This window comes from Nomascus leucogenys, chromosome 10 (genome assembly GCF_006542625.1).
Source record: "Nomascus leucogenys isolate Asia chromosome 10, Asia_NLE_v1, whole genome shotgun sequence".
Lineage (NCBI taxonomy): Eukaryota > Metazoa > Chordata > Mammalia > Primates > Hylobatidae > Nomascus > Nomascus leucogenys.
In genome coordinates, this window is record NC_044390.1 from 32,039,981 (window position 1) to 32,184,159 (window position 144,179).

Below are 144,179 nucleotides of genomic sequence, written 5' to 3' on the forward strand. Positions count from 1 at the left end.
CCTCTGGCAAGGAGGCAGATACAATCAGGGAAGGATTCATGAGCGCTCTTGAAGTCTCTGATTATTTTGTATTTATTTTCCATATGGGAACATATGCATGCCCCATTTATTCTTCTTCAAATTGGACCAAAGTATCATTGTATAATCTTCTCTATTTTATTTCTTAAAATGTTTGTTATAAATATATGTCTATGAAAATCTTCTTTTTCCCTTTACATAAAGACTCTTTATAGAGCCATGTCATTTGATAATATGGTCAGAGTTTGTTCTTGTTGTTGTTGTTTTAGTTTACCTTAACTCAGGAAGTTGCTTTTGGCTTTATCTCATCTTTTTAAAAATTCTTATCTTATTACTCTCTAATTTCTTCGAAAACATTAAATAGATGATATTTAAAATAGCTTCAGTTTTCAAAAGAAAAATGTTAAGTATGCATTCTTCCCCAGTTGCTTTGTTTACTAAGCTTTTCCACTTTGGAGATTATTTTTGGTATTCTGTGTTTTGTGTTGATTGGTTACTGCTGCTATTGTCTTTATTTATTCTAGATTGAAAAGGCATAGACCCTGGTCTAAACTCATGCTAACTTATTATAAATGAATAATGATTATTTCGCTTTCTTACTCACTAATTAGGATTTCTCTGTATTCTCCTCTCAGAGCTCTAAAATCAATTATAAATTCATAATTAAATTCTCATTATAATGTAAAAATAAGCAATACACATAGAGCAAAATTCTTCCGAGGCCACCTACTTCTCTGATAGTTGCCCTCTCCCTAGATGCTGTTAATATGTTTTCTCAAAATTATTCTATTAATATATTATAAATCTAATCAATTTAAACACGAAATTATTTTTTAAATTTGATGACTGAATTTTAAAAACTAATACATAGAAATGTGGACTTTTATATATTTAGTTTAGATACGGCTACTTTATTAAACTATCTCTTTCCTTTTGATTAGTTATTTCTAGGTATATAATTCCATTCTCCATTAATAATGATACTTTTTGTTCCCTTTGTAATGACTAACATTTTTATTTTTGTCTCATGTTTCAAGTTCTGCGAATGACAATGCAGATAGAACCCATTCTTGGTCTAGCTACAGTTATAGTAATTTGTCATTAAATGATGATGTTGGCATTTGAGATCTAAAATGATTAATTTTATTCATTTTAATACATTATGTTATAATACAGTCATGATGACGATGACAGCTAACAGTTATTGAGAAGCCCAAGCAATGTGTCATATATCAGTGTAACTACCTTACATTCATTATCTCACTTCCTTTTTCTAAGAACCCATGGCATAATGCAGAAATTCAGTTTTGAGGACTGATCAGCTAGTTAGCAGTAGAAGTAGAACTCAAACTTAGTCTATAGTAATGAAAACTATTCATTATTTTAATTTCTATTCTATTTATTTAATAATATTTTTAAACAGTCTAAAGCCTATTAAAAAATCAATTCCTAAAGCAGGTATATTTAAGTATACTAAAATGTTAATGATTCAAATGACAGGTAATAAAAGGTAAATTCATTATTCCTTTAAAACAAAAGCAAGATTTGTTGAACTTTTCTTCCCTTCTTCACTATTTCTTTTTTTTTCCCCTGTATTTCTCTGTTTCATCTCTGTTTCACTTAAATTACACTTCAAAAAAAAAATAGAATTGTAAACCTCTGGGCACATGAAGTATATAACCTTTGAGCTGAGTTCATTGCCTTGCCTGTGGGCCATTGCACATTTGACTATCACCTGTATTTTCAGTACACTACATGGTCATTTAAAGTTCTGGGCTTGTTTTAATTTGTTTAAAAGTTGTTCTAGGGTTTAATTTCGCAAGTATTCAAGCCTGAACCTTCTCTTTTACCCTACTTATTTAACATATTTTTGTCAGACCAAAATTATATTGATTTTTCCCAGTATTTCCTGATTAAAAAGCAAATTGAAGAGTAAAACCCAAACACCTTTCCTAGAAATCTAGGGGGCAATTAAAAGAAATCACTAGGGCATTGTATAACGTCACAAACACATACTCCTTTTGATACCCGTTTTTGAACAAGTTTGTTCCTGAACACCAGCATGCGGGAGGCAAATAATATCATCCATAATAGATTGAACAGTAGATCCAAGCGAGGCTGGCAAAAAACCAAAGCAAACACAGCATTCATCTTTGGTTGTAGTACAAAAAGACCAGTAATTCCAATTTGCTCCCCAAACAAAATAAAAATAAATGAGAAAATACAGCTGTGGTGGAGAAGGAGGGATGACCTATCCTGAATTTAGAAGTCTGACAAAAGTGGAGTGCAAAAACAACTACACAGATATCAGTTATGTGATTTTTCTGCAAATTACTTAAATTCTGAGTGAAGCTTCTTCATGTTCAAAATGAGGATAATTCCATTTTGCTAATAGTGTTTAGGTTAGGTAGCAACAAAAAAGCTACAGTATCTGGCACACAGTGCGTAGTAAGCCATGATTAAGTTGTATATTTTATTACACGAGGTATTTCTGTAAGGTATTAACAATGTAATGGTATTATGAGACAAAGACAGTGAATATAAGAAAGGTTGAGTTTGCAGTGGCAGCAGTACTTGCTGAAATGGCAAAGATCCAGCTGGCTAACAACTCCATGAGATGCACTTTGTCTCTGTAGTACCATATTGGCTGTACCTTGCCTGTCTATGATATTGCCCAAGCTTGGTTCTCTAGTTTTCCTACTGATTTTACTCATGGCTCAGCTGAGACCTTTTCAGTGAAGTCCTTTTCTGCTTAATTTGTTTCTGTTATTTATAACTGAAAACCATATTATATTATACTAGTTAGTCATTTTGTACTAGGCAGTATAGAAATTTGAATGGTTTCCAAGAATAAACCTTCAGGGGCATAGGGAATTCTAGGCTTTGTTCACTGGCATATTTGAGACTGAAGATTACGAACATCTAAATTAACATTGAGAGTTACAACAATCCAGTCACACTATTTTTTATTTTAAAATATACAATTAAGTTATTATTCACTATAGTCACCCTGTTGTGCTATCAAATAGCAAGTCTCATTCATTCTTTCTATTTTTTTGTACCCATTAGCCATCCCCACCTCCTCCTACAGCTCCCCACTCAAAGGATAAATGCTTAAGGGAATGGATATACCATTCTCCATGATGGGCTTACTTCACATTTCGTGCCTGTATCAAAACATCTGATATACTCTATAAATATATACGCTTAACATGTATTCACAAAAATTAAAAATAATTAAAAAAATTTAAATCCTGGCCAGGCACGGTGGCTCACACCTGTAATCTCAGCATTTTGGGAAGCCAAGGCAGGTGGATCACCTGAGGTTGGAGGTTTGAGACTAGCCGGACAAACATGGGAAAACCCTGTCTCTACTAAAAGTACAAAATTAGCCAGGTGTGGCAGTGCATGCCTGTAATCCCAGCTATTCAGGAGGCTGAGACAAGAGAATCACTTGAACCCAGGAGGTGGAGGTTGTGGTGAGCCGAGATAGCACCACTGCACTCCAGCCTGGGCAACAAGAGCAAAACTCCATCTCAAAAAAATTAAATAAATAAAATAAAACACAAATTAACATTGAGAAATAGAAATTTGTCATTCCATGGTAAACTGTGGGTAATGGGTTATCCAATCCATTTCTACAGTCATCTGAAATAAAGTGCCTATTGATAAAAATACCTTTGGGGTCTTAGTGGCAACTGCCATAAATTAGTATGATGGGCAAGTGAAAATAAAATGTTTATTTCTACCACACTAAACATAATAAGAAAGAGAACAACAAGATCAGATTTCAAAATTCTCAGCTAAAGACAAAGATTGCAACTCAAGCCCTTTCTGGGTTCCTTTTATTATTTATTTATTTATTTTTATTATACTTTAAGTTCTGGGATACCTCCAGGTTTGTTACATAGAAACATGGTGCCATGTTGGTTTGCTGCACTCATCAACCCATCATCTTCATTAGGTATTTCTCCTAAAGCTATCCCTCCCCTAACCCCTCACCCCCTGACAGCCCCCCGTGTGTGATGTTCCCCTCCCTGTGTCCATGTGTTCTCATTGTTCAACTCCCACTTATGAGTGGGAACATTCAGTGTTTGGTATTCTGTTCCTCTGTTACCATTCAGGACATAGGCATGGGCAAGGACTTCATGACTAAAACACAAAAAGCTATGGCAACAAAAGCCAAAATTGACAAATGGGATCTAATTAAGCTAAAGAGCTTCTGCACAGCAAGATAAACTATCATCAGAATGAACAGGCAACCTACAGAATGGGAGAAAATTTTTGCAACCTAAACATCTGACAAAGGGCTAATATCCAGAATCTACAAAAAACAAACAAATTTACAAGAAAAAAACAAACATCCCCATCGAAAAGTGAGCAAAGGATCTGAACAGACACTTCTTAAAAGAGGACATTTATATGGCCAACAAATATACGAAAAAAAGCTCATCATCACTGGTCATTAGAGAAATGCAAATCAAAACCACAATGAGATACCATCTCACTCCTGTTAGAATGGCGATCATTAAAATGTCAGGAAACAACAGACGCTGGAGAGGATGTGGAGAAATAGGAATGCTTTTACACTGTTGGTGGGAATGTAAATTAGTTCAACCATTGTGAAAGACAGCGTGGCGATTCCTCAAGGATCTAGATCCAGAAATACCATTTGACCCAGCAATCCCATTACTGGGTATATACTCAAAGGATTATAAATCATTCTACTATAAAGACACATGTACATCTATGTTTATTGTAGCACTCTTCACAATAGTAAAGACTTAGAACCAACCCAAATGCCCATCAATGATAGACTGGATAAAGAAAATGTGGCACATATACACCATGGAATACTATGCAGCCATAAAAAGGATGAGTTCATGTCCTTTGCAGGGACATGGATGAAACTAGAAACCATCTGGGTTCCTTTTAAAATCACCCAAGGAGTCTCAGTAAAAGAAGCTAAAATTTGCACCAGGAGGCTGTCAAATTAAAAAAGAAAATAATTTCCTAGCTTCATAGATCTCTTATGAAAAATTTAGAGTATTTGTGGAGAAGGAGTTGAACCATGATAATTGGAAAGGGATATTAAAGAGAATAAGAATATCCTAAAACCCAAATCAACTGATAAGGATATTTTACCTGAAGAATTACTGTGCTATCATGAAGATTTTGTAACAACATTGGCTGATGGAGTTACCCTGAAAACAGAAGATAATTTCCTAATGCTTTCCACTCTCCATTCCTCTTTATCTCTAGCTGGTAACTCCAGATATCATCACTCATCTGGAGGGATGATAAAAATACAAACATATCAAAAAACCTAGCAGAGGAAGGTTTGTAACACTGAAATAATTATCATTCTTCAGTAACATGACAAAATCCCATGTGATACACTCAGGATGGATTCGGTGGGTGCTTGGTCAATGAAAAACCTAAGAAAAATCTTAGAAATAGCCAAATTTATCAGCTATTTTTTTACATAATGAAAACTCCAGTGGAAGAAAATAAAAGGCTAGAGCAAGTAAGACCAGGAGCAGCAACACCAGCACCAACAGCAACAAGCATTGCTATTCTGAACATGGTGCACCTGCAGTGCTCTCTTTGTTTGGCTGTTCTGGTTCCTTTTCAAATCCAGGTTCAATTGATTCTGTGACCTACTGAATAAACTTCTAATATATATCTTTTTTGGCATAAATTAACCAGTGTTAATTTCTGATTAGTACAATAGGTACCAGTTTTAATCTGTTACTAATTCTTGGAATACTTTGTAACATAAATTGGTTATGTTACTAATGAATAATAATAAATAAAATTTCTAATGTGAAATCAAGATGCATTTGATATTCTATAGTAATAACTACAGTTATTACTCTCTCACCTCTCTATGGTTATTATGGAATTAAATCTAGGATTTATTTGCACAATTATAATTTTGATTATAATTAGTTATATATATATTTTTTACAATAATAGTCAAAGTTTTCAGAATCATTCCTCTATAATATGAATAGAAAACAATGCGTAACACTAGAAAAGACATTTTAAGCTCATAGGATACCTTTAAAAATGTGGTTAATAGTTTGTGCAATACTTAATTTTCTCATTGTCCATTCAAGCATTCTGCAACTACCTGTAAATTACCAGAATTGCAATTTCAATCATCAACCGTCAATCAAAATGTCAATATAAGGAAATAAAGCTTCCATCTTTGGCACAGATTAAAATAATGTTTATTTGACTATGCTACATTAAGAAGTTTGAATTCATTTGTTTTATAATTTCATTACCCTATAGAGCAATACATATATTGGAATGCATTTAAGTAAAAGATTTTTGTTAAAATTATTAATAACTCTAATAATATTTTCAAAACAAATAATATCATAAGCATATTTTTATGATTTTTAACATTTTTTCAAGTTCCAAAAATCTACCTCAGGTAATCTTGCCTACTCTGCTCAAAAGTTATTGTATTACATTATATTATTTTTCTTTACATTTGTCAGTATCTAAAATTATCATACATCTTTATATCATTTAATTGCTGTTTCTATCCTAAAAATATAATACCTGACAAAGTTGTCATTCAGATACTAAAAAGACAGAGACATTTTTAAGCAAACAAAAGCCGAGGGAGTTCATTACCACTAGGCAAGCATTACAAAAAAATGCCAAAGGGATTTGTTCAAGCTGAAATGAAAGGAAGTTATTTAATAACATGAAAACATATGAAAGTATAAAACTTGCTGATAAAGGAAAGCATATAGTCAAATTCAGAATAATACTCCAATGATAGTGTGTATCTTGCTTGATGCTATTATGAAAGGGTGAAAGATAAAAATAGTTATAGCTACAATAATTTGTTAACATATGCACACATAAAATATGAAAATTGTGACTTAACATAAAACGTTGGAAGCAGGAGTAAAAATGTGGAGTTTTTGTATGTGATTGAAGCTAAGTTGTTATCACTTTATAATTGACTGTTATAACAATAAGATGTTTTATGTGATCTTAAAATAATCACAAGAGAAAAATCTCCAGTAGATATGGAACAGTTAAAAACAAAAGAATCCAAGCATACCACTGTGAAAACAATCAAATCATAAAGAAAGAAAGAGTGAAAGAAAGAATGAAAAGAACTATAAAGCAGTCCGAAAACCATTAACAAAGTGGCAGGATTACGTCATTACCTATCAATAATTACTTCAAATATAAACAGACTAAATTCTCCAATCAAAATACATAAAGTGGCTGAATGGATAAAACCAAGATCCACCTATATGCTACCTACAAGAGAACACACAGGATGGAGTGAATGAATGGAAAAAGATATTCAAGGCAAATAGTAACCAAAAGAGAGCAGACAAAATAGATTTAATTCAAATCTTTCACAAAACACCAGAAGTTTATTATATAATGATCAAAGCATTAGCTCAACAAGAAAATATAACAATTACAAATATACATGTACCCAACATCAAAACACCTGAATATATACCAGCATAGATGCAAAATATAAAGCATAAAGCAAAAAACAAGCAAAATATAAAATATAAAGCAAACATTGGTAAATCTCAAAGGAGAAATAAAGAATAATACAGTCACAGTAGAAGACTGAAATACCCCAGATACAATAAGCGTACAGCCAAACTGAGCAATACTGTAGACCAAATGGACCTAACAAATATATAAAGAACTTTCTACCCCCAAACAGAAGAATACATATTCTCAAGCACACATGGAGCATTTTCCAGGGTAGACCACACGTTAAATTACAAAGTGAAGTCTCAGTAAATTAAAGCAGACCAAATTCATTCTGGGTATCTTTTCCATCATAATGAAATAAAACTAGAAATCAATAATAGTAACGAAAAATGAACATTTACTAATATATGGAAACTAAACAAGACACTCTTAAGCAACCCTTGGGTTAAAGAGAAAATAACAGGGAATTTAAAAGATATCTTAAGATGAATGAAGCAAAAAAAAATTACATAGCAAAGCTTATAGGATACAACAAAAGCAGTATTAACAGGAAAATTTATAACAATAAATGGTTACATTAAAAAAGATTCAAATAAACAATGAACAAAATAGGAGAATAAACTAAGCCCAAATATAGCAGAAGAAAAGAAAAATAAAGATTAGAGCCAAAATAAAGAGTTTAGAAAAATAATTTTAAAAATCAACAAAACTAAGATTTTTTGTAGTCGACAAAACTGACAAAATCTTTAGCTAGACTAAGGAGAAGGAAACATTGAATCAAATTAAATCAGATGTGAGAGAGAAGCTATTATAATAAATACCTCAGATTTTTAAAAAAATTGTAAGAAACTATTATCATAATTATACACCAAGAAATTGGATAATCTAGAAGAAATTGATAATTTCCTAGAAATATACAACCTATCAATGCTAAACCAAGAAATAATGAAAACCTGTACTGACCAATAACACATAAGGAGTTTGAATTAGTGATTAAAAGCTTCCCAACAAAGAAAGACCCACCACCATACGTCTTCAAGGGTGATTTCTAACAAACATTCAAAAAAGAATTAAACTTTTCCAAAAATCAGCGGAGGGGACACTTTCGAACTCATTTTGTGAATCTACCTTTAACCTGATACCAAAATCAGACAAAGATGCCACATATAAAGAAAACTACAGGCCAATATCTCTGATGAACGTAGATTCAAAATTTCTCAATATAATATTAGAAAACCAAATGTAACAGCACATTAAAATGATTACACATCATAACCAAGTGGTATTTATTCCTGGGAAGCAAGGATTTTTCAACATTCACAAACTAATCAATGTGATATGCCACATTTTTAAAAAATAGAAAAAAAAAAGATCATCTCAACAAATGGAGTAAATGCATTTGAGAAAGTTCAACGTACGTTCATAATTAAAACTCTCAACAAAATGGGTATATAAGAATTACACTAACATAATAAAGGCCACAGATGAAAACTCTACAGCTTACTTTATAATAAATGGGGAAAACCTCAAAACTTTTCTCCCAACATACAGTAGATTTTCAACACTTCTATTCAACATACTATTAGAAATTCTAGTTAAACAATTACACAATTAAACAAAAGGTATCCAAATAAGAAAGGAAGAAGTTAAATTATATCTGTTTGCAGAAGACATGATCATATATGTAGAAAACCATAAAGACTCAACCAAAAAAATAAAACCTGTTAGAACTAATAAACACATTCAGTAAATTTGTAGGATAAAATATCGTCATAAAAAATCAGATCCATTTACATAAAAAAAGATGAACCATGGGAAAAGAAAACTAAGAAATATTTTCATTCACAATAACAACAAAATTAAAATACTAAAAACTAAACCCAATCAAAAAGTAAAAGACTTTTAAAAATTATAAAACATTAATGAAAATTAAAGAATATACAGACAAATGGAAAGCCATCCTATACTCTTGGGTTGAAAGATTTAATATTATTAAAATGTCTATACTACCCAAAGTGATCTAAAGAATCAATGCAATCCCTATCAAAAATCTCAGTAAAATTATTTACAAAAATAGAAAAAAAAATCTTAAAATTCATATGGAATCACAGAAGACCACAAATAGCTAAGAAATTTTGAGCAACAAGACCAAAAACGGAGGCATCACAAAGCTGGAGCCATTAAAAAAGTATGGTAATGGAACAAAAAGAGAGATTGATGAATGAAACCAAACAGCCCAGAAATACAACTGTGTTTCTTGTCGACTGATCTTCAACAAAGATGCCAAGAAGAAACAATGGAGAAAGGACAGTCTTGTCAATAAATCGTGCTGAGAAAACTGAATATCCACATGCAAAAGTTTAAAATTGGAACATAATCTTATAAAACAGTCTAAAAGCAATTCAACATGGATTAAAGATTAAACTTAAGACCTGAAACCACAGAACGACTAGAAGCACATATAGTTTCCATATGTTTCTTGATTTTGGCTGGGCAATAATTTTTTAGATATAACCTCTAAAGAAAGAACAAATACCCATAGCATATATAGACAAGTCAGACTGTATCAAATAATAAAGCTTCTGCACAGCAAATAAAATCATCAACAGAGTGAAAATTCAGCTTATGGAATGGGAGAAAATACTTGCAAACCATATGTCTGATAAGGGGTTAATATGCAAAACATATCAAAAATGTATACAACTCAATAGCAAAATAGTAAATAACCTGATTAATATATGGGCTAGGGATTTGCATAGATGTTCCTCAAAAGAATACATACAAATGGACAACAGATAAATCAAAAAGTGCTCAAATCACTAATCATCAGGGAAATGTTAATGAAAACCACAATGAGATATTACTTCACACCTGCTAGAAAAGCTATTATCAAAGATAAAAGAGAAGCATTGGTTAGGATGTTGAAACAAGGTAATCCTTTTACAATGTTGGTGGGACTATAAATTGGTGTTGCCATTGTGAAAAACAGTATGGAAATGCCTCAAAAAATTTTTTAAAATAGAACTACCACATAATCTAGCCATTCCACTTATAGATGTAAATGCAAAAGAAATAAAATCAGTATCCTAAAGAGATATCTGTATCCTCATATTCTCTATAGCATCATTCACAAATAACCAAAATGTGGAACCAATCTAAGTGTTCCTGGTAGGAAGAAGGGATTAAAAACATGTTACACACACACACACACACACACACACACACACACACACACACACACAGAATGAAATATTCGGCATTCAAAAGAAGAAAATACTGCCATTTTCAACAACATGGATGAACCTAGAAGACATTATATTAAGTAGAATAAGCCAGACACACAAAAACTAATACTGCATGATTTCTCTTACATGTGAAGTTTTGAAAAGTCAAACTCATAATTGCAGAGTAGAACAGTGGTTTCCAAAGCCCAGAGGCTGAGAGAAGTGGGGAAATGTTAATCAAAGGGTACAAAGTTTTAGTTACACAGAATAATAGTTTCTGTAGATCTAACATATAGCACTGTGACTCTAGTTAACAACAATGTATTGTATACTTGAAGTGTGCTTAGAGAGTTGATCTTAAGTGTTATCAGTCCAATCAAAAGGTATTTGAGGTGATTGATACATTACTTAGTTTGATTGTGAGTAGTTTATAGTGCATACATATATCATGACATCAGGTTGTACAGCTTAAATACATACATGTTTTATTGTCAAATATACCTCAATAAAGTTAGAAAGAAATAGTATGTGAAATTGATTGCTGGTGGTAGCCATGCACTAACATGTCCTCAACAAATTTTATTTTATTCTAATGGACTCATGAGTTGAATTTAAGCAGTTGTTTAATTAATTAAGATTTTTATAATTTTCTCCATTATCATATTATCAGGTAAGAAATAAAAATTTAGATTTTCCTTTTATTCTAAAATGTAAAGTTTCAACAGAACATTGATGCTGTGGTTTGAATGCATCCCCCAGAATCTATGCATTGGAAACTTAATCCCCAGTGTAATAGTGTTGAGAGGTGAGAACTTTAAGAGGTGATTAGGTTACCAGAGCTCTGTTATTGTGAATAGAGTAATGTCGTTATTGCAGGGCAAGATTTCTTATCATGACAGTGCATTTGTTATCATTTCAAGTTTGGCCTTCCCTTCCTCCCTCTCATGTGTTCTCTTATGTGTTCTCTTCTGCTTTTCCATCTTCTCCCATGGGATGACAGAGCAAGACGGCCCTTATCAGATGTAGACCCTCAGTCTTGGACTTCTCAGCCTCCAGAATTATGAGCCAAATAAATTTATTTTCATTATAAATTACTCAGTCTGTGGTATTCTTTTATAGAAGTACACAATGGATTAAGACAATGGAATACTGTATATGCCCCGAAAGTTGTTTTTCCTATTTTCTCTTTCAGGAAATGTAAATGATTGCATATGCTCTATTAAATGTCAAATGACTATGTCCCATATTTGTTTATAGAAAATATTTTTAACCCATCACTCTGAGCAAAACTTACAAAGTGCTGAAATATTTTGAAGTGAAATGGAAACTTACTTTCATATTATTATGGCATCTTGACAATTTGTTAGTTCCAAATTCCAGCAAACATTTTTTTCCTTCTAAGATTGAGATGTTCTATTAACAACACTTCAGGAGGGGGGGAACCTGTGACTTTCCTCTATTTTGTTGGTAATTATAAGCAGGAGGCAGTCACAGCTCAACTACATGTTGTAGGTGTGTGCTTGGTTTGGGAAGGAGGTTTACTTTGAGGAGAAAAACTAACCTATTATCTATGGAGTAAGAAAATGCCAGCCAGCGCAAATCTAAAAGTTTTTCAATTAAGCCAAGTAATTAGATTTTGGAATGTAGCCAGTGAACTTCCACTAAGCAATCTCTAAATTGTGAAACTCAATGCCACTTCCAAAAAGGTTGTGTAAGAATTATAAATAAAAGTGAAACAGAATAGAAAATGTCTGATGCATGCACTTATGACAAATGTGCTCCAGGACCAAAAACAGAAAAATATGCTTTCCAAGTTTCTCACAGCATAATGTGTCCTAATGAATTTTACATGGGAATTACATGTATGAAAGCAGTACATTGAATGAGCATAGTTTTCATAAACATAACCAAGCCTCTCTAAAATGGAATTCTCTTTACCCACTATAATATTGCATACCACTGTATGACAGAATGTAGACTCCACAGAATGTATGCCACTGTCTTTTCGAATAGTATTTTTGCAGTCATAAAAATAAAATCAGTCTTTTTATTAGGCTAGGTTACAAATCAATATTGAAAAATTATCAGTAAGAAATAGTATTTTTAACAGGGGTTAAATACAAACCTTGTTGTACTTTCCAGATAGTCTAATTTAACTCTCATTACATCTCTAAGAAGTAAAATACTAAACATGTTATATTTAAATCATGAATTAAAATAAGAGCTATTTTTTAAAAAAATCTTTTTTAAAACTTAACTTTGGAATCATCTCACACTGCTTGTTATTTCATTTTCACCTGCACTTTTTTATATCTTTTTGCATTTACTTTTTGTCTTGTTTTAGAAGAAAACATAAGAATGTCAAAGTGGTGTGTATATATTTAATCGACCTCCTGCTGCAAATATCTAACATTGCGGAGCTTTATGCTATGAAATAGAATTAATATTGACAATGATGAAAACTATTAGACAAAATAAAACCATATGTATTTTTATAGCCCAGAAATCTCTGTCATGATGGAATATAAGTGCTGCCTATGCATTTATGAGGACATATGAGACCATTAAAATGAAAACATCTCTTAATCATGAAAGACAGCTCTTCAAATACCTCATGCTTATGGATAATGGATTGTTAGAGGTTACAATGTCTAGGGTTCCCTAACCCGCTTCCCACAGACACATAATCATCTGGAAGATGCCCTATTATTTTTCTGAGTATCTCTCAGGAACAGGAAAGATGGTTCAGAGCCGGAAGTACATACAGTGACAATGTAAAATGGTACCTTACACTTACACAGAGTTTTAGTCAAGATATGGGAAGTTAGAGGAATTAGATGATATGTATTATTTTTTTACAATGCTGTAAAACATGCCTTTGCACTCTGAAGTGCAAAAATGAAAAAAATAGAATAGTAAAAGTATAAAAGCTTCAAACATAGCTATTGTAAATATAATAGCAAAATGTTTTATTTTTCTTGATAAAAAGACAATGAGAATCTGCCACAGAGCTCTGAAACAAAGTTGATTTTGCATGATGTATATATGCAAGATTGACAACTCAAAGTTCTATATGAGCTAAAGAAATAGAGGGGAAAAAAGGATATTCGTTCCTCGCAAGTTACTCTGCCTACCCTTTTTATCTGATCTCCATTTGAAGACAGATAGTTATAAGATTATGAAACTTCTCTATAGAGAACTCTCAAGTGAACTCACTATGTCCTGAAAATAGCTGAATGTTCTAGTATCTCATCACCAACCCTGGATTCTTTGGGTCCCAAATGTCCATTGATTTATTATTACTGAGAACCAATGTATTATTATTGAGAATCAGGATGCCTTCTCCCGCAATAATACTACAAATCTCTGGCCTTTGTTACTTATGAACTGCATACAAGGTCTGGAAGCCAAGAAGTTCATGGCAGGTCCCAGGTCAGGACCATAGACTGTGGACCACATCTATTAGTAAGAAGAGTCTTAGAACAGAATTACCTCCTTTGTTCAGCAGGAAAGGATGGCAAATTGGAGGAATTCACATTCAGTAGCCGAGTTTGTTCTGACACTGTGAGCCTCTACTTTTTCTAAAAAGTAGAAAAAATTTTGACACCACTTGGAGTCAAAATACCTATGCTTACATATCAACAATAGGACTCACTGCTTGTGTAACTTGGGGATCTCAATTGTAAGTACTGCTCCTAAAATGAGGAATTTAGCTCAGTGAGATCTAATTCAGGTATTGGATTATTGGTGAGAATTTATTTTATTTATTTTATTATTTTATTTTATTATTTTATTTATTTTATTTTTTTATTTTTGAAACGGAGTTTTGCTCTTGTCGCCCAGGCTGGAGTGCAATGGCAGAATCTCAGCTCACTGCAACCTCCACCTCCCTGTTCAAGTGATTCTCCTGCCTTAGCCTTCTGAGTAGCTGGGGATTATAGGCATGTGCCACCACACTGGGCTACTTTTTGTACTGTTAGTACAGACAAGGTTTTGCCATGTTGGCCAGGCTGGTCTCAAACTCCTGACCTCAGGTGATCCACCTGCCTCAGCTTCCCAAAGTGGCGGGGGAGGCACGAGGCACCGTGCCCTGTCTCTACAGAATTTAGTGGTTAGCTTTTATTATTATTATTATTATTATTATTATTATACTTTAAGTTCTAGGGTACATATGCACAATGTGCAGGTTTGTTACATATGTATACATGTGCCATGTTGGTGTGCTGCACCCATTAACTCGTCATTTACATTAGGTATATCTCCTAATGCTATCCCTTCCCCTTCCCTGCACCCCACAACAGGCCCCGGTGTGTGATGTTCCCCTTCCTGTGTCCAAGCGTTCTCATTGTTCAATTCCCACCTCTGAGTGAGAAAATGCAGTGTTTGATTTTTTGTCCTTGTGATAGTTTGCTGAGAATGATGGTTTCCTGCTTCATCCATGTCCCTACAAAGGACATGAACTCATCCTTTTTATGGCTGCATAGTATTCCATGGTGTATATGTGCTACATTTTCTTAATCTGGTCTATCATTGATGGATATTTGGGTTGGTTCCAAGTATTTGCTATTGTGAATAGTGCCGCAATAAACATACGTGTGAATATGTCTTTATAGCAGCATGATTTATAATCCTTTGGGTGTATACCCAGAAATGGGATGGCTGGGTCAAATGGTATTTCTAGTTCTAGATCCTTGAGGAATTGCCACACTGTCTTCCACAATGGTTGAACTAGTTTACAGTCCCACCAACAGTGTAAAAGTGTTCCTATTTCTCCACATCCTCTCCAGCACCTGTTGTTTCCTGACTTGTTAATGACGGTCATTCTAACTGGAGTGAGATGCTATCTCACTGTGGTTTTGATTTGCATTTCTTTGATGGCCAGTGATGATGAGCATTTTCTCATGTGTCTCTTGGCTGTATAAATGTTTTCTTTTGAGAAGTGTCTGTTCATATCCTTTGCCCACTTTTTGATGGGGTTGTTTGTTTTTTTCTTGTAAATTTGTTTGAGTTCTTTGTAGATTCTGGATATTAGCCCTTTGTCAGGTGAGTAGATTGCAAAAATTTTCTCCCATTCTGTAGGTTGCCTGTTCACTCTGATGGTAGTTTCTTTTGCTGTGTAGAAGCTCTTTAGTTTAATTAGATCCCATTTGTCAATTTTGGCTTTTGTTCCCATTGCTTTTGGCGTTTTAGTCATGAAGTCCTTGCCCATGCCTATGTCCTGAATGGTATTGCCTAGGTTTTCTTCTAGGGTTTTTATGGTTTTAGGTCTAATATTTAAGTCTCTAATCCATCTTATATTAATTTCTGTATAAGGTGTAGGGAAGGGATCCAGTTTCAGCTTTCTATATATGGCTAGCCAGTTTTCCCAGCACCATTTATTAAATAGGGAATCTTTTCCCCATTTCTTTTTTTTGTTAGGTTTGTCAAAGATCGGATGGTTGTGGATGTGTGGTATTATTTCTGAGGGCTCTGTTCTGTTCCATTGGTCACTGCCCAAGGTAATTTATAGATTCAATGCCATCCCCATGAAGCTACCAATGACTTTCTTCACAGAATTGGAAAAAACTACTTTAAAGTTCACATGGAATCAAAAAAGAGCCCACATTGCCAAGTCAATCCTAAGCCAAAACAACAAAGCTGGAGGCATCACGCTACCTGACTTCAAACTATACTGCAATGCTACAGTAACCAAAACAGCATGGTACTGGTACCAAAACAGTGGTTAGCTTTTGAGCAACATTTGATACCATGCTTAAATATTTTAAACAATAAGGAATCATTAATCAGCATAAAGCATTGAGAATCATGTGTTTCCGATGCTTGTTTCAGAATGTTTCCTGATGGTAAGGTGATGAGAGTTGAGAGCCTGGGTATCAGAAGACTGGTTACAAGAGTGCTGCAATCATCAGGCTGCCGATGAAGCAGAGAACACACTTCAGCGTTGAGTGGGTCCAGCATATTCAGAGCAGACAGTTTTCTTTGTGGTGTGAGTTCTCTAGAAGTCACAGATAGGTTCCCAGAGAAGGACAAACTCGTTAAGGAAACTTCTATTCCATAAGATTGGTGCTCTGTAGAATGGATGATAATTTTGTGTGGGTTTTCTAGGAACTCTAAGCATTGTAAGAGCTTAAGGGAAGGGAAAGAAAGAGCAATTATTCAACTGTGATTTATAAATGGTTTCATAGAACAAATCTCGCTCGGGTGGAGCATGCATCTAAACATAGTGCCACCTAGAGGAAGGGAGAGATCCAGATAAAGTCAACTATCCTAAATATCTCAGGGGGCAAAACAAACTGACCTAATGTGAACACTGTCTATGCTTATGAGTTGGAGGTTATTAAAAATCATACCCACCCACCACTATTCCTGCCAGGACATATCCAGAAACTGAGACGTAATAATTTCCTTATATAAAAGTCTACTGTTAAAAGTGTTAATATGTTATTGGAGTGATGTCTGGTATTAATCCATTACCGCCTATTTGTAAGTAGCAAAATAGATACCATCAAGAAAGGAAAACACCTACAAGAAATAGGGAAACAGACCAAACCAGTTGGGATGGGGCTATCTTGAAAAACACTACCAAGAAAACTGAGCTGAACCTAGCTAGGACTCCAGAAAAGAAGAAGTTTCTCAGTCATGTCATGTATGGTATCAGCATCCTATAGGTACTTGGCATTCCTGTGGTGTGTGCTCTTCCCTCCAAAGGTAAGCCTATGCTTCTATATACTGGAAATTAACTCTAGAAATGAAACTGTTCTTATTTTTTCTTTTTATTTTTCCTGGTGATTAATTATTGTTCTTTCATGGTGTTTCTCTTAAAATCATCCAGTTGATCTATAAAAATTTATGCAACTTATTGTGTGGAAACACCCTGAGAAGAACAAAGAGAAGTTTAAATAATGAGGACCAGGATATCTGCAAGTAAGCCAATAGTCATTCTTTCCTTCCTTACTAAGAAAACCCAGTTTTATTCAGGGTGAAAATGGACCGACTTTATCATTTTGTAGAATTTACATTTTGTAGCTCTCCCTGGAAGCTAGAAACATTTATGTAACATAGTTTTGTCCAGTCGTATATAATAGAGAGAAAATATTTGATTTTTTGAGAAAAAAGTCTCTAAAGAGAACTAATCTGGCCAGGACATACACTTTTACCTCCTGCTGCTCTTGTGCTTCTTGCCCAGAATATAACTGTGGTGCTGGAAGTAGGACAGCCATTTTGTAGTTTCAAGGTGATATGTCTGAGCTAAAAAAAAGTAAACTGAAAATATAAAAATCAGGGTATCTGATGGCATTGTGGTTCGCCTCACTAGTCTCATTAAGTGAGACAAATAAAACTCCACAGCAGAAAGAATTAATTAATTTAGGAGACTCATGTCAATGTCTGGGTAAGAGGTAATGAGAACAAGACAGCTAAGCTTATAGATAGACATTCATGTCTTCAAGAACCGCAAGTCTTATTGAAGTCATCAGAGATAAGTAGATAATTCTACTTTGATAAGAGAAATTCTGCAATATTTATGAAACCATGGTGTTACAGTTCACTGACTTGGCTTGAGTAAATGTTTTTCAAAGGAGGTAACACTTACAGTTACTTGGAGAATGAGAAGTTTTCCAACCAGTCTCAGAGATATATGAAAGGAATAGCTGGGGGAGGAAATTCAGGCAGAGAGATGAATCTGTGTAAGAGCACAAAGTCTTACATAAAAGACGGAGGGAGGTGGTTACAAATATTTTGAGGCAACTGGAGGCTTATTTGCACATCAAAGTGATGGGAAGGTGAGCCAAGTCAGAGGGCAGGAGCCAGATGTTGAAGGACAGTATAGGCCATGCTTAGAAGTTTGGGCTTCGCCCCATAACCGGGATTTGCAAACTGGCAGCCAGCAGAGAATCCCTTCTTGGTTTGGCAAGTACGAAATTTTATAAGTTTTAAATTAGAACTTTCTAGGTAAGGAGGGATCTATATCCTTGAAAAGTACACATATATAGAAATAAGTGGAAGATAGATACTTTACATGAGAAAAGGCTTGATTTCAGACAAGCTATATATATATATATATATATATATATATATATATATATATATATATATATATGCCAGGAGAAGTGATGAGTTAAACATCTAATAAACTCCAGCAAATATGGGAGGATGTGAGAAATGGTCCTGTTCAAGTGTGCAGAAAGGAGAGCAGAGTAGCCAGGGAAAATATTTCTTTTCAATTCGTATTTAATAAATTGAATTTTACCAACAAAATTTTCAGGATTAAAAAATACAGCTCTCTAATCCCTTTAAGTCACTAATATATTGGCATCCCAGTCAAACCAATAAGTAATTGATCAGTAATTTAGTCAACAATAAATATTTAGGAAGTATTTGCCAAATACAGATATAACTCTCTAAACTTTTGGGAAGTCTAATATTGTATTTTTGCTTAATAGACATAAATTCTAAAAACTAAGATGTGGCAACACTATAGATATTCATTATTATAGTAAGAAATAAGGTAGATAGTAAAAAGGAAAACTAACTATTAAAGAATAACAGATTTAAAATGGTCAATTTACAAGGTAATATTAATAAATTATCAAGTTATGCCAAAATATATTACTTAGCCCAAGTAGTTTTGGCATCTTCAATAATGAATACACCATATAAAATGCACAAATAGAAATAGAAAGCCAGAATATATCCTGTGAGCATTTTTACCAGTGCGTTAATGACCTGCTTGAGTTAGTACCTTGGGCTTTGCCTCCAGCCTTAAAATATAGTCGGTTATTACCTGCTCAAATCTATGCCAGCATGTTTTAACTAGACTAAATATACTCTAAAGAGAGGTAAATATTATACTATTTCAATTTCATTCTCAGCTTCTAAAATCACAGCTATTATTCATAATTCAATTGTAGTTTTGAGTATGCTATAATGTACCTGTAAGTGAAAATCATGTACTTGTGAGAGTGTTTAAGTTTTTTGACTCATAAAATTAGAAATAACAGAGCGTGAAGTGGATTTAAAATATGTTCTTATATATACTTAAACAATGTATGATCATTTTTTTCTTTTTTACCAAATATAATTTAGTTATGCCTTCCTTAGATCATAGCTTTTGAGATGATGTTAAAATACAGTTTGCCAAATAAACTAAACATAGCCAAGATTTTAAAACCATTGTCAAAGTATAATAGAAACATATGGTATTCAGGGCAAGTTTCATTCATTTAAGTAATTATTGTTAATTTGCTCATTATTTGAACTAACTCCTCCTCCTTCCTCTTGTTCCACAGCCAAAAAAGCAATTTGTGCTGCGTTAATTGTTCACAGAAATAAAGTATGTGGGGAGGGGGACAATATTTGAAGATTTAAATGGTCAGTGCTACTGCTGCATTTCTTGTTCATCCAAAGTAAAACTAGATAATATTTGTGTAAGCAGCACCTTGTTGGTTGGATAGCTGAGAAATTACCGTAATTTAAGTTTTGGTTTGCTTGAAGTTTCAATAAGCTTAGGGTCATTATGAAGCATTACCTTGTCATGAATTTTAAAGATAAAATTCATATTGATGATGATGATGATAATAACATCCACATATATTGGTTTTAATTAAGCAAATAGAATGTGCAAGTACTATATTAAATGCTTATTCCCAGATTACCTCCTTTCACCTTCAAAACAATCCTATACAAAGTAAATGCTATTATCTTGGTTTCATAGATACTAATATCCTGTATCTGTTGAGTTCTAATTATGTGTTCAAATATCAACATCACAATGAGATAGTTACCATTTTCTAGAAAAGAAAATCCAAACTTAGAGTGAGAAAGTGATTTACCTACATTTCCATATGTAGTGATATTGGAGTCATGACTCATTTGTAATTTAAAACCTCATGTTCTTAACCGCAGTGCTGTGGTTATCATATGTATTAATCAGTGTAAGTAAATGTAAATGCTTTAACAGAGAAACTTTGAATTTCATCAGATTGACAAAATAAAGTTTACATTCCTTACTCATGTTATGATCCAAGATTCAATGCAGTTGAAATGTTGAAAGGTTGTCTATCAGTAATGGAATCTGAGAAACAGACTTAATTGGAATGCCCAAAGACAAAAATGTAATAGATTTGATATAAATAAAACATTTTATCTGCCACACCTTATAAGTAAATCTTGACTTTTCTGTGTGAAATAAGAGAACTGTTGAATGATTTTAAGCACAAAATATAAATAAATTTCTATTTTAGAATAATGACTATGGTAATATTACAGAGACTAGACTGTACAGGGTTAAATGAGATAAGAAAATATGAAGCTATTTAGGGAAACCAATTTAGATGAGAAATGATGGGAGCAGGAATAATACAGTGGTTACGGGAATTAAGAGAAGAGGTAGGAAAAGCCTCCAAGAGCAATTTGGAGGATAGATTCAAAAAGACTTATTCAATATTAGGTGTAACCAATTAAGCAGAATGATCAACAATACTCCTGAGGTCTTAAGTAGGGAGAACATCATGGATGGTAGTAGGTATTATAATGTATAAGTGATTTATCTACATGTATGGAACAGTGTCAAGTAGGAGTCCTTTGTCTACTTGGGACACATACTGATTGTGCTGCATATGAGTTTGTTTGCCTTTTTATAAGAACTTTCTAACAGCAAAATCAAGAAAAATCAGAAGAGAAAAATCAAGTAAATTAACCTGGTTTCATTCATTCAATCATTTATTCAACAAATAAATATTTGTCAAGCACTGTGCTAGAAATTGTGAGGAGTAAAATAAAAGACACAATCTCTGGGTTGAGGATATTTAGGTTTAGCAGAAGACAGTTGTTGATATGGTTTGGCTGAGTCCCCACCCAAATCTCACCTTGAATTGTAATAATCCCTACATGTCAAGGGTGGGGCCAGGTGGAGGTAATTGACTCAGTTTCCCCATACTCTTTTCGTGGTAGTGAATAAGTCTCACAAGATCTGATGATTTTATAAATAGGAGTTCTGCTACATAAGCTCTGTCTTGTCTGCTGCAATGTAAGACATGACTTTGCTTCTTTTCTCCCTTCCACCATGATTGTGAGGCCTCCCCAGCCATGTGGAACTGTGAGTCAATTAAACCTATTTCCTTTATAATTTACCCAATTTGGGGCATTTCTTTATTAGCAGCTTGAGAACAGACAAATACAGTTGTGATTCATCTTAATAAGTGTCAAATCAAAGCAAATTCGAGATTTTACAACAACTTATAGAATAGAAACCCAAAAGGGTAGCAAGAGAGTGTCGAAACAGCATGTTCTCATTTATAAGTGGGTGCTAAACCTTGGGTACTCATGAACATAAAGATGGCAATAATAGACACTAGGGACTACTAGAGTGGGGTTGGGGATAAGGATTGAAAAACTGTTGGATAGTATTCCTATTACCTGGGTAACAGGATCATTAGTATCTCAAGCCTCAGTGTTGCATAATATATTCATGTAACAAACCTACACATGGACCCTCTGAATCTAAAATAAAAGTTGAAATTATTTTTTAAAGTCTTCATAAATGTTGAAAAAGACATAAAATTTAGCTAAGCAAACAAAAAGAGAAGATATGTTTAGGCTTACAGAAGTATATGCACACAGGTTCAGAAAAAAAAATAGAAACGTCGTGATTGAGGATTACAAGAAAGTAAGCATGACCTGAGTAAGGAACTGGAGAAGGATTGGCAAGAAATAGGGCTTATGAGGTAAGAGTTGCTAGGATATGAAAGATTCTTACAGTGTGTCATAAGCCTTTTAAAGACTTATTAGAAGTTGAAAGTTAAAGTCACAGAATAATTATTGGCAGAGAAATGACATAGTCACATTTGTGATTTATAAAGGTAATTCTTACAATGGTGTGAAAAATAGATTGGATAAAAACAGGACCAGAGGCATAGGATCCTGTCAAGGCACTTTTAGAGAAGTCTAACAGAGAAGCCATAGTGGTCTGAAGCAAAGTAGTTGCAGTGAGAATGGAAAGGAAGGGAGGAATTCAAGAAGTGTTAAGAGGCAAAATGGATAGAGTCTTATCTCCAATGAAATTAAAGGCTAAACAACAGGGAGAAACTGAGGCTAATTTCTAGGCTTATGATTTAACTAGATATTTAATGGTGGCAAGAGAGGTATTTAATGGCAAGGCAGGAAAAAATGTAAAGATAGGGAGATCTGAGCAGCAAAGAAGAAAGTAAACCTAGTGTTTATTATGTGTCAATATCTCTGAAGCATTCAAGTAGAGATGTCCAGTAGAAAGTTGGAAATAATTCTCTAAGTATAACAAAATATGACTCTTAAGTTTCATGCATTGTCTATACCTATCCCTACATGGGTCAGTGCTTTAATGATGCCAAGTTGAGCCTCAGACTTTTTTTTTTTTCCATTTGACTTAGTTGGAAGACTCTTACAAGTGACAAGTGAGAATAGGAGGAGAAAAAAGGTTAAATGCAAACACATCACCCACCATTACTACTTATTGTCATTAGTATCATCTTTTTGTAAAAGATGATAATTATTAATTGGAGGAAGCCAACACTTACCTTTTTTATATCTTATGCCTGCTTTGAAAGAAAGGTAACTGGAAAAGAAAAATCTAAGCCAAAAATATGATGACACTTAAGAAAATCCCATGAGGTGCTAATTAATAGTTTACACTGATGACCATATATTTACAATGAGAAACTATCATAATGTGAGTTCAAATGTTGTACCTTTTCCGAAAGGAAAAGTCAAATAATGAATATAAAAAGTCAATGAACATCAAGTCACAAGGACTCTTATGTAAGACATATTACAAAACCACAATGTAGTTATACAAAATTATGATCTTCATAAAATAAGTTGAATATGAATTCAACCAAAGAAACTACATAATTGCAAAGCAGGGTCGGAAGCAGCTAGATTAAATAATGGGGCTTCTTAAATAATAATATCTTTTTAGAAAACGAAGCTTTCTGAAAACTTTTCCAGAATGTTTCAGTACAGGCTACATGATTTATACCCATTTATTTAAAAATCCAAATTAAGCAAGGTTGACCAAGGACCTTACAAATGAAACTCTCTGGAGAAGAATCTAGAAGTTTGTTGGTAGGCTTCAGACATATGGATTGGTATGGTTTCCCTGCATGTGAAGCAGTTTAAGTAGTTCTTATTATTGTATGTTACTAATTCAAAGCCTAATAGCCATTGCTGGTCATCGCGGGTATGTGTTCCAGTATCTTACAACCTATGCTAACCTCTCAGCTTTCTCCCAAGAGCCTTTCCTTGCAAGAAATTGGGAAACTTATCTGACCACCACAAAGCTCTAAAAAACATTAGAGAAAAAATTTTCTTAAGAAAAGTCCAGAAATGTTTGGTAACATGCTTTAGCACATTGCTTTCTTTGCCTCTTGGTATGTATAGACATGGTATCAATAGCTTCAATGTGTTTCTTTGCTCTTTTATATAAATTGCTTGTCTGAGAAGACTTTTCTTTAGAAATTATGACTTTTTCAGTTCATAGTTTGAAATCATATAATCTCTAAGTGAGCTCTTACGTTAGTGATTTAATCAGAAAATGTCTCTACTGGACAAAGTTTTTTTATTAATATGCAAATGAATGCCGTAAGGTGGATGACACTTTTTCCCAAACCACATTCGATTAACATATCAATAACTTTAGGTGCTCCTAGTGTAATCAGAATTAGTGTTTTACATGACAGATTTTTTAACACTTCTTAGATTCTAAGATAAAGAATTAGATGCTATTATTTATTACCATGATGCAAATGCAAAACATAGGCTGAAAAGAATAGAAGAAAATAGCCAAAGATGACAAAAATATAACTACGTTATAAATGCTCTTATTCAGGCTCCTGAACTGATTACCCTAGATAGGGTATTTAGTATTAAATTTAATAATAGTGACCATCTGTTATGTTATAATTATGCAATCAAGTTCTCTTTTACCCTACAAGTGAAGATGAAACAATAAAAAAAAATATTAAAGAAAGCACAACAGATGAGAGAGTAAACTGCTCAAACTTCTAAGTATCACCCAAAGCAAACTCATATAGTTGAGGCATTTTAAGAGATTAAGGTTCAAAATTAAGAATTAACCTCAAGACATTGTCTACAGTCTTCTGTGATAAGTGGGAAATGAGTTATTCAGTCTCAGCAGATTACCAATTGATGTTTCTGCTTTAGGTATTATTTACCTGCCATCAGGCAGGTCAGAATCAATATGGAACGAAAACATTGAAGTCTTTTGTTTTACCTTCTGTGTGCTGGAAAATATTTTTATAAAAATCAATTTCTTCAGCAACCACTTATTTTTCACCGATTATATTGTAGCCACTATTATACACTCTAGGACCACAGTGTGATAAATGTTCTTTTAGTATTCAAATGTAGCTTTTTACATATTGGATATTATTTTAAGAAATAGAATTTATAATGTATAATGGCACAATGCTATTATAATGGATGTAAAAATGAAGTGTGTTTTTTAAACTACCATCTCTGAATCACTTTATAGGTTTCATCACATAAATTTTTTGACTATTCGAATATATCAGTTTCTAGTAGAATGGTAAGGACTTGTGTATGTCAGCATGTTTGTCAGGGTATTTACTATGTTCTGAGTAGCATTGACTTCGATGATGGTTTCTCATGGGAAAAAGGCTGGCACCCATTTTCCTGTTCTAGTATTCGATATGAATCTAAGTTACACAAAAACCTAAGAAGTACTCTATGGAATGTTTCTGAAACTTAGAGTCATCACTGATGCCATTAGTATTAAATGAATCAGGGTAGCTTCACTGTAATCAAAACAAAGATTTTACATTCATTTGAATTGAAGCATTTTTTTTTACTTCGAACATTAGTTTTGAGCAATCTATTCATGACATAATACAAAGTAAAATCATTTAAAAGAGGAAGTTGATTTCTTAATTAAATTTAGCACCGCTCATCCTCAGTACCCTAAGAATTTAAAATTTAATATTTAAAAAATATTACACTTCAGCCTAATGCTTTACATATAACTATTGTATTATATTAGGGGATTATTTTTGGCATTCATATGGCTGACATCCAATATGCTGTTCTCCAACCACAGATCAACAATATAACTTTCAACAGCTCCTGTTGGCATGATACTATTTGCTTTAATTGCTCTTGGAGAAGTAGCATATTCCCTTAAGACGATATTGTGCCCTTTTTACATGCACGTGTTATTTTTAGCTCTAGCAAGAGTTTGAAGGGTATTTATTTTTATATAAGAAGAAATAATAGGGGAAAGAAGGACAAAATCCCAGAGATATATTTATAGTTCTATAGTAACATTTTTTTTCTGGTGTGGGAAGGAGCATTGGTGATTTACCCAATAAAATGAAATGAAATATAAAAGCAAAAGCAAACCAACATACCCTTGCTGGAATACTACTTCCCTAACAGCTATCACCCTGTATCTCAATTTTAAGCCTAATCACATTTTTAAAAATATTATTTTATGTAAGCAAAGCAGCAAATTGAATGAAGCTTTTGTTTTTCATTTTATTTGACTTCAAAGCAGCATTTGACTCTTGCTTATTTATTTCTTTTTTAAAGCACACTCTTCACTCGGCTGCATGAGACAAGAATTTTCTGGCTTTCCCTCTACCATTCTACCAACTTCTACTGACTCTTTTGATGACTGTTCTTCCTCTACCTGGGCTTTTAATAAAAACTTAGCTCTTCAGTATTTCCCAATATTCTTTTTTGGTACATAAGAAGAAATAATAGAGGAGAACTTTTATTATCAATAGCTTCCTCTAAGATTGAAACCTTAAAATCTAATTCTCTGATTAATATTTCTTTTGGGATATCTCAAATTTACCTGGAATTGAATATTTCCAAAGCAGAATGTTTTGTCATAATTCAATTATTTAAACTGGTTCGCTTTCTGCTGCTTTGTTCCTAAGGAATGGCATCAAGTTTTCAATTTATCAAGAAAGAAACTTTGTATATATCTTTATTAATTTCCTCTCAGTCTACACTTAAAATCAAGGCATCACCAAGTTTTTTTGATTTTATGTCCTAAATTCATCTACTTTTTTTTCATGACCTTCACTCATCCAAATCCAAAAAACTGTCATTTCTTTGGGACACTACAGAGGTCTTGATAGAAAAACAGACAGACCAATTGATCAATAGATAGATATATCTAATCCATTCTCCATATTGAACCAATAATTTTACAAGGTAATGTAGTTATTTTATTTTTTCTCTCTCTCTAGTTCATCTCTCCCTCCATCTCTCTCTCTCTCTGTGTCTCTCTCATACACACACACAAACAAACATACACACACATACTTAACAATTTCTTTATTGTGGTAGGTTAGATTAAAACTCAGAAGTCTTCATTATTTCTCCTTCCCCAGTAGAGTAGTGAAGTACATTTCCACACCCCTTGACTTTAGTAGTAGAGTATATTTCCCCAGCCATGAGATTTGCCTGGCCATTAGTTGAAGCTGGAAAACAAAGTGATCCATTTCCAAGCCCAGACCTTCAGATGCCTCAGGATTTTTCACCTGCCTTGTAAGTAAGTGCTTTTCCACCCCTTTGGAGAGAACTTGTCCAGGCTAGCCCACAGCCAAAAGGAGAATAAGAGACATAAGGAACAAAGATGAACTGCCTCTCTCAACCTACTGCTAAGATTTTTGTGCTTGACTGTTATACAGAATAATTGAGAATTTGGTAAGTGTTATTTATGGTTTCTTATTTTTTGAAATATAAAGTAAAATAACTTGAATATATTCAAAAATTCTGTATAATTTGTCCCTCTACTTCATGTCAAGCCTCATTTGACACCAAGCTCCCTATGTCTTCCAGTGCCAAATCAGGATGGCTTTATTCTAGTTCTGTCAACTCACCAGTGATTTCTCCAAGCTCAGAAACTTACACATTTTTATATCTCTTGTTTTCTTCTTGTTCCTTTCTAGTTAGCTCCATCTCATTCTTCAGAATCTGAACTCGAGTACTACTTTCTCAAGATTAGCTTGATGCAATTACTATTCTACATTAGTGTGTCTTTATAAAATTAGTTTCAACCATTAAATTAAGTTTTCTAATAATATAATTATTAAATTATTGAATAAAGTAATTAATGAATGAGGTGATCCAAGCTAGATGTGAGTCATTTTCAAAGGTCCTAGTAACTGCACACTGTTGACACTTGCTAGCCCAATAGCAGCTATGAAGTATTTTTTGCAAATAGTTGTATGTGTATTAACATAAGTTATAAATGATGTAAAACAAATTTAATAAATGTATTCATGGTTTCTCTTTCTCTTTATAATCCCAAACTAGGAAAAATTTTAAATTTCTTCATCAGCTTCTTTTAAATAGAATAAATCAGTCAAGTTGAGAATCCATTAGCCCTCTTGCTCTGTGTTTCCTTGATGTCTTCCCATGAGATGCTTTCACTTTCTATCAAGAAAAATATTAACTTAACCTTGAACATTATTTAATATATGTGTTTATATAATAACAGATGTGAGTTATAAATTCATAGCTTTTCTTTTCAGCTATCAGCCTTGGGAATTGGATCATTTCCTATGCCGCTAAATTGGATTTAAAATGTGTTTTCTATAGCATGATAGCAATTTTAATTTTGAATTCTGTGCAAAATTGTTCTATATCTGGGATACAATAAATATTATAAGTACTTTTGGTTCAGTCTCTTGTTCATTCATTATGATGGGTGCAGAGCTGTCTCCCAGATGCGATTGTAAGCACATTTTAAAGGTAAGAAATTCATTTTATTCACATGTATATCCTTCCTTTACTTCTAAAATACAGCTTAGTTTTAAACATGCAATGGTTAATCTATATTTATTGAAATGTTAAAACTTATTAGATATAAAGTATTACCTCTTCCACAAACATCATATTGGCACCAAGGCAAAAGCTGGAATAATTTTCACTGTCCTCTTTATTACAGAAAGTCATTCTACCACATTCAACAATTTCTCCTTATTTGAAGTCCATATCATAAGATTCTATACCCTCTCTCTCATTTTTATCAAAGTCAATCTCCAAATTTCCACACAGTCCCTACTTATCTCAAGAATATATTAATACCTTTTCCATTATTTTTCAGTTTATCCAAACTCGTGTTAATATCCTGAGGAATCTCAATCGTAACATGAAAATTTCAACAGCGTTATCTCAGAGATGCTGTACTTTCTCAAAGAAAACTATCTTTATTTTCACCACAGGAAGAAACTACCAATTTAGGCTTCCAAAAATTATTAATATCTCTCTCTGGCATTTTTACGTATCTATATCCATTGAGTTTGCATCACTTTTTCCTCTGTCCTCTGTTCCCTCTGTTTGTTCCAATCATGGCAGCCTATCACACCCTCCTAGTTTTATAGTCCTTTCTATTAATTCTAATCACTTTGATTCACTGTTCCAAATCTTCACTGTCCAGCTTACTGGATACTCTAACTTCTTTAATTTGTTTGTTTCCATCTTGCTGTTTAAATCCCTGGATAACTTCAATTATCTCTTTGGTCAGCTCTTACTCCTGGGATGTTATTATTGACAAAAATAATGAAACTGCTATTCTTGCCATTCTACCATAAAAGGCAAACGTATAGTTGTCTGGAGTGCTTGGCTTGATAATGGATTGCTGAAGATATGGTACACAAATAAATGTTCAAAGACAGACTGGAGAGAGATTTGACCAAAAGACGCCGCGTCCCAAATTTGACAAAAAGAGGCTGCATCTCAATCGGTAGATAATAGGTAATACCGAAAGTTACTAGGAAAAGGAAATCATATTTCTTGACCTGTCCTAGAGATTAAAATGTGTATATTATGAAAATACAAAAACAAGTTATTACAGTTTGAATGTATATTAATATAAAACCAATACTATAGAGAAAATGAAGATGATAAAAATAGACTTCCTCATAGGTGAAAGCTAAATTTTTAAAGGAATTGCTATGAAAATATTTCTTAACTGTAATTCCCAAACCTGACTATTTATACTAATCATGTGTGGGATTTTTTTTTGAATGCTGAGGCCAAGGCCCCACCCTATAGTTTAAGATTCTCTATGTCTGTAGTAGGGATGAGGAATCTCCATTCTTCAGAAGCACCACTAATCACTGTGATATATGTGCAGGTCTGAGAATCACTACAGGAAGCAAAATTCAGGTCACCTTTACCCTTCAATATACGGGGTTTTACTTCCTTTTTTCCCATAATCAGTCATTTTAGAAGAAATCTCTAAGCTAGCAGCAGTTTTCTATTTATTGCTGTGGAAACCATTTTTCATGGGTTGAAAACACAGTCCTCTATGGGCCACATTTCCCTCAGTCAGAGATGTTTTGCATTGTCTTGCTGTCAATCATTCTTTCAGTAGTAATCGCCTATCAATTTTACCTCTCCTGTCAAGTTATTTTTATGGCATCTATGATTTATGTGGCAGGAACTGCTTTCCAGAGCAAGGCATCAGTTTTCAACATTGTTTACAGGACTAAGATCCATCTCAATGCCATGCTTGCAATGATTATCCTGAATGCTATTGAGAAGGAATTTGAACAGCTTGAGATTCAGTGGCAATTCTCCCCACACAATCATCAGACAAACTCAGCATGTTGAATTTCTTTGCCAAAGGGGTGAAAAAATAAATATCTCAAAGTCGAAGAAAATTTGGTTTATAATTCAAAAGCTATTAAATATTTTTCCAGCTTTGTTGAGGTACAGCTGACAAATTAATAGATTGTATATATTTAAGGTATATAATATGGTGTTTTGATATAAAATATATGTGAAAATCCTTATACACTTATGGAATATTTCCACAATCAAACTAATTAACATATCCATCACCTCACATAGTTATCTTTTTGTGTGTTTGTGCTGAGAACACTTAAGGTCTAATCTTTGCAAATTTCAGTCATCAATATATTTTTATTAAACACAGTTACCAGACTATATTTTAAGATTTCAGGAATTTATTCATCTTATAGCTAAAAGTTTATATACTTTGACAAGATCCCCATTTCTACATTCCCCTGGTCCATAGCAACCACCATTCTATTCTTTGTTTCTCCAAATTTAACATTTTTAGATTTCACATGTAAATAGCATCATGCAAAATCTATAAAACTTTATCCTATCAATCACAAAATGGATTTAGAAGATTGCAATTCATAGGACTTCAGCAATGGTATGAAGTGATTTTCTTCAATAATTAAAATCTAACCTTATTAGCAAACCTTAAGTAAAAATGAGCAAACACCTTTGGATGCAATTTCAAACCTGAACTCTTAAATAAATATTTATTTTGACTGACTCAAAATCTTGTTTGGTCATTAATAATTTGGAAAAGCCTGTTTACTTAGATCCAAAAAACAAGTTTCTGAGAAGAAATTCACTTTGTGACATACAAAATTTTGACACATTTTTTGACTAATTCCCTCTTGGGCATACTCCCATAATCTCATCTTGAGGGTATGGAGTGAATCCCCAGAAAACTGCAGCAGCCTTGTGGAAGAGTGGTCTGACTGTTAAAAGAAAACAGAAAACAACAACAAATTCAACAAAAGAGACCCCACAAAAAACCCATTCAAAGGTAATCAACCTCAAAGATCAAAGATAGATAAGCCCACAAAGATGAGAAAAAATCAATGTAAAAATGCTGAAAACTCAAAAGCTGGAGCACCTCTTCTTCCCCAAATGACAATACCTCTCCAGCAAAACTACAGAACTGGGCTGAGACTGAGATGGCTGAATTTATAGAAATAGGAGTCAGGTGTGTAACATAATATTAGGTGGGTAATAACGAACTTCACTGAGCTAAAAACCACATTATAACCCAGTGCAAAGAAGCTAAGAATCATGATAAAACAATGCAGGAACTGATAGCCAGAATATCTAGTTTAGAGAGGAACATAACTGACCTAACAGAGCTGAAAAACAGAACACAAGAAACTCACAATGCAACCACAAGTATTAATAGCAAAAGAGATCAAGCAGAGAAAAGAAGCTCAGAGCTTGGAGACTATCTTTCTGAAATAAGACAGGCAGACAAAAATAGAGAAAAAAGAATGAAAAGAAATGAACAAAACCTCTCAGAAACATGTGATTATGTAAAAAGACCTAACCTGTAACTGATTGGGGTACTTGAAAGGGAGAACAGAACCAAATTAGAAAACGTACTTCAGGATATTACCCAGGAGAACACCCCCAACCTAGTAAGACAGCAAGCATTCAAATTTAGAAACTGCAGACAACCCCAATAAGACACTCCAGAAAAGAAAATCAACTCCAAGACACATAATTGACAGATTCTCCAAAGCAAAAATGAAAGAAAAAATGTTAAGGGCAGCCAGACAAAAAGGCCAGGTCACCTACATAGGGAAGCCCATAAGACTACCAGTGGACATCTCAGTGGAAACCCTGCAAGCCAGAACAGATTGGGGGGTCAATATTCAACTTTCTTAAGGAAAAGAATTTCCAACCCCGTCTTTCATATCCAGCCAAATTAAACTTCATAAGTGAAGAAGAAATGCGATCCTTTATAAACAAGCAAATGCTGAGGGAATTTGTCACCACCAGACCTGCCTTGCATAATCTCCTTAATGAAGCACTAAATATGGAAAGGAAAAACCGTTACCAGCCACTACGAAAACACACAGACCAATGACACAATAAAGTAACCACATAAACAAGTCTGCAAAATAACCAGCTAGCATCATACTGACAGGATCAAATTCACACATAACAATATTAACCTTAAATGTAAATGGGCTAAATACTTCAATTAAAAGACATATAATGACAAGCTGGATATAGAGCCAAGGCCCATTGGTATGCTGTCTACAAGAGACCCAGCTCATGTGAAAAAAAACATATAGGCTCAAAATGAAGGGATGGAGGAAATTTTACCAAACAAATGGAAAACAGAAAAAAGCAAGGGTTGCAATACTAGTTACTGACAAAACAGACTTTAAACCAACAAAGATCAAAAACGGCAAAGAAGGGCATTACATAATGGTAAAGGATTCAACTCAAGAAGAGCTACCTATCCTAAATATATATTCACCCAATACAGGAGCACCCAAATTTATAAAGCAAGTTCTTAGAGATCTTCAAAGAAACTTAAAGTTTCACACAGTAATAGTGGGAGACTTTAACAATGAGACAGAACATTAACAAATATATTCAGGACATGAACTCAACTCTGGATCAAGTGAACCTGGTTCATATCTACAGAACTCTCCACCCAAAAACAACAGAATATACATTCTTCTCATCACCACATGGCACCCACTCTAAAATTGATCTTATAATCAGCAGCAAAACACTCATCGGCAAATGGAAAAGAACTGAAATTATAACAAACAACCTCTAGGACTACAGCACAATCAAATTAGAGCTCGAGATTAGAAATTTTCTCAATACTACATGAAAACTGAACAGTCTTTTCTGGAATGACTCTTGGGTAAGTAATGAAATTAAGACAGAAATTGAGAAGTTATTCAAAACTTATGGGAACAAAGAGACAACATACCAGAAACTCCAGAATGCAGCTAAAACAGTATAAAGAGGAAAATTTATAGCACTAAATGCCCATATCAAAAAGCTAGGAAGACTCAAAAACCTACATTGCAACTAAAATAACTAGAGAACAAGGAGTAAACAAACCCAAAGCTACCAGAAGACAAGAAATAACCAAGATCAGAGCTGAACTGAAGGAGATGGAGACATTAAAAAAAACCCTTAAAATATCAGAGTACATATAAAATATATAACAATAGATATATAACATAGATATACCACTAGCTAGACTAATAAAAAAGAAAAAAAGAGAAGTATCAAATAGACACAATCAGAAATGATAAGGGGGCTATCATCACTGACCCCATAGAAATACAAACATCAGAGATTACTAAACAATTCTATGTATATAAACTAGAAAATCTAGAAAAAATGGATAAATTCCTGGACACATACAACCTCCCAAGATTGAACCAGGAATAAATTGAATCCCTGAATACACTAATAATGAGATATGAAATTTAGGCAGTAATAAAGACCCTACCCACTGAAAAAAAGCCCAGGTTCAGACAGACTTACAGCCGAATTCTAACAGGGTTATGAAGAAGAGCTGGTACCATTTCTACTAAAACTATTCCAAAAAAACTGAAACAGAGGGACTGCTTTGTAACCATGAGGCCAGCATAATAAAGATACCAAAACCTGGAAGATATAAACAAAATAACTTGAGGCCAATATCCTTGATGAACATTGATGCAAAACTCCTCAGGGAAATACTGGCAAACCAAACCAGGCAGCACATCAAAATCTTATCCACCATGATCAAGTTGGCTTCATCCCTGAGATGCAAGGTTGGTTCAACACATGCAAATCAATAAATGTGATTTATTTGATACAATTTAATATCCCTTCCTGTTAAAAACTCTCAATAGACTAGATATTGAAGGAAAATACCTCAAAATAATAAGAGCCATATATGACAAACCCACAGCCTGCATCATACTGAATAGGCAAAAGCTGGAAGCATTTCCCTTAAAACCCAGCACAAGACAAGGATGCTCTCTCTCACCACCCCTATTCAACATAGTATTGGAAGTTCTGGACAGGGCAATTAGACAAGATAAAGAAATAAAGGGCATTCAAATAGGAACAGAGGAAGTCAAATTGTCTTTGCAGATTATGTGAAAACCTCATCATCTCAGCCAAAAAGCTTCTTAAGCTGATTAGCAACTTCAGCAATCTCAGGATACAAAATCAATGTGAAAAAAGTCACTAGCACACCTATATACTAATAGCAGGTAAGTAGAGAGCTACATAAAGAAAATGTGGTACATAAAGAAATGTAGTATGTAAACACCATGGAATACTATGCAGCCATAGAAAGGAATGAGTCTATGTCCTTTGCGTGGACATAGATGAAGTTGGAAGCCATTATTCTCAACAAAGTTACACAAAAACAGAAAAATAAATTCCACATATTCTCACTTACATGTGGTATCTGAATGATGAGAACCTATAGATGCATGAGGGGGAACCACACCCACTGGGGCCTGTTGTGAGGGGGTGGGGTCGGGAAGGTCAGGGGAGGGAAAGCATGAGGAAAAATAGGTAATGGATGCTGGACTTAAAACCTACATGATAGGATAATCTGTGCAGCAAATCACCATGACACATGTTTACCTATGTAACCATGTACCCCTGAATTTAAAATAAAAGTTGAAAAAAAAATTATTGAAAGAAAAAACAAACATTATACAAAATATATAATTTTATATATATACTATATATACATATCTGTTCTCTCTCTCTGTCTATATATATATGTGTATATCTATCTATCTATATATATATATATACAATTAGCTATTCTTCCTTGAAGTGATCCATAGAGACTTGAAGAATCAGCAATGCAGCCTAAGTCATTTCTACTAACCTATTCCATAGGTGTCACTTCTTTTATTTTGTACAAAGCTTTTCATAGCCACATGCCCTGGGAAAGACTAATTAAAATAGCTGAAGGAAATATGTTCAGCCATATGAGGTGCTCTCTCTCTCTCACTCTCTCTCTCTCTCTAGAGAGAGAGACTTATATGGCTGAACATATATATATATATATATATATATATATATATAGAGAGAGAGAGAGAGAGAGATCTCCCAAGAAAATCTGCTGAGTATGACGACTATATTAAACCTAAAGATGGCTGCTACTTTAACAAAGCCATTATTTTTAAGATTTTTTTTCAAAATATGAAACTTAAAAGCTAGAGTTAGAAATAAAAGTGTTAAGATTGTTATAGTTTTCCTAATATTTCATATTACCTTTGTACTTCATTCAGTAAGTGAACAAATTAATCAGGATGAAACAGAAATTCAATTGCCTTGCTCTCTTGCTAGAAATTTGTAGATTAAGGATTAAATCTTTAAATTGCATGGGAGAAGGGAATATAAATATATAGGATTATAGACAACCATGATAGTCTAAGAAATGGTTAACAATTCCTATTCATTTTTTTAATCCTTTAGAGATAGTCTTCATCATACATCTAAATAGCTTTGAGCCAAAGACACCAAGATTATTTAAGCATGAGAAAATGTCCTATCTAGAATTTTAAATCATGTGATTATATTCTTATTCATTGATTTAGCCCTCAGGCACACAACTGTCACTCCATTAGCTGGCTACTGGTATGGCTAGTTAGCTATTTTCCCTCGAAGTGATCCATAGAGACTTGAAGAATCAGCAATGCAGCCTAAGTCATTTCTACTAACCTATTCTATAGGTGTCACTTCTTTTATTTTGTACAAAGCTTTTCATAGCCACATGCCCTGGGAAAGACTAATTAAAATTGCTGAAGGAAATACGATCAGCCATATGAGGCAGAAAATAAATTTACAGGAAAAATCATTTAATAGTTGCTGCATATTTGTTATCAAATGCTTTTCTGCGATGCCAAAAGAATATATTTTACTAGAAGTTATTAAGCAGAGATAGTGTAATTTTCACTTTATTTTCAGGTTTGATAACATATTTAAAAGCTCTATAAATATTTTAAGAATCATATATATTAAGAATGAAACAATTTAACTTAAACCTTTATTCTCGATAGTAGAGTACACATAAAGCATAAGATGTGGTGAGGGGCAGAGCAAGATGGCCAGATAGAAGACTCCACTGATGATCTCCCCAACTGGAACACCAAATTTCACAACTATCTACACAAAAAATTACTTCACAAAAAACAAAAATCAAATGAGCATTCAGAGTACCTGATTTTAACTTTATATCACTGAAAGAGGCACTGAAGAGGGTAGGAAAGACAGTCTTAAATCACTGACGCCACCTCTACCCCATGCCCCACCAGTAGCCACATGGTGTGAAGAGGTATCTGTGAGCTTGGGGGAGAGAGAACACAGCAGCTGTGAGACACTGCACTGAAATCAGTGCTGCCCTGTCACAGCAGAAAGCAAAACCTAGCTGGCCAGGTGCAGTGGCACACACCTGTAATCCCAGCACTTTGGAAAGGCAAGGCAGGTGGATCACGAGGTCAGGAGTTCAAGACCAGCCTGGCCAACATGATGAAACCCTATCTCTACTAAAAATGCAAAAATTAGCCGGATGTGGTGCCGCTCACCTGTAGTCCCAGCTACTCGGGAGGCTGAGGCAGGAGAATTGCTTGAACCCAGGAGGCAGAGGTTGCAGTGAGCCGAGATCACACCACTACACTCCAGCCTGGGCGACAGAGCAAGACTCTGTCTCAAAAAAAAAAAAAAAAAAAAAGAGAGACAGCAAAACCTGGCTGAACTCAGCTGACACCCTCAGAGGGAGCGTTTAAAGGCTCCCTAGCCAGAGGTGAATTGCCCAGCCTAGCAGACAAACACCACACGCTAAAGTGTTCTGGGGCAATAAATAAACTTGAAAGGCAGTCTAGACCATAAGAACTGCAACTAGGTGAATCCCAGTGCTGAACTGGGCTCGTAGACAGTGGACTTGGAGGGCATGAAACCTGCAGAGATATCAGACAGGGCGGCTAAGAGAGGCTTGCACCGTGACCACTCCCTCAGCCACAGGGAGCACAGCTCATGGCTCCAAAAAAGGCCCCTTCTTTCACTTCAGGAGAGGAGTGGGGGGAGCAGAAAGAGTAAAGAAGACTTCGTTTTGCATCTTGGATACCAGCTCAGCCACAGTAGAATAGGGCAACAGTGAGGGTCATGAGGCCCCTTTTCCAGGCCCTAGCTCCAGGGAGACTATTCTTAACATACCCAAGGCCAGAAAGGAACCTGCTGTCTTGAAGCGAAGAATTGAGTCCTATTAGGACCTATCTTCTGCTTACTGAGCCCTTGATCCCTGAATAACCATCAGCAATACTTATATAGAATGCTGTAGGCCTTGGGTGAGCCCCTGAAACTTGCTGGCTTCATGTGAAACTCAGCACATTCCCAGCTGTGGTGGCTACGGAAAGAGACTAATTTTGCTTGAAAAAAGCAGAGGACAAAGTAAAATGAACTTTGTCTTGCATCTTAGGTACCAGCTCAAACATAGGGGAATAGGGGACCCAAGTGAGATCTCAGGGCCCCCCATTACAGGTCTTGGCTCTTGAACCACATTTCTGGACCTGCCTTGGGCCAGAGAGCACTACAAGCTGAGTAAGGAGCCCTCAGGCCTTAAGTGAACATCAGAAGTAGCCTGGGAGTACTTCCTGTGGGTCTGTGGTGTTGGTGGCCATGAGATGAGGCTCCTCTGCCTGGGGAAAGGTGAGGGGAAAGTGAGAAGGACTACGTCATGTAGTTTGAGAGCCAGCTAAGCTACAGTAAAATAGAACATCAGGTAGACTTCTAAGGTCTTTTTATTCCAGTCCCTAGCTCTCAGATGGCACTTCTGGACCCATCCAGGTCCTGGGGAACCTTGCCACCATGAAAGGAAGGACACAAACAACTGACTTTGCCACCTGCTGATTTGAGGGCCCCAGGACCTTTAGTGAATACAGGTGGTAGCCAGGTAGTAGTTACAGCAGGCATTAGTACATAAGTCCCAGTACTGTACTGGCTTCAGTTCTGACCCAGAACAGTAGCAGTGGTGGTAGCCCCAGGGGTACTTGCAGCTCAGAAAACAGAAAGAGACTCTATTTGGAAAAAAAAAGTAAGGGAAGAGAACAAGAGTCTCTGATTGGTAATCCAGAGAATTCTGGATCTTCTCCAAGGCTATTAAGATGATACCTCTGTAAGTCTGCAAGAATCACAGCATTACTAGGCTTTCGGCATCCCCTAATAAGATATGGTTTAGATCACAACACTCAAGTCCTTCCAAATACCTGGAAAGCATTTCCAAGGACGGGTGCTCCTGGGACCCACCAACACTGGGAGGCTACAGTATATACCTCTCTTTAATGCCCAGACACAGTTGAAAATCCACAAGCATTGAGACCATCCAGGAAAACATGACCTGCAGGATTTTTATCGGTTAAGGTTTTACATATAAGTCTTTAACTCATCTTGAGTTAGTTTTTGTGTATGGTGTGAGGAAGAGGCCAGTTTCAATCTTCTGCATATGGCTAGCCAGCTATCCCTGCACCATTTATTGAATAAGGAATCCTTTTCCCATTGCTTGCTTGTGTCAGGTTTGTCAAAGATCAGATGGTTGTAGGTTCTCTATTCTGTTCCACTGGTGTATATATATGTTTTTGTACCAGTGTCATGCTGTTTAGTTACTGTAGGTCTGTAGTACAATTTGAAGTCAGGTAACATGATGTCTTCAACATTGTTCTTTTTGCTTAGGATGGCCTTGGCTATCTGGGCTCATTTTTTTGGTTCCATATGAATTTTAAAATAATTTTGTCTAGTTCCATGAAGAATGTCAATGGTAGTTTAATAGGTATTAACCTTAGTATTAACCATCACACCCAGCAAAGAAAAGCTTGGGTCCCAATGGCTCACTTCTGAATTTTATCAAATAGCTAAAGAAAAATGAATACCAATCCTTGTCAAACTATTCCAAAAAAATTGAGAAGGAAGGAATACTTCCAAACTTATGCTGCCAGGCCAGTATTACCTTGATACCTAAACTAGAAAAAGAAACATAAGAAAAAGAACTATATATCAATATTACTGATAAATGTTGGTGCAAACATCCTAAATAAAATACTAACAAATCAAATTCAACAGTACATTAAAAAGATCATTCATCATGACCAAATGGGATTCATTTCAGGGATTCAAGAAAGGTTCAACATATAAAAATCAATTAATGTGATACCTCATATCAACAGAATGTAGGACAAAAACCACATAATAATTCCAACTGATGCCAGAAAAGCATTTGATAAGATTCAACATATCTTCATGATAAAATCCCTACCCTTTAAAAACTTGGTGTAGAAGGAACATACCTCAAAATAATAAAAGCAATATGCAGCAGACCCACAGCTAATATCCTACTGAATGGGGAAATACTGAAAGCCTTTCCTCTAAGATCAGGAACACAACAAGGATGCCCACTTTCATCACTGCTATTTAGCGTAGTACTAGAAGTTCTAACCAAAGTAAACAGACAAGAGGAAGAATAAAGGGCATTGAAATTAGAACGAAATAAGTCAAATTATCCTTGTTTGCAGATAATTTGATCTTATATCTGCAAAAACCTAAAGTTTTCACTGAAAAACTATTAGAATTATTGAACAAATTCAGTAAAGTTGAAGAATACAAAATCAACATACAAAAATCAGTAACATTCCTATATACCAATGGTAAAGGATCTGAAAATAAATCAAGAAAGTGACGCTATTTACAACAGCCACAAATAATATTAAATGCCTAGGAATTAACTAAAGAAGGAAAAGTTCTCTACAGAATACTATAAAACACTGATGCAAGAAATTGAAGAGGACATACACAAAAAATGGGAAAATATTTCATGTTCATGGACTGGAAGAAAGAATATTGTTAAAATGTCCATACTACCCAAAGCAATCTACAGATTCAATGCAATCCCTGTCAAAATACCAAGGACTTTTTTTCAAATAAATAGAAAAAAAAACCTAAAATTTATGTGAAACTGCAAAAGACCCAGAATAGTCAAATTTTTCTTAAGAAAAAGAAGAAAATTGGAGAAATTTGACCTGACTTCAAATTATACTACAGCGCTATAATAAGCACAACTGCTTGAGATTGGCATAAAAACAGACACATAAATCAGTGGAACCGAATAGAGATTCCAGAGATAAAGCCATACATCTACAATGAAATCATTTTTGACAAAAGTATCACTAACATATATTGGGAAAGGGAAAGTCTCTTCAATAAATGATGCTGGGAAAACTGGATATCCACATGCAGAAGAATGAAACTAGACCCCTATGTATCACCATATACAAAAGTTAAATCAAAATCAATTAATGACTTAAATCTAAGACCTCAAACTATAAAACTACTAAAAAAAAGCTCTGGAAAAATCTCTAACACATTTGATTGAACAAAGATTTCTTGAGTCATACCCCACAAACGCAGGCAACCAAAGCAAAAATGGGATCATATCAAGTTAAAGAGCTTTTGCAAAGCAAACAATCAACAAAGTGGCGAGACAACGCACAGAGTGGGAGAAGATATTTGCAAACTATGCATCTGTATTATTCAGTTCTCACACTGCTATAAAGAACTACTGAGACTGGATAATTTATGAAGAAAAGAGGTTTAATTGGCTCACAGCTCCAGAGGGTTAGCAGGCAGCATGAGTGGGAGGCCTCAGGAAACTTACAATCATGGTGGAAGGCAAAGGGGAAGCGAGCATTTTCTTCACATGGTGGCAGGAGAGAGAAAGTAAAAGGAACATACCTCAAAATAAAAGCAATATACAACATACCCATAGCTAATATCGTATTGAATGGGAAAATACGGAAAGGCTTTCCTCTAAGATCAGGAACACAAGGATGCCCACTTTCACTACTGCTGAGGAAAGAAAGTGAAGGGAGAAGTGCTACATGCTTTCAAACAGCCAGATCTCATGAGAACTCTATCACAAAAACAGTATTGGAGAAGTCAGCCCCCATAATTCAATCAGCTCCCACCATGCCTGTCCTTCAACACCTGAGAATTACAATATGACATGAGATTTGGGTGGGGACACAGAGCCAACCCATATCACCATCTGATATGAGGTTTAATAGCCCGAATATACAAGAAGCTCAAACAACACTATAGGGGAAAAAAATCTAACAATATGATTAAAAACTGGGCAAAAGATATCTAAATATACATTACTCAAAAGAAGACATACAAATGGCAAACAGATATATGAGAACATAATCAACATCACTGATCACCATAGAAATGCAAATAAAAGCTACAATGAAATATTATCTTACCCTAATGAAGTAGCTTTTATCCAAAAGACAGACAATAACAAATGCTGGCAAGGATGTGGAGAAAAGGGAACCCTTATACGTTGTTGGTGGGAATGTAAATTAATACAACCACTATGGAGAACAGTTTGAATATTCCTTGAAAAATTAAATATAGAGCTACCATACAGTCCAGAAATAACACCACTATACATAGACCCAAAAGAAGGAAAATCAGTATATCAAATAGATATCTGCACTCCCATGTTTATTTCAGCACTATTCACAATAGCCAAGATTTGAAAGCAACCTTAGTGTCCATCAACTGTGGTGAAAATGTGGTACTTATACACAATGGAGTACTATTTACCCACAAAAAAGAATGAGATCCTGCCATTTGCAACAACATGAATGGAGTTGGAGGCCATTATGTTTAGTGAAATAAGCCAGGCACAGGAAGATAAACTTCACATGTTTGCACTTATTTGTGGGAGCTAAAAATTAAAACAATTAAACTCATGGAAATGGAGAGTGGAAGGATGGTTTCCAGAGGATTGGAAGGGTAGTGGGTGGGTGAGGGGGGCAGTAGGGATGGTTAATGAGTACAAAACATAGTCAGAAGAATGATTAAGACCTAGTATTTGCTAGCACAACAGAATGACTATAGTAAAAAAAAAAATTCATTTGTACATTTTAAAATAAAGAAGTATAATTGGATTATTTGTAATACAAAGCATAAGTTCTTGAGGTAATGAATACCCAATTTATTGTGATGTGATTATTAGGCATTGCATGCCTGTATCAAAATATCTCATGTACCCATAACTATATACACCTATTATGTACCCACAAAAATTCAAAATAAAACATGAAACAAGAAAATACTTAAAAAAAAAGAACAGGATATTTGGTATCCAAATCAAAGGATGGATAAAAGAGTACAGATGCTCTATAAATCGAATAAAGGTCAGGAAAGAATGACTGGAGAGACATAAAACATGGAGAGATGAAAGAGTAACCAGGACAGGGAAATGTCCTCCAATGAGAAGTAACACTACATTTCAAAAGACCAGTGGATTAGATCTATCAAAATGAATTTGTGTTGTAGGAGCATTGTCACAGATTGGTTTCCCTGGAAAGCCAGTTCTGAAGTGAAATTCAAAGTACAGTTTTATTAGGGCTTCCTTGTCACCCATGCCTGACGAAAGATGGGAAAGGAAGCAGAAATGGCTGAAAAGAGAAATAGAGCTGCAATGCAAGTCCACAGAGAGCCCCAGAGCTAAAATAATCCTTCAGTTTTCCAGAGTTGTGCTGAGATGGCCTGACCTTTGTACTCCCTCATGGATCAGCATCGGATGAGAACTGCCCTGGAAATGAGCATGACCTTGGACAAGGGAGCTTTCTACAACTCAGGAAATCCCTGAACAGTCTGACCAACGAACACTATCTGTTGACAGCAGTTCCACAAGCTGGGACAAGTCCTTCCTTGAAGAAAGATTTGGTACATCATGGTGTCCACCATATTACCACAATGTGGCTACAATAGCCATTGCCCAAAGGAACCCATTTGTCCCCTGGTCAGCAACATCTTCAGACCCTCTCCAAACTGTGCTGCTTGAATTTTCTTGGAAAGAGAGATGGGTGAAGTTTTATGCCATAATAATAAAATATACATACAAATTACCAACCCCCAAATCTTTCTAACTCAAGAACTCTTCAGGTACCTCTTGCTAGTTAATCAAAGTAAGTCAAATAATTATGAAGTGTAACCTGTAACTCTTTATCTCTTTACAATTTAAAATGTTGTTCGTAAATAAAAATTGAATTATCATTACCATGTCTAATATCTTTATTAAAAAAACCCTTTACTTGTAAATACACAGTGCCTATTATTATTTAATACCTGTCTCTAGACAGGCAAAGGATTCCAAAATAAAAGCGAAAGAAATAAGATGTATATTTGCTAAGCTAAGTAGCTTGCTATAAATCACCTCAAGGTGATTATCAGATTTGATTTCAGGCTATGAAAATCCATAGGAGAGAAGAGTGTGGCCACGCTGAGCCTTGATACCTATCTACAGGCCTAAGGTAGGAAAGCTTGTATTTCATGAATGAAACCAGCATAACTATTTCTTCCAAATAGTTAATCATAGTTTAGCAAGCTTCCTCAAAAAGCATCTCGATGAAAAGCAAAATAAAAATATAAAAAGCTAGAAATTAAGATGCATGATTTTCTTTAGTAATCATATAAATTTTATAGTCTTCATTTATGTCTTGCATGGTTAATGGAATCTGAAATTATATTTTTCCTGGTTTTTAGGAAGGGGATGACAATCAGTGATTTTTAAAAAAGTGATAGCTGTTATTTGACTAAACTACATTAGTAAAGGTATATATTTTTTCTCATGTACACACACACACACACACACCCCTATATATATGGAATCAAGGAGCTTTTGTACCAGTTATTACTGGGAAGAAATCTGAAAATTATCATCAAGATCCAATCATTTTTGTTGTACATAATTTTATTTTATTTTGTTTTTTTTTAAATTTTTTAGACAGAGTCTCACTCTGTCGCCAGGCTATAGTGCAGTGGCATGATCTCAGCTCACTGCAACCTCTGCCTCCCGGGTTCAAGTGATTCTTCTGCCTTAGCCTCCCAAGTAGCTGGAACTACAGGCGCGCACCACCACGCCCAGCTAATTTTTGTATTTTTAGTAGAGATGGGGTTTTACCGTGTTGGCCAGGATGGTCTCAATCTCTTGACCTCATGATCCGCCCACCGTGGCCTCCCAAAGTGCTGGGATTGCAGGCGTGAGCCACTGCACCTGGCCATAATTTGATTTTAAATCCTGTAAATTCAATTTCTAAAATCTAAATTGTTGTTTTTTACAAAGTAGCCATTTTCAAACTCCCCTTTACTTGGGTTATGAATTTACTTCTTTATGTTTATGTTTGACTATTTCAAACATGTATTTAAGGTCCTCTTGCTAATTGTATTGTTAGCACAAGCCTGTCACTCTCATGCCAGTAATGTCATCTTGTGATTTGTATTTCCTGTGAATCCAACCTTAGAAGACCTCCATGTTGAACACTTCAACGTATACTCTCCCTGTGACACTGTTTTGTGACTGTCTCTACCATGGCTTTATGAAGTTCACTGATTCAAGATCAGCTTTCAGTTACTAACAAGGCTAGGGGTTATAGCATCACATGAGTCCTACAAATTCAACTTTTTGCTTATGCAAAACTCATGTTTTCACCGCTAAATTTTCACTGGGACTCTTTCCATTGTTCTAGGTAGAACACCACTGTGCTCTGGCACTGGTGGTTTTATTAACTTCCTGTTTTAAACCCAAGGGTGTCACAGATTGAACAATAAATTGTATGGTCCCTAACACTAACAAGAACTATGGGCTCAACTCTGTACTGTGTTGTTCCAACTTCACCTTCTAAAGAAGGGGTTTTGAAACATTAGCATGCATTTTATTAAAACCACATTGCTGGGCTCTACCACCAGAATTCTGATCCAGAAGATCTGGGTGGGGTTCATGAATTCTGAGTTCACAAATTCCCAGATAATGTTGATGCTTGCAGTCTGGGACTACACCCAGAAAGCAACTGACTTAAGATGTGTGTGTGTGTGTGTGTGTGTGTGTGTGTGTGTGTGTGTGTGATTCAGATACACATTAAAGCTTTTACTTCTCTTCAAGTTTAACATTTCTTTGTCTACAGAGATCAGAGATCCCTCCTCCTACTTTGTAATCTCTGTCTACTTTTCCTCCTCCTTTTGATACTTCAGCTACTAATTAGTTTTTTTTTCTTTAAATATTCTCAATTCTAACTGGAGCCAAGGTGCAGAGAAATGAGTTCAACATAGACCTCATTTTACAGAGTACTGCTATTTCAGGGTCTTCCTTTATTTTATCCCCCTTACCTCTATTTCCTCCACAACATGATAACCTACAAATGTGTTGGACCTACAAACTCAAATTCCTGTTCTCTTGAATTTCTGTAATACACCTTATTTTATTATATATTATTTGTGAAACTCTATTGGATTTATTTAGATGCAATTGTGTTTGACGCTTTCACCATTTACAACTGGAAATAGGTTAGTTTTTTTAGCATAATTTTGTCTTTGCTATTTTAATTAAACTTTGACCTGGCTTTAAATTAATATATTAGCTTCTCACTCCTCCACTCACCAATCCCCAATGCTATGATGTTTTACCTGTCTGTATATTTTCTCGCATAAGATTTATTATATGGAATTATCAAAGCCTGGAAATTATGGCAAAAATCATCTGTAAAGTAAGGGTGAGGAATGTGATTATTACTTTTAGTTATTTTGATGTTTAAAGATTTTATAATTCTGATACCAATATTCTAAAGTATATTATTTAATATATTTGTCTATGTCACTTGGCAAATACTATATTCATGTTTACACAGGTCAATTTATATATGCAGCTTTATATTTTTATCCCATCATTATTACTAATATAATTGTTTCAGTTATGCCTACAGTTATTTTCTTGTATGCATTTGGAATTTCTAAATTTTTTGTCCTTTCTCCTTGATCCTGTTTTCCAAAATTGTATTTATTTTATTGGTATTATTTCATTGTTAATACTGTGTACTGCTTTGTTTTTGTTGTTGTTCTCTATTTTCTTAACATCTAATTTTTAAAAATCTTTCTACGTGTTACTTTGTATTTGCTTTCTTTGTCCTTCTACTTTCTTGTGTTGGCTTATTTTTTTCTTTATTTCTTGTTATGTGATCAGCATAATTAAAATTATGCACCATTCTAAAAGAAAATGTTTTGGTAATGTCCACAAACCTTGATATATAGTATTTTTATTATTTTAAAGTTTCCATGTGAATGCATCTTTAATCCAAGAGATATTTAAGAATATGTTATTAATATTGCAAACATAGAAGCTGTAACTTGTTTCCAATTTCATTCAGCCTTTTTTTCTAATTGAGACTATTTTTAGAGTAGTTTTAAATTTACATGAAGATTAAAAGGAAAGTAGAATTTCCTTATACCCCTCACCACATCCCAACAGACACACATTTTCAGCTTTTCCTATTATTAATATTCTCCATTAGTGGGGTATGTTTACCATAATTGAGCTAATGTTTATACATTATGATTAAGTCCATAGTTTACATTAGAGTTCACTCAGCATTGTACATGGTTTACATCTATTTTGACAAATGTATAATGACATATACCTCTCATTATAATATCATACAGAATAGTTTCACTGCCCTAAAAATTGACTGTGTTTCATCTATTCATCCCTCCCTCCCTCCATTGACTTTTGTATGGAAAATCTAGTCCGTATAGATTATTACCATATATACCTATGTAAAGAAACTGCACGTTCTGTACATGTATCCCAGAACGTAAAGTAAAATATAAAACAAATTAGTGAGTATGAGATAGATAGCTGTAAATTGAATTATTATTTCAACTTCTCTGTAACTTTGGCATTTTTAAAAGAAAAAATTTGGAATTAAATATGTAAAAATGCAGAAAAAACATTGTAAACCAGGATTTAATCAATTTTGTATCCTCAATAAAGTATGATTTGAAGATGTATGGTGTGTGTGCCTATCGTGTTTTTTGAATCTTCTACATATTTGTTTATGTAGTATTTGTTTGATCAATAAAATGTCTGGGATGAGTCTTTTAAAACTTTGAGCATTGGAGTTTGGCTTTATCCATAGTTCTGCTAATTGCTGTTTGTTCTGCTAAATTATTTTTCCTGTATACATATTTGTAATTATTCAGTCAATTTATTCCTCTTTATTGAGCCCTTACTTTGTGTCAATCACTGCTTCAGGCGCTAGACACACAGCAATGAACAAAACCTGCACAGTGTCTACCATTGGGGAGATTATATCGTTGTGGGTGGTAGAGAGCAAGGTAGAAAATAAACAACTGAGTATAACATACAGAATATGAGATACCAATAAATGCTATAAAAATTACAGCAGGTAGTAAAAAGAAAGTTACAGGGAGCGGGAATAAGATCTCTCTAAACAGTTCTGCTTTGACTAAAAATCTGAAAGAAACGAGACGGTAGGAGGCCATGTAGATATTTGAGGAAAGAGCATACTAGATCAATGGGCCAACTTAGACAAGAGTCTTGAAGCAGCAGTTTCTTTCTTAGTCTACATGAATAAATTCCTAATTATTATTTTCTATCAGTTATAAAAACTCATTATTCTTCATGACGTTATTTACTTTGAATTCTCTTTTGTTTATACTGGAATTCTTGTCCATATTCGGCAGTTTCTAACTAGTTACCTGATATTTCTTTTCTTCCCTTTTCTTACTAGCAGTTATCAGGACCAAGGGAAAATTTCTCCTTAGCCCTTTTAATGTCCACTACAAAATCAACTCAAGAAAGGCAGATTAATTGAAGATAAGCCATACAAAATTTTATTTAATGTGTACACAAGAGTCTTTAGAATAAAGACACAGAGAAACAGAGTAAACAGTCCATTTTTATTCTCAAGTTCAACAATGTACAGCCATGCAAGAATATAATTGTAGTGATATATAGTTTCTCACAATAAGAAACAAATACACTTATTTTCCTAGACATCCTTGGAGTTAAAGGTACTTGGGTGAAACAGTCATAGACCCTGAGTCCTAAGCAGAAATCATCCAGTGGTTTCAGGGGAAAGTATTATTTTCCTAATATAGATGGCATCCTTTCATCTTCCTTCCTGTAACATGTATGTGGTTGAATGTGAAACAACGTATCACCTTTCTAAGCACTCATTTTCTTGAATGATTTATCTCCCTTGACTGATTTTACCTCATTTTTAGAGTGTCAATGGAAGAAAGAGTAAGAGATGCTCTGGTCCTGGTAATCAGCCTGTGCTTGTTTTTATACTCTCTTTCTCCAGCCAGTCTTGGCATGACTTTGATGTTACCCCTACTGACTACAGTTCTCAACTGCAGCTGTTGTTTGTCTACCCTAGTTGTGTGGGAGCAAGAAACAAAAGGAAAATAATGAGCAGAAATAAAAAGTTCTCTCCAGACTTCCTGCCCATATTCCAAATTATGAAAGTTCATTCTGTCTACCCTGAGCTAGTGTGTTGCTTTCCACACCAGGTCACATTTGCCCTTTTATCCTCAGGAGTTTCTCACACTTAACTGTAATTACTCAATTCCACATATTTTCATTTCCTCGCTGGCACCTTCAGTCTTAAGCTGGGAGAGAGACCCAGCACACTGGGCTGGTTTTTCATCTTCTTATGAGCCAAAAATCTCAGATACTTATTTAAGCTTTTTATTTCTAGCTGCTGTTTTATTTTTCTTTGTGTTTGTAAGCAAAAATAAGATTTACCACCTTGGTTCAGTCCACCTTTTGATTGAAGGTGCATTTTGTATCTTTAGGTTTGTGAACTTAATTCTCATAAAATCCATTGTTTTCTATATTATTTGCCCTGTTTTTTAATAGGTGAGATTCAAAAAGGGTTATTTTCTAAGGTTCATATAAGTAGAAGTCGAGTAAGCCAGGTTTGAAGCTATGTTTTTCATATCTGAAAGTTCTGCAGGCACTAGATTAGTATAGTATGTTTAAACTTTCCTTCTTTTACTCAAAACATTTCACAGAGTCAGCTTAGGCATAGGACTCATATTCACAATGGCAAATAGAAATAAAGATACATGGCTAGATAAGTGACGGCATTGGTCAAGAGAAATTTGAAAGGTGTGGAAGATAAGGTATAGCTTTTTCTACATGCAATCCACTTAAAAGTCACTTTATTGCCTTTAATTCAATTTTATCTTCTTGTGTAGACATAATACTGAGTTAATCATTTGGTTCCTTAATGTCTGTGTTATCTAAAATGTCTGCTTCTCAGCAGCTGCACCTGTGCTTGAAAAGTCTAGTTTGTAGAATGAGAATCTTGGACTGAACATACAACATTGCGTGTATGTTTGTGTGTAGTTTGTTCTCAGATTGTCAGCAACTCTGTCAGAGGGAAGTAATTCTTAATTTTACACTGAAGCCTGCTTAGAGCGTAAGTTTATATTTTTAGATATATAAAATAAAGATTTCCAAGTTGAACAGAGAAAACACAAAGGATAATGATGCAGACTCACTTTGAGATTGAAATTGATGTGGTTAGTCTAAAGCACTTGTGGAGAAAGGTGTGATTAATTCTTATAATCTATAGGAGCATTTCCTTGTATGTGTAGGGGTCAGGCAGGAGTTCACAGTAGGACTAAGTTTAATGATCTTAGTGGTTTGACTAAAATATCTTGTAGGTACTACATCCTCCCATCATCTACATTACTGAAATTGTAAATGTGGGTTCCAAAAAATGCATTTTTGTCAATATAACAAAAGAAAAATGGGGGAATCTTCTCCCAAAATCACATAAATAAAAATGGAGAACAATTTGAATTGATATATTGTTGACTTTCACTGTACCTAAAACAATGGGCTATGGAGTCAGAGACCTGGATTTGAATCTTCTTTGTCACCTATGAGCTGTGGGACCTTGGGCAGGTTACTAAAGTTATTAAAAATCAGTAATATCATGTGTAAAGTGGGAATGATTATAGCTTTCTCATTAGCCAGTTGCAAGATTTCTTTGTGTTAATCAGAGTTCTCCAGAGAAAAAGAACCGACAGTACATATATCTTGTAGATATAGATGTATCTAATTATATAAATCTATCATCTGTCCATCTATCTGTCTATTGTCTGTTGTAAACCCTGAACATCTGAGACAGGTCTAAATTAATTTAGAAAGTTTATTTTGCCAAGGTTGAGGACATGCACTCATGACACAGCCTCAGGAGATCCTGACGACATGTACCCAAGGTGGTAGGGGCACAGCTTAGTTTTGTACATTTTAGGAAGACATGAGACATCAATCAATATGTGCAAGATGTACATTGGTTCGGTCTGTAAAGTTGGGAAGACTTGAGGCAAAGGCAGGACAACTTGAAGTGGGGAGGGGGCTTCCAGGTCATAGGTAGATAAGAGACAATTGGTTTTATTCTTTTGAGTTTCTGATTAGCCTTTCCAAATGAGGCAATCAGATATGCATTTATCTCAGTGATGAGAGGGGTGACTTTGAATAGAATAGAAGGCAGGTTTGCCCAAAGCACTTTCTCGCTTGACTTTTCCCTTTGGCTTAGTGATTTTGGGGACCCAGGATTTATTTTCCTTTCACATTTCACCCCTCTACTTTTTAAAAATCTTTTGGAGAAAGAATTTTTAGGAGAGAATGAGTCTCCAGTCTCGGGTTTTGTCTGATCGCTCATGGAACTTTATTCCATAGAAGGAATCTCAGATAAGACTTTCTGGAGCCAAGCCCAGCTGTGGATTTGTACCACCAAATATCTATCAGTTGGGTGAATTCCTCTTCTCATAAGATTCAAAGATAACCTTCGGGCTCCTAGGCCTGTCAGAAAGTGACATTCTTTTTTCTTTTTTTTTTTGACAGAGTCTTGCTCTGTTGCCCAGGCTGCCCAGAGTACAGTGGCAAAATCTCGGCTCACTGCCGCCTCCATCTCCTGGGTTTCAGAGATTCTCCTGTCTCTGCCTCCTGGGTAGCTTCGATTACAGGTGCACATTGCCACACCTGGCTAATTTTTGTATTTTTAGTAGAGATGGGGTTTCACCATGTTGGCCAGGCTGGTCTTGAACTCCTCACCTCAGGTGATCCACCCACTCGGCCTCCCAAATTGCTGAGATTACAGGCATGAGCCACTGCGCCTGGCCCAGAAAGTGACATTCTTTACTTACCACAGGTCAGCAACCCTGTAAGGCACTGTGTAGACAAGGTATGAGGCCAGTTTTCCTGAGGGGCCTTTATTGGCTCCATAAGTCAAGTTTGATTCCTTAAAGGAAAGCACACTATTCCAGTCAAGGCTTTGGTAAAATAACCAGTTTCTCCAATTGTTTTCTGTTATAAATGAAAACAGATTCTTGTTGCACTTATGCAAATAACTATATTTTGCTCTAAGTTAAGAATACTTAAAAATAGTTTCCAACTTCTGAAGAAATCAGGTAGAGAGAAAGAAATATGTTCTAAATTCTGTTCATAGGACTATATGAAATTGCAAAAAGCGGGGGGGGTCACGTGAATCCAGCATGGGGGGGGGGGGATGAGGGGGGGAACGGTGACCGTCTCTAAAATAAAATGGCGGGGGGGGGGGGTGTTAGCTCGGAGAGGCTGAGGCAGGGAATGGTGTGAGGGGGCGGAGTTGCGTGAGCCAAGATGTGCATGCACTCCAGCTGGTGACAGAGAGACTTCAAAAAAAAAAAAAAAAAAAATGCAAAAAGCTGTCAATAGCTGAAAAGAAAAGTTTCCTTGACTCTGAGAAAAAAAAAAGGATCAGCAACATTAGTTCAGTCCATATAGTTAATTCCGATTCTGCTTGCTATGTACATTTCAGTTATCTGTGAGTCTTAAAAGTTTTTCTTCTATTCTGATGTCGCAATCTCCAAAGTTATCAGAAACTTGTATTCAAGAGCACCTTTTAGAGTTTTGTAGCTGATTATAAAACCCCCTTCTCTTTTTTAATTAATTAATTAATTAATTTTTATTATACTTTAAGTTTTAGGGTACATGTGCACGTGTAGGTTTGTTACATATGTATACATGTGACATGTTGGTGTGCTGTACTCATTAACTCTTCATTTAACATTAGGTATATCTCCTAATACTATCCCTCCCCCCTCCCCCCACCCCATAACAGGCCCCAGTGTGTGATGTTCCCCTTCCTGTGTCCATGTGTTCTCATTGTTCAATTCCCACCTATGAGTGAGAACATGCGGTGATTGGTTTTTTGTCCTTGCAACAGTTTGCTGAGAATGATGGTTTCCAGCTTCATCCATGTCCCTACAAAGGACACAAACTCATCATTTTTTATGGCTGCATAGTATTCCATGGTGTATATGTGCCACATTTTCTTAATCCAGTCTATCATTGTTGGACATTTGGGTTGGTTCCAAGTCTTTGCTATTGTGAATAGTGCCACAATAAACATATGTGTGCATGTGTCTTTATAGCAGCATGATTTATAGTCCTTTGGGTATATACCCAGTAATGGGATTGCTGGGTCAAATGGTATTTCTAGTTCTAGATCCGTGAGGAATCCCCACACTGACTTCCACAATGGTTGAACTAGTTTACAGTCCCACCAACAGTGTAAAAGTGTTCCCATTTCTCCACATCCTCTCCAGCACCATAAAAGAGGATACAAACAAATGGAAGAACATTCCATGCTCATGGGTTGGACGAATCAATATCGTGAAAACAGCCATACTGCCCAAGGTAATTTATAGATTCAATGCCATCCCCATCAAGCTACCAATGACTTTCTTCACAGAATTGGAAAAAACTACTTCAAAGTTCATATGGAACCAAAAAAGAGCCCGCATTGCCAAGTCAATCCTAAGCCAAAAGAACAAAGCTGGAAGCATCACGCTACCTAACTTCAAACTATACTACAAGGCTACAGTAACCAAAATAGCATGGTACTGGTACCAAAACAGAGATATAGACCAATGAAACAGAACAGAGCCCTCAGAAATAATGCCGCATATCTACACTATCTGATCTTTGACAAACCTGACAAAAACAAGCAATGGGGAAAGGATTCCCTATTTAATAAATGGTGCTGGGAAAACTGGTTAGCCATATGTAGAAAGCTGAAACTGGATCGCTTCCTTACACCTTATACAAAAATTAATTCACGGTGGATCAAAGACTTAAATGTTAGACCTAAAACTATAAAAACCCTAGAAGAAAACCTAGGCAATACCATTCAGGACATAGGCATGGGCAAGGACTTCATGTATGAAACACCAAAAGCAATGGCAACAAAAGCCAAAATTGACAAATGGCATCTAATTAAACTAAAGAGCTTCTGCACAGCAAAAGAAACTACCATCGGAGTGAACAGGCAACCTACAGAATGGGAGAAAATTGTTGCAATCTGCTCATCTGACAAAGGGCTGATATCCAGAATCTACAATGAACTCAAACAAATTTACAAGAAAAAAACAAACAACCCCATCAACAAGTGGGCGAAGGATATGAACAGACAATTCTCAAAAGAAGACACTTATGCAGCCAAAAGACACATGAAAAAATGCTCATCATCACTGGCCATCAGAGAAATGCAAATTAAAACCACAATGAGATACCATCTCACACCAGTTAGAATGGCGATCATTAAAAAGTCATAAAACTGCGTTCTAAAGAGGAGCAAAACAAGACAACAATTATCCATGGATGACAAAATATTTTAGGGCAGCCATAGTCAAGGACACAAGTGACAAATTTGTTTCCTCTGTGACACACAATAATTTAACATAATTATAATTACTACTGATAATGAACACTAAGTGATATCAGAATTATAGGAGTTTTTCATAATTTTGGAACAAATACCAATAACATATTTACACAAATACAGCCCAAAGAAAATCAAACACTATTTCATATTAACAATGCTTTCTATATGATTTTCATATTAAATAAACCAAATTATGTCATTTTTGGGCTTTAGGGAAACCAATATCTTAAAGAATTAATTAGGTCAGGAGAAGACATAATTTATAATTTGATTTTGGAAAATTATCAAACATTTAAAACAGTTGATATTACAAGTCACTGTAAAATAAGTCATTCATTTGACCAAAGTGATAACACAAGGATTTTTTTTAAAAGCTGATAATCTTTATTCTTTGAGAGAAGAGACTTAATTTTCTAGACAATAAACCCTAATAAAAACATAAAGCCAAATAAATTTGTTTTTCAAAATTTTATAAACAATCTACAAAATTTTAATCTTGACCATAAGATATAACTTCCATAAACCTTTAATAACTTTTATAACCTTTATTAAGGAGTCAGTTAATGCTTCAAGGAAAACTTGTTAAGGTTTTCTTAACATAAGGGCCCATATGCTGGTCTTGCATCAGTGTGCCTTTGACATTAATAACCAATTTATAGAGAAACTGAATTTATTTTATCTCTCAAAGTCTGCCCTCACAATCTCACACATCCATCTCTTCTGCAATATTTCCTGGGACTTGAGGAGTTGAATACTTTTAAATTCTGGCCCTATGTCTCAGGAATGCAGTTTATTTGGTTTGGGATTTCTACCCAGCCTGAAGATGAGGTTTTAATTGCTGTCAATGTTTAAGATTTAGCAGGACTTGGTGTCATTTTTAGACCTAGGAGTCAAAGCCCTGTATCTCAATGTCACAAGTACTTTGAAAGCAAATACTGAAAGACACATGGATGTAATAACCTTAATTAAAAAATATTAATCACAGTTTTTTTCCTAAGCAAACCAAAATTTAATAATAATGACAGAGAAAATATTTCTATAAAATGTAAAATCTACTGGGCCAGGTACCAAAAGGCACAAGAAATGATCTTCTGCTCTGCACAAAATATTATGTTGGAAGTAAACATTTCCTTTAGAACTTTAAGAAAACATTGTTAGCACTAGGACACATTAAACAGGACTCAAGGAAAAAATCTTAAGAAGTTGAAAATGAGGTGAAGGACAGTATTACTATTTTGTGCCCTTTAAAATGGGTGAGAAAACAGAAAATGGTGAGATGCAATAAAAGTTAAACTTTGGGTTTAAAAATTTAAACCTCTCATAATTTATTAGGAGTAAATCATTCCCTTAAGAAAACTTCATTGTTTTAACCAATTATTTATTCTATATGGTTTTTTTCTACATCAAGCCCAATCTCTGGGAAGACCATTATAATTTTCCTTTAATTAATAGCTTGATCATGTAAAAGTTTCTGTGCTTTTTCTTTTTTAATCCTCTTATTATGACTTACACAGATTGTCATGACATGCTTGGATTTTCTAATTTTTTTCTGACCATCCCTTTTTCTTAAATAACCAGTCATTTTATTCTAGGACTAAATCTACCATACCAGATTCTGTCACATATAAAATTATTTCCCTTTAAGTTTTCTTACAAAAAACTTTATAACTTTCTTTACATCCCTCTTATATCCTCATTCCTTTTACCTTGTTTTATACATAACCTTTAAATAAGCTTTGAATTAGACAATAATTATTCACCTCTTTTAAAAGGACACACTTTTTTTAAGAAAGTATGTTTTCCTACAAATACATTTTTATTGGAAAATGCCCAAATAATGAGATATCTATTATTTAGTTTAATACAACTTTAGATTTTAGATTCTAACAAGTTTTTCTACATGTATTTATCCCATTATATTTGCCTAATTATTTTTTTGGTCATTTACCTAGATTATTTATGAAAACTGCAATAGTCATTGTTTAAAGTTATGGAACAGCCATCGCAAAATTGTAACAGATAGTAAAGAAGATATGACATAACTGATTCCATCTTGCTTCTAACCTCCAAGCTGTCCTTGTTCATTCCTGGGCACAGGAAAAATTAACTTTGGGAGGAACGTAGTTTATTGTTTAGCTTTGGGACAGAGACAGTAACAATCCCTTTCCAAAACAAAACTTGCTGCTTACGGACTAGACCACCCACAAGATTAGAAGTTATGGTAATCTTAACTAAATTCAAGAGGTAGCTATTTTCATTAAACTAATATTCATGTTTATTTATTAAAGATTACACAAGCAAAGATTATTCTGTGTTTTGTAACCCCTATGCCAAATTTTGATACTTTATAATATTTGGCAGGATAAGTATAAAATTGCTTGATTAATAAATGCAAACAAAAATGTATGTTTTAAATTCTTAAGACATTTCTAATATTACTTTACCAATAATGTTAAAGCTGGCTTATTTATTAAAGATTTTACTTAAGTTACATTAACTTAAGTAAAAGTTAAGCATTTACTTTAGTTTACACAATTGAATTAAAATGAAGGCATGAAAAAACATTTGACCAGTTTTTTCCTGATAAAGTATTTAATTCAAGTGCTTTTATATTCTTAAGCCAATTAATGAAAGCTTTTTTATATATATCAGTAGTGAAACATTGTGTACACAACACATAAATACATAGACATATTAGGCATGTGGATAGAAGTACATCTTATAGATTTATAAAACTCCTGTTTTTCCTACCTTAAACTTTCAAATTCTTGACAACTTGTTTTATTACCCTAAGCAGTTGTTAGCTAAATAGCCTTAAATTTGCATATTAAAGGAAACAACTCAGGTAAAAATCAAATAGCAAAATTTACATCATAGGGTATGGAGAGAAAAAGTTCAGTGTGCTAAAGAAAAATTAAAATGGATTTGTCAATTAAACATAAAATTATAGAAATTATAAAAGCCTTTTAAATATATATACACACACATATACACACACACGAAGATCCTATAGCTTTTACTTCAGAACTTTAGCCATGAGATAAATATAAAATTCAGCAGCTTGCAAAAATAACCTGTTGAATCCCAACAGTGGTTTTTATATTAATAGAAAATTAACAGCAGATTTAAAGCAGGCAGAAGAGAAAATAGAGAAAAGGAGAACTCAGGAAACTCTATAGTTTGCCAGCTGAGCTTAGGGCTCTTTTTCCTTAAAATAAATGTACACAAAGACTATATTATTTCTATTTTACATAAACTCTGGCAAGTACAAGTGCCATAAAACCTACAGAGTGCTCAAAAGGTTGTCATTATCCTTGTTTTCTCCTCATTCTTAGATTATTTGTTACTCACTTTTTTAAAAAAAGGAGGAACTGAGTTGTGGCCTAGGGTTTTTGTGTGACGGATGGATGTGTGCTCTTTGTGAGCAGGACTCCACATTGCGTCACCACTGAGTTGTTTCCACCCTCTTGTGTGTCTCGATTTCTCTCTCCAGAGGTCTATAATCTCTGAGAGGACTCAAAATGCCAGGTGATCAGCCTTTATATGTGTTTCCTGGATGAGCCCTTTTTTAATAAATTTTTTTTGGGGATTTCCCTGTAGGGCAGCTGCATGTCACAGGGGTCAACCCCCCAGACACTCCCACGAGGCCCCTGATCACCCAGAGGCACCTTTCAGCTGGGAGAAAGATATGCCTATTTCTTTTGAGCTGAGAAAACTCAGTCTCTCATTGACCTATGCAAACAACAGTTCAGTTCCTCATAGAAATGTGCACAGACAAGTCAAATGGAGATTAATTTTGGGAGAAAAAAGCGATAGAGATGACTCTTTAGAATGCATCTCAGAACTAGAATTAGGATCCTTAAACAACAACTTCCTAGGAGAGAAAAAAAAAAAAAAAAAAAAACAGCCAAGACCAGTTTCTGTAAACTATGCACAACCACCCCTACTTTGTAGCTCTCATCTGCCATTACAAGTGCCAAGGTCAAATCCTCTCACAGTATTAAGTAATCTCTGGTAACCCCAAAGTAAAAGAGCCCAGATTATTCAACATAGGAAAACAGAGGTTTAGACCTAAGAAGAATCTGCCCGTGACTCTTGAAACTCCACAAAGGAAACAGAAGACCCCAAATGGGGTGAATGGTACCTTTGTTCTGAATTCTTTAAAGGGGTTCAAGTCATTAGAAGCCTTCTCTAGATTTTTTGGTACAGTAGATGGCAAAAGCAGGAGATATGGGGTGGAAAAAAAGTAAATGAAAGAACTTTTTTTTTTTTAAGACAGGAAGCAAACAGAGAAACCAAGGACATGGTTTTGTTTTTTGTTGTTGTTGTGTTTTCTTGCTCTTTTGCAGCTGCAAGGAATTTTAGCCAAATTAGAAAGGTTTTGTTACCCATAATTTGGAATTCTCAGATTTGACCAAGTCAGGTAGAGTTGGTCAAATCTGATGGGGAAGACTGGAACAAACAACAAAAACAATAACAAAAACCCAGCCATATAATCACTGAGTGCTCTAATGGTAAGGAGAAATTAAGACCAGTTGATTGTTATACTTTAACCAAGAAAAAAAAACCAATTCAGCTACTTACCTAGGAATGGGTCTCAGGCTGAAGATTGCTTTCTACCATCCTAGAAGAAGGAAAAAAAACAAAAAACTTGAACTCATCTTTCCTGCTGTGAGCAAGCTCAAACTCCATAAAGGAGTTACCTGCCTTCCACCTTTCATCATTATGGAAACAGGAAATCTTGCCTTTCTTGTTGAAAGCAAGCAAACTCCAAAAAAAAAGAAAGAAAAAAAAAGGTGGGGTGAGGGGGCTGAGTTGTACAGCAAAATAAACTTTAGATCTTGACCAAATTTCAGGAGATCAGGGATTCTCTGGAGGGGGTGCTCCCAGACCTCAGCAAATTGTCCTATTGGTTTGAGCCATTAAATTAGCTCATGCTTGACCAAGCACCAATAGGAGATTTGTCAAAGGTCAGGGGCATCTCCACTCAGAATCCCTTCATTGTAACCAAAATGTGAACCCTCAAAATCTGAGACAGGTCTCAGTTAATTTCAAAAGTTTATTTTGCCGGCCCGGTGCAGTACGCCTGTAATTCCAGCACTTTGGGAGGCAGAGGCAGGCAGATCAACTGAGGTCAGGAGTTTGAGACCAGCCTGTCCAACATGGTGAAATCCCGTCTCCACTAAACATACAAAAAATTAGCTGGGCATGGTGGCAGTCACCTGTAGTCCCAGCTGCTCGGGAGGCTGAGGCAGGAGAAGCGCTTGAACCTGGGAGGCGGAGATTGCAGTGAGCCGAGATCATGCCACTGCAATCCAGCCTGGGCAACAAGAGTGAAACTCTGTCTCAAAAAAAAAAAAAAAAAAAAGTTTATTTTGCCAAGGTTGAGGGCATATGCTGTGACACAGCTTCAGGAGGTTCTGCCTATGTGCCCAAGGTTGTAGGGACAAAGCTTGGGTTTACACATTTTAGGGAGACATGAGACATCAATCACTATGTATAAGATGTATATTGGTTCAGTCTGGAAAGGTGGGACAACTCAAGGTGAAGGCAGAACAACTTGAAATAGAGAGAGGGATTCCAGGTCATAGGTAGATAAGAAACAAATGGTTGCATTCTTTTGAGTTTCTGATTAGCCTCTCCACATGAGGCAATCAGATATGCATTTATCACAGCTATCAGGGGGATGACTTTGTATACAATGGGAGGCAGGTTTGCCCTAAGCAGCTCCCAGCTTGACTTTTCCCTTCAGCTTAGTGATTTTGGGGCCCCAAGATTTATTTTTCTTTCACACTGTCTAGAGAAGATATTTATTTTAAGAAATTGAATATTTATTTTAACGAATTGGCAGTGGAGCTGGCAAGTTCAAAATCTACACAGTAGGTCACCAGGCTGGATATTGAGGTAAGAGATGATATTGTAATCTTACCAGGCTGAAACTCAAGCATATTTTTTATGTTGCAGTCTTGGAGATACTTCCTTCTGAGTATCGACTGCATTCCTCTTCCCTAGTTTCCATTGATTTACTACAGATCTTTGGTGATCTTTGGCTTGTAGATGTCTGCCTTCATCTTTATGTGATATTCTCACCATGTCCATGCCTCTATCCAAATTTTCCCTCCTTGTAAGGACACCAGTCATGTTATGTTACATCTCATCCTAGTGAACTCATCTTAACTGATTACATCTGCAACAACCCTATTTCCAAAAAAGGTGGCATTCTTCGGTCCAGAGGTTTAGGAGTTCAACATATGAATTTTGTGGATCCACAATTCAACCCAAAACATCCTTATAATAGAAAGAGTTCAATAAATGAACAATATTATTTTCAGATATGAGCAGATACTGAAGATTGAACTTAGAACTCTTTAAGAAAAGAACATGCAAATGATATAAGAACATAAGGTAATTTGAGGAAAGGATACTTATTTGCCCTCTTAATTCTATGACATAAATAATGAAATAGACAAGATAACAGTGTTTGCTGAGGGAACACAGACTTACAAATAAGAAGTTGTATCGGCTCTGGAAGCAGTTACTGATAAATCGAAGGAAGCAGAAATTCTAACAAGGGAAAATACGTATAGATTTGGAAAATATTTTTGCCCTTTCTCAGTCCATGATTTCAAAGTTATACACATTCACTCCAGATGATAATTCAATTTTGAGAGTTTTCAGGAGCATATAATGAAGAATATTGATTTGATTGAAAAGCTCATGAATAGAAGGAATGGATTTTCTCATGCAAAGAAAAAACACCTAAGAGAAGGAGATGGGAGCAACACAAAGTTTTTGAAAGGATTGTACATCTTGTAAAAGAATTACAGTGTTATGTTACTAAATAATTATGGTAATTTCCAGCAGGAATTACACCTTTTCCATGAGCTAAATAAATAAATAAATAAAATGCCAAATGATCATATTCAGTCATATGAAATTTTATTCAAAATTATATCCTTTCTTTTTCAATTTCATATTTGGATTTTGGCAGTAGTCTATATCCAGTTCTAAAGTGTGAGAACTTAGAAGAACAATGGTTTTATTCTTCTCTTCTTATTTGGAAGTCTCATGCTTTGGTCAATTCTACATTTACAAATGAGCTTTTCCATTCCTTTACATTTGAACTGAATTCAAGTCCTTATTACCATTTAAATATATAGAAAGATACAATCATTACTGTTCTTCTCACCTTCAGTTTATTATTCCCACTTCCAATCCATTTTTTATTGCCCACAGGTTAATCTCACAGTTTAATTGTGTGTCCTTCTGCATACAGAAAGATGAAACAACTTTTCATTACTCATTCGTTCCCCAAATCATAATCTGTCATTTCTTCTCTGTGATAGATTACTAAAGGGCTACAAGCCTTCATCCTCCTTATCTTCACACCTTTTGTAATGTGATTTTTTAGCTCTTTTTCTCAAGATGTAAATACTGTTTCTCCACCTAGGAATTTGCTTTGTTAGGTAGAACGCTCTAAAAGTGACAGTTTGTCAATTCCAAATCCAGCCCTCAAGAGAGACTTTGCGTGGTTTTGATCTTTCTGTATCCTGACATCATCATATGAATAAACTTATTAGATGATGAGTCATTTCCATTGACCCATTTGACAGCTGACCTCACATTAAACATATGAGTGAGGCTATCCTAGACCAGGGAGTCCCTACCAACTTATCAGCTGACCACACTTGCATATGTGAGCCCAGCCAAGGTCAGGCAAGCTCAGCCCAGATGAGCAAAACCACCTAGAACAGTAGGACCACCTAGATGAGACAGACTCATATACAGTAATAGAATCTTGTGGTTTAAACCACTAAGTTTTAGGGTGATTTCTTTATGCATCAGTAAGTAAATGATACACAGCCCTTCAGAATCTGGACACAGTATAAGACCTTAATATACCCTAACATTTGGAATGTTTTTTGCATCTCAGTCACACCTGTTGAAATGGATTCTTCAAGGACAACTGGCAAATCTACTTAGTTACCGGAGCTGCTATCTAACTACTGGAATTCCTATTAGATTCTAATTGATACTGGATGCTGTTTTTCATTAAGTATTGCAAGATAGTTTTCATACCTCTTTTATAATCCAGTGTTTCTTTACTTTGAATCTTTTTTACCTGAGGTAACCTAAATCTATTTCAGAGAAGCTAATATAATAATTGTGTAGATTTATTAAGATTAGTGAATAGCACCAGTCCTAAAGGACTGACCTGTAACCATGTGGAATGTGTAAGGAATGGTTGTAGGTAAAAGAAAGGAGCCTTTTACTCTTTTATGCATGTACTTAAAAAAAATGCTAGACTTTTTAGGAAAATAAAGATTGCACCCGAATCAGATGATTCAAGAAATAGGATTTGGTAAAATCAAAAGTATACTCACCAAGAGGTTTTTCTTCTAATATGACTTATGTTCACACATGTTGAAAATAGAAGGATTTGCCAGGTGCAGGGGCTCACAGCTGTAATCCCAGCACTTTGGGAGGCCGAGGCAGGTGAATCACAAGGTCAGGAGATCGAGACCATCCTGGCAAACACGGTGAAACCCAGTCTCTACTAAGAAAAAAATACAAAAAATTAGCTGAGCATGGTGGCGGGCGCATAGTCCCAGCTACTTGGGAGGCTGAGGCAGAAGGGAGTGAACCCAGGAGGCAGAGCTTGCAGTGAGCCGAGATGGTGCCACTGCACTCCAGCCTGGGAGACAGAGCGACACTGTGACTCCATCTCAAAAAAAAAAAAAAAAAAAAAAGAAAACAGGACTCAATGCTGCACAATGTATCAATTATTTGTCAATATGTAACTGTGTTTCTAAAATTTTGATTTTGCCATTATAAACTATTGATTTAAGATTGGCAGATTATATTAGGTCTAAAATAATTTGATTCTCAAACATATACTTATAATAAAGATGCATTCTACAACACAATTTAAAGATTTGAGGAAAAAACAAAATTATATTGAACATGGAACAACATCTGGAAATATATCTGGTATTAAGAACTGGAAATATTTAAAGTATAATGGCATTTTTAAATAAAGTAGTTATATTGCATTTTTAAAGCGTTTTTGATGCTATCACTAAAGTTATATTTTGAGAAGGGGTGTTTATTTTTGATAGACTAGAAATAATCCTTATAGTTATGGAGTTCAATATCTTCATCATAAGTCGATAAGAAAAATAAAGAGCAACTGGTACATGTCAGAGAATCTGAAAGGGCAGTTATCATATAGACTTTTGGAACCCATACAAAATATGTTCTTAGGTGTAAATGTTTTGAATGCCTTTATGTGTTTACTGCTTCATAAGCATTTTATTATTTACCCTAGAATGATATGAGCTATATCACAATTATTATTGCTTGTTAAGCTTTGCTTCACTCTGCAGAATTTTTGCACTGATGTTTTTTGGTTTGTATTGTATACTAATATGTCATGTGAGATATATTGATTCATGCATTCAACAAATAATTATTGAGCAAAAAATTAAGCAAAATGCTCCACTAGCTGTAGGATTTATAGGCCTCAGAGAGCTTATATTCTAGCATGAAAAAAAATAAACAAGCAAACAAAACAATTGAATGTGCAAAAGGGTGAGGAATGTATAAATAAATAGGAGAAACAAGATAAGGGGAATACAGAATGGTACTTGTCAGGCAAGGAACCGTTAACACCTGATGAAAGTGCTGAAAAGAGCCTGTAGAGATGTTAAGGAAGGATGTTCCATGAAGAACAGACTCATTATAGATAAGAAATCAAAAGAAGGTTGAAATAAGAAATCAGTAGAATATGTCATTAGAGAAGTGAGGATAATGCAAATTTCACTGGACCCTTTAGATCACTGTATGGAATTTGACTTCTATTGTAAGTGGCATGGGAAGCCATTTGATTGGATAAGGGGAAACAGAAGCTTACTTATGGTGTGAGGACAAGGGTGAAAGAATGAAAACATAAACGAACTATTGTCATAATACAGGTAAGAGTTAATTTCAGCTCAGATGTATGATATAGTAGCCGCTCATGTGGTGGGAAGTGGTTGATTCTGGATATCTTCTGAAGATAGAAGTAAGATTTGTTAATGGATTAGATGGAGTTGGTGAACTATAGTCAAGAAAAATGAAGAGGAGAAGGGAACAAAAGTAGCAAAGGAAAGAAGGGCATCGATTGTTAACTGAGTATATTAATTGCAGTTCATTTTAAATGCAACTTTTTCTTATAATTGAAATAATACAAAGGCCACAATTTTGTAGTAAACTCAATTTTAAATTCAAGTATAATATCTTGAGTACTTTTTTCAGGAAACCATTTTAATGATACTTAAATTTCCATGATAAGATGCTGCTAATATTATTTCATGATTTCACTATTTCTGTACCATTATTTTATATTTAACTCTTTTGCTATTATAAATATCCATACTTTCGGTACTTTATGGGTAATTTTTATCCATATTTATAATTATTTCATTAAGATAGATTACCAGGAGTCTTTTTTAAAACCTAAAATGGAACTCTTGAGTTAAAGAGTATGAACATACCTGAAACTAGTAATAAGCATTGCTAGATTGTCTTACAGAAAGTCTCATCCATTCACATCTTATCGTTGTTGTACAGCTTATAAATTACATTGCCCTTGCCAGAATTTATCTATCTATCTATCTATCTATCTATCTATCTATCTATCTATCTATCTAATCTATCTATAAAGCACACTGATACCTGAGAAATATTTCCTTTTTATGTATTTAAATGTCTGATTTGAAGTAAGGTTAATTGTTCTTCTATGCGTAATTACAAGACATTTTTAATTTCTGCTTGTGTGTACGTAATTTGCCTTTGCTTGTTTACTGCTCATTATTTCTACTGGAGTTTTATTTTGTAAAAATATTATTTTATGAATTCTTAGATATCATACACACTGCAAAATATTCACTAATCTGTTGTTTAGTGTTTCTACTGTTTTGCACATTCTATTGTATTGTCTTCATCTGTTCTTAATTTAAATTTGCTTATATAGTCAACTTGTCTTCTTTCTATAGCTAATAAAATTTTCCACATTTTATGATTAATATTTTTTTGTTTCATAATAAACCACTTGGAATTTATTCTGTTGCATGGTATAACATGAAAACAATCTGATTTTTTAATATACTTTAACTTCATTTCAAAATTATTTATTGAAAAAGTTTTGATATACCACTTATTATATATGTAAACATGAAAAACAGACCAGAGTTTGCATTTCAGTTGTGGTCTTGCTAACTGCTTATCTATTCTTAAGCCAACAGCGGAACTAGTTTTAACCAGTATAGTGTTAAAACATAGTTCATATATTACAGAATTAGCTCTCCCGTGTAACTCATTTTCCAATATCCTGGAGTTTAAAATTACCTGGAATTCTTCCAGATGAATTTTCACAGTTTTATTTTTCTAGCTAATTTTTTTCAGATGTCAATATGATTGAGATTGTTATTAAAATTACCTTAAATTTGGCAAAAAATATAGAAATATTAGTGCTATCTTAAATTATTCAAGTTATTTTTATATTCTGCAGTCTAAAAGATTGTGATTTTTATTTCCATAGCCCACTGATTTCCTCAGATGGCTATTTGCTGGCTGTTTTTTGGGGAGTACCTGATGCAATTTGGATTTTAAAAAATACATTATACATTCCCAGTTATTGCTGAATATAATATCATTTATTTTATTTTTAAATTCTATTTTGTTTTCCTGGAAAGGGATTGTTGTGAGATTAATCTAAATAGGTCTGAATACATTTATAATGGATAGTGTCTGAGGCAAAATGCAATTTTCAGGTTGCCTGAATTTTCTTCCTCCTGTGGACTTAAAGGTAGAGGAAGCTTTTGGTTTTCAGTAATATTCTCCCTTCTTCAGAGGAACCAATATGAGCAATCCTTTTAATTTATGCAAATCTAAAGGAAGCCCTGTATCTGGGATGGTGGGATGCTTCTGACCGAGAAATTAAGCATTCTATTTAATCATGAACTAGATATTCATTCCAGGCACAGAGACATCTCTGTGAGATTATGAACTATATATTTTTTTCTTTCAGTGGAGGGGGCTATTCTGCTGGAAGTTGAGTTCTTAGAATCTAGAGTCTAGAGAGGGAGATTTTTAAAAAGGAGACTACTGTTCAGGCTAGATCCAAGGAGAAGGGATACTCCCAGGGAGGAAATTAACCAATGGACTCTAGGAGGAGTAGGACCTGATTATCTGGTTTTAGGGTTTCATTTTATTCACTGTAATTCCTTTATGTTATCCTCAGCATTTAATAAAGTTTGTTAAACAATCAGCCTAGTTTTAGCTCTAATTTGGGAAATTAAGAGAATAATTTGAAGCATAATGGAGCAGGAAGAATTGTGGCAGCTTGGGGAACTATTCATGAAAAGGTCAGAATTGTTAAGTGGAGACTCATAAGAAAGATAGTTTTACAGGATATATAAAGGCACTCATGCTGGGGAATGTTCAGGAGTATTTGAATGCTGGAGTAAGCTTTTTTCAAAATAGATGATAGTTTCTCACACTATATTATCTATATATGAACGAAAATGCTTATCCACACAGACTGACTACCACCTCCCATAGATATGCACCCTCAATTCAAAAAGAAATATTACATTTACCATAGATCCAGTTTTTTTTAAAGCTGTCTCTGTAAATCTAATAATTCTCAATTGACTCTTTAGAAATTCTAGATATATAACTGTGATGTTAGACAATTATAATTTAACACTTTGCTTTTTAAAAGTTTTATTTCTTATATCTGTTTCATTTATTCATGTGTTAGCCAGAACATTTAGAGTCATATAAAATAACAACAGCAATTACAGACATCTTCACTTTCTTCCTGGTTTTCATGAGTATATCTTTAGTGAATTACCATGTTTCATGTTGGCTTTTGGCTTGAGGTCCATATTTTATATAATTTTATGAAAACACTCTTAAATTCCTGTTTTCTTAAATTAGTTAATATTATTAAAGGATTCCACTGCACATTAAAAAATGAGCTTCAGGATCTCCTTAGGTGATATTTTCTAATTTTCTTATTGACACATATTAAGAGATTTTTAATTAATAAACTATCACTGAATTCCCAAGGTAAATCCTACTTAATTTTAGTGGATTGTAATTGTCATATATATTTTTTGTTTTTGGTTTCAAGTAACAGAGACTCAATTGCAAGATGCTATCAAGAAAAAGCAGGTGGGGAGTGAATGCCACATAGTGAATTCTAAGGGCAGACACGCTTGTACCTCATAACTGAATTCAGGAGCTTAGATTCATGCAGGCATTATCTCAATTTCCATTACTGGATTATAATGCTCTATGTGTGTTGACTTAATTATTTTGCAGTGTTCTTTCATAAGAGGAGAAAGATGGCTACTAACAATTCAAAGTCTACAAAGCTTTTTAAATCTTGCAATTCACAAAGAAAGAGTGTATCTCTTTTTTATTGTATTAAATATGAGAAAATATTATGTTTAACACTAGTTGGGTGAAATATTTCACCTTTATTGAATCGACATATCCAAGAAAAATGCAGTAGTCTGATAGAACGTATTTGGTCATTGTCCATTCTTATGACAAAACAGTAGGGGATGATGACTGGATAGCTTCAAAGATAACATAACAATAAAGATTTTTAAAATAAAACAAAGCAAGATACTGTAACCAGAAGTGACGGTGATGGATACAGTGCAGGTATAATTCAGTTCTTCTTGTGGCAAGATTCATATATACACACACACATACACACACATATATATAAAATATATAAGTATATATTATAATGTATGCATATAGTAATGCTGATTTTTTTTGGTTCTATGTAAACTCTGTATAAAGATTAACAAAACTAAAGAAACATTTCTGTATCTTTTTTCATATTTTATTCATTTTCCATAACACATTACAGCATAATAATTATGCTCTCAAGAGTGAAAGAACTCACCTGAAGAATCCTCTTTCTTCATGGTCTTCTGTAGAAGTAATTCCTTCCAAGATTATTAGCCTCTTATTTTTAGAGTCTATTCTAGTTATTTCTATTTTCCAGAAAAGCATTCATTGCATTTAAAAGTTCAATCACACACAAGGATTATAATGAAAGTTTAAAAAAATCTTTGAGTTTGAATTTACTCAGAATCAGCTCAGGTAGAAAAATAAAAACACAGAATTTAAATAATTACAATCTTTTTAAAATTTACTTTTTTAAATTTTTTAAAATTTACTTTATCTGTGTTTCTTGTTCCTTCAAAGGATACTTCTAGAGATTATTAGTTAATTTTACTTTGAATCTTTTTCTATTTATTTTCCATATTTTTGTTTATTATTAATTTTTTGAAGTTACACTTATTTTTTCTTAAATTTATTGGCTAGATTGTGTCATTTTTTCTTTATGATTAATAAAGTCTTTAATTTTAAGACATGAATTCATTTCTGAATTCATCTTTGGCTTAACCTTTTAAACATATTTGATTTTACCCTTTGACCTACTTCTGTAAATCTTCTGGAGTCAGGTTTTACATTTTAAAATTTGTTACTAATTTCTTATTCTATGTAACATAGTGTCAATACCACAGTGTCTGCTGCTTGAATCTACAACATGCTAGCATTTTATACTCATTACTTTTTTATGACCTAATATAACTCCATCTTTTTAAAATGTTCAGTAAATTCTGAAAAGAAAGTAAAATTATTTCATTTGTAATGAAGTGGTTTTACTATATGTCCACGATTCTGTATTAAGTGTGTTTTCTCTATTTGGATCTTTATTTGGATCACCTTATGTGTCATAGACTGTGGGGTGTTTGCTAAAAATCTCTCAATGAACATATATTTCTTTAGATTTTTCTTTTTAAGGCAAAATCTTTTTTTTAGATTTATGTTGCAACTACATTATTTGACACCAAAATATCACATTATTGTAGGTTAGAGTTAATATAAATGTACTTTCATCATTTAAGATTATATCTCACATTAATTCTACTTTTAGGATGTTATGGGTTGAATTGTGCTCCCCCAAAATGCATATGACGAAGTCCAACCCCTAGTACCTCAGAATGTTACTGTATCTGGGTATAGGGTCATTGCTATGTAATTAGTTAATAGGATCATCCTGGAATAGGGTGGCCCCAAATCCAACGTGACTAGTGTCTTTATAATGGAATATTTGGACACAGATACCCGAGCACGGGGAGAATGTCATGGAAAGGGACACAGGAGACTAGAGCCATCCACAAGCCAAACAGTGTCTGAAGCTACCAGAAGCTGGGAGCAACGCCTAGAAGACACTCTTTCCTAATGCCTTCCAGTGGAATATAACCCTGCTGATATTTTGATTTTGGACTTCTGGCCTCCAACATAGTGAATTTCTATTGCTCTAAATTACCTAGTTTGTGGTACTTTGTTATAGCAGCCCTAGAAAGCTAATACATAGGATGATAGTTTTGGTGTTATTGAATTATTTCTCTTCTGTTGTATTTTTCACTTCTTCAATCAATTATATTGTAGATTCTCATTTGCAACCTTAGTATATGGTACGGACTTCAGTTTTTCTTTCAAAAGTATCATATAACTGGAGGTTCCCTCTGCTATAAACTAAAGAAATTTAAAGCATTTATGCTTATTCTTTTCAAATTAGATGTTTGTATATAAACCTTGTATCTTTATACTGTGATGCTATTTGCTTATTTTTGCCTCATTGTCTAGTTAATGTACAGTTTACATGTATCTTTTAAATGGATTTGATATGTATATAAAATGTTTCCCTGAAGCTTATAAAATATGTACTTCAACAAAACTTCTCTAATCATGAAAAGTAAAAGCAAAGAATAAGTTTGATCTTCTGTATTTATCAGAAGAAATTGTTTACATTGTTTTTCCTAATATACATTCTTAATAACATTTCCTTTCTTCCTAGCATGTGTTGACATATTCAAAAAATATAGCCTAAGATTATTATTATACTCATACTGTTCTACTTCAGTTATATTCTATTTTTAAATTGCTTTTCTATTTACCTTCAAATATAACTACCAATTACATCAATTATTCCTAACTTATTATAAAATATGTATTCTTACAAACATTTCCTAATCTTTCTGTAATAAGAATTTGACAAATTCTTATTACATTAGACTAGTAATCTCTAAATTAGACTTCTCTCATTAGACTAGTAATCTCTAAATAATATTTTAAGGAAATATATTTTTTGAGCTCTTGCATAGTTCAGAATGTAATTATGTTAGAATTGTACAAAAACAATAATTTTACTAAGTCATGATGGTGGTTATGATGGTTCCAAATGAATTTCTCTTTCAAAAGTAAATGACTTTATATTATTAGGTTGGTGGAAAAGTTATTGCGATTTTGCCATTAAAATAATAATAGAATAGAAAAGTAAGAATAGAATAACAGAATTTGCCAACCTAATCATAGAATCCTGGCTTAATGAGAAGGGAATAGACATGTCAGATGATTCACTTTTCTTGTAAATATTAATTGAGTTCTGACTATGTGCTAGGATGAATGTACAGCAGTTAAAAAGAAAAAAAAATGAAGTGACCTTTTGATAATAAGTGATAGAGAAAAAAAAATAACATGAAATAGGATAGCTGTGGAAGAGGTTGTACTTTTAAACAGGCAGGCCAGGAAAGAAAAAAAATCTATTCAAAGATTTTTGCTACTTGTTTACAGCCTTTACTGCTGTTCTGATTTAACTTGTTGTATGCTTAGTCTCTCCATAATGTTTTTCTAGTAAACCCTCTATAACTGCAGTTAGTATAACTGCCTCTCACTTACTTGCCCACTTATTCTTTGGACAATGTAATTGTTTCCTCTGAATCTTATTTGGAATGCCTCAACTGGTTTGTTTCTTAATATCACAAATCATGGCCCTTTCACTAATTTATAAGAGAAATAAAGAGGAAATGCCTATAACCGTCAGATATTATATTATCTACTTGGTATGGGCTATATTACTTCTACAATATTTGGAATATAGTAGGCATTTTCCTTTGTGAGTTTATCTTCTTTCTTCTTTTGACTTAGAATATTTTTCTTTTTTCTCACACATATACAATACGGTACAACGTATCTTGAAATAGCCTTTTATGATATTTTTTCATAATATATTACCTTTATACTCTACCTTTATTGTTAGAATATTTATTTGCATATTTTAACTCTTCACATGAAAACTTAGGAATATGATTTCAGTATTTCCCACTGAATTGCAGTTTCAGCCTGACTCAGGAGCAAGCAAGAATGTCCCAACCAGACAGGTATACAATTGTGAAAAAAAAAAAGTCTAACTCCCAACATTGCAGAGCCTGTGAGACTTCTAGGTTATTATTGGCTTTAATTATCACTCCCATAAGCTGCAATATTCTTTGCTACTGGTGAAGCAGCACTCCACAGAGTGTGAAATCCTTCCCTGCTTTTGAAAATACCCAAGAAATGAACTGAATCACTTCCAATCTACTGTGACAACTGAACACCCACTGATAAGTATAAGCAAGGGGAAAATTTATCATCACCAATAGAAAATAGGCTTTTTTGAAAGTGGGATTTGAGACATCTAGCCGGCTGCTTAGTACCAGCAGTGATCAGCAAAACCAAATCCACTTTCATTTTAAACTCACAGGCATTTTATTTTCCCTGATTGGTACTCAAGTCAATAAAAAAACACGGTCTTTTTTTATGTTCCTACTTTATTTATTGCTATAAAATTTAAACACTAAAATATCAATATAAATAGTTCCTGGGGTTATAACCATTAATTTCCAGTCCTACTTCCCTCCACAATGTCTATTTTTTTTTTTTTTTTTTTTTTACCATCAGATGCTTCAAGTACAAATCAGACCTGAGGATTTTGAATAGGCTCCATTTAGTTTCTCTTCTGGAGGCCCAACCCACACAATCCCAATTTCTTTGCCTCTTAAGGTAAGGCTTATATAAACATATAAGCAAAGAAACATATGCTATTCAGACTGAAATCAGTTCACAGTGATTCACTTCTCAATATTACCTCAGGTTTCAGTGTGCGCCCATGCTAAGAACACAGTGAATTCCCTGCTAGCTCCATCCTCTGATTTTCAGATCTAGCAGGGGGAAAAGCAATAAAAGAAAAACTGTAGAAGGGAGGGAAGTGACTATATGCAAGAGTTTTGATATATTTACTGGATCTCCTCATTCTTTTAGTTATCTAAATAATATGACAAAATGTTATTATAAACTAAAAGGAAGAAAAATGTAAGAGTTTTTAAGAGTAGTAAATTCATTTTTGAAATGTGTTATATATAAACCTCTTCTATTTTTTAAAACCATAATTCTATAGCCTAATAATTATCAGTGACATAAGACATTAGATTTTCTCATTTATATTAATTTTTATGGAAAGTTTAGAAATCTTTCCCTTACATGTTGCTTTCATTTCTAAGTCCAAGAGGTATGATTCATATATTACTATATTAAAAATTCTGCAATTGTCTGCAATATAGCAAGTACCCAGTGATATGGCAAAAATGTATGAACACAAAACTGCCATTTACTGATGTTCAATGTTACATTTTTTGTGTGTGCCTTCGATTTTTAAATATTGTAGTTCTTGAAATTACAGGTATGAAAACCACAAGGTAAATCAAATCAGAGAAAAACAATACATGTGTAATCAATTTCTTTGGGTTTGGCTGTCTTACTTCTACTGATGTTGGAAATGGAAAAACCCGTAGTGGTTTTGTAAATGGTAGAGGAGTCTTGATCTTTGGAAACAGGAAATTGTAGAGCTTTATTCTTTCCAAAAAAGATAGATAGATGATAGATAGATGATAGATAGATAGGTAATAGATAGATAGATGATAGATAGGTAACAGATCGATAGATATAGATGATAGATAGATAGACAGGTAATAGATAACAGACAGATGATAGATGATAGATAGATAGATAGATAGATAGATAGATAGATAGATAGATAGATAGATAGATAGATTTCCCTCTTCTGAAGTTCGTTCATGGCCTTTACCATAGGGAATATCAGAAATCAGAATACAGCAAACCTTACACATTTGAATTACGTGGTTATTCATAAAGATCATAATTTTAATCATCATAATTTTGATGTTCCATACAATTCTCTATTTCCTGTTCCCATCTCTATAATTTTAGAAACTATTGTTCTAGCATAGTATTTAGTTTGGCACAGCACTGCATGTGAATACAGAGAGTATACGCATTTCTGGGGGAAAATAGAAGCATGAGGAAAAGAGAAATAAAAACATAGTTAAATGACATCAAAGGGAACAATTTTGCTCAAAATAAGGACACCAAGTGAGTATATAGAGTATTTTCATAATTTAAACTGAACTTCTATTTCCTGAAATGATAATTTGACCATATATTAGGTCAAGATTTGCAATTCAATATCACAAACACTTCAGAATCAGTAATCCTTTTACCAGCATTCTGAACTGTGTTCAAACAATGGTAGATACTGTTGCATACCATGTAAAACAAAACACGCAAATATTCTCTGTGTTATGGCACTTTTAGGTAACCTGGAGACTTGACATTTGTGCTGTTATTTTCAGAACCAGAGCCAATTTCTTTCAAACCATATTTTTTAAGCTGGAAAGTATTAGGCAGGAGTAGTCGAAATGACAAGGCACTAAGACTATGAAGAGAATGAACATCCGGCAAAGAAGTTTAAAGGAATATGACTGCAATAAAAACTGGTAAAAACTGCCCAGTGATTTAGATGGTGAACTATCTTTAAGTTTTAAATACTTTGAGAGAGAGTATGTGAATTGCTATTCCAATTCTGTGGTATTTTTTGAAAGAAAAAGGAAGATGACTAGATTGCATTTGCTCTTAAAATACTTTCAAATTTGGTCTGGGTGAAATAGACATGGCATGAAAATGTCATCTGAGCCTTAGAAGATTTAGGGTATGCTACTTTGAGATTTAGCTGATGGCAGGTATCAGTAGCCTAAGCAGTTCATTCCACTCTCTGATTTCATCTTCAAGGATAATTTTTTTAGACATGACTTACAGGAAGAAGAATTAAGAACCCTTCCTCTCCCAATAACCATGCTCTTAAATACCTATTTAAACAGAAATGCTTAAAGTAGGATCTTTGGCAGAAGAAATTTTTAGGGAATCAGTTCAAAAGTACAACTCAAATCCAAATCCAAAATGCATGATTTTCTATAGTTCATTTATTCAGTAGACCTTTGCTGTCATTGTTTGCTTCAGTAAAACAACTGGCACTTTCAAATAAAGATACCGTTTTGATATTGTAACCATATTTGCAGCTATAACAAGAAAAACTCTGTACTTATGATTACTGATTTACAGCAAAGAAGATAATTAGAAAATACTAATTAACACTGCATGGGATGTTTGACAAAAAATTGTTATTTCTTATGCATCTCATAATTTTTGGGTCCCTCAAGAGCAAACAGAAACTTAAGATTAAGAAAATAATGAGTATTGAAGGAGAGTAGTCCATGGATATAAATACTATGCTCATATCCTGTCACCTAGGCTTGTGTGGACATGGAAAGTAGATAGAACAAAATGCAGTCATGTTTCAAAATAGCATCTGTAGAGCACAAATTTAAAGATTCCAAGCTGTTAGATGTATTATGTGGAGCTGACACTGAAAAATTGCAGTTTGACGTTTGGGATAAGAAAAAAAAAGTGTTGAAACTAAAACAAGTGATGATGAGCTTATTTTCATATGTTTGTTGGCCTCATAAATGTCTTCTTTTGAGAAGAGTCTGTTCATATCCTTCGCCCACTTTTTGATGTTTTTTTTTTATTGTAAACTTGTTTAAGTTCCTTCTAGATTCTGGATATAAGCCCTTTGTCAGATGGATAGATTGCAAAATTTTTCTCCCATTCTATGGGTTGCCTGTTCACTCTGACGATAGTTTCTTTTGCTGTGCAGAAGCTCTTTAGTTTAATTAGATCCCATTTGTCAATTTTGGCTTTTGTTGCCATTGCTTTTGGTGTTTTAGTCATGAAGTTTTTGCCCATGCCTATGTCCTGAATGGTATTGCCTAGGTTTACTTCTAGGGTTTGTATGGTTTTAGGTCTTACGTTTAAATCTTTAATCCACCTTGAGTTAATTTTTGTATAACGTGTAAGGAAGGGGTCCAGTTTTAGTTTTCTGCATGTGGCTAGCCAGTTTTCCCAACACCATTTATTAAATAGGGAATGCTTTCTGCATTGCTTGTTTTTGTCAGGTTTGTCAAAGATCAGATTGTCGCAGATGTGTGGTGTTAAAGCTCATCATCACTGGTCATTAGAGAAATGCAAATCCAAATCACAACGAGATACCATCTTATGCCAGTTAGAATGGCAATCATTAAAAGTCAGGAAACAACAGGTGCTGGAGAGGTTGTGGAGAAATAGGAATGCTTTTACATTGTTGATGGGAGTGTAAATTAATTCAACCATTGTGGAAGACAGTGGGGTGATTCCTTAAGGATCTAGAACCAGAAATATCATTTGACTCAGCAATTTCATTACTGGGTATATACCCAAAGGATTATAAATCATTCTACTATAAAGACACATGCAGACATATGTTTATTGCAACACTATTCACAATAGCAAAGACTTGGAACCAACCCTAATGCCCATCAATGATAGACTGGATAAAGAAAATGTGGCACTTATATACCATGGAATACTATGCACCCATGAAAAAGGATGAGTTCGTGTCCTTTGCAGGGACATAGATGAAGCTGGAAACCATCATTCTCAGCAAAGTAACATAGGAACAGAAAACCAAACACCGCATGGTCTCACTCATAAGTGGGAGTTGAACAATGAGCACACATGGACACAGGGAGGGGAACATCACACACTGGGGCCTGTTGGAGGGTGGGTGCTAGGGGAGGGATAGCATTAGGAGAAATACCTAATGTAGATGATGGGTTGATGGGTACAGCAAACCACCATGACACGTGTATACCTATGTATACCTGCACTTGTATCCCAGAACTTAAAGTATAATTTTAAAAAAGTAATTAAATTAAATTAATTAAATGAAAAGTATAATTTAAAAAAGAAACTAGAACAAGTTAAAATTCTAGTCACTTCCACAAAACTCTTATAATCGACATAGTGCTGAAGCTATTCACACCTGCCTATGAATTCCCGGAGAGCAGAGATCATATCTTGACTTTATTTTTATCACAAATATCCCCAGAATAGCGTTTGCACACATATCAAATTCTCAATAATTTTTCAATGAATTAATATCTTTCCTATTGTTCTTTTCATATGAAAGTGAGTATATTTGGAAAACAAAATTTATTCCATACTTCAATAAATAAATGTCTTCTAACAATATTTAAAAATGAAAATAAACCATAAGACTTACTCAACTAAGGAGATAACTGTTTCAGCTCTGAAAATTAAGCATTAAAAATTAAAATAAGAAATATTTAATTTTTGAAGAAATTTGGAAAGTATATTTTGTTTTCTGCTCATCTTTTCTGCTATTATTATTTTAAACGTGCAGATATTAATTGTACCTTTGACATAGTAACATAACATATACATTTCCCATGTCATTAGATAGCCTTCATAACTATTTAGATATCCTTCATAACTATTCTAATAGTGACAATATAATCTACCAAAGTACCAAAAGTAATTTAATAGTTTTGTTTCTTTTTGATCTTGAGTTTTATTTTTCCAATACTAAATATTTATGAAAAGCATTTCAGTAAATATTGTATTAAAAGTGAGAAATATTATTTTATTTCTTAAATTATTAAAAATAATACTCATTATTTGTATAAGCAACAGTTGGTGGGGTAACACTGAGGGCCCAAAAAGACAGAAATCATGGCCAATACAGCAGAGTAGTTATATATATTTTTACCTGGATGTTTGCATTGCTGGAATTTTACCTGTATTAAAAGGGGTATGGAATAATGTCCAGAAAAGAAACACGCCTTCAGCTAACATGGTAGCTGTGTATGCAATAAAGCTAAAAAATCTACCTGCATACCTCTTTCACACTCCAGTATTTAAAGTGAGGTAGCAAGCTAGAAAACAATTCGTGAATGATAAGACTCTTCCCAGTTAAAATTCATGTTATGTTCTCCCTTATAAATGGGAGCTAAATGATGAGAACACATGGACACATTGAGGAGAACCATACACACTGAGGCTTATCAGAGGGTGAAGGTTAGGAGGAGGGAGAGAGGACCAGGCAAAATAACTAATGGGTAGTAGGCTTAAAACCTGGGTGATGAAATAATCTGTACAACAAACTCCCATGATACAAGTTTATCTGTGTAACAAACCTGCACATGTACCCCTGAACTTAAAATATGTTAAAAAAAAGAGTACTAAGAAAAAAAATCATGTTAAAAAATTACTCATTCATTTAACACGTTTTTGTAGGAAACAATAGTATATTTCATTGTGGAATAGAGTCAAATTTCCAGAGTTCAAATCACATTTCTTCCACTGATTAGCTGGGATTTCTTCCCAAATTAATGGGACTTGGGGCAAGTTATTTAACTGCTCTGAGCCTATTATTTCTATTCCAAAATGTGGAATAATAAATAAAAAATAAACATAGGATTGTTGTATATGTAAAATACGCTAATAATTTGTACAACTTGTGTTTTGTGTACAATAATGTACATAGCTATATACATATATGTAAGTATTTTATATGGAATATAAAATTTAGAAAGATAGTGTTTAAAAGGGTGGATTGTGGAGTCAGACTAGCTAGGTTTGAATTTAGTACTGTGACTTAGCTGAATGGCTTTGAACATGTTATTTAACTCTTCTGTGACTTTATCTGTAAATGAGATAATAATGATGATGATTCATGTGTTGTTATACAGATTAAATAAGTTAATCTTCTTAGTGTCTAGAATGTCCATTACATAAAATCTTTATCTCTATTTGTTAAATTAAATTAATGTTTGCTATTACTACTTAACTAACAGCAGAATGCTGTCATAAGGAAGATAAGAGGAAATATACTGAAATGATGAATCTCTGTATCAGCAACCCCTCTTTTTTCAGGAACTCCAGAATCTTCATAATTAGAAAAATGGTAACTATAAATGTAATAAATAAGCATTGGCTTTTCTTTTTTCTAAATCTGTGACTTGAAATGTTGCCATAGCTAAAGATTACATACTTCAATCATGTAAGAAAATTACCCAACATTTTAGAACAGAAACTACAAGGTAAGTTCTGAAGGATCAAATGTAATTGCTAAGTTGAATTTGGACAGCAATTTTGGGGAAAGCAAGATATCACTATCACTATGAGAGGCAGAATAGGAAAATTCCTAATTCAGTGGTAGAAATGGAACTTAAACAAAATTACTAAACAGGAAAGCCAGGAAATAAAAGGAACACATGACAAGGTACAAAGGAGGAAAACGTACAAAGTGAAGCCTAAAAATTGAATACAAATTAGTTTTTCTTAGAAAACTTAAAAAACATAAAACATGCTGTTACAAAAACAAGTTGAGGGTGTATCCTTTTTTTTTAAACCACTACAGACATTTCTCAGGCTTAATCAATTCATAAACATGAAAAAGGTTATACTTTACTGCATGCAAACAGTTTTCTGTTAATTTAGCCCAGAATTTTTCTACCTTGGCACTATTGACATTTTGGGCTGAATAATTTTTTTGTCTTGGAGAGCTATCCTGTGCATTACAGCAGGGGGTCCCCAACCCCTGGTCAAGGTTAGGAGGCAGACCACACAGAAGGAAGCGAGTGGCATGGTGAGCCAATGAAGCTTTATCTGTATTTCTGCGAGTTTGCTCACCATGACTCGCATTACTGCCGGAGCTCTGCTTCCTGTCACATAAGCGGTGGCATTAGATTCTCATAGGAGTGGGAACCCTATTGTGAACTGTGCATGCAAGGAATCTAGGTTGGGCGCTTCTTATGAGAACCTAATGCCTGATGATAAGTCACTGTCTACCATCACCCCCAGAAAGACTGCCTAGTTGCAGGAAAACAAGCTCATGGTTCCCACTGATTCTACATTATGGTGAGTTGTATAATTATTTCCTTATAATTATATAATGTAATAGTAATAGAAAGGAAGTGCACAATAAATGTAATGCATTTGAATGATCCTGAGACCATCCTCCCACCCCTAGTCCATGGAAAAGTTGTTTTTCACGAAATCGGCCTCTGGTGCCAAAAGGTTGGGTACCGCTGCATTATAGGTTGTTTAACAGCGTCCCTGGTCTCTATCCTCAAAGCGCCAGTAGAGTCTCCCCATTCATGACAAACAAAAATGTATGTTGACATTGCCAAATGTCCTCAGGAGAGTAGACAGATTACCCCTGATGGAGAACCACTGCTTTAGGCAAAATAAAGTGAAAGAATCTCAGCTTTGAATGACAGGCAAGCAATTACATAGTTCAGCTCTCCAAATAACATTAATTTTCTCATTTATACCTTCAACTAGTGTTCATATAGTCCCCTCTTTGAATTCTATCTGGCTACAAGCTCACTTTCTCACAATCAAATTGTATGCTACACATTATTTAGTAGTTCTTTTTTTACATTTACTCCTCTGGAGATGAATTTATTGTAGCTACTTCTGCTTTCTTTCTGCTAAATCTATTTATTACTGGGGAGGAGGGATATAAATTATCCTTTTCCCTAACCAATCATGGTATATCGCAGCTTTGAGCCACTCCAACATTCTATCAGTAGAAGATGCTTGTAAACAAATACTCCAGATTCAGTGTCAACAGGGAAAAATACACTCGAAAGTACGATTGACCTTTCATCTCCCTTGTTTCAGACTCTTTATGGAACCTGAAACCTCATGACCTTCTTTAGAAGCCTTATCATACTGTTCAGTCACATCAAATCAGATGACAAGAAAATATCCACATCATTTCCATTTGCTCTACTACTATATTCTATGTGCGCTATTTTTTCAGAGTCCTTGAAACAAAAGGGGTATATAAATCCCAGAGACCACTCATGATTTCATGATAACTCAAAACCCTCATTTATACTATTCCACAGAAAAGACAGTCCACACATTTAATAGCAGGAATGTCAGAGAGGCATGGATGAATCAAAACAGATTTCTGCCCAATATGATTGAAAGCCTGCCACAAATGACCAGTAGAGACATTTTGTTCAAACCATCGAATACTAGTGAACTCTCACACATGATTTTTAAAACTAATTTCAGGACTCCACATTAAATTCTGTTATTTGAATCTACTATTCTATTCTGTTCAGGTTATTTTGGATTCTGACCATTACCCAATATGAACGTTGTAAAATACACCTCTTTAATGGTCCCAGCTTATTTCAATTTGTTCCGAATGAGGAACACAAAAGAAACACAAATGAAGTGAAGGAGTTTTTGTTAGTTAATATTAGATCATCGCCTCCAATCAGAAAGAAACATATAATCCTTGTTCTTCTAACTCCAAACAAGAATAAAAACTGGTATGTGTTCTTATTCAGTTTTCCTAAAACCTACTCTCATGCTACTGTCAGCAATATTGATTTTATTCCTATTTTTACTATTCGTAATATGATATAAGAGTCTTTGACAGTCAGAGTTGTTCATGCTTATCACATTTATTCCTTAACTACTTTTTTTATCCTAAGTCAGTTTGTAGTGTCACAAAATTTGAATGAATTGTATGCCAGCCTTTTTCACAAAATTGATCAACATATTTTTTATAGAAAAATTACCACACCGTCTGCTTGAACAGCACAAATAATGAATTAACAATTAAATACAGAAATTTATATGCTAAGTATTTTATTTTGTAATCCATAATCCTTGAAAACATTCATCTCCTTCCCAAGAAAAAGTGAAGGAATTTGATATGGCTACCATAAGACAAACTGAAAAAAAATTAGTAACATAAATAGAAAATGAGTTTCTGGAGATAAAATTTATTTATTTATTTATTTATTTATTTATTTATTTATTTTTAACAGCTATTTACTTTTATTTAGTTTTATCTTTTAATTTTATTTTTATTTTATTATTATGATGCTTTAAGTTTTAGGGTACATGTGCACAATGTGCAGGTTTGTTACATATGTATACATGTGCCATGTTGGTGTGCTGCACCCAATAACTCGTCATTTAGCATTAGGTATATCTCCTAATGCTATCCCTCCCCCCTCCCCCCACCCCAAAATTTAAAAGATGAATACAAACTTGCTAATTTGAAAGCTTCTAAGGCCACAAAAAATATTTTAAAATTAAATTACTTTTCTTTGTATTCCCAGTGCCCAGCTTCATATCTATATCTGGAAATGATAAATAAATATTTTTATATAACAAACAAGCAAAATAGTTTTCATCCAAGTAATGTTCATAATATACCCAGTTTTCATTCTAAAATTTTGTACAGTTTTATATTTTATGAAACAAATCCTTAGGAAAGTATTTAGAAAATATATTTCAGAAAAAATAAATTTTAATAGAATAAATTCTTATTTATGAAGTATTGGTTTAATTAAAAATGTATTAATTGATGTCATTAGTATCTGCCAGTGATATCTAAAATTATTAATTCTAATACCTTTATTAAAACAATAGAATAGTATAATTAAATTAACAGTATTTTTTGATATAGAAGATCCAGAGGGTTGTTCTTCAAACACTGATTAAACAACCACGGCAATCTAACAGTGTATTTTGCCAGTTCAGAGAAGTCAAATAGAGCCCCCTTTATTAGCTTACTATGAGCAAGTTTCCATTCTTCCTTTCAAGTTTAAGCTTCCTCTATTAATTTATAACAACCTCTCTAGTTTTGTTCTTTGGAGAAGCACAGAATAAATTCTTATCTATTTGCCAAATCTAGTTTAGGTTTATAAACCAAGGGGAGGATGCATCTTCAAGCTATATGTAATATTTAATTTATGTATATATTATATACATATATAATATATAATATATATATATTTATATTTATCACACTCTCTCGAAATGCTGATACAGCACACCTGGCTTTAGAATTCTGGGATGCGTATCTGTAAAAGACACTTTGCTTATACTGATCATTAACCTGCACTAGAAACCACCAGTCCATCTATCAACTTTATATCTTAATTGTGAAAATAGTACATCATTCAGGTGAAGTATGATTTGTACTGAAATTAGAAAACAGAGGCTGGGCGTGGTGGCTCACGCCTGTAATCCCAGCACTTTGGGAGGCCAAGGCAGGTGGATCACGAGGTCAGGAGATCAAGACCATCCTGGCTAACACGGTGAAACCCTGTCTCTACTAAAAAATACAAAAACAAACAAAAAAAAAAACAACAACAAAAAATTAGCCGGGCATGGTGACGGGCACCTGTAGTCCCAGCTACTTGGGAGGCTGAGGCAGGAGAATGGCGTGAACGTGGGAGTCGGAGCTTGCAGTGAGCCGAGATCACGCACCACTGCACTGCAGCCTGGGCGACAGAACTAGGCTCCGTCTCAAAAAAAAAAAAGAAAAAAGAAAAGAAATTAGAAAACAGAAAAGAAAATTGAGTTCCTTCTAAGTATATATAGACCACGTTAAAAAGAGTAGCTAAGACAGAGACTTCAGATGTGAAGATACTTGAAGAAATATAGATTCTTTTTTGTGGTAAGCCTGGTGATGAGATCTTGTTTCTGCAGGATGAGAAAAGAACAAAGTGTAATTTTTGATAAAACCAACTCAACTCAAGACATATTGTGAGATAAAACACTTTTCTCCAACAGATGGATTTTGATGGCCTTATTAGAAACTCTGCGGGAAAGACCTTTTGGTGACTAAATCTATAGCTGGTTTCTGATGAAAACTTAGTCAAAAAATAACTCATTATGAAGCTGATAGTGAAAATTCAATGGCCTCCTGGAATTCCACCTTTTTGGAATCTTGCCTGAGCCACTTCACACTAGATTTGCCACAAATATATTATGTGAAGAGTTCACATGTACACCACCTGAAATATGAAAGAGTATTTCTTATAACAAGAGTGAAAACTTAATAAATGTGATTTCTTCTTTCTTCTCTGACACCAAATAACTTTAACAAAATTAGAAAAATTACCTCATTATGCTTATGTTATTTGCTTTTGTTTAAAATAAAGTAATTTAAAAAGATACATTGATTTATTAAGCACATTTTTAAAAGTTCTTTTATATGAGGCATTCTGATAGGTACAAATTATATATAAGTCAAAAATAGGGATCCTATAGTAGTAGAAATCAAAAATCATATTTATCAATATTTATAATGCAGCATAAAATGTAATATGTGAAAGAGAGAAATGCAAAAAAATACTGCATGATTTCTAAGGGAAAAGATAATTTTCACTTAGAGGCATCAGGGAAGTTTTTCTTCTTTTCTTGTGCTATCACTAGAAGAATGAATAGGATTATTGCATGCAAAGTTGAGTGACGGTGGTGCTTTATGGAGGGGGAACTATATTAGTCAGGTTTATCAAGAACAATAGGATATATTCTTTTATTTGTGGTAAGGCTGGTGATGCAAATTTATTCTGTATTCCTAACCTACTCTTATTTCTGTCCACTGCATCATCATATTCCCGCGTGTGTGTGTGTGTGTGTGTGTGTGTGTGTGTGTAAACAAACTTAGACACTTATTATAAGGAATTGGCTCATATAATTCTGAAAACTGAACAGCACCAAGGTCTGCAGTTAGCAAGCTGGAGACCCATGAGATCTAATGGTATAGGTTCAGAGTCCAGAGTCCTGAGATGCATGAGAACTGATGGTTAAACTTCCAGTCCAAGGACAAGAAGAGGCCAATGTCCCAGCTCAACAATCAAGTAGGCAAAGTTCCCTCTGACCCAGCCTTTTATTTTTTACTTTCATTTTAGGTTTAGGGGACCATATGCAGGTTTGTCATATCAGTAAATTGTGTGTCACGGGGGTTTGATGTACAGATGATTTTGTTACCCCCATAATAAGCACAGTAGCAGTTTTTTGATCCTCACCCTCCTCCCACCCTCCACCTTCAAGTAGGCCCCAGTGTTTGTTTTCCTCTTTTTTTGCATTTATATATACTCAGAGTTTAGCTCCCACTTATAAATGAGAACATTCAGTATTTGGTTTTCTGTCCTTGCATTAGTTCATTTAGAATAATGGCCTCCATCTCCATCCAGGCTGCTGTAAAGGATATAACTTCACTTGTTTATGGTTGTGTAGTATTCCATGGTATGTGTGTATTATTCTTTTCTTTCTTTCCTTCTCTTCCTTCCTTCCTTCCTTCCTTCCTTCCTCCCTCCCTCCCTTCCTTCCTTGTTTCTTTTTTTTTCAGACAGGGTCTGGCTCTGTCACCCAGGCTAGGGTGCAGTGGTACAATCTCAGCTCACTGCAACCTCTGCCTCTCAGGTTCAAGCCATCCTCCCACCTTAGCCTCCCAAGTAGCTGTGACTACAGGCGTGCAACATCATGTCCAACTAATTTTTGGATTTTTTGTGGATACGAGGTTTTGCCATGTTGCCCAGGCTGGTCTCAAACTTATGAGCTCAAGTGATCCACCTGCTTCAGGCTCCCAAAGTGCTGGGATTACGTGCATGAGGCACCACGCCCATCCTTGCATTACATTGCATTTATCTAGTCTCCTAATGATGGGAATTTAGGTTGATTCCATGTCTTTGCTATTGTGCATAGTACAATAATGAACATACACATGCATGTGTGTTTATGGTAGAATGATTTATATTCCTTTGAGTATACACTCAATAGTGGAGTTCCTTGGTCAAATAGTAGTTCTGTTTCAAATTCTTTGAGAAATCACCAAACTGCTTTCCATAATGGTACACAGGCTTTTCGGTCTAATTGGGTCTTCAATTGATTGGTTGAGGTCCACCCTGTTAGGAAAGATAATCTGCTTTCCTCAGCCCACTGATTCAATTGTTAATCTCATCCAGAAACACCCTCACAGACATACCCAGAATAATATTTGGTCACCCCGTGGCCCAGTCAAGTTGACACATAAATGAACCATCACAGGTACTTGCTGAACAAGAGATATACACCAGGATAATGTTTTCTTAGGGATACATTGTTTGGATAAGGCTTGAGAGAGACTACAAACATCTCAGAGACCTAGTATATTCAGGCATTCATTCATACATGGCAACATTATCATCTGGCATCAAAAGAGAGTTCAAAATTTTCCAGCAGAAATAAATATAGGTTTAAAAGCATTGAGATGATGATTGTTAATGTGAGTGGTGTCATGTTAATATATAATTAAAAATGGCTTAAATATTTTTAAAATACCTCAGTGGTTTTTAGGTTTGCTTGCTTGTTTACCAGCTTATTTTATTTACACATATAATTTTATCCAGAAACCCCATGTATCAAATAAATAAAAGTATAACTGCTCTGTTTAAAAGGGGGAGGAGAGCATGAAGCCCAGAGCTCCATACAAAGAGTCTCCCACTGGATTTCAGAGGCTCCACTGAGAAACTTTGGTTTATTCAGAGCACAATTGAAAATGATGTGCACAGTGACTGGGAATATTATGATGCCATAGAAAGAAATGGAATTTGTAAGCGGAGTAAGTTGGGCATAGAGGTTAATGAATTTGGTGCCCATACTGAGGTGACAAACATTCAGGTAAATATGTCCAGGAGGAGACATGTACACACACACTCACGAATGGTTAATTCTCTAAACAAGAGGTACACTGATAATCATTGAATTATGATTATTTTCTAGTAAAGCTTTTTAAGTTTTAGGTGCTTTTCTGATGATCCACTGATCTAGAGTACAGCCAACTCTGGATCAGAGCTCAGGGAGAGGTTAAAGCAAGGGATATCTGTTGAAATAATTGCTGACATGGAAATAAGAGATAATATTGCTGGAGAAAATGCCAAAAGAAAAGGCAAATGGATAAGGACCAAGTATCGAGGAATATAGCAATTCAAAGTGCGAGAAGCAGCAAAGAAACCTACAGAGTAACAGGGAGAGAATAAGGGATGAAGCAGGGGAATGTGGAATCAAAGATGTCTTAACAACAACTTACAATGATTGTAAAAAACGAGGAACTGCATTTTGCTTACTGGCTGGTTTTCATGTTTGTAATTTTTTGATAAAATTGTTTTCAGAATTGATAATGTTCTATAAAATAAGATTTGCGTCTACAAACACAAAACGGCCTTTTAAAAATATATATGTTAAGAAAACATGATACTTTTACTAGATTAATTCATGAATTAATTGTAATATTCCATTGTGTTAGAAATTAACTTAAGGGAACTAGACTATACACCAGTGAAAGCAAAGAGAAGAAAACTTGGAAGCAAACCAAGAAAAAGATGATTATCATCTTGGGTTTTATCAGATTTATTACAGAGATAAACTTTTTCCCCTATTTTTCTGTAGGAGAGTCAAAAGTGTTATATGATATGTCAAAAGAGAGTTAAACTTCTTAATGATATTATTACTTGGAAAAATTATATCAAATATGTAACAAAATTATACTTAAACTATTTTTCAGTTGATGCCATAACCAAGTACTGTGGAGACATCAAAAGAATGAAGACAAAGAAAACATACAGAATTGGAAGGTTAGGTTAAGGCTGTTCACTGGGACTGAATGATGCCTAAAAGTCTCTAGTAGTTCTATGATTAGGTGATTCTAATTATTCCTAAATAAATGTTTCTATATTAGCAATTTGAATATTTTCTTTTTATACATACACATGTGCATGTGCATTTTCCTCTACACATACACACACACTCACAAATGGTTAATTCTCTAAACAAGATGTACATTGGTAATCATCGAATTATGATTATTTTCTAGTAAAGCTTTTTAAGTTTTAGGTGCTTTTCTGATAATCCACTGACCTAGAGTACTGCCAACTCTGCAAATTATGAGGATATTGGGTAATTTATCCGCATTAACTAAGTATTTTTAAACTGTTGCTATTAACTGTTTCTGTACCTGATTATAAAACACCATGTCACCAGATTTATTGGGGGTGGAGTTGAGATGCATGTCTCATATGGCATTCCTAATATTTAAGTTGGTAATTTAAAAAATACACTTACATATTTCTACCGTCAGGAGTAGAAATGTTTCTTTGAACATCAATTCCTCTGTTATATCTTTCTCCAACAGTTGAAAATCATGATCTAAGGCAAAATGTAAATTTTATGCTGCTCCTAATAGATGTCGTGTTTATAGAATTAGGCTGAGTGTTCTCTATCACTGTGTTGTCCTCAGTGAATACTTAAACTGCTTTTGCTTCCTACAGTCTACTCAATAGTTCTGCTATCAGAACTATATGTTTTGCATTTAATTCTCTTTCCAAAACAAATTAATACATAATGGAAAATATGCAGCACTTTTAGAGAAGAATAAAATTATCAAAAGAACTATCATATCAAAAGAACTACCATATCAAAAGAATTATATTAAAAGAATCATATATGAAATAGGGATAAATATTCCATATTATAAATGTTCTATCAATAACTTATTTGAATGTGAAAACATGAAGATGTAAGAGGCAGCTAATGTTATTGACCTAAATTAGTTCTAGAGTACACTGATCAGTTAGAGTATTTAAAACCTATTTCTGAATAAAAGTGCTTTTACTTGAAACCAATTTTCTTTTCTTCCATGGCAACAACACACGCCCTGCATCCCCAAGGCACAGACAGAGTCTCCTCCATTTTACTTGAGCTCCACAAGCATGCAAATACTTTCATCCTGCCAGCTTCACTCTGGAACTTTGCTTTCTTGGCTACTATGGGTAATTATGTTTGTGATCTGTGGAATTTTATAGAATGACAGTCAATTTTGGAATTGTAGTTAATTGTCATAATACAAGTAAATCAGAGGATAAATATGATTACGGTCATGCATTGCTTAACTATAGGGATATCTTCTGAGAAATGCATCTTCAGAGGATTTTGTCATTGCGTGAGCATCATACAGTGTACTTATGCAAACCTAGATGGTAGAGCCTACTACATACCTAGTCCACATGGTATAGAATGTTACTCCTAGGGTAAAAACCTATCTAACATGTTACTGTACTGAATACTGTAGGCAACTGTAACACAATGGTAAGTATTTGTGTATCTAAACATTTCTAAACATAGACAAGGTACAGTATTACAATCTTAGGGGACCACTGTCATATATGTGGTCCATCATTAACTGAAATGCCATCATGCAGTGCCTGACTGTATGCCTAAATGACACTAATGGAGGTTAAACATGGACAAGATAATTAAGGAATCAAGGAAAAGTGAAAAACATCTTTTAATAAGGTCATCCCACCCCAATGATATGTGGCCTTCCACAGACATTGAGTTATTTCACGTCCCATGCTTTGCATATACTTCATCTCTTAATTCAGTTTATCTCTCCTAATTAGCCTTCAAGTATATCATAGTTTAAATCACACTTTCTGAAAAAAAACCCTTGATTCTGCCCAACTAACTTCCATCAAAGTAACACTGACCCACAACCTCTTTCTGATCCTCTTTTATAATATTTACAAGATGTGTCATAACTACCCATGTATCTCTTATTCTATACACCATCTGTTAGGAATAGGGCAAATGTTTTTATACAGAAAAAAAGCTAACCAAGTTCTTGGAATATAGTAGGGGCTCAGTAAATGCTCAGTGAATGATTCAAATTGAACATAAATAGTTATGGTTATGTTCTGTTTGGTGGTTTTCAGTTTGTCATCTGGATATGATGTGGCTGTCTTAGTCAATGGCTGAGATACCTCCACTCAAAAATGCAGACCAACTACATGAAATTCTGACATCAATGCCTTCTTTAACACTATTGACTTCCTTCCTTGAAAATTTTACCATTTTTCTCAGAAACCAATCTTTTTTTCTTAGACCTCCAAAAGGGAGGCTCCTTCTTCCTGACCTTTCATATTGAATCCTATTATTAAGAAAGAAAAAAAAAAAAACTTAGTTTACAGTTGCTTCCTACTGTCTTTATCTACAATCCTGTCCTTAACATTTACATATGTTCATTTGCTTTCAACTACTCATTCTTTCTATGTTAATTCAAAGTTTACATCTCTAGTCTTCAACACCAATTGTCAGGAAGTAATTATGCTTGCAAAGAGGCAGTTTTTGAATTCTGGCCCCTTTCCTACTCTGTAAATTATAATAGTGTTTAATGTCTACCTCAGGGTTGTTGTGAGAATGAAATGAGCTCACACACATAAAGTGCTTAGTAAAAAGAGGTCAAGAAATAAATATGAATGGGTCTTAAAATCAATTGTAGTTGTGGATAGAATCTGTAGTTGTGAATAAACTTTAGTTCATTTATGATGGTGGGAAATGAGTTTGGATGGAATTTTAGACAATCCGTTAACATTTCTGAATGTTTCTTAAAAGGGCCATCAGATTAATGGTTCAGACTATGTAATCCAGTTAAATAAAAAAGTCTACCAGTTGATTTGTCTATTTTAGGTTCACCTAAATCCCATTTTAAAAAGGAATCAATTTGTGACACGTTCTCAAGGAACACAATCTGTTAGTATACTTTAAAAAACTAATAATAATTTAGGTAGACGGAATTTCAGTCTAATCATCTGGATTTAGTGGAGATAGTCTTTAGTGTTCTTTTAAAGTTTTGATGTTTAATAATTTGTAAAAAATGAAATAAAGTCCAAAATCTAAAGCAGTTTCTTTATTTCACTTACAATTCACTTTTCAATATTTTTTATCCTTGCAAATAAGAAGAGTAGAAAAAAATGCCACCTTAGAAGACTTCCAAGTCTTTTAAAGTTGCATCTCCTCTTTTTATTAGAAATTTGAAGTTGTTTCATGAGGAATTGTAGCAAATAAATTTCAACATATCATTTCTGAAATGGCAAGAGACCTTATAACTTAATCCATTATGCCAGAACAGGCTAAACTTCCCCAAAATCTGAACACGAAAAACTATGTTTTGTCAAACACAACATACAATAAAAACATCCCACAGAGCTGAGCACTAGGGAATCATGCCTATATGGTTCAGGTTTTCATTTTCATTTCTAAAATCATTCTACCTCCCTTCCTTACAACTATAGTACTTTTTTCTCTGCTGTCAAATATAGAGGCAGATATAGTATAGCCTTAATGTTCTGATACTTTTATAATAAAATATTTTATATTAGACATTTTTCCCACAACATCATTAAATTTGCTGCAGAATTGCTATGGGCTTAATACAAATTTAGAAAGCAAAAGGAAAACATATTGCTCCATGTACTGTTCCATCAACTGTCAACCATGGGCAAGAAAGCTAATGGCAAAATGCCTTTTTCTTCTAGAACTGAACTTTGTTCACTCAGAAAACACACACTGGCCCTCTCAATACTTTAAACTTTTCATATATTTATTACATTGCTTGTTTTGATTATATTCTGGATTATGAAAATCTCAATAGAATAAGTGAAGGCTCACCTTTTACAGCAAGTGTTCCAAAGAACAACAGCTAAGGAAGATGTTAATAGGCATTATTTTAAAACAAAATAAACAAAAAAGGTTTCATGTTCAAAAAAGCTTAGAAAACTCTGGGTAAAGGAAAGTTTATTTACTACAAAATATGCAGAGCCTTTAATATACTAATTTATATTGTGAATCACCAAGGTATAGAAAGCAGCATTTGTCAAGGAAAGATTACAGAAATGATTTTCTGTCTAGCTAGTTTCTATTTACTTATTCATTAATCAAATATTTATTTTGTGTTTACTATGCTTTATATATTCTCCAGCTTACATTCCTGTATGGAATCGGCAGAAACAGGTATATAAATTGTGTTAAAAGTTAACGGCAGAGTGATATAATGGGGGGAAGGGAACATCATAGCCACAGAGGATCTCAAAGGGGATGTGTACCTAACCTAGGCATAAAGAGAGTTGAGAAAGAAAACTCTAACCAGAGGAAGCAGAAGCGAGAAAAAGTTAAGCATATCAGTGTTGCATAAAGAGAATGGAGGCTAGTATGGCTAGAGCAGAACTGCCCAGAGGGAGCAGTAAGACACGAGATTGGAGAAAGAGGCAGACAGGTCATACAAGATACTTTATGGCATCTGGTTTAGATTTCATTATAAACACAATACAAAACAAATTAGTAGCAATAGTAATAGAAAAGAACAAAACCAATGTAAGCTCTATGCAGGCAGGTAAGTATAACTAGCTGTAGAGCCTAAAATAGAGCTTGGCCTATAATTTTGTTGAATTAAGACCCAGAAAGTGATGATTCTTAGCTAGAAAATATAAATTTAACAGAAAACAAAAACAGGAATATCTAATTTGGCAATGGTTTCTATTTCATGAATAATTCATACACAGTGTTAACATTTTAAAAAGTGATAGAGAAAATGGTTTTAGTGAGAGCTCATTCCGAATATATTTGTATAATTTATAAATGACTTTAGTCCTGTATTTATAAAATTACTAAGGGTCTATAGGGCTTGCTTACATTTTTCAGATAGGTTTCACTGTCTTTCATTGGTGAATTATATATTATAGTGTCTTTTATGTATTCGGAGAGTCTCAAAATTGTTAGAATATTTACTTATAGATGACAAGGGTCTACTCAGTTTGCAGATAGATGATCTGTAAGCAAATGAGAGATTATCGAGAATACAAACTTCCCCTAAAACATAATTTCTTAGGAAAAGTATATTTTATTTTAGGTGAAAATTTTCCAATTACCTTAAAATATAATAACATCCTTTATATTAACTATATAGTTTACTCTAAAATATTTTTATAAATATACATGTTTATAAGGTAATTTTTATGCAGCCAATTTACTATGTAAATATATAATATAGAGAGGTAGAGAAAATATCTAATTGCATAGTAATATCCTTCCATATTTGGTGTAAACATATTTAGCTAAAATTAGAATATAATCACATGTACATAAATGTTTAGCTAACTAGCAATTACAGCATAATTATTACCACGTTCAGGATGAAAGTAATATATGAAAAGATATTTTCAATAGTTTCAGAGTCATGAATCTGTTTTTCATATTAATAACAGGTAATTACAAACACAATTTTAACCCCTAACTTCATATACTTAATGCTTATTCCAAAAACATTCTGACTTTTTCACTGTTAAGAAATATAGGTTTAGAGAAATAATTACGTTTTGAGAGAGTAAATTAATATATGTATTCTTTGCAGAGTACAGTTGAATAAAAAATAATTTTGTTAGATAAATAACATCTCAATTGTGCTAATTCTAACCTTCATTTGCTTTTGTTTTTAGTTTTTGGACTTAAAAATACATGATCCATATTTCTGCACTATTAGACTTAAATATTTTAATGTTAGCATTAGTCCTGGTTCAAAATGTGGTAAGGAATATAAATTGTGATTACATTTTTAATAACCTGTTTCTTTTGAAAAAGTGAAATAAACCGTAAGATTGCTAAATTCACTAAATTCAGAGGGGCAATTACAGAGTCAAGATCTTGGATCATTATAAAAATAAGCATGAGATAAATGACATACAATTTTAATCCCAAAATATTTGAGTTCTATTTAGCTATCTTTAGGGTTTCTCTTGGAAGGAAGCACTAGATAAGACTTTCACTTCTCAATGCTGTCAAGTATTTTTTAAAATTAGTCATGCCATTTAAAGACAGGAAACTCTTGATACTGCCTCAGAACATTTTTGGGGCTCAGAAAACAGTACCCCAAGGTATGGTGTTTGAAATGCTGAACTGAAAAAGAAGCCTCAAGATCTCTCTGACTTATCGCCTACTCTTGTCTCTCAATCTTCTCTCCCAATGCACAAAATGAATTTGTTCTCTGAAGTGCCCTTATGTATGTAAAGTTCAGACCCTCCAAAAACAAAATAATTACCTCTAGTTAAAACAATTACCTCTTCCCTGAGTTTTCATTAACTGAACTCACACCTCAGGAAGGAGGCTTACATCTGACAACACACCTGGACAGACTTTTGTCACAAACCACTCTTTGCTCTGTGGGCCCAGTAGACATTTTTCTAGGCCATTGTATGTTTTTCAAACCTATGAAATGCCCCTAAAAGTCAGTTACTATGCCCCTAATATTATCCACACTTCTCCATCTTCCCGTCCCATAAAAAGAAGGGTCTGAAAACATCTGAACCCCACTGTGTGGTGAGGTAATCATTCTGTGATTCTCCCCTATGCACGTTAATAAATTTGTCTGCACTTCCTTCTATTAATCTGCCTTAAAGTAAACTTTAAGAGGGTGAAGGGAAAGTTTTCCCTTGGCCCCGACAACATAGATGATAGAAAGTCTTGGTAAAAGGAATAATAATCCCTACACCCAAAGGTTGTTGTGAAGATTAAATGAAAATAAAACGTATTACGCCTATTAATGAGCTTTACATATTTCAGATGCTCAATTTTTTTGTGCTTTTATTTAATAAAATGACTGGCTCATAAGACCTACTTTTCATGACTCCTTCAGGTTCTTCAGTGATGTTTCCTGTGGAATCATTCCTGGGACTAGATAAACTCCAGTCAAATTGATAGCATCTACTTTCTAATAAATAGAGAGAACTATATAATCTCTCTCTCTCTCTCTTCCACCCCTGCCCCTCTTTTTCTCTGTCTCTTTGCTAAGGATCATGACAACATCAGTCAGTAACTGCCTTCTTCTGGGACCAGGGACTAATAGATAACTAATACCATTATGTTGATTGCTGGTTTGCCTTCACTACTTTGCATGCACCTGTCCCTCAAGGCAGTCTGAGCTTCTCAAACTGCAGTGGAGCTAAGAACCACATCTGTGGACCCAAAGAAAAACTCCAGGGGAAAGCACATTCATCTGTAGAGAAACTCCAAAGGTAAAACATTTCTGAGGTACATGGGGGTGGCTCTGTGTAATTTTATATAATTAATTGCTTAGGGATCAATGGCTGGCAGAAATGATGAAATATTTTACTACATGTTCTTAAAGATAAACTTTAAAAAAAAAAAAAAAAAAAAAAAAAAAAAAAAAAAAAAAAAAAAAAAAAAAAAAAAAAAAAAAAAAAATTAAAACATTTAAAATCTACTTGTCTATTTTAAACAAATAAACAAATCCTAGAGGAAATGCATTTGGGAAGAAGTAAAATGAAGAGTGAGTGGGTAAAAAGTTTTATTTTTAAAAAACGAAGTCTTCATTACAGAATTTACAATTTAAGTACTTAGTGATGGAGGGAAAAATCAAACAGTGTCCTGAGGTCTCTTCCAGTCCAATCATTCTATTTTGGGAATTCATTCTGAACAAAGTAAACATTATCAGTAAGCTGAATAAAACCATATGATGAGAAAATGACGTTCTGAAATAAATCGTCTACAGGACATGAAAACACAGAATAATAATGACATCATGCTGAATATTATTTCTTTTGTGAAAGCTGATTTCCAGTAAAAGATGAATGTATCTGAGACAGGGGAGTCCAACAAAAGCATTTAGAAATTATAATCCCTTTTTAAGCACACAGTAGGAAATGGAAAGAAGAAAATCACTTTGGGAAACATTTCAAAATGGTAATATCTAAAGAATAAATAAAATCATTTTTCTGCCAAAGCATATGATACAAAATGCCTTGCCACAAACTATTGAAGTTATATATGAATCCCAACTGAGTAAATAAACAAAAACAATATGAATTGCCTTGATCAATATTTTCCCAAAGTTTAGAAATGGAAAAATAATTATTTTGCCTGTTGATAAATTGATGCATGAGGAATTTTTAACAATTTCTTAACAGCATCTTAGGAAAATAACTTTTGAAAAAATTAAACAACTATGTATTTTATATTGGCAAAGATTACAGTTAAGATATTAGGCACATTAATTTCAGAGAGCTAGTAGATGTTGCCTTTCAGATGAACATAAACTTCAGATTGTATAGATGGCAGGCTTCCATTTCCATACAAGTCTATGCATTCATTCCTGTTTATTAATGTAAAGCAGAATATGGATTGGGATTTGTTTTGGGCTCCTCACCTATTTCTGTCTGCATCTTAATTTCTCCCTAGGAAAATCCAATCACAATCTTCTATTTGAGGAAGATATTCAAAATAATTAACAATTAGTAAGACACAAGCCAATATGTTTAGAACAAAGGTCACCTGTAGTTACCCAGTATGGCCAGACAGAAACTAACAGAACAGCAACCTTCCTTCCACTAAAATTTAAATATAAATCACTACCAGAGTTATTGAACTTCCTCTTGGGTATCACAATGTGATTTTTCAGGGCGCCAACTCACACCAAACATGTACAAAATGTAACTCATATTTAATCCACAAAATTGTATGCTCTTATCCCTGTGATAATTATTTAGGAAAGAATGCTATAATTCACCCTGATTAAAAAATTAAACTATTGCACAGGCCAGAAGCCAAAGAATCATTCTTAATATATCAAGAAAAGCAAATAGAGAGGAGAATTTGTAGAATTTTGCAGGTGGTAGATTGCTGATGCTTTGTAAACTATCTTAGAGGGTTTTGAACTTTATCCAAAGCATAATGGATAGCTCTGTGATTTTATCATTACACTGTAAGATATGCTGAGGTCTAACTTTGCACTCAGAATTTTTTTAACATTATTCAGTGCTATGGATTTCTAAGTTATTTTAGTATCCAAACATGCTATTTTCAAACTATTTTTCTGCAGTTATGATAATTTGCATTTTTATATGATGAATCCTATTTTATCCTATTTTGCACATTTTCTAACTTCCTTATGAACATTTTGATTACATGTTTTTCATGGACTTTAAAATAGCTTTATTTTATCAATAGCTAAAAATTTTATTAACACTCCATCTACTTTTTCTCTTCGTTTTCACATTATTAAATGGCACCGGGCACACTATCTATCTTTCAAGTCATTTCCCTCCGTGTATGAGTTCTCATATACTTATTGTTTTCATGCAAGCCTTACAGCACATTAGATTCACAGAAAATCATACTTGTATGTGCAATTCAGTTTCATCAGATACATATGAAATGCATTACGAATTTTTTTCTTATATATAACTCATAATATATTTACATTTTATATCAATATCTCATGTGATTAATATTTCCTTATAGGATAATGCTTTCAATTAATTTTTTAAATCTTACCTTTCTTTTCTAAAATGTAAAAGCAAGCAATATTATCATCTATTATAAAAAATTTATTTAGAAAATAATGCAATAAACAATGAAGATGCCTTCATTTTCAATCAAGATTTTGATTGAGGATTTTCAGCAATAATTTCCAGCTTAATTATTTTCTGTAGAGAGGTATATTTAAAACACATATCAGATGAAGAAAGTATCATTCCACCAGTCATTCTTTTTACTTATTCATGTAAAGAGTCTTTCTATTGCCAAATAAATTACTCATGATGAATAAAAAAATGAACCAGACTAGAACTCAGTCTTCCAAAAGCTAACATACTTGGTTTCACATAAAAGATGTTAGGTGATCAAACTGATGAAATTTTTGTTTGTTCAATTAATAAATTTGAAAAATTTACTTTGCTAAGAAAAGTAAATGACCTTTTGAGGACTATTCATAATAGCAGAGACATGGAATCAACCTAAATGCCCATGAATGACAGAGTGGATAAAGAAAAGGCAGCACATATGCACCATGGAATACTATGCAGCCATAAAAAAGAATGAGATTATGTCTTTTACAGAAATATGGATAGAGCTGGAGGTTATTATCCTTAGCAAACTAACACAGGAAGAACCAAATACCACATATTCTTACTTATGTGGGAACTGAATGATGAGAACTCATGGACACAGAAAAGGGAACAGCAGATACTGGGGTCTATTTGACGGGTAGATGGTGGTATCAGAAAAAAATAGCTAGTGGGTATTAGGCTTAATACGTGGGTGGTGAAATAATCTATACAACAAACCATCATGGCATAAGTTTACCTATATAACAAACCTTCATATATACCCCCAAACATAAAATAAAAGGTAAAAAAAAAAAAAAGTAAATGAAGGAGTTTTCTTAAATAGAGTTAAAAACTTAAGTAAATATAATTTTTATGAGAAATAAAATAATTAACATTACTGTGTAGAGAATCTTCAATGCAATTTTTAAAAACTCAGCAATAAAAAATAACAGGAACAGGAAATTCACAAAATAAAAACTGTAAATTGCTTAAAATAACCTTATAGTGGTTTGCCATTATTAGTGACAACTGGAAAGTCTATGACAGTTGAAAACAAAGCAGAATGAAGGTTTAGGACAAAAAGGCAATAAATTTCAAAATTTTAACTTTCATATGTAGGACCAATCTTGGGAAACTGCAAAAGTGTGCAAAATGATTTATGCATAACTAAAAGCAATTGATTTTATTTTAAAATTATAAAGCAATAATTTAATTTGTTGGAGATTGATTATATAAAATACATAATTCAGATGGACAGTGATACTGTTAAAGATTATATTTAATACAAATATTTAAAGATAAAGAAATATACAACTATGGTAAGTGATACAAATATTATATTCTACATAATCTCCATTTTATTATATTTATGTATATGTGTATACAATGTTAGTACAACTAAAAAATAAAAATAACTGGGATGTGTAGACGTAGGTAACATTTCAAACTTTTTAATAAAAAATTCTAGAAAGGATATTATAATTTTCATAAGCAGGAAATTTAGCAGTCACATATGGTTCACACGTAAACATTTAAAAACGATGTCATACACACATAAACAACTAAGAACTGTGAAAGACAACATGAAATTGGTGTTTCAGTAAAAGATTTGAGCAGAGTTTGGGTATTCTGAAATAGAACAATAATTTCTGCTAAAATAATTCATCAACATAGATTTTACATACAATGAAGACTTTCAATTGAACTTTAAAAACATGACTGAGGCCTACCGCAATCAAAAACAACAAGATATCAACATGTGCATTTCAAGGCAAAAGGAATACAGTCATCTCTCCATATTCATTGGGAATTAGTTCTAGGATCCCCACGAATATTAAAATCTGCAGAGACCCACGCCCCTTATGGCATATCCCCCGGGTACTTCAAATAACTTCTAGATTACTGATAATAACTAATGCAATGTCAGTGCTGTGTGAATAGCTGTCATATTTTTTTTTTATTTTTTTTTTTTACTGTTGTATTGTTATTATTTATTTACTTATTAGGAATATTTTCTATATCTAGTTGGTTTAATTCATGGATGTGGAACCTGTTTATATGGAGAACTAACTAGTTATTTTTGTGACGTCAGAGTAGAGGTTGCATGAGGGAAGCCATCTAAGGAATCTGGAATTTTCTCAGCCAGTTACAGTAATTTTGTATTGCCCTATTACAAATAAACATTTAAACTATATCATTTTACCCAAGGTTAGATATAAAACCATTCTTCCTAAGTTTCTCAGGTAAACTACTCAGTGAGTTAAATGAGTCATTGTCCTATTTTCTTTGCAAGGGAAATCATGTTCCATGATTATAAATGAAAATAAATGAATGTGCAAATTGCAAAGAGTTTTTGATGTTAACTTGCTTTTGTTTTGGACAACGCTAAGCCTGAAAATACTTAACTTTTTTTTTCTAGAACACAGCATTTTTCTTTAAGATGTCCCAGATCAAGTCTCAGGTGTTTGTCAGTCTCAACTGTTTCACATACAACTCCTCATCCTGAAAGTTACATATACATTTAACTCTTTAAGGAAATCTTAAGACAATAAATACCTTTTTTTCCCAGCAACGTTTGTCTTAAAGGTTAGAGCATCTAATTTGAAGAAAGTGTTATAATAAACATTTTAAAAAATGAACTATTAATGTTCTAAACTACTTTGGTCTTTCAATTTGACACAACTTTAAAAATATATGTTCCAAAATTAAATGGGGTTCTGGATGTTTTTCAGGGTAAAACATTGAGATTGTTTCTATAACATTATACATTTATCCTCCATGTCTCTAAAGTAAACCAGTTTATCGCCATCCTTAAACCTAAAATAGCAGAACTTGACTATTAAATGTATGTATTGCAAAAAGCCATTATTTTATAGACATTTGTAATATTCAAGCAATATGTAATTAAATTACTTGTTTAAATATATCTCTAAATTTATAAATTTATAGAAGGTCTAACTCTAGAAATCTCCATCAACAATTTGGAATGATTTTTGCTTACCTGTGACACCCAGAAAAAACAACATTCATAATTTTACACAGAAATCAGTGACATGCGTGGAAAGAAAACAGAACAGAAGGTAGAAATTTGCGTTCTGGAATTAGACTGCTGGCGTTTAAAGCTCATCTCTGCCACTAACAACTTATATGATGTTAGGCAAATTATTTTATCTCTCTGTGCTACTATTTTCTCAAAAGGAAAATGCGAGTTGCAATGTAGTTTAACTCGAAAATTTTAATATTTGAATATAACATTCAAATGCTAAGATGTGTACCTGACACAGAATAAATGCTCAATAATGATAATCTTTTTAAAAAATGCAGAAAATGTAGAAAGCAATACATTGAATTCCATTCTTTAAAACGAGCACATATCTAAATGCTGAGTAATTTCTTACGGAGACCTTACAGATACAGTTCTTTTTTCTATTGTTTCCCCTGGAGTTATTCAGAAAAGCATTTTCTTTACGCAAGTCCTAATGGCTGTCACTATGATTTAAAGCTTTCTACAGAATCTTTCACATAGGGTATGGCTGCCTAAATTACTTTGGACCTAATTTTAGATAAACTTCCATAACAAGTGTTGAATAAATGCATGAGTAAGTAAAGTAAAGCAAAACAGATATTTAACGTTTGTGACTGGTGTTATCTTTCTGGAGTGTTTGAATAGAAGTGGTTTAGGTTGGTTAATTAGGTTTCCCCCCACCACAACGAAGATTCATGTTCAGAAACATTACGTTACATTCATCATTTTTCTAGAAGGCTTGTCATTGAATTACCTCTAACCTGAGAGAGAGAGAGAGAGAAAGTTCAGATCAATTCCGGCTGCATTTCCTCCAAGACACCATTTCATCTTTTAACAGAATAATACCAAAATGTGAGGTGAAATCCTGTATTAAAATACATTTGGGTCAGCAGGATTTTTCAGCAGAAAATCTCCTTGATATACAAGACGTTGTCTTGGTAAAATTAAATTCTATTCTATTGCCATGATGTATATGCTTGTTAAACATATTAGTTATTAAACTGGGTGAATATCTTTAAAAATTAAATAAATTTGATACAATGTATTTGACAAGATGAAAAATGGAGGAAATGGCAACATTCTTCAACCTGTGGTTGAATTTTAAATACAGCTGAAAGTATAGTAGAAATGAAAGTATGGACTGCACGTGGAGAGGGACTGATACTTCCTCCTATATTTCTTCTCCCTCACTGTGCATAATGAGCACAAAGATCTCCTTCTCCACATAGAGCTAGGCCTAGAAATATATTGTAAAAAGATTTCATTTTAGCAATATTTTCTCAAAATCATTAAGTATTTAGATAACTTTTAATTAGTATATGTGAATAATTTCCACTTAATCCTCTATGAATTTGTTGTAGGCAGTTTGAACAGATAACTCATACACTGGCCCCTGAAACTCCTCCTTAATATTCAATATTACAAGTGTTTCTACTGAACTGAATGCAAACTTTGAATGCAAATTGACCACAGGACAAAATCAATAAACGCACCCAAATGCTAAATGAGATCAAAGGATAAAACCGTAAGAAAATAGACAAATCAATAAAGCGATGAAAGATGGCTAATGTAAAAGTTATTATTATCAATCGTAAGCACCAAACTCACTTTTAAAATGTCAAGAGGAAAGCTGAGCATTTAAAAGAAAGAAAAATATAGGTGCTTTATTAATTTTAAAAAAGTAGTTTTCTTGTCAGGAAAATTGAATGCTTATAATTGTATTCTATTCTCATAATTACAAAAAGACCTTTATTGACAGTTGAATCATTTGAAATTCTTCCTAGGTCTGTGTAGTTTATATCCAATAATTGCAGGTTTAATTGACTGTAAACACAGTAAACAATTTTTTCATGCAGTTTTGGTGAAATGTCCTAACTCTTGGTACTTCAATATCTGTGAAAAAATGTATTTACTGACAAAGACAACTGGCTTGGGTATTAAGCCACACCTATGCAACAAACTTTTATAAAATGTCAAAAAACTTCTTATATTTGGATCTACTGGGTTTAAAATGCATATCCTCAACACTAAACTAGCAGAGCCAATGACTGCAAGGCAGTTGAACCAATTCAAAAGGAAGCTCTTTGCCAATACTATGCTTCACAGTTTATTAAGATTATTATTGCTGCTCTATTTTGATCATTCAGTCTTCCCCTGCAGTCCAGATGACTGGCTACAGCTTTAGCAGATGGACTATGGGTTTTCCACATAGGTATATTAACAGATGTACTATGGATTTTCCACACATTTCTAAAGACCAGTTTCTTCCTATTCTCCAATTCTAATTCCTGCTCTGTCACTATGAACTTCATTCTTCCCGGCTCCTCCCTTATCTCTTAATTTCTTAATTTTCTATCTCCATATGTATTCTACTATTCAAAAACGTCTTTTTAACTTTTCACTCAACAGGCCACATCTATCCACACCCTCACAACTACTTAGGTGGGTTGATGGTTCTAGCTGCAGTTAAAATAAGGCATTCTTACTGTCTAGCTCCTTGCTTCTCAAGAACTTACTAGAAATGAAGGCAATATCCCACCCAGATCTTTTGAATCAAAATCTGCCTCGTAACGAGATCCTCAAGTAATTCAAATACACATGAAAATTTGCAAAACACTGGAGCTTACACAGTTCTATCAGGTGATAAGGCAAGACGACTTTTTGTTCTTTGTTACCGAATATTCTTGTCATGTAGTTGTAACAAAGGGGGTGAAGAGAGCACGGGTAAGTCAATGAAGGCTGTTCTCTTACAGCTACATGAGATGCAGATGAAAAGGGCTACCTGAACACATGCCACTGCAGCACACTAACCACCAAATGGTTCAGCTCTCCAAAACAGGTCTCCAGCACACAGTGCTATTTTATCATATGATCCCCACTATGTTACTATAATACGTAAATATTTAAAATAGATAAACTGCTAAAATTTTATTACTTTTTTCTACAAAATTTTTTTTCTACAAAATTAGCTGGTAGGTAAGCACTTCCAAAAACAAACTTCATTTCATGAAACAATATTTCATCATTAGCAATTTAGAAACCGTGCATGCCAACCATTAACTAAGCAAGTGAACCCAGATATATGAGATAAGAGGAACTTCTTTTTAGGGGAGACAAAAATGTTTTGTAACTGGAAACCTGGAATATACTTTTTTTTCTTAAGAAAGGAAATACCTACTCATTTCATTATGTATGTGAATTTGTATGATGTTTTTAGGATTGTCTCATTTTCAATGCTATGCACTTTCAACATGCATACAATATTTAATAAGACTCTTTTAAGATATAGTTTAGGCTCAGGGGCCGAAATTTTGAATTCTCTCTCCATCCATACTACTGTTTCCATCTACAAAGTGATAGCAATGGCACAATAAGAGTACAAAAACATCGTATAAAATGAGTGTAGGACATGTCTACCACAGTGAAATAAAAGGCTATATTTCAAAACATGGCATTCCATTTTAGTAAAGGTGTACACTGTCATTCTTAAAATAAATACTCAGTGCTCTCAATGTACCTTTCATAAGGCACATAATATATGTCTACACTGTAGTTCTGATAGATTAATATTATTTTCACTCTTGAGTCACCATGTAGGCAATTATATAATTTCATATTTATATAAAAATTCAATAAAATAAATAATTTTCAGTAAAATTAAGGAAACTTAAGTTATAAGACTAAAATATTAATCTCATTTTATTTATTTATAAACATGCCTGGATTATTATTTAAAAGAGTAAGTTTTATTACTAACAGTTCTTATAGCTCCTTTGGAGCCCTCCAAAGACAATTATTGTGAAAAATTAAAGGTCTTTTCCTGAACCCTTGATTTAAAACAAAAGATAGTTGGTAGTGTTTGCAAATCTTCGGGATATAATCTTTTCTCTCTGTCTCTCTGGGTAGTACACTTCTATCATAATTCCCAGAGGAGAGTTGACTAAATATTTGATTGACTTCCCCTTTGCACACAAACTGACCAAAGATACTATAAATCAATACTTTCTCTTATGAAGTCCATGGAAACAACTGCTTTCGCTGAGGTGGGGGAAAAAGAGTCTCATTTTTTGCTCAAGTAATATTCCTGTCTTTTCCACAAAACTTTTCTAAAGATACAAATGTCAGGACTATATAGCAGTGGTTTCTTAAATTTATATATAAATAGCTCAAACTTGATTAACAATGAGATTACAATTGGTAGTTAAAATATTTCTAAATAATTACTTAGCTAACTGATTCTCATTTCTGAATCTATATTGTGAAATACTGGTAAAATACTACAAATTCATGTGGTATGTGAGGTTGCGAATCCTAGAGTTGTTCGTCTGGTGATACAAATCTGAATCACCCAGAGCAAAGGGCAGAAGTCTTGACCTTAGACTTGAGGTGATGATCGATTCTCTCCTGTACTGTTTTGCTTCTCAACAATGAAATCTTTGATTATGGACTAATTATCAGTATGAATTTTTCAGTTCTTACTCCCTGAGAAAGAGTAAGAAAAAGGAGTTACTGCTGAAAATGGTCTAAGATAAATTTTATTCACTTCTAGTAATGCTGACACTTGACAAATTATGAAGGAATTATTTTGTTTCTGATGTTATATAAACCAGAGGAGTTGAAGCTTAGAGGAGAAGAACAGGAAATGAAGGATAACTTCCAACAGCCAGGACTAGCTGGAGCTTTACTTCTCTATGTAGCTAAAGAAAACAATCTAAGGGTCAGCATCCTACAATGAAAGCGGCATGATGAGAGTGGTTATATGAGTAAAGACTCCTTAAGACCCTACCCATTGATGTTGTGGTGGCAGGTATTAGCGCTTTAGGCATAGATATTTAAAGACACGGAAAAACAAGACTTTCTACCTTAAACCCTGTGAAGAGAACAAGAATAGAGCCAGTGTGAAAAGAAAATGCCTACTTCTATATTCCAGGATACTTTGGCAATAAAATGATGCCTTGACTTTTTTCCTGCCTTGAAGCTCCTGGTTGCTTATGAAGGTTGCAGGGCCCAAGGGAGACAGCATCTAATGAACCAAAATTTGAGGTTGTATAAGATTTTTTAGGTCTTTGGTTATTAATCCACATTATTACATGCAAATTTTAGATATTTGACTTTCGAACAAATTTCAGATATATCTTCAGTACGGTCATGAAAATTTGTTAAGAGTATAATTTCCAGATTTGGAGAGACATATCCCAATTTAATTCCCATAATTTTTTTCATACATGTGCTTTTCTTTTTAGTCAACAGTAATAAGTAAATTTACTAAGTAATTAAAACTGACAAGCACCTGCAGTTTTTCCGAATCACCATACAACAACATATGTATAATTTATTCATTTTTTTCTATTATATTTGCAAAATACGAAAGTATGATCACTATACATTTTAGTCAAATTCTGTTCTCTGCAATAAGATAATAAGGCAGTGTTATATAATTATTGCTCCAAAGTCAATACAACTGGCAATATATACTGATGGAAAATGTTCACGCTTTTCTACAATGATCAAAACTGCCACAAGCAATATGCTTATACCAGTCTCGGCAGCTGACATCTTGACATGTTGGTGGATCCAAAGAGCAGCTGCTGGACCCCAGTGACAAATCAAGGTTTCAAGAAGCTTGTGGTGTTTTGTGTCAAGTGCAGTCAAATGCAAAAGGAGATGAGGGTAGAGTTAGAGCAGAAAAAAAAAATGGTAAAGGAAAGTGAAAATCTATACCATGTCCTTACCCCAAAGTTCAGAAAAGAGAGTGATGATAGAATGTAAAGAATAGCACAGCGATAGTACAATGTTTGACATAATTTGGGATAAAAATCCACAACACCCTTTTCATTCCATATGGACAGTTTTCCTCTATTCTCTTTCTTTCCCCTATACATCAGTAATTCTTTGCATTTTTCACCTTCATCTTCTGTTTCTTTGCCTTCTTTTAGTCTGTAAACTAATTTCCTCCTTTCTCATGCCTCATCTTTCAGTCAGACAGCAATTTCTATAGGACTTGTTCATCTCCAAGGGTAATACTTAGGGATCAAGGGATTGCTGTTCCAGATCCTTCAGGATTAGCACTGGAACTAGAAAATTCTCCTTTACAAATAAAAGCTTTCCACAAATCACTTTATAAAATATTTGATATGAAGACAATGTCTAAAAATTATTTTGAAAAAAACCTAAGTGTTTCTATTAAAATTATAAGAAAAAGCTAAAATTAAATATGTAATACGTTAAAATTACCAAGAAATAGAAAGTTTAAAATGTAATATTTGAGAAAAACATAAATTCAGCTGATGGAAAAAACTGTGAAGAAAAATAGATATTGAAGAGTAGAAACATTAGACAAACATAAAGGCTAAAACTGCCATTAGAAATTGATAACATTGTACTGTTATATGACAAAAAGTACTTCTTAATAGTCCTTAGAAAACTCAATCTGGCAATATGAAGAATTTACTTTAAGAAGTAGATTCTGATTTCTGAGTTTTAAAGCCCATGGAGATATTAAATATGTCTCAGAAGACACAGAAATAAGGATAAAGATAAAAGAACTGCTTCCCAATTCTGAGCAGCATTAATAGTTGCTCCAGAAGATCACAGTGTAACATCAGAAGGTAAAGTATTGAATGAGAATGGGAAAGGGGCCCAAAAGGACTGGTAGAAAATAGGAAGAATTTGATACCCTAGGGAAAAAAGTCAGCATCTCTATTTCCAGTGATACAGATGTCGGTGTAGCTGTTTGGTATTAATCCTCAATTGTTCTATGCTTTGACAGTGTGATATGTGTAGGGATTTAGAAAGAAGGCAATAAAATGTCTCCCTGTGGCTGAAGGCACGTTTTCATATGGCTGAGTTTTATGTGATTTGATGGCTCCAAAAGCTGGTTTAGAATTATCGTAGTCATGTTCAATACCTGACCTTTGGAGGACTTGCTAGTGCCCTTAAAACACAAAACACAGTGTATTACATTCTCCCCATTACCAGCACTGTCATCTGTCAACCTGGCACTTGTTCGGTGAAGAAAGTTTTAAAGAGTGTTTTTATATAGGATGAATGATCACTTTTCAAACAACAGTATCTACGATACACCACACATGGTCTAATAAATGTTTTCAGTGTTATGTAGATCAATAATTAATTTTACATTCTGTGTTTCAGAATCTCATTGTTTTATACTGCACACTTGATTGATAAATCCCAATAACACCAAGCTGTTCAAACTTTCTGAGCCTTAGATTTGCCATCTGTCATGTAAGGAAAATAGCTGTCCCTATAGTTTTTATAAGATTAAATGAGATTCTTTAATTACACAAAGTTTGGCACATTGTACGAGTGCAATAAATAGTAGCATTTGTTATTAGTATTGAAGGTGATGTTATTGTTAACATTTATCCCAAAGTACACAGGCATATGAACATATATGTACAGGCTAATGGATATGTACACATTCAAGGCATTAAAGAAGGATATTAAAATATTAAAGGCTAAGGTATATTTTTATTTAGGAACAAGATATAATAATAGTATAATGAAATGAAAACTTCCCCAGGGTATGTAACTTGTATATAGTCTTTAAATACGAAATTTTTATGGTGCGTCAATTTTATTAATTTGAAACTTCCTTTCTTTTACAAAGTGGAAGGGAAAAAGAAAATCAATGAAATTCTTCTTTATGTCTCATAATAAGGTAAAATATATAAACACGTAAACATTTTTCTTGGTAAAAAATAACTCACAAACACACAAACACACACATACACATATAATATCTTGCCTGGATCAAATGCTTACTGTGTGATCTTTGAAAAGTCCTTTAACATTTAAGTCTCATGTTTTGACGCATAAAATCAAGGCAAATAAGCTATTCTTGAGGATATTGTTTTTAAGCTAAAATTAGGTAATTCATAAGAAAGCACTTTGTACGTTAAGAAAGTTCAATGCAAATAACTAATGAGAAGACAGAGTGTCTGTAAAAGTATTACATGATCCCTTAGATCTGTTCTTTTAAAAATTATCAATCTAAAAAATTCTTCAATTCCAAAATCTATTATAGTGTACCTCTTAATTTATCTTTCTCCAGGTGCCTGGCAGAGATCCCATTTGTTCTGCTGTCTTCCTCTCTTCTTGGTACTTAAATCTTTCTAATTCTAAAAAGGGCATCAGCCATATCTTCTGTATAATGAAATCATATTTATCTATAACTCATACATGTATTTGTTTAAAAAGTTAATTAAAATGATACAATAAGGGGCCAGGCACAGTGGCTCACGCCTGTAATCCCAGCACTTTTGGGAGGCCAAGGCAGGTGGATCACGAGGTCAAGAGATCGAGACCATCCTGGCCAACATGGTGAAACCCTTTCTCTACTAAAAATACAAAAATTAGCTGGGTGTAATGGCGTGTGTCTGTAGTCCCAGCTACTCGGGAGGCTGAGGCAGGAGAATCATTTGAACTCGGGAGATGGAGGTTACAGTAAGCCGATATCATACCACTACATTCCAGCCTGGGTGACAGGGCGAGACTCTGTCTCAAAAAAAAATATATATATATATATGTATATACACATTATATATATATATACACACACACGATATATATATACACACACACACTATATATATATATACACACACTATATATATACACACACATATATTTTTATTATATATACAGGATATATAAATATGTATTATATATAAATATATAAATATAAATATATAATATATATTATATATTATATATTATATATAAATATAAATATATATTATATATTATATATAAATATATATAGTGTATATATAAAATATATATTGTTTATATATATAGTGTGTATATATATATTGTGTGTATATATATATATATATACACACACACACAATATAAGTTTGGGTTTCTGGTTGAAGTTTTGCCATTCACTAAATATAATGGTGAAATATTTGCTATCAGAAAGATAGTGAGAGAAGTCACACGAGAAGACACATACCATCAGAGATGCGTAGTCACATTTCAGCATCCAGATTCCTTTCCCTTTACCCTGTTTCAGGATGCTATCTCCCTCTGCTCTCTGGATCTTCCAGCTTTTGTTGGAATTTGCTCAGATGATTTTCCAGACATTCAAACTGATTCATCATCTGTTACTTTCAGTTGCTTCTACACATTACTCCACCTTCAGAGGGCAAAAATTATGTTCAATAGATTGTGGGCAAAAATATGACCTTATTCTATTTTACTTGACCTTTATCTTCTTAGGATCAAACCATACAGCACTATAATCTATACTATATGGGAAATACGTTTCCGCACTGAACCATTTAAACAAATACCTATTGTCCCTACACATTTTCCAAAATGTTATTTTACTGCTGGTAGTTTTATATTTAATTGAAACTTTTACAGCTACAGAAATAAGTGACTATGTGTTTAGACCAGCTCAAAATGTTCTATATCCATTCAAATTATTTGCATATTTCAGAGTAGTTCAGGAGATTTCATTTTATTTCCTGTATAGAAACAGTCTCAGTGTGGATTTTTTTTGAAAAATTAAAATGGGATGATTTTCCTTGTTCTCACCTGTATAGGACTATGGCATGCTTTATACACAGTTATAAAATAAACAAGATCTCTTTTATGAGATATATCTTCCTGTTTGAATAATTTTATTAAATCATGTAGAATGCAAGGTGAAGCTTCTGAAATCTCTACTTGAATAACTTTGGCAAGTTTCACTTCTATACCCATGAAATAGATGCAAGCCCCCCAGAAATAGTAATCCCTATAAACCAAATCATTTTACTTAAGAATTGGAAGCTATTGACATTGTAATACCTTGCAAGAGTGTTTGTAGCTTTATATGATGATCATTATTAATATAAATGACTGCAATATAATTATGAGTTGCCTAGGTAAAAAAAGAAAAGATCTAGAATAATTACAAATAAGTAACAGGTAAGCCTGAGTTGCTAGCTGAAAATAGAAGGTAATTCTGCTTAATAAAAATCACTTTTGAGAGATGCAGCAGATTATAAAACAACTAATTATTATCAGACCCTATCCTGGTAAGAATGAGTATTTCAAAAACACCCAGAGGCATATACAGCCATCAACCAAAAATTGATTATGCACAGGTGGATTGCCCACATTGCAGTCTCCAGTCACAGCAGATTTCCTTGCTCAGCTGCTTAACACCCCCTTAGGCAAACTCTGCTCTCCAGTATAGCATTTCTGTTGCTCAGTCAGGCTGCCCTACTCTTTTCAAATTATGCAAGGTCTTGGGCAGCCCAGTCCTCCTGTCCCAGCTCTGCAAAGTACAATCAACCTCACCTAGCCTCCCACTTCCTTTGCATTCTCAGGTGGCTCTCCCAGGTCTTCAGGTGAGTGCATGCCTCCAAAACATTTCTACTTTGCTTTCCATTAGAAGTCTTAACTGTTCCCTAAAGTGCCCTGTGAACAAACATAAATCTCTTTCTAATCCTTTCTCATCAGGGGATTGGGAGAGTCTAAACTGACCCAGAGACATTTCTAAGTTTTCAAAAGTAATTCTTGGAGGCTGCCCTGAAAAGGGTCAGGGGCACAAAAACAGCAAAATGGAAAATTAGAAAGCCCTCATATCATTCTAACCAGGGCCAGGAAAACAATGGAAAGACATGTACTTTTAAGGACTCCTAATATGTATACAATTACAACATATTTAGGAACTTAGAACAATTATAATCAAGAATTCATATGATTCTTTTCAAATTACTGCTATGTTTAAGGGCTCATAAAACTAATAACTATGCATGTTGATGTCACTCCTGTATTTACAATGGCAAAGAGGTTACCTGGTGCAAAATAGAGCTCAGCCAATAACTATTGATAGAAAATATTCATATAGAGAACTAATTCAGGTGCCTCTTGTTTACAGTTTATGAATATCCTTATTTGATCTACTGGGGGAAAAACAACTGGGTGTTAGTAATTAATAAAACAGTTGACATGATAAACATCCCCCAAAAATAATTTCTCTATTTTCTGCAATGTATTGAGTTGACTGTAATGCAGTTTGATTCTCCAGTTGAAATAGAGAAATTAGAAAATACGTTCAAAATACTATAATAAATTTATTTTTCTAATAAAGTTAGATTTTATTTTATGTCATCACTAATGGGAGCTCTATTCTTTCTCTTTTAGTCCATTTTTTTCTTCTTTCTTTGCTCCATGTATCATTAGTACTTACAGAGACTCAACTCCATGCCAGGCACTAAGCAAACACAAAATACTCCCTATATTTGCTTTCGCTACCTGTATTTTTGATGTCATACTCAAGAAAATCTTTGCACAGACTAATGCCCTGAAGCATTTCTCCAAAGATTCCTTCTAGTAGTTTCATACTTTCTGTTGGATAAATCAAAGACGCCATCTTAGGCATCGGTTCCGGGTTCTTCCCCCTCCACTTGGCGTCCCCTAAACCCACCAAGCACAGCCCGCCAAATAAGCACCCAATCAAAAGGAAACACCTCCTGCTAGCCCCAAGGTCCCACCCTCCGACCAATCACCAATCACCACATCACCCTAAAGGACATAAATACTCAGCTCCAGCAGCTCTCTCTCTCCCCTTCTCTTCGTCTTCTTGCACGCTGAGCCTCCAATAAAGATCTCTTGGCTGCCACCGGTGTCGTCTCCGACTAGCCTGTCACCCTTCATTTTGGTGCCGTGACACGGATTGGGATTCCCCACCTTTAGGTGGGACCCCGATCCCCTTCCCAGGCTCAGTCTAGACCTCTGGCCAGCCTTCACCCATTTTCCTGTTCGCCGAGCTCTTTGCCCACCACCGGCCTCATCTCGGTAAGTTTTCCCCTCCTGGGCCTACCTCTCGGGCAAATCACCAGACTCTAGCCGCTCCCGTGACGGACACATTTTGCCTGATGCCCTTACGGCAGTGGTAGGCCCCTATCATTCACTTCTGCCTCGGCCTGCAGGGAATGGAGTTTTCTCCCTCTCCTCCTCTCATCTCCGGCCTGGGCCCCTCTCCTTCCTTCGTTAAAATCCGGATACCAGGTGACCCACGGCCTCCTGCCTCTCAGAGGCTCCTCAGTCCTTCCGTTTTGGTGACAATCGATCCGGAGGCTCTGACTCACTCCGCGGCAAGCGGCTAGCAGGGGACGCCCTGCCTAGCTCGTCACCATCTATTCCTTCCTCTCATTATGGGAGGCTCTGCATCCCTGCTGGCCGACTCCCCCCTACAGTGTCTCTTAAATAATTTGTCAGCCCCTGGCCTCACCTCAGACATCAAACCAAAATGCCTAATTAAATTTTGTTGGCCCACCTATCCCCTAGACAATGAAAACAAATGGCCTCCTTATGGCTCTATCTCTACAACTATTGCGAGTGAACGGGAAAATGGGTAGAGATCCCATATGTTCATGGCTTCTTCCTCTTACGGGACAAGCCTAACCTCTGCCTCCACTGCAAGCCCCAACACCTCCTTGCCGCAGCTCCTCCTTCCATTCCAGACTTTGACCCCGCTGACGAACCTCCGCCATATCACCACCCTCAGCCCCACACTCCAGCCGCCGCCCGGCCAGCGGTGGCCCCGCCCCTTACCACTTCTCCCGACCTCTCTCTTTCTTCCCCTTCCTCCGCAACCTCTCCAGCTCCCTCCCCTCTGCTGCTCAGCCCTCCCACCACTCATTCGAGATCCCACCACACCATCCTCGTCCCACTTCGAGAAGTAGCAGGAGTTGAAGGCATCATCCAAGTACACGTTCCCTTTTCCATGGCTGATCTATCCCAAATCGAAAAGCGCTTAGGCTCCTACACTTCCAACTCTGCCTTCTATATCAAAGAATTCCAATACATACATATATCTAATTCCCTTCTCCCTGAAGAACGCCGGCGGGTCTGGGAACAGGTTCGCGCATATGCAGACGAGGTCCATCAAACAACCCCAGTCCTACCATTGGGCGTGCAGGCGGTGCCCGAGCAAGAGCGTAATTGGGACTATAACACCCAAAACGGAATTGTCTCCCGAGACCATTTTGCCACCTGCCTAGTAGCCGGGTTAGGTAGGGTAGCACAAAAGGCTGTCAATTTTGAAAATCTACAAGAAAAACATGAAAACCCCTCAGCCTTCCTTGACCGCCTTACAAAGGCACTTCAACAATATACCACTATAGATCCCAAGACCCCCAACGGTAGACAACTCCTCATGTCCCACTTCTTTGCCCAAAGCTTCCCTGATATCCAAAACAAATTAAAAAAGCTAGACAGAGTCTGCTTCTCAGCCCATAATAAAATCACACAGCCACAAGGTGTCATGTGGTCATCGGCCCACACACGAGCCCCCTGGGCCCTGCTTTAAATGTGGAAAGGTGGGACATTGGGCCCAGCAGTGCCCAAATCCCAGGACCCCCAACAAGCCATGCCCCAAATGCCACCTGTCTGGCCACTGGGCCATAGACTGCCCCGGCCCCCAAAGGGGAGCCGGGCCAGCCTCCAGCTCTACACCCGACCTCCTAGGTCTGGCCATCGAAGATTGACGGGGCTTTGGGACTCCTCTCCTGACACAAATCATCACTGCTCAGGAGCCCAGGGTCTCGTTAACAGTAGACGGACGCTCTATCACATTTCTCCTTGACACCGGAGTTTTAAGGGAATTCTGGGGTGCCACTTCGCCTTTTGGATCTCCTATAGTCGGAGTTGGAGGCCAAACCACACGTCCAAGAGCCACCCCTCTCCTCTCCTGCACCTTCTTCAGTCACATGTTCTTTCATCGCTTCCTAGTCATGCCCTGATGCCCTCTCCCCCATTAGGAAGGGACATCCTCTCAAAATTCAAAACCTCTATCACCTTTAATCCAGCCACCCCGCCAAAATCCACCTCACTCATTGCATTCCATATACCAGGTTCCTGCTCCTCCTCCGCCTTTGCTCCCAACAGGTGTCAATCCTGTAGTTTGGGATACTACCACCACTTTGTTAGCACTGTGCACCCCCATACAAATCTCCCTCAAAAATCCACATCAGTTTCCCAGCCAACCCCAATATCCTCTCCCCACCTCTAGTCTGAGGGGATTACAACCAGTTATCTCCGATCTCCTCAGGAAGGGGTTCCTTAGACCAACCCACTCGCCATTCAACACCCCCATTCTTGCAGTAAAAAAATCCAATGGCACATTCCGCTTCGTTCAGGACCTCAGGCTCATTAATGAAGCCATTAAACCCATTCACCCCCTAGTCCCCAACCCCTATACTCTCTTGCCCTCAATTCCTCCAAGCGCCACAGACTTCTCAGTGGTCGATCTCAAGGATGCTTTCTTCACCATTCCTCTCTCCCCCCAATCACAAGATCTCTGCTTTCACCTGGACTGACCCAGACACCAAACAGTCACAACAACTGACATGGACCGTTCTTCCCCAAGGGTTCAGAGATAGCCCTCACATTTTTGGCCAAACCCTAGCTTCAGACCTAAAAACACTGAGACTTCCCCAATCCGTCGTCCTTTTGTGAAGTCCTTCTCTAGCAGTCTCCCAGGCCGACACTACTTCCCTTCTCAATTTCCTCGCAGACAAAGGCTACCGAGTATCCGCTCAAAAGGTCCAACTCTCATTAACACAAGTCACCTATCTAAGAGTCCTTCTCTCCTATAACTCAAAGGCCATCACCCTAGACCGAAAGTGCTTCATTAGGGGTCTTCCCGTCCCTAAAACAAAACAAGAAGTACTCTCATTCTTAGGACTTGCCGGATATTTTAGAACCTGGATCCCCAATTATTCCCTATTAGCAAAGCCTCTTTATGACCTCTCCTGAGGAGCTCTGTCTGAGCCTTTAGACGCCACAGTAAAACGGCACTTTAGCAGGCCCTCATAAAAGCTCCAGCTCTACATCTCCCAGACTTACAAAAACTCTTTATTATATATGTACATGAACACAATGGCTTAGCCCTAGGAGTCTTGGGTCAAATGCAAGGTCTCACTTTTGCTGCAGTCGCATACGTGTCCAAACAGCTTGACCCCACCGTACAGGGATGGGCCCCTTGCCTTCGAGCCTTGGAAGCAGCTTATTTACTCCTTCTGGAGTCAAAGAAGCTCACATTTGGGGCATCTGCCGTTATCACATCCCCTCATCAACTTAAAGACCTCCTCACATACAAAAGTCTCCAAACCCTCCCTCCTTGCCTTCTTACACGATCCTACTGTATCCTTCCAGACATGTGCACTCCTCAATCCCGCCACTCTCTTACCTCTTTCACAAACCCCCCCTTTACATAAGTGTATCACCAAGCCACATCTCTGAAGGACCTTTAGATAGCCCAGATCACACGTGTTTTACCGGTGGGAGCTCCTTCTCATTAAACAGACAGCGCCTAACAGGGTACGCTATAGTCTCCCTAACTCAGACCATTGAAGCGAAGCCCCTGCCCTCCCAAACTACCAACCAACAAGCTGAACTCATTGCAGCCACTCGAGCATTCCAACTGGCAGCAGACTCCTCACTCACACTATACACAGACTCCAAATACGTTTTCCACATCTTACTCTCCCACTCTGCTATTTGGAAAGAGAGAGGACTACTCACAACAAAAGTAACATCTATCACCAATGCTACCTTCATCACATGCCTTCTCCAAGCCTCTCTACTTCCTACCAAAATAGGAATAGTCCACTGCAAGTCCCACCAAGCCAACTCATCCCCAATAACGCAAGGCAATAACAAAGCTGACCAAGAGGCAAAACAGGCAGCGCTGTCATCTCTGCCCTGCACAATCATGACAACAACAGACTTCCAAACCCTTCACAGTACACACAAGACCCTCCACAACACTCACAGCCACCTAACCTCCCAAAGCACACCCTCTTTTCATACCTCCACTCTATCTTCCATACAAGCCCCCAATCATTAAAAACATTTCTAAGCTCCTTCTTCACCCTCGATTCTTCAGATCTACAGTTCCTCCAACAGCTCACATCTACCTGCTCCATTTGTCAACGTACAAACCCACAAACCCCACTAAGGACAGGACCTTTCCCAACTCACCAATACAGAGGACATATTCCGGGACATGATTGGCAACTAGACTTCACTCATATGCCCACCCCGTTAAAAAAAAACTTAGCTATCTCTTAGTCCTCGTAGATACCTTTTCTGGGTGGGTTGAAGCATTCCTGACCACGAACAAAAGAGCCAGCACAGTTGCTGCCAAAAAAGCCTTCCCTTATGTTCCAAAGTGCCATCCCTTCCACCCATTCCAGAAGCCTAAAGTCCCACCACCATGTATGTTCCTCCCTCTGGGACACGCTTAAACCCCCTCTCATGGCTTGGCTTCTTTCCTTCCTAGGCCCACTACTGGGGGCCCTAGTGTTCTGTGCTCTACTCCCTTGCCTTACTAGGTTCGATATCTAACCAAACGTTTAACCAGCTTCTCCTTAGAAACTACCAACTTCTAGCAACGTGTGAAGACACAACTGGCTCTAGAGAAAACCTCACAGAGTGCTGACACCCCGTCCATTAACAGCTCGCCTTCACAGGTTGCCTCTACAAGGGTATGTCTGCTTAAAGCCTCCTACAGCCCACACTCTCAATTAAACTGTCATTTTATTTTCCTACAGCTCCATAGCCCACCCCCAGGCTGTTAAAGATGGACACTAACCGGTTCTATCAGTTCCTAACCAATCTCCACACTGACAGCTGGCTCATCGATGATCCAACCTTACCTCTAGGGTGGCTCACCACACTCAACGACCTCTACCTACAAGGAACATTTCAAGATTTCACACCCCAAGAAATTTTATCCCTACTGCTCGGAATCATGCTCCTACCATACCCAACCCTCCCAAGCCAAACTCCCTTCCACTTTCCCCCTCACCACACCCCTTTTCAGCAGGAAGCAGCCAGATAGACGACGATGCCCACTTTCCATTTTAAACCAATAAAAGGGAGGAATGTTGGATAAATCAAAGACTCCATCTTTGGCATCGGTTCCGGGTTCTTCCCCCTCCACTTGGCACCCCCTAAACCCGCCAAGCACAGCCTGCCATATAAGCACCCAATCAAAAGGAAACACCTGCTGCTAGCCCCGAGGTCCCGCCCTCCGACCAATCACCAATCACCACATCACCCTAAAGGACATAAATACTCAGCCCCAGCAGCTCTCTCTCTCTCTCTCCCCTTCTCTTCATCTTCTCACATGCTGAGCCTCCAATAAAGATCTCTTGGCTGCCACCGGTGTCGTCTCTGACTAGCCTGTTGCCCTTCACTTTCCGGTCTTAGTTTTAAGTATCTAATCCATTTTTGTTTGATTTTTGTTAAGGGTGAGAGATAGGGTTCTAGTTTCATTATTCTGCATATATCCAGTTTTCCTAGCACCATTTATAACAGACAAATGGAACTACATGAAGCAAAGCAGCTTCTTGAAAGTGAAGGAAATGATCAATGTAGTGAAGAGACAATCTATAGAATGGGAGAGAATACTGTAAAGTATCTATCTGAAAATGGATTAATAACCAGAATATACAAGAAATTCAAACAACTCAATAGCAAAGAAGGAACCAAACAAATAATTTAATTTAGAGAATGAACAAAATATTTCAATAGGCATTTATCAAAAGAAGACATACAAATGGTCAACAGGTACATGAAAAATGCTTAATATCACTAATCATTAGAGAAATACAATTCAAAATCACAGTGAAGTATCATCTCATCCAAGTTAAAATGGCTTGTAACAAAAAGACAAAAAATAATGGAGGCTGGTGAGGATGTGGAGAAAGGAAAATCATTATACGCTGTTGGTGGGGATGTAAATTAATATAGCCACTATGGAAAATAGTATGGAGATTCTTCAAAAAATTAAAAATAGAACTGCCATATGGTCCAGCAATCCTATTACTGAGTATATATTCAAAAGAAAGGAAATCTGTATATCAGAGATATATGTGCTCTCCTATGATTATTGCAGCACTATTTATGACAGAAAAATATGAAATCAACATAATTTTTCATAAATGGATGAATGGATAAAAAATGTGAGATTTATACACAATGGAATATTATTTATCTCAAAAAATAATGAAGTCTTTATCTTTTGCAGCAACATGGATGGAACTAGAGGTCATTATTTTATACAAAATAAGTCTGGCATAGGCAGGAAAATATTACATATTCTCATTTATATATGGGAGTTGAAAAGTGGATCTCATAAAGATAGAGTAGATTAGTGGTTATTAGAAGCTGAGAAGCATGGAAGGGAGGGGAGAATGAAAATAGGCTGGTTAATGGGTGTGAAATTACAGTTTGATAGAAGAAGTAAGATCTAGTGTTTGAAAGTTCGGTAGGGTGACAATAATTAATAATCTACTGCATATTTCAAAATAGCTAGAAGAGAATAATCAAAGGGTTCACTGCACAAAAAGATACATATTTGAAATAATGGATATCCCAATTACCCCAGATTTGATTATTACACAGTGCATGAATGTGTCAAAATGTCACATGTACCCTGAAAATATGTATAACTATTATGCATCAATAAAAACATAATTCCTATAGTTAAATTATGGTTGTCACAAAAGCAACTTATTATAGGGAACATGATCTTTTTTGGGGCATCAGAAAAGGCTGTTCTGAGTAAGTGGCCTTTGAATGGAGATCTGAGAGACACTACTTTAGATCAGATTCATCAGAGTACAGATACAGAGATGGTTTTTTTGTACAAGTGATTTATTAAGGAAGTGGATTCTCTCAGGAGTGGGAATAGCAGAAGAGGAAAGGAGGCAAGAGCTAAACAAATGTGTGATCTGGGGCAAAGCAACAGACAGCACTAGACAGAGCACAATTCTGCAAAGAAATTTTCAGCTGTGGGCTCTTAAGTGTAAAGGCATAGAGAAGGCAGTTAAGGAAGTACACAGATTGATAAAAAGAGATTCGGGTAGACCTGGGCAGAACACTGACAGTATCTGCTGCTGGTACCTCTCATTTCAAAAAGACTGATACAGTAACATGTGCAAAGCTACAAGAGAGCATTCTAGGCAGAGGAATATTACATACCAAGGCACTGTGATAGAATAAAGCATTCAAAGAACTAAATTAAGTCCAGTGAAGAGAACATAGTGAGGCAAGTAAATAGCACAAAGTGAAGCTGCAGAGGTAAGATAAACTAAACCATCTTAGGCTATGTAGGCTATACAATCCAGAATAACACTATCTATTCAAATAAATAAATCCCAAAATGTCAATGGCTTAACATAATGTTTATTTCTCATTTACTTGACAGTCCAATATAGTTATTTGTGGTTGATTAGATGGCTTTTTGCATGGGATGATTCAAGACTCAAGTTTTTTCTGTTTTGTGATTCTCTCATCCCTTGGACCTTAGAGTTGGCTGTATCCATGCAGGAGGGAAAAGAGAGAATTGAGAAACTGCAATGACTCCTTAAAACCCTGGCTTAGAAAGGATAATTATGACTTCCACTCATATTTCTTAGAGAACTAGTAAAAAAGGAAAGAAACTGGGAAATGTAAGTCCACGTTAGGTCATTGCTTTGACAGGTCCACACAATGTTGTTTTAAGGATTTCAGTTTTGGGTGGTATATTTTTTTTCGTTGTTGTTTTTTGTTTGTTTTTGACAGAGTTTTACTCTTGTTGCCCAGGCTGGAATGCAGTAGTGCGATCTCGGCTCACCACAACCTCCATCTCATGGGCTCAAGCGATTCTCCTGCCTCAGCCTCCTGAGTAGCTGGGATGGTAGGCATGCACTACCACACCTGGCTAATTTTGTGTTTTTAGTAGATTCGGGGTTTCTCCACGTTGGTCAGGCTGGTCTCTGACTGACACCTGCCTCAGCCTCCCAAAGTGCTGGGATTATAGGCTTGAGCCACCATGCCCAGCAGCGTGGTTTGTTTTATGTATAATTGAAACAAGGGCTTATGTATTGAGGCTCTCCAATGTTCAACTGGTAGACAGAAAATAATGAGACTGCATGAAAGAGTAACATCCAGTTAGAGTGAAAAAATGTTAGGATACTGTATGTAATGTTTCACAAAAGAAAGGAGAGACAAAGAGAATATTCCAATGTGAGCATTATCAATATATGTCAAATACTAATGGGAAATAAGGATGGGACCTAAAAAATAACCATTGGCTTGAGGGGATTGAGTCATTGATGACGTAGGGTGAAGGGTTTTAGCAGAGTGACATGGGTGGAAGTCAACTCAGAACAGATTGAGGAGAGAGTAAAAAGATAACAAGTAGAGACAATTAGTAGAAGCAATTCTTCTGGTATGTTCCACTGTTAAATGTGGGAAGGAAATAGGGTGGTGACTGACATGTATTGAGGGTTCAGAGAGGATTCTTTCCAGTGTTTTGGGATTAATATTTTCTTATGTTTATTTTGTTAGTTTGCTATTATCTATAATTTAAATATATTTAATGAGAAGATCCAGGGAAAGTTTGAATATACAGGAGAGAGCAGGCATAATTAACAGAATCTGGACTCTGAACAGGTGAGACAAAGGAAGTACGGGTAGAGGAAATGGCTACAAGAGAGAAAGGAGAATACTTTTCTTATTATAACACCAAAGAAGGAGGATAGAGTGGTACAAATATAAGACTGTCATAAAAGTTTATGGAAAGAAAATTGGAGCTTCCATTTAATACCCTCCCCCTCATTTTTTTCTGTAAACTGGAAAGTATATTCATTTGCTGAAAACTAGAATTCAGAATGGGAATGGGGTATGTCAGAGAATAATTGAGAAGGTTTGAAATAATTTTCACACATTTTGAGGACTGAATTGACCATACAAACATAAGACTTTTGAGCAATATAGAAATTCCAAATATAACAATTATTAATTTATAATGAGTTATGGTATTATTAATTTCCCCTATTAATCTTTTCAAAGAGTATTTCCATGCATACATAGGGAAAGTGGATAGTTGAGTTCAACCAGGATTGGAATTTTGTTAAATAAAATAAATACGTGTAAAGACAAAAGGGCAAGGAAGTTTAAAGTATAGCAAGATATGATAGAAATTATAAAAGCTACATGGACTCTAAACTGGATTAAAAACAGAGAGAAAGGAATAAAGATCACAAACTGAGAAACTGGAAGAAAGCAGAGCCTTAAATGGATGAGAGGTCCCAAAGGGAAAGAGGTTAATGGAACCTGCACAGGCAACGTAGAATAGGAGGTTGTGGCTAAGGAGTGCAATGACTGTATCAGCCCTTTTGAAATCAGAGAAGTTTGTGTGTTTCTGGTTATTTCTAAGATGGCAGCTGAGGTGTGATAAGTGTTGAGGTGACATAAAAGCATTGAGAAACCACAGGGTTTATCCATGGGGATGTTGGAGTCATCTAGGAAGAGCCACGTGCCAAGACATTTGCAAAAGGAGAGAGGAGTCTTGAAAACCGTGCATGTGCAACAATTTACAAAATGGTTGCTCTGAACCAGGTTCTTTGAAAAGTGCTGTTTAGGAGTGAGTAAAAGTAAAACTTTCATATCCCTAGAGAGTGTGGATCAGAGCTACAAGTCACCTGGGGTCATCAAGTTAATGTATTGCCACGTGGGCCTTGTTGACCATAGAACCAAATCTATTTCTGCACATATCCAGACTGTCCCTAGGTCCACTTTACTTATTTATTTTATTTATTTATTTATTTATTTATTTATTTATTTAAACAGAGTCTCCCTCTGTCACCCAGGCTGGAGTGCAGTGGTGCAATCTCGGCTCACTGTGACCTCCACCTCCTAGGTTCAAGTGGTTCTCCTGCCTCAGCCTCTCAAGTAGCTGGGATTACAGGCACATGCCACCACACGCAGCTAATTTTTGTATTTTTAGTAGAGATAGGGTTTCACCATGTTGGTCAGGCTGGTCTTGAACTCCTGACCTAGTGATCTGCCCACCTTGGCCTCCCAAAGTTCTGGGATTACAGGAGTGAGCCACCACACCTGACTGGTCCACTTTATTGAGAAGAGCGCTCCAATTTAGGAAACCATTTCTTTTCTATTTTACAATGCTTATTGGCAGAAAAATGTGTCCCAGGATCAAATTATTTTTGGACAAACTACATACTTGATTTACTCTTTATAGGTCATCATATTACACAAAATTCTGAGATATCCTGCAGAAATTTTTTAAATCTCTAAATTATTTAATCATGAACCCATTTTTATATTACATCTATTGAAATGATTTAGCAAAATATTGCAACAGAGTAACAATACAAGCTATAATTCATTGAGTATTCACCAAGGCTATATACAGTATTTTACACACAATATTTTATCAAATCCACACAGTAATTTATTAAGTGGGACCAGGCATAGTGGCTCATGCCTGTAGTCCTAGCTACTCATGAGGCTGAGGTGGGAGGATTGAGTCCAGGAGATTGAGGCTGCAGTGAGCCATGATTGCACCACTGCACTCCAGCCTGGGTAACAGAGTGAGACACTGTCAAAGAAAGAAAGGGAGGAAGAAGGAAGGAAGGAAGGGAAGAAGGGAGGAAGGAAGGAAGGAAGGAAGGAAGGAAGGAAGGAAGGAAGGAAAGAAGGAAGGAAGGAAGGGAAGGAAGGAAGGGAAGGAAGGAGGGAGGGAGGGAAATGCATAGTTTCTTATTCAAAAATTATTGAGAATTTCAAGAGAGATTGCAGAGCATTAAACAGGGCCCTTTGGGAGCATGGAATTTTGCACAACTAAACAGATAGTATGCACATGAAGCCACCTTTGTCACTATTAACACTGCCTTCACATATGCTATGGACACTATAAAAAGAAACTAGACGTCATTGTAGTGGATACCATTATTATTTAAACTATTAAGCAATCTCCCTAAATAGAATAGCTCACACACACTTCCAGTTTAAAAATTTTGCACCCACTGTTGTGAAGGCTAGAGTGCGCCTCTTAATCAGTATTTGTTTAAAACAATGAAATATTAATTTGTCCTAATGTTCATTACCATCACCATTTTATGGTTTCAAAGTCATCATGAGCCTAAATGACTTACTGTTTATGAGTCCAACTCACTAATCCGGATGCTGAAACATTTTTTTCCTTCAAAATCAATGGAAATTATTCTAATACTAAATGGTATAAATGATTAATGGCAAAATCAATTTGAAAGACACTGCATATAAAAGACTTTTTAGAATGTATAAATTTGAGAAGATAAATGGTCAGAGCAGTCACTTACTCAACAAATATTCGTTGAGCATCTACATTTCTACAGAAAAATAGGATATCTATTATAATTTCAGAGGATGATTTGGCTGAAAAATCATTGGGATTAATTAAGCATCATTGTACAGAGTCCCATGAAGAATTCTGAATTAGTGAAGCAAATACAAATGATCATCAAAATTGAATATAATCCTTGAAACTAAAATCTCTTTTGCCAAGAGCTACCTGCATTTAATGTGATCATTGTTACGTAATCCTGTCATATGTTCTAATATTTTTTCTTTTTATGACAAAATTTAAACATTTCCCTAAAAAATTTGTTGATTGAGTCATACTACTTTGAATTATTTGCCTCTGTTCTAAACTTGCCTTGATTGACTTAAATTGGGTATATATGGCCATGGTAAATGAGCAGCACACAGCAAATTCTGAGCATACACAGGTTGACGGTCACTATCAAACAAAACTTATGCAAAATTAAATTGACATTTACTGGTTTGCATGATCATTATTATACTGTAGGGTAATTAAGTGTAAATATTAGGGAGTTGACCAAAAGGGCTGAAATTAGTATTACCTTTAAAAAATATAGTAGTACTATAATTAGCTCTGAGTCAGGAGGTTTCATGGAAAATAAGAAGCCTTCCTTTAGGGATCTATTGAATCCAGACCATTTTCTCCAGCTTTCTAAAATTAGCTTGGTTGCAGATGATAGGGGAAAAGAGCAGGTTTGTAGAGTGATATATAAGGTAATGATAAGATATTTTCTTTGGGACCCCTCTTCCCCTCATTAAATTCATGCAGCTGGATCCAGAGGGCAAATACATTCAGGTAGCAAGTGCACTCACCCCAAAAAATATGAACATGATATGTGCTTTCCTGTTCTGTCTGACAGATGTAACCAAGTGGTGGTACTGGGAAAGATACACAGCAGACACTGGGAACAGAACTAGAGAGACAGGATACAATTTTCATGACCAAAATATTGGACTAGTATAATGAAGAATAATCCTATAGATTCAGACAATGTTTGGCCACTGAGTCAAAGTTGGCAAAGGTTAGGGACAAATAAGGAATGCAGTGTATGATTTTCTATCACTGTCAAAAACCTTGCAGACATGTAGTGTGTCTGTGTTGGCATGGTTAAAGGTGCAGAATCAAAAGCCACATGACAGTAAAAATACAGAAAACGGGGTAAGATGAGTGAATATTACTGTACTTACAAATGATAGGTCTTGGAAATGATTAAGTGTGAAAAAAGGGAGAGGGAAAAGATTCAACCAGGGTTCCAAGATGCAAAAAAAAAAGTGACAAAAAGAATGATGGTTTATAACTAGAAAGAAAACACACAAGGGAAGATGGTAAGTTCAGTTTGTCCATTTGTATTAGAGGTGACATCAGAGCACTAAAGGCAAATATTCATTAATTCATGTGAGTAAATTTGGGTTGGAGAGAAAGCTCACAAATGGAGATACAGATTTGAGGACAATTTGCATAAAAATGATAGTTGGAAATCATGCAAATAGATGAAATGATAATAGAATGAGAAGGCAGTAAGGATAAAAATTGCTAATCATCTACATGAAAGTGGGGGGAAAAAGCAATTGTGGATTGTGCTTCGAGAATCAGAACCCTAAAAATATATTGCTACAGACTACAAAGGGAAAGAATATTCAAATCTTAATCTCCTAACAGCCCAACTTCAAAATGTAAATGAATTCAAATTTTCTTGTTAAATAACAGGACCTCAATCACCATTCCACTTCATTGGTCAATACAATCTCTTTTGCAGGTGAAGGAGCTTATTTGTTTCCTCTGCAGTCATTGTGTTAAATAAGAGTTGCAGGTATCTCTGTATTTGACAAGCAAAGTGCTGACTTGCTTTTCCTTTGATCAATATTAAAATTATTCTTTCTCTTTGTATTTTCTGTCACACAATTAGATCTATAGTATCCCATAAAATACGGCTGTGTGGGAAACATTAATGGTACTATTATTTGATTCCCTTTCCTTTATGATTCTCTAGTGACTGTTCTTTGAAAGAACCTAGTAATACTGTGCATTTCGTTGATATGTTGCTTGTCTTGTGTTTTCCTTTGATGTCTCTGAAATTATAGCTCAAATGTTAATAGAAATCTCTGTATTTTAATAGGATTCTCTTGTCTACAAACTCAATATCAACTCAATTATACATTCTAAAAAGCTATTTACAGCTTTAAACCTAATGCAAATCAGGAAATTTAATTTAAGATCTGTGAGTTACTCAACAGTAATAGGAATTTCATAAATAGAAGATGACTTTTGTCTAATAGAGATAAATTACTCAACATTTTAACTCTATGCTAATTATAATAACAGCATTATACCATGAAAATGAACTCAGAACTTAGGAACGTTATCATTGGAGATATCAAGAAAATTGGTTGTTCACTTCTTACACAGTTGAAATGCCTTTTATTATTGCCATATTCTATCTGACCAAAAAAACTCAACCATATTCCAGCATGAAGCACTTAAATGATGTTATATAAAAATTCAACCAATGAACAAGAGAGATTATTTCTAAATTTAATCAGTCTCCATTCTGGACCTATTCATAGTGGTAGAAAATGAAACTTGATGATATCATAGAGGTGATTTCATTTTTATTGTAAGAATGCCTTTTCTAATTGAAAAGAAAATATATATACCATGGAAAGACTGAGAAAGAGAATATTTCCAATTCTGAGACTTTCTAGTAAATTTGAAAAGAAAGTAATGCATTGTTTTGTTGAAAGCCCTACATATGTTTAAGGTGATTAATTTCTCTTCCAGTTCAGTTCTTTTCTCTGCTTGACCCTTTCCCCTTTGTGCCTGTATGAATTCACATGTGCATAAATGTGATATATTTGCTCCCTGACCTCATATTTGAGAGGCTGACCAGAGAAATGTGTGAGAAAAGTCAGTCCCCCTCCTTTTGAAGTAATCAAGATCTCTATGTCTCTGGTAACTTTTGTTTCAATTGGATTTTTAACAAGTTTGGGCTTTTTAAATTATTATTTTGATATTATTTGCTATATTGAATTATTTGTCTAGTAAGAATAAGAAAAATATATAAGAATAAATACTGAAAATGAAAAGAAAGAAAAACAGCTGTGAAAAACAGCTATTTATAGCAAGAGATCAGAGTAAAATTTTTACTTCCTATCCATATCCTAAAAATATGCTCTCTCTCCTTGCCTCCCTTCCTCCTCTGTCCATCTCACACTCTCTCCCTCTCTCTGTAAGGCTGGAAGAAAGAAAAATATCCCTTGTTCCCTTCTACAAAGAACAATAAAGAAAATGACAATTTAAATAAAGTGTTTTAGAGTGCTAATTTCTTGGCCGCGTATTGATATATTAAGTAGTATAGTGTCTTCTTTGCTCAATCATCAATTTATTAACAGCATAAAGCTCTTAAAAATTAATAAAAACATAGACCTGGAATCAGATACATAAAAAAATTCTTTTTACCAAACATATTATAAAAATATGTTAAATACAATTATTAAGGACAACATCCATTTTAAGAAGGAAGTTGGAGACAATAAGTGGACAGAAAACATGATCTGGTATTTTGCAAAAAAATGTTTAAATAAAACAATATGCAGACAGATTATTCTTTCATGTGTAGGGAGCTGCCAAGGGAAGCACAACTTGTTTGCCTTTCTTTGAAACTCCAGCACAACAAGAAAAGGACAGTAGTGCTGGCAAAGGGAGAGTGTTGAGGAACACTGAGATGTAGATCTCCAGTTGGGTCTCCCTTGAACTAACACATCTGTATGCAAAGCTGTTTCTAAGAGCATGCCACAGAAAAATAGATTGCATGCTGAAGCCAGAGCATTTCTGCTGCAGCACCAGGTAATACTAAACTGAGTGGGTTTTTCATTGCAACTCTGATCCTTGGCATAAAAAGCTCTGAGTCACAAAGATTAAGACCACCTATTCAGGCTGAGCATGGTGGCTAATGCCAGTAATCCCAGCGATTTGAGAGGCCCAGTCGGGGGGATCACCTGAGGTCAGGAGTTTAAGATCAGCTTGGTGAACATGATAAAACTCTGTATCTACTAAAAATACAAAAAACTAGCTGGATGTGGTGGGGGGCACCTGTAATCCTGGCTACTCAGGAGGCTGAAGCAGAAGAATCGCTTGAACCTAGGAGGTGAAGGTTGCAGTGAGCTGAGATTGTGCCATTGCACTCCAACCTGGGCAACAAGAGCAAAACTCCACCTCATAAAAATAATAAAAACCACCTATGACAGAAATTTTACAGAGAATCCACACTCTGTGATTAGAAATTAAGTGTATAGCTATGAACAATTTACTATAATCTGAATTGGTTTTTTAGTAACTCACCTTTTTAAAATTACTCCTTAAACAAATCTCTATAATGATGTTAAAGTGGCTACAGGGGAACTCAATAATTGTGTCTTCTTTCAGTACTAACATAGCTTCACAAAATATGTTAGAGATTAATGTTTTCACTTTATAGAAAAGTGCATTAAAGCCAAATGAAAGAAAGGTATTCTGTCACTATTATATACCTGAGGGCTGTCGAATCAGCCAAAATTTCATTCCTCTGTGATACTTTTAACTTAAATTTAAAATATTGACTTCCATGAAAGCCTAATAGATTAATGAAGCAAACACATATTAAAAAATAAGCCACTCAAGGCAACTGTATTCCTCTGTTTTCATGCTGCTGATAAAGACATACCTGAGACTGGGCAATTTACAAAAGAAAGAGGTTTATTGGACTCACAGTTCGACATGTCTGGAGAGGACTCACAATCATGGTGGAAGGTGAAAGGCACATCTCACATAGTATCAGAAAAGAGAAGGGTTACCATGGTCTTGGGAAACTCCACCCCTGTGGCTTTGCAGGGTACAGCTTCCCTTCCAACTTCTTTCACAGGCTGGCATGGAGTGTCTGCGGATTTTCCAGCAGCATGGTGCAAGTTGTCAGTGGATCTACCATTCTAAAGTCTGGAGGATGGTGGCCCTCTTCTCACAGCTCCACTAGCTGATGCCCCAGTAGGAACACTGTGTGGGGGCTCAGGCCCCACATTTACCTTCTGCACTGCTCTAGCAGAGGTTCTCCATGAGGGCCCCATCCCTGGAATAAACTTCTGCCTTGACATCCAGGCATTTCCATACATCCTCAGAAATCTACGTGGAGGTTCCCAAACCCCAATTCTTGACTTCTGTGCACCCACAGACTCAACATCATGTGGAAGCTGTCAAGCCTTGGTGTCTGCACCTTCTGAAGCAACAGCTGGAGCTGTACCTTTGCCCCTTTTAGTCACAGCTGGAGTGGCTGGGATGCAGGGCACCAAGTTCCTAGGCTTGCATACAGCACGGAGACCCTAGGCCCAGCCCACAAAACCATTTTCTCCTAGGTGTTCAGGCCTGTAATGGGAAGGGCTGCCATGAAGACCTCTGACAGGCCTTGGAAACATTTTCCCCATTGTTTGGGGATTAACATTTGCCTCCTCATTACTTATGCAAATTTCTGTAACTGGCTTGAATTTCTCCTCAGAAAAGGGGTTTTTATTTTCTATCACATTGTCAGGCTGCAAATTTTCCAAACTTTTATGCTCTGCTTCCCTTATAAAACTGAATGCTTTAACAGCACCCAAGTCATCTCTTGAATGGTTTGCTGCTTAGAAATGTCTTCTGCCAGATACCCTAAATCATCTCTCTCAAGTTCAAAGTTCTACAAATCTCTAGGACAGGGGCAGAATTCCTCTAGTCTCTTTGCTAAAACAATGAGTCACCTTTGCTCCAGTTCCCAACAAGCTCCACATCTTCATCTGAGACCACCTCAGCCTGGATTTCATTGTCAGCATTTTGGTAAAAGCCATTCAACAAGTCTCTAGGAAGTTCCAAACTTTCCCACATTTTCCTATCTTCTTCTGAGCCCTCCAAACTATTCCAGCCTCTGCCTGTTACCCAGCTCCAAAGTTGCTTTCACATTTTCAGGTATGTTTTCAGTAGTGCCCCACTCTACTGGTACCAATTTACTTTACTGCTCAGTTTTCACACAGATGATAAAGACATACCCAGGTTTGGGCAATTTACAAAAGAAAGAGGTTTATCAGACTCACAGTTCTACGTGGCTGGGGAGGTCTCACAATCATGATGGAAGGTGAACGGCACATATCACATGGTGGCAGACAAGAGAAGAGAGCTTGTGCAGGAAAACTCTCCCTTATAATAGACATCAGATATCAGGAGACTTAATATCATGAGAACAGCACAGGAAAGACCTGTCCCCATGATTCAATTACTTGTGCAGGAAAACTCCCCCTTATAATAACCATCAAATATCATGAGACTTACTCAATATCATGAGAACAGCACAGGAAAGACCTGCCCTCATGATTCTATAACCTCCCACGGGATCCCTCCCACAACACATGGGAATTTAAGATGAGATCTGAGTGGAGACACAGCCAAACCATATCAGCAACCAATGTCATTTCAAGTAAATAATATACCCAAATCAGCTGTTTAATAAATATCAAGGGGCAGATGGGGGCTTTACTGTTGTTAATAGCATATGCCTCTTTTTAGGTTACAGTCACGATAGCTTAGCTATACACAATAGAGTTGCATATAAATGCCTGAAAATAACAGATGGTATTTTAAACATATTTCCCACTGTATCATCAGCATAAAGTTAGATACAGATTGCCTGTTTTCACTCTGATGCAGCATCAGTGAACTCATCAATGGCACATCTTTATTAAACTGAGTATTAATTATAACTCTACTGTGTCTTCAGAGTGTAATGTCAGAGGTAAAAATGTTGCTGCTTTTAAAAAAATATTAATAAGCCAATTATTTTTCTTCACTTTGTCAAATTTTAAATATAAGTTCTGTTTTGACTAATGTTACAATTAAATTTGTTCAAATTGTAATCTAGATACCCAGGCACATTAGCATAAATGTGCTTCTCTTCACATATCCTGACAGAGAAAAGTAATAACCAAATGGAAGAGAGTGAAATATAACTCAGAATTCTCTGGAGACCTCTGTCCTATTCTGCTGATTGAGAAGTTTCTAGCTCTTAAATTATATGGGAATTAAATAGTATACCCTTAAGCCTAGCCCACAGGATTTACAAGCTCTAAATTCCAGTATTTATTTTATGTATTCCCTATGATAAAAGTATCAACAAACTACAGATTTTTTTTCCTGAAAACCATTTTTTAATTTCAAAACAAAGATTCAGCATTTCTAATGCTTAGTGGCAAGATTAGGAAGTTACACAAACCATTACTTGGGAGATGTGACTCAGCAACACGTGTATCCAAGGGCCTAATTTTCAACTCCAAACTATTAGATGAGTAGAGTAAGTGAAAAAAAAAAAAATTGCTACAGCATTTGCCTTGCAAGTAAATGGGGAATTAATGTTTGAGTAGGAAGACATATCTGTGAAAAAGTAGTATATAAAATTACTAAATATTAAGATAAATAATTTTATATTATTTATAATTATATTATTAATATGAAATAAAAGCATACAAAATATCAACATAATTTTAAGTATAGACCCAAATACACACTAATGAACTTAGAGATTTTTTAATTCCCCAAGAATGTTTGAGTATATTAATTATAATATTAACTATTCAGAATTTTAATTAATTAAATATATGGTTATTCACAATCTACTATATCCTATGACAAAGTATATAGCAATAAAAACAAGATAAAAATTCTTACTTTTCTATGTCTTAAAGTTCTTCATAATATTTAAATGTTGCAAATAATTACTCTATAATTTAATAATATTGACAATGTTTTAAAATTATTTTTAATATACTTTGTGTTTTCATATTTAAGATAATTTTATATTTTTTAATATATTTTAGATTTAAGAGAATTTTGTGACTGGCTAGCATAATGTCCTCAAAGTTTATACATGCTGTAGCGAACATCAAAATTTCCTTCCTATTGAATAAAGGCTGAATAAAATTGTATGCATATACCATATTTTACGTATCTATTCATCTATCCATGGGTATTTGGATTACTTCCACATTTTAACTACTATGAATAATGCTCCTATGTACATGAGTGCTATGGTCTGAATGTTTACACCCTCTGAAAATTTGTATATGCACACCTAATCAACAATGTGATGGCATTAGAAGGTGGAGTTTTGGGGAGGTGATTAGGTCATGATGGTAAAGACCTCTCAAATAGATTAGAGCTCTTTGTGAAAGAGGTCCTAGAGAACTGATTCACTCCTTCCACCATGTGAGGACACAGTGAGAAAGCACTGCCTATGAAACACAAAGTAAACCCTCGCTTGACACTGAAAGGATGAGTGCCTTGATCTTGGACTTCTCAGCTCTCAAAATTGTGAAAAATAAATTTCTGTTGTTTATAACCTACCCAGTTGATGGTATTTTTTTATAACAGCCTAAAGGGACTCAGACAATAAGTGTACAAATCTCTTTGAGACTGTGATTTTCATTCTTGGGGGTATATACACAGTAGAATTGCTGGATCATATGAAATTCTACTTTGTATTTTTTTAGGAACCACCATAGTCTTCCACAGCACCTGTATCATATTACATTTCCACTAACAGGACACAAGTGTTCCAATTTCTCCACATCTTCACTAACACTTGTTATTTTCAGTATGTGTGTGTTTTTATAGTAGTCATCCTAATCGCTGTGAAATGATATCTCATTGTGGTGTTGATTTCATTTCCCTAATCATCAGTGATGCTGAGCATCTTTTCATGCGCTTATTGCCCATTCATATATTTTCTTTGTCGAAATGTCTTTTCAAGTCCTTTGCCTACTTTTGAACTGAGTTATTTGGTTTTGTGGCTATTGAGTTGTAGGAGTTCTATATATATTCTGAATATTAACCCCGTGTCAAATATGTGATCTATAAATATTTTCTCCCACTCCATAAGTTATCTTCTCATGCTATTGATAGTTTCCTTTCATGAAGAAAAGTTTTAATTTTTATAAAGTCTAATTTTTATATTTTTTCTTTTGTTGCCTGTGCTTCTAGTGTCTTATCCAAAAAACTCATTGCCAAATGCAATGTCATGAAACATTTGTCCTATGTTTTCTCCTAAAGTTTTATAGTGTGATGTCTCCTACATTTAGAATTTGTATCCATTTTGAATTACTTTTTATATCATGTTAAGTAAGTATCCAATGCCATTCTTTTGCATGAAGATATTCCATTTTCACAGCACCATTTGTTGAAAAGACTCTATTATCCCTAGGATAACCTTGATATCTAGTTCAAAAATCATTTTATAATATATGTAAAGGTTTTTTTCCGGACTCTCTGTTCTATATTACCTTGAGCTATATGTCTGTAATTATACTAACACTAGTCTATTTTGTTACTATAGCTTTGTAGTAAGTTTTGAAACCAGGAACTATAGTTCTCCAACTTTGTTCTTTTTAAGATAATTATGGCTATTAAGGATCTTTTAAAATTCTTTATAAATTTTAAGATGGATTTTTCTATTTCTGCAAACGTAATTTTGTTAAGAATTATATTGAATCTGTAGATTGTTTTGCGGAGTATTGGCATATTAAGTCTTCAATCCATGATTATAGAATTTTTTCCACTTATTTGTGTATTCTTTAATTTGTTTCAGCAATGTTTCATTATTTTTATGGTACAAATCTTCCATCACATTGGTTAATTTGTTTCAGCAATGTTTTATCATTTTTATTGTACAAATCTTTCATTTTCCTGGTTAAGTGAACTCCTACACCTTTCATTGTTTTTGAGGCTATTGTAAATGGTATTGTTTTCTTTCTTCATATTGTACATTGCTAATATATACAAATGCAAGTGATTTTTGTACATTGACTTTGTAACCTGCTACTTCATTAAATTTGTTTATTTGTTGTAATAGGTTCCTGTGGAATTTTTAGGGTTTTTTAAATATAAGATAATATCATTCTCAAACAGAGATAATTTTACTTCTTCCTTTCCAGTGTGAATGTCCTTTATTTCTTTATCTGGCCTGATTTACCTGGCTAGGACTTCTGGTACTATCTGGAAGAGAAGTGCCAAGAGTAGGCACCTTTGCCTTGTTCCTGCTCTTGAAGAAAACACTTTCATTCTTTAATCACTGAATATGATTTTGACTGTGGGTTTTTTTATATGGCCTTTATTGTTTTGAGGTAAATTTGTTCTATACCTATTAATTGAATTTTTTATCATGAAAGTGTTGAACTTTATCAAATGTTTTTCTGTATCAATTAAAATGATCCTATTGTCCACCACCTTCATTCTGTTAATGTGTTGCATTACTTTTATTTATTTTTGTATATGAAATTATTCTTGCATTTCAGGAATAAATCCCTATTTATGATATATAATTGATATGGTTTGGCTGTGTCCCCACCCAAATTTCATCTTGAATTCCCACGTGTTGTGGGAAGAATACAGTGGGAGTTTATTGAATCATGGTGGCAGGTCTTTCCCATGCTGTTCTCATGATAGTGAATAAGTCTCATGAGATCTGATGGCTTTATAAGGCAGACTTTTCCTGCACAGGCTCTATTTTTGCCTGTTGCCATCCATGTAAGATGTGACTTGCTTCTCCTTGCTTTCTTCCATGATTGGGAGGCCTCCCCAGCCATGTGGAACTGTAAGTCCCATTAAACCTCTTCCTTTTGTAAATTGCCTGGTTTCAGGTATGTCTTTATTAGCATCATGAAAACAGACAAATACAGTAAATCAGTACCAGTAGAGTGGGGCACTATTGAAAAGATACCCAAAAATGTGAAAGTGACTTTGGAACAGGGTAACAGGCAGAGATTGGAACAGTTTGTAGGGTTCTGAAGAAGACAAAAAAATGTGGGAAAGTTTGGAACTTCCTAGAGACTTGTTGACTGGCTTTGCCCAAAATACTGATAGCAATACAGACAACAAAGTCCAGGCCAAGGTGGTCTCAGATGGAGATCAGGAAATTGTTGGGAACTGAAGCCAAGGCGACTCTTGTTATGCTTTAGCAAAGAGTCTGGTGGAATTGTGGCCCTGCCTAGAGATCTGTGGAACTTTGAACTTGAAAGAGGTGATTTAAGGTATCTGGCAGGAGATATTTCTAAGCAGCAAAGCATTCAAGAGATGACTTGAGTGCTGTTAAAGGCATTCAGTTTTATAAGCGAAGCAGAGCATAAAAGTTTGGAAAATTTGCAGGCTGACAATGTGATAGAAAAGAAAATTCCATTTTCTGAGCAGAAATCCAAGCTGGCTGCAGGAATTTGCAAAAGTAATAAGGAGCTGAATGTTAATCCTCAAGACAATGAGGAAAATGTTTCCAGGGCATGTCAGATGTCTTCATGGCAGCCCTTCCCATTACAGAACCAGATGCCTAGGAGGAAAAAGTGGTTTCATAGGCCAAGCCCAGTACCCGTGCTGTGTGCAGTCTAGGGATGTGATGCCCAATATCCCATTTGCTCCAGCAGTGGCTGAAAGGGGGCAATGTAAAGCAAAGGTCATGGCTTCACAGGGTGCCAGCCTCAAACCTTGACAGCTTCAATGTGGTGTTGAGTCTGCCAGTATACAGAAGTCAAGAATTTGAGTTTGGGATCCTCTGCCTAGATTTCATAGGTTGCACGGAAACACTTGGAAGTCAAGGCAGAAGTTTGCTGCAGGGATGGGGCTGTCATGGAGAACCTATTCTAGGGCAGTGCAGAAGGGAAATGTAGGGACCAAGCCCCCATGCAGAGTCCCTACTGGGGCACCACCTAGTGGAGTTGTGAGAAGAGGGCCACCCATCCTCCAGATCCCAGAATGGTAGATCCACGGACAGCTTGCAACACCCACCTGGAAAAGCTGCAGACACTCCGTGCCAGCCTGTGAAAGCAGCCAGGAGAGAGGCTGTACCCTGCAAAACCACAGGGGTGGAGCTTCCCAATACCATGGAAGTCCACCCCTTGTATCAGTGTGACCTGGATGTGAGACACGGAGTGAAAGGAAGTCATTTTGGAGCTTTAAGATTTGACTGCCTCACTGGATTTCAGACTTGTGTGGAGCCTGTACCCCCTTTGTTTTGGCCAATTTCTCCGATGGCCTTATTTACCCAATGCCTGTAGCCCCATTGTATTTAGGAAGTAACTAACATGCTTTTGATTTTACAGGCTCATAGGCAGAAGGGACTTGCCTTGTCTCAGATGAGACGTTAGACTGTGGACTATTGAGTTAATACTGAAATGAGTTAAGACTTCGGGGGACTGTTGGGATGGCAAAATTGGTTTTGAAATGTGAGGACATGAGATTTGGGAGGGGCCAGGGACAGAATGCTATGGTTTGGCTGTCCCCAACCAAATCTCATCTTGCATCCCCACTTGTTGTGGGAGGAACCCATTGGGAGGTAATTGAATTATGGGTTGAATTATGTGGGCAATTCTCTCCTGTGCTGTTTTCATGCTAGTAAGTCTCATAAGATCTGATGGTTATTATTAGGGGGAGTTTCCCTGCACAAGCTATCTTTTTGTCTGTTCTCATCCATGTGAGATGTAACTTGCTCCTCCTCTCCTTCTGCCATGATTGTGAGGCCTCCCCAGCCATGTGGAACTGTAAGTCCCATTAAACCTCTGTGTTTTGTATATTGCTCAGTCTTGAGTATGTCTTTATTAGCAGCATGAAAACAGACTAATAATAATGCTATTAATATGTTCTTGAATTTGGTTTACTAGTATTTTGTAAAGGAATTTTACATCAATGTTCATAAGGAATGTTGACCTATAATTTTCTTTTCTTATAATTTGTTTGTCTGGCTTTGATTTCAGGACAAGGCTGGTCATAGATTTAGCAAGTTTTTCCTTCTCAATATTTTGGAATAGTTTGAAAGGTTTGATGTTAGTTATGTTTCAACTGTTTGGTAGAATTCAGCAGTAAAATAATCAAATCAAGGGCATTCATTTGTTGATTTTTTTATATCTGATTAAATCACCTTATTAGTTATGAGTTTTATATTTCTTCATGATTCAGTTGTGGTAAGTTTTGTGTTTCTAGGAATTTGTTCATTTCATCTGGGCTATACAATATATTTTGCCATTAATTGCTCTAAGTACTCTTTTATACTCCTTTTGATTTCTGCAGAATTGAAAATAATGTTTCAATTTCATTTCTGATTTTAGTAAATTGAGTCTTCTCAATCTGGCTAAAGGTTTGTCTACTCTGTTGACATTATCTGAGAACCAACACTTGGTTTCGTTGCTTTTCTCCATTTTTCTATACTTTCTTTCATTTCTCTCTGATTTAATTATTTTCTTATTTCTTCTAGCTTTGTGTTTAATTTGTTCTTTTTTTCTGGTTCTTTAATTTGTAAAGTCAGGTTGTAGATTTGAGATCTTTCTTATTTTTTAGTGTAAGCACATATAGCAATAAATTTTTTCCTTTGCACTGCTTTTGCTGCATCCTGTAAGTTTTAACATGCTATGTTTTTGTTTTCAATTATAACTAATCACTTTCAATTTCCCTTGTGATGTCTTCTTTGTTCATTAGCTGAATGTGTTATTTTCACAAATTTGTAAGTTTCCCTGTTTTGTTTCTATTACTTGTTTCTAACATTCTCCCATTGTGTCCAGAGAATATACTTTGTGTAACACCTATCTTTTAAAATATATTGAGACAATTTGTGGCTTAGCATGTAATTTATATTGGAAAATGCCCCAAGTTTACTGGAAAAGTATGTATTTTGTTGTTGGTAGAGTGTTCTGTGTGTGTATGTTAGATCTAGCTAGTTTGTTGTATTTATTTTTATTTTTTACTTTTGTAGGTACATAGGTGTATGTATTTGTGAGGTACGTGACATTTTCATTATGTTACGTACATCTGTTTTCTTACTAATCTGTCTAGTTATCTACATTAAGAACGAAGTATTAAAGTCCCAAGCTATTATTATTGAACTGTGTATTTCTCCTTTCAAGTCTATCAATTTTTGCTTCATATATTTTGATGGTGCATTATTGTGTGTATAAATGTTTATAAATAGTATCTCTTCTTGTATTAAAACTTTGCTTAAAATATGACATCTTTCTTTGTCTTTTGTAAACTTTTATGATTTCAAATATATTTATCTCATATTATTAAAGCCACTCCTGTTCTTTTTGGGTTACTACTTGCATGGAATTTTATTTTTTTTTATTATTATTATACGTTAAGTTCTGGGGTACATGTGCAGAAAGTGCAGTTTTGTTACATAGGAAATTACATGCCATGGTGGTTTGCTGCACCCATCAACCCGTCACCTACATTACATATTTCTTCTAATATTATCCCTCCCCTCACCCCCCACACGCAGACACACCCCAGAGTGTGATGTTCTCCTCCCTATGTCCATGTGTTCTCATTTTCAACTCCCACTTATGAGTGAGAACATGCAGTGTTTGGTTTGCTGTTCTTGTAGTAGTTTGCTGAGAATGATGGTTTCCAACTTCATACATGTCCCTGCAAAGTACATGAACTCATCCTTTTTTACAGCTGCATAGTGGAATTTTATTTTCTATCCTCTCATTTTTAAACTTTGTATATCTATTTGTATCTAAAGTGAGTCTCTTGTAGATAGCATACAGTTATGTCACGTTTGTTTAATCCATTCTGCGTATCTTTATACTTTGATCAGAGTTTAGTCCATTTACATTCAAATGATAGGGAGAAGCTTATTTTTGTATTTTGCTATTTATTTTCTCCATACTATATGGCTTTATTTGTTCCTCATTTCTTGCATTGTTACATTTTCAGTTTAATTAATTTTTTTGCAGTGAAATATTCTCATTTTCCTTTTCATTTTTTTGTGTGCATTCTGTAACTATTTTCTTGATTGTTACAATGGGTATTACATTTAACATTATTAAGTTTTAACATTTTGTTTTTAATTCATACCAGTTCTCCTTCAATGACATAAAATAAAAACCCTGCTCCCTTTCAGCTCCTTTCTCATTCCTTTCAATTATTAATTTCACAAAATTATATATTTATATGTTGTGTGTCCCAAAACATAAACTAATAGTTGGCTTTAATGCATGAATCTCTTAAATAATGTAGAAAACAAAATGTAGAGTTATAAATTAAGTTACAACCCACTAGCTTTTAGACTAATAATTGCTTAGTAATGTACTAGTCTTTTAAATCATATAAAAAACAAAAAGTTAGGTTACAAAGCATTTTGATGATAATGTTAGCTTTTATTATTTCCCATGTCTTTACCTTTATTAATATTTTTATTTCTTCAGTTACTGTGTAAGTAACACAGTAACTGTGTACTTTTGTTGAACATTTCAGCCTACTGACTTCTGGCCTTCAAAGTTTTCAATGAAATATTTGCTAATAATATTACAAATTATTCTTAACTTATGATGGGATTACATCCTGTTAACCCATTATAAATCAAATGTATTGTAAGTGAAAACTGCAATGTAAGTGAAAAACTGCAATCCTAACTGTTTATTAGGGGTTACTAATACCCTAATAAACCCATTATAAAGCCAAAAAAATATAAGTCAAACCATCATAAGTTCAGATGCTCCTCAACTTATGATGAGGTTACAGCTCAATAAACCTACTGTCAATGTGAAAAATTACCAAGTAAAACCATTGTTAATTAGTTGCAGTAAGGATCCCTTGAATGTGATGAATCACTTCTCTTTTTTATTTTCTTTGCCTTCAAGATTCTCTCTTTGCCTTGGATTTCAAAAGTTTAATTATAATGTTCTCTGGGCTGGTCTGCTTAAGTTTATCCTACTTGAGGTTTGTTGAGTTTCCTGGTTGTTTATATTTATGTCTTTCATTAAACTTAGGAAGTTTTATTGTCATTATTTCCTCAAATAAGCCTTTTACCCTTTTCTTTCTCTTCTCATTCTGAGACTGCCATAATTGTCATGTTGGTCCACTTGATTATGTCCCAGAGGTTCATTAGACTGTTTACCTTTCTTCAATCTTTCTCCTTTTAATGCAAAAATTTCAATTGTTATATCTTCAAGTTTACTGATTTTTTTTTTGCCTTGTTAAATCTGCATTTCAATTTCTTTAGTAACTTTTTATTTCAATTATTATATCTTCAGCTCTAGAATTTTCATTTTAGGTTTTCTTTCTTATTGATTGATTGATTGATTGATTATTATTATTATACGTTAAGTTTTAGGGTACATATGCACAATGTGCAGGTTTGTTACATATGTATCCATGTGCCATGTTGGTGCACTGCACCCGTTAACTCATCATTTAGCATTAGGTATATCTCCTAATGCTGTACCTTCCCCCTCCTCCCACCCCACAACAGTCCCTGGTGTGTGATGTTCCCCTTCCTGTGTCCATGCGTTCTCATTGTTCAATTCCCACCTATGAGTGAGAACATGCGGTGTTTGGTTTTTTGTCCTTGGGATAGTTTACTAAGAATGATGGTTTCCAGTTTCATCCATGTCCCTACAAAGGACAAGAACTCATCATTTTTTATGGCTGCATAGTATTCCATGCTGTATATGTACCACATTTTCTTAATCCAGTCTATCATTGTTGGACATTTGGGTTGGTTCCAAGTCTTTGCTATTGTGAATAGTGCCGCAATAAACATATGTGTGCATGTGTCTTTATAGCAGCATGATTTATAGTCCTTTGGGTATATACCCAGTAATGGGATGCCTGAGTCAAATGGTATTTCTAGTTCTAGATCCCTGAGGAATCGCCACACTGACTTCCACAATGGTTGAACTAGTTTACAGTCCCACCAACAGTGTAAAAGTGTACCTATTTCTCCACATCCTCTCCAGCACCTGTTGTTTCCTGACTTTTCAAGGAGAACTACAAACCACTGCTCAATGAAATAAAAGAGGACACAAACAAATGGAAGTACATTCCATGCTCATGGGTTGGAAGAATCAATATTGTGAAAATGGCCATACTTCCCAAGGTAATTTATAGATTCAATGCCATCCCCATCAAGCTACCAATGACTTTCTTCACAGAATTGGAAAAAACTACTTTAAAGTTCATATGGAACCAAAAAAGAGCCCACATCGCCAAGTCAATCCTAAGCCAAAAGAACAAAGCTGGAGGCATCATGCTACCTGACCTCCAACTATACTACAAGGCTACAGTAACCAAAACAGCATGGTACTGGTACCACAACAGAGACACAGATCAATGGCTCAGAACAGCGCCCTCAGAAATAATGCCACATGTCTACAACTATCTGATCTTTGACAAACCTGACAAAAACAAGCAATGGGAAAAGGATTCCTTATTTAATAAATGGTGCTGGGAAAACTGGCTAGCCATATATAGAAAGCTGAAACTGGATCCTTTCCTTACAACTTATACAAAAATTAATTCAAGATGGATTAAAGACTTACATGTTAGACCTAAAACCATAAAAACCCTAGAAGAAAACCTAGGCAATACCATTCAGGACATAGGCATGGGCAAGGACTTCATGTCTAAAACACCAAAAGCAATGGCAACAAAAGCCAAAATTGACAAATGGGATCTAATCAAACTAAAGAGCTTCTGCACAGCAAAAGAAACTACCATCAGAGTGAACAGGCAACCTACAGAATGGGAGAAAATTTTCTCAACCTACTCATCTGACAAAGGGCTAATATGCAGAATCTACAATGAACTCAAACAAATTTACAAGAAAAAAACAAACAACCCCATCAAAAAGTGGGTGAAGGATATGAACAGACACTTCTCAAAAGAAGACATTTATGCAGCCAAAAAACACATGAAAAAATGCTCATCATCACCGGTCATCAGAGAAATGCAAATCAAAACCACAATGAGATACCATCTCATACCAGTTAGAATGGCGATGATTGATTAATTTTTGAGACAGACTCTGGCTCTGTCACCCGGGCTGGAATGCAATGGCATAATCGTGGCTCACTGCAAGGTCTGTCTCCCACGCTGAAACCATCCTCCCACCTCAGCCTGCCAAGTAGCTGGGAGTACAGGTGCCCCCCACCAGACCTGGCTAATATTTTTTTATTTGTGGTAAAGATAAAAATCATCATGTTGCCTGGGCTTGTCTCAAACTCCTGAGCTCAAGCGATCCTCCCGCCTGAGCCTCCCAAAGTGCTGGGATTACAGGCATGATCCACCATGCCCAGCCTATCTTTCTTTTCATTCGTATTTCCATTTTGTTCATACATTATTTTCTTGACTTTCTCCATGTTTTCATTTAGTTATTTGAGCATCTTGAAGACAGTTTTTTTTTTTAAGTCTTTGTCTAGTAGGTCAACTCTCTGGTCTTTCTAAGTAACAGTTTCCTTTGGTTTATCTTTATTTCCTTGAGTAGATGATACTTTTCTGTTTCTTTGTATGCCCTAAAAGTTTTTTTCCTCAATACTGGAAATTTAAATGTAATAACCTGGTAACTCTGGAAATTAGATGCTCCCCTTTCCCTATGGTTTTGGTTTGGTTTGGTTTTTATTGTTGTAGGCTTTCTCTATGCCAAAGACCCTTCTGAGGTATAAATTTAGGGTCCTCTCACATTTTTTTTATGTGCCTATTTCTTTCCCTGGGTATACACAGTGGCTTTCTAACTTCCCCTGTAAATGCAGTGGCTTTTGAAGATCATAGTCTTTAATGCTTAGCTCACAAATGGGGCAAAACAGAGAAAGAGAGAGAGATAAGAGGGTTATAAAAAAGGCACTAGCCATTTAAATCCTATGGAAGCTGCTTTATTAGATCCCCTGGAAGCTGCTTTAGCCAGAGGGCCTGCGAGTTGCAACAGTGTCAGGTGAGGGGGCATGCAACAATGGCTACCTGCCTCTGTTTATGCACCTCCATAATAAGAAGCAGCAATCAGTGAGTGATTAGAGCACAGATCCCAGATATTTGGAGGATAAAGTCCTTATTGCCTACTCTGGCTTCTGTAAGCTATGTACAAGCTACTTCTGCAATTCCTCTGCCTACCATGGGGCTGAGGATAGAGGATAGATAGCTTCTATTGAGCCAAGAGCTGAAATTAACTGCAATTTATTATTCAAATCTTCTCTTGGAAGTTACAACTTTCTTTAGAGTTTCAAAATAATTACATCAGACAGATTCTGCTAATACAATTGTTTTTCTAAATAGAGAGACAGGCTCCTGAGGCTTTCTACTCAGCCATCTTCCCAGAATTCTATAAGGAAGATATATTTATGTAATGTAAATTAAAATGTCTATATAAAAATGTCTACTATTGGTTATTTTTAAACTAATGTTTTAGTATTCTCGACGTTTATCCCTAAAGTTATAAGGTCAAATATTTCATTGTCGATTATGGTGCTTTTTAAAATTAAAGCCATTTTCTACATGTTCAATTAGAATACATTATTCCCTCAGGTTACTTCTATATACCTTATATGTTTATTTCTGCTATTTCATATAACATTGTATAACTGACAGCAAGAGCTTTGTCTTATTTGTACCTAGACTAGTTTCACATACAGATATAAAAGTTTACCTATAGTCTGCCTATAGACTGAAAATAGGATGTAACTATTCAAGGAATTCATAACTATGTGGACAAATGACTATTATAAGAGTAGGTGATACATTATTAAAAATTAAAAAATAGCATGGTAGAAATATGGACTAAGAGCTACATATGTCAAGCACTAAGACCAACTCTGTTGTAGTAATATTTTCTTCACTTTTCAGATTTGAAAACTAGAATATAGACCAGTGGTTTTGGTCTTTGAAAGTGTTTGTACTGCCATATATATATATATATATATATATATACATATATCCAAATAAAAGCAGCTATAAAATAAAACTGAGATTTCAACCTAAAGTTTTTAATTTAGTTCTTTCATGCTGGAACTGAAAAACTTAACATTCTATTATTATGCCATGCTCTTCTTTTGTTCTACCTTACCCTGTTTATTTAGTATTTCAGTAAATTTATGTTCATTATTTGAAACCAAACATTATCACCTCCTCTACCAAACATTATCATTGTAAAACCGATAGTCTTTCATAGTGCTTCTTAAACATATGTCTGTCATAACAGTTACCAAATCATATTGAATTTGGTTGTATCTCTTACTCTTCACATTGTTAATTTTTTCTAAAGCAACAAATATGCCTGACTTACTAAGTTTCTGGCACTCAGCCCAATCCCTGACTCTTGACAAATTCCCAACAAAAGATGATATAGAGGGCAGCAGTTAGAACTAGGATGGGAAACATTTTCTCAGTAGTGAAGTATATTCCAAAGCTTGGAATTACAAATAAAAGAGTACAGTGTTTAAGGACAGTGATGCCAGTCTGGCTGGAATAAACAATTTAGGAAAACAACATATGGTCTCATGTAATATTTAATTCAACTAGCAGAATTGAGTAATATAGAAAGCTCTAGTGAGTGTCAGAAAAATTATAATTTAAGATTTCAATCAGTTCAAACCACTATATTTAAAGTACTGCCAGAAGGAAAAACAATATGTATCATGTGTAGATGCAGACATCAGTTTTTATGGGTGAAATTATGAGTAAACTGATTTCAACATATTCTGGGTTAGTACATTCTAACAGTTAGCACAAAATCGACCACTATATCATTTAGCTTCTTGTCATCTTGTCATGCCCAACAATAGATTTTTTATAATAATACAATGTAAATGTTATGCAAATAATTGTTATGCTGTATTGGTTCTTTGTTTCTATGATTTTTTATTGTTATTTGTTATTTTTTGTATTAACTTTCAAATATTTTCAATCCATAGTTGGTTAAATCTGCAGCTGTAGAACCCAAAGATACAAAGGGCTAACTGTAGTCCTAAATTAGACTCAGAAATGTTCTTATAAATCTGAAAATTATATTTTAAATATTATTTTTAGTTTTATTAATTAATACTTTTATATGTTTATACAATACAATGCGATGTTTTGATATATGTTTACAATGTGGAATGATTAAGTCAGGTTAATTCACGAATCTATCACCTCATATACTTATCATTTTTTGTAGGAAAAACATTTAAAATTTACTCTCTTGACAATTTTAAAATATACAATGCATTTTTTATTATATCGAGCATACTGTGAAACAGAGAAATAAAGCTTTCTCCTCCTGTCTAACTGAAATATGTACCCTTTGATCAATATCTCTCTTCTCCCTAACCACACACCTCTCCCAGGCTTTGGTAACCAACTCCCTACTTCTATGAGCTCAACTTTTTTAGATTTGGTATATAGTTGAGGTTATGAAGCATTTGTCTTTCTGTGCCTAGCTTATTTCACTTAGCATAACATTCTCCAGGTTCATTCATGTTGTCTCAAATGGCAGGATTCCTTTCCCCCTTTGTAAGGCTGACTAGAATTCCATTGTGTATATATACCATATTTTCTTTATCCATTCAACTGATGATGGACACCTAGGTTGCTTCCATGTCTTAGCTATTGTAAATAATGCCGCAAAGAAAATGAGCGTGCAGATATCTCTTTTGCCTACAGTTTTCAGTACTTTGGGATATATACTCAGTAGTAGTATTACTGAATCATACAGTAATTCTATTTTTAGTTTTCTGAGGAAACTCCATACTGTTTTACAAAATAACTGTATTAATTTGCATTTCTACCAACAGTGTGCAAGGGTTTCTTTTTCATCAGACACTCAACCAAAACTTGTTAACTTTTATCCTTTTGGTAATTGCCATTCTAACACCATGAGGTAATATCTTATTGTGATTTTAATTTTTCATTTCCCTGATGATTAGTGATGATGACCTTTTTTTCCATATACCTTGTATGTCTTTGAGAAGTATCTAGGTCCTTTGCACATTTTTTGATTAGGTTGTTTGTTTCAAGCTATTTAGTTGTTTGAGTTAC

The 144,179-nt window shown here is 34.9% G+C and overlaps 2 long non-coding RNA genes across 2 annotated transcripts; one reads left to right on the forward strand and one right to left on the reverse strand.

The window, feature by feature from the left end:
• Positions 1–15,999: 15,999 nt before the first annotated feature.
• On the reverse strand, positions 16,000–62,607 carry LOC101178394. The gene is made up of 4 exons (XR_001114130.2): positions 62,356–62,607; positions 58,556–58,595; positions 17,894–17,984; positions 16,000–16,862 (listed from the first exon to the last, which is right to left on the reverse strand). It is a non-coding gene; the product is annotated as an uncharacterized LOC101178394 (long non-coding RNA).
• Positions 62,608–71,830: 9,223 nt separating this feature from the next.
• On the forward strand, positions 71,831–86,678 carry LOC100589572. The gene is made up of 2 exons (XR_121277.3): positions 71,831–71,932; positions 86,496–86,678. It is a non-coding gene; the product is annotated as an uncharacterized LOC100589572 (long non-coding RNA).
• The last annotated feature ends 57,501 nt before the right edge of the window (positions 86,679–144,179 follow it).